The sequence below is a fragment of the Phocoena phocoena genome, chromosome 9 (assembly GCF_963924675.1).
Source record: "Phocoena phocoena chromosome 9, mPhoPho1.1, whole genome shotgun sequence".
NCBI classification, from domain to species: Eukaryota; Metazoa; Chordata; class Mammalia; order Artiodactyla; family Phocoenidae; genus Phocoena; species Phocoena phocoena.
In genome coordinates this window covers 24,608,308-24,746,375 of record NC_089227.1, presented here as the reverse complement: position 1 = coordinate 24,746,375, position 138,068 = coordinate 24,608,308, and the positions used below count along the sequence as shown (strand labels likewise).

General features: G+C 35.2%; 1 protein-coding gene and 1 non-coding gene across 3 annotated transcripts; both read left to right on the top strand.

Moving 5' to 3' along the window:
• The first annotated feature begins 9,418 nt into the window (after window positions 1–9,418).
• TRNAG-GCC (transfer RNA glycine (anticodon GCC)) lies at window positions 9,419–9,491 on the top strand. Its single transcript has one exon. It is a non-coding gene; the product is annotated as a tRNA-Gly (tRNA).
• Window positions 9,492–16,995: 7,504 nt separating this feature from the next.
• On the top strand, window positions 16,996–96,942 carry HGF (hepatocyte growth factor). Of its 2 annotated transcripts, none has more exons than XM_065884363.1 (18): window positions 16,996–17,236; window positions 24,968–25,133; window positions 36,790–36,902; window positions 38,401–38,515; window positions 43,907–44,049; window positions 50,014–50,134; window positions 51,530–51,648; window positions 66,349–66,523; window positions 70,015–70,142; window positions 78,659–78,761; window positions 82,831–82,964; window positions 88,194–88,232; window positions 89,453–89,549; window positions 92,054–92,128; window positions 92,976–93,122; window positions 93,616–93,722; window positions 93,844–93,989; window positions 96,599–96,942. In XM_065884363.1, the coding sequence occupies exons 1-18, from the start codon at window positions 17,152–17,154 to the stop codon at window positions 96,773–96,775; spliced, it is 2,190 nt and encodes a 729-aa protein (XP_065740435.1). In that variant the 5' UTR covers window positions 16,996–17,151; the 3' UTR covers window positions 96,776–96,942. The 2 variants fall into 2 exon arrangements, with proteins under 2 accessions (XP_065740435.1, XP_065740436.1); XM_065884364.1 differs by having other exon boundaries at window positions 17,152–17,236; window positions 43,922–44,049; window positions 96,599–96,775.
• Window positions 96,943–138,068: the final 41,126 nt, after the last annotated feature.

Below are 138,068 nucleotides of genomic sequence, written 5' to 3'. Positions count from 1 at the left end.
GGCCATAGCTAGTAAGTGGTGAGCTACATATTAAATTTGTTTACTTCTTTCCAAAACCCTTGTTATTTCCTCTAGAAGTGTATACAATCATTACTTCTGTTTTACAGATGAAAAATTGTTTTAAGGAAGTCATGGAACTGGTCTAGGCTGACATATTCAGGCAAGTTAGAAGAGAGATAGGAGAGCATGGCAAAAGAATAGTGGCTGATGCTTCCTGAAAAGAAAGGATGTGGGTGTCAGCTAATTCAAGATTCTGAACCTGATATGAAAAATGGTAAAGTCACCAAAAACGTTTTAAAGGTAGAAGGGTTAGTAAGTTTAAAGAGGAAGTTAATATGGTGATTTGTTAAACTGACTCTGAGTTGATGTACAAATATTTTATTGAGATGACCAGAAGGTAACTAAAGATAATTGAGAGGGTAGGTTATGTGACAGGCTTATTCTGGACATACAGCTTTGAAATTATACCTGCTATTTCCTTTTGATATTCTGGTCTTAACTCTCTTGTTAGCTCTTCCACTTAGTCTTCCCTAGTCCAATCTAAATTTTCCATTCCTACCTACCCATCACCATCTTTTTATGTTCTCATAGCACTTATTATTTCTGAAATAACCTTAATCATTATTTATTTACTTGTATGCTGTCTTTTCCCACTAAAATATAATCTCCAGGTGACCAGGGGCCTTTGCTTATCTTGTTTACCAGTGTATCTTCAGAGCCTAGAACTATTATCGGAAGAAAGGCACTCAATAAATTTTTATAGAAAAAATGAGTGAAAGAAAGAAGGAATAAACGTAAATAATTAAACCAAAATACATGTGCGTCTCTGAATTAAATACTGAGGATTCATAATTTAGTGAAGCTTATTACTTGGTGTTAAGGAGTTAAGGCATGACTATAAAGCAGTTTTCTGTGAGAAGGTATTTAGGTATAAGAAAAAAATGAAAGGCTAAACTCTGGGGAGCAGCCAAAGACATGGTGTGTGGGACAAAACTAATGCAATGAAAAAGAAAAAGAAAAGTATGATAGAATAATATAAAAACTAAGTGAGAAAATTGCATTGTGGTGAACATTTGTGATACAGGATAAAAAATTAAATTGCATTCACTGATTAATTTCAGAGATAACAAAAATATGTAGGGCCTAGTTAGATGCTAAGTTATTAACTCTATCTTCAGTCTTTCTTATTCAAAAATAAGTAATACGTTAAAAATTTATAGTAATTTTGCTTTTGGCCCCTAACATTCCTGAAATGTTTCAATGGTAATGTGTGAAATACAAATTTGCATGTGCTTTTTGGATCATATTTATGTAGTATAATAAATATATAATAACAATAGAAAAAATATAAGAATCTATGCTACATCTGAACAGTTAAGTGGAATTATCCTTCTCTACAGCAGAACACATTATTTGGCCTGTTACATATTATCATTTTCCTCTGAAATCAGTGGCCCTATGTGGAGATATGTGTAACATTAGTGGTAGTTCAATAGCTGGAAAAGATTAGCAAGAATGAAAACAATATTTCTCTTGGCAGAAAATTAAAATTACATTTTAATTACTACCACTAAAATTTTATTTTAGTGAAAGTTATACTCAGTTTGTAACTCATGGGGCCACTGTGTACTTTATAGTTAGTTTAGTCTCCAAATTTGTTTGAGTTTTGACTATTTTATCTTGAATGTCTTTGTTGTTATGATATATTCAATGGGAGGTAAAAAACTGACTTCTCTGTTTTTATTTCAAGAATTAAAATAAAGAACTTACAAAACAATTCTATTTCTTTCAGAAGTCATTTTCCTTTCTGTCATTAACAACAATCTCTTTAAATTATAGATCCATCTAGAAAATTCATATCCTCTTTTTACATGACTAGATCCTATGCACATTTTAAACCATAGTAGCAGAAAATTAGGTTAATCATGAACACAATTAATGTACCACATTAGTAAGGCCTTGGGTAATTTTTATTCTATTGAAAACAATTATTTTTCATTCTTAAATATATTGAGTCATTAAATTTTAAAATGGACTTATCTTTTTAAAATATTACACTTCCAGAAATCTTTAATGAATAGTTATCAAAATCTTGGTAAATAAAAGCAACACAGTAATTTCTCTGCACACATTTTGAGTAAATATTTATACATGTGCATTCATTTTTCATTAATATTTTCTTAATTTATTAATAAAGAATGGTGATTTAAATGCATTTTATTTCTATAAATGTTACGAAAGACTTCTTATCTATTGTTTTAGTGTTTATTTTGAAACAGCTGCAGTCTAATGTTCCATGCCTAAAGTCCAGTAATACAGGCGTGATTCACCAAGTTCTATATGGATTCAAGTTTTAGGTGAAAACAAATTTTAAGAATCAGTGTAGGTGACAGAATCATCTAGTTAAGATGCTTATCTTCATCTTTCTCCCTCATTTTCATGACACAGATTTACTTCAGTAAGATTTTGATTACATCTGCCAGAATGAACAGAACTCAGGTTGCAGTAAATCTGCTTTAGAACTTTGTTTCAAAAAAAAAAAATGGTAAGCACATGATAGATAAATACTAAAGGAACTCATTATTTCACCAGTTAGCTGCAACCTGCTTTGCTCTGCTGCTCGACTTTCAAGAGGTTATTTTTCTTACTCATTTTAAACTTTATTCTGAAATATGATTTTTTCTCCCACAGGCATTTTGCCAAACCTTAATAAATTTAGTGAGGTCTGACAAGTCTGTTTATATTTTTGTGAACTATGAAGATCAGGGGTTCCTGGAGTAGATGTGAAAGAGTGTAAGGTGTCATTTTGTTAATTTAAAACACATTATTGGACAGTTATTCCTGATCCTAACGGTATCATAATTAAATTTTATTCCAGTTAAAAAACAGGATCTTTAGTTTTAGATGTGGGTGAGTATTTCAAAGGCTTTTCTTTGTGATTTATGAATACTTTTTGCATAGCTGTTTTAATTTTTGTGTTCCAAACAGCATTTACTTAATGATATGCATTTTCCCTAATTATGGTGGATTTCAATTTTGAACAAAAGATAAAAATTCTAACACCAAATATTTATCTGTAAATATTACATAAATCATATGTAAATATACGAGCTGATATAACCTTATAAGCATGAGTTAAAGCATGGATTACATGGGAAAATAACCGTTTAAAATTACTGCATTTATGAGGATTTATTATGTGGGAATAGTTTTACTACGTCGTTTTAATACTCCTATAAAATATATTTATGTACATTTTATATTTTATTGTTCCTAAATATCCATGAAGTATGTGAATATTCACAAGGCTGCTTGAAGAAGTGATACTGAGTGGGCACTGAGAGAACACAGTGAACAAAACGTGGAGAAGGAAAATTTGCATCTGGATAGAATTGGTATGCTTTAATCCCCACAGTATCCATCTCCTGGGGTTGTTAGGAGGGTTAAATGGTACGGTGTTATACAAAATTCTTTCCCAGTTCTGGGCACATAATAGTTTGTCAATAGATGGCAGAGTCTACATTATAAGAATTGAATCCAATTGACATCTCTTTAGTTTTTAATTCATGAATAGAGTTAATCTGAGTTTCACTCTGTGTGGATTGGTTCATGTTTATGGCATTCCCTTCTCCTCTGGACTTGGTGATTTATGAGGGCAGTTGAACTTAAGAAAAAGCTGAAGTGAGTGTTTGAAAGGATTGGAATAAGGTGCAGTGCTTAAAGAAGCAGTACACATCTTTATGTGTTTGAATGGGAGTAGTTTTATTTTTCTGGCTCTGGGAGGCAGAATCAGGACCAAATACATGAAAGTTATATATGGTAGACTTCAGATCAAGATGAAAGAGAATTATCTAATGGTATAAATGCTCAACAACAGAAAGAGCTACCTAAAATGATGGTGGAGTTCTTGTCTTTGAAGAAATAAGAGGGGATGAATGACTACTAGTTGAAGGTGTCGCTTGCAACAATGGGTAATTGGGATTTTGGAATCAATATTTTATTTCAATATCGAAGAAGCCTGTAACCACTAATAGGGTTCAGAAAAAATGGAAAGTTATATAGACGTACACAGGAATGGGGCAGTCCTGAGTAATGATTACGAGAAATGACTAATCCCACTGCCACCCACCAGATGGAGAAATCAGTTATATTAATGGACAGGTTTCTCCCCATTTTCCACATTTATTTCAAGTTCAAATTAGAGGAAACCCTTTATCCCTTGTCCTTAGACAACCGTGCAGTATATTACTCTTTTTGTTTTGTTTTGCTTTGTTTTGATAGAGGCTAGTAATGTAGCCTTCAGAAGCAGAATGCTTGGGTACCAATCCTATATCTGCCATATACTAGATGTACGTAGTAAAACTCAGACCCTCATCTGTAAAGTGGAGATAATAATAGTACCTATCCAGATGTCTGTTGTGATTTTTAAAAAAAAAATCTTCTATATTTTTCAAACATACTATTTCACATAACTCTGTGCCTTATACTTTTTTTTTAAAAAGTTAATTAATTTACTTTGGCTGCCTTGGGTCTTCGTTGCTGCAGGCAGGCGTTCTCTAGGTTTGGCGAGGGGGGGCTACTCTTCGTTGTAGTGTGCAGGCTTCTCATTGTGGTGGCTTCCCTTGTTGCGGAGCACGGGCTCTAAGCACGCGGGCTCCAGCAGTTGTGGCTCGCGGGCTCTAGAGCGCAGGCTCAGTAGTTGTGGCGCCCTGGCTTAGCTGCTCCGCGGCATGTGGGATCTTCCCAGACCAGGGCTCGAACCCGTGTCCCCTGGATTGGCAGGCAGATCCTAAACCACTACGTCACCAGGGAAGCCCCTGTTGTGATGATTTTTAAAATTATTTTGTCTCATACTATTTTTTCCACATCTTTATTTGAGTATAATTGCTTTACAATGTTGTGTTAGTTTCTGCTGTACAACAAAGTGAATCAGCTGTGTTTTGAATAGTGCTCCCATAAATGCTTATTATTATTTATGATCTGGAGTTAATGCGTTTAACTTACGGCAAAATTAATAAGGGAGATAACCTGGTGATTTCCTATGCACATTTCTTAAATTAATGAAAATGGCATGTCTAGTTCTTTTTAAATTAGAAAATACAGTGAAAATATTAAGGCTGCAGAAACTGGAAATGGATGGATAGTACTGACTAGCCATCGTCATGACCAAAAACTATAAGTGAGGAAGAAAGGAAGAGAATAAACCCAGTTCTACTTGCTTACTCAACAGTTTAAAAATCACAGGAAATATAATACAAAGAATGGAAACACAAAATGAAATGTAAAAATACATGAAATAATGTAATATATCTCTAGTGGCTCTCTAAGGTTATCATTGTTAGGCTTATTGGTAGAAGATAATTCATCCTTTGGATGGGGATCATATCTCCTTTCCTTTGTATGGTCTCATATCTATTAGCACATTGGGCAGTCAAAGATTATTAACGTTATTTCCCAGCAGGTGCAAGAATTGGAGTAGGTTTTGACATATGATTTTATGTTTGTAATAAGATGTGTAAATACAACAGTCATCCAAGAAACTGTAAATGGGTTGGAGGGGATAAAAATACTTTCAATTACCCACTTTACACCCATAGGTCCTAGAGTATGTGGCCAGGCTTTTTAGCAAAATCCATCTGTGTTTGACAGACTTTGTGTAATTCCTATAACTATTTTTCTGCTCCTTTTTAATAAATTATTTGGCTTTTTCTTTGCACTGCTAAGTCAATTTTTCAGTTACTTTTGCACAAGAACTTTGGATTTACATCCCAGAGGAGGCTCTGGGAAGTTTTAGGGTATCAGATAAACTTGGACTGGAGGAGTGCCAGACATATAAAAGAATCTCCAACAAGGATAATACTAGTTGTAAAATCCTCCTTCCTTAGGAATCTGAATAGATAAAGGAAAAGACAGTTTTGCAACTTCCCCTTTCAAACATACAAATCTCTGTCTTTCAAAACAGCAGTATTGTTTGCTAATCTTCCTGCACTGTCAAGTGTGATTTTTTCGGGCTTTCTCCTGATTACTTGAATAGACAGCACACTGCAAAACGTCTCTCTCAGAGAGTAGTTAGTGCATTATTGCATAGGGCAAGGCAGAAACCACTGAGGTTAAGATTGCCATCACAGACTTGTTAGTACAGACGGTTTTTTTTTCTTTTTTAAACTTCCATATTATATCATTCAATCAAGACTTCTTGAATACTTATTAAGTGAAAATACATATGAAGTGAAAGCATCTTTCCAAATTACCTTTCCAAAGCTAATTTGGAAAGACACAAGGAAACATAAGGCTTAACTCCTACCTTTAAAGAGTTTACAAACTACTCAGGGAGGTTAGACATACACATATGTATTAGTTTTTATTGCTGTTGTAACCAGTTACTACAAACCTGGTGGCTTAAACAATAAAATTAATTACCTTAGTTAGTGTAAGTCAGAAGTCTGACATGGGTTTCGCTAGGATTTAATCAAGATAACAACAGGGCAATGTTCTTTCTGGGGGTTCTAGGGGAGAATCTGTTTCCTTGCCTTTTTCAGCTTCAAGAGGCTACCCCAATTCCTTAGCTTGTGTCCCCTTTCCTTCATCTTCAAAGTCAGCAATTTGCACTTCTCTGACTCTTTATCAGTCACCATGGCTCTCTCTCTGAAATAGCTGGGAAAGTTTTTCTGATTTAAAGGACATTTGTGATGAGATAGCACCCACTTTGATAACCAAACATAATCTCCCATCAAAAGATCCTTAACCTTAATCACATATGCAAAGTTTCTTTTTCTCTTTTGCTATGTATATTCATTGGGTTGATGGGTTAGGACACAGACATCTTTGGGAGCAATTCTTCTGCCTACCACAACGTGTGTAATCACTGTGGCATCTTTAGCACCTAGCAGAGTGCTCCATAAATGTTTTGAATCAATGAATGGAAAGATTTATAAAGCAATATATTAAAGATACAAGGAAAGTGTGTTTTGGGTTTTGGAAACAGATATCACTTGTACATCAATTTACAAGACCTGGCTATGGCTACAGAAATATATAGTTGTTTGAAGGAAAGGATTTCAAGTCAAAAGATTCAAAGATATCTATTTAGAATTTATTATAAGTACATGCTTATAGATATGTCACTGGATGTTGTTAAATTATCAAAAATAAATCTAATTTGATGCATGTAAATAGTTCCTAAGTTTTGCTATTACAAATCATGTACTATTAAGATAGTATTTATTAGAGCTGAAATCAATCTCAATAGAGCATCAACGGACATAGACCTTGGGTTTTGCCTTAAATCAATGTCTAAAGATGTATGTCAGAGAGCAGGGGATATTTGAGTGTTCTACAAAAGTAGAACTTTGCTTTCACCTTATATTTCTTTTTTGTGAAGAGCAGACTTTGGGTCACTTAAAAATCTAGCGGTCTACTAAACGGTAAACTGGCTTTCCTTAGAGGAGTTTATGGTAGTTTTGACCAATAGATTTTATTTATGCACTCATGTGTGTATCTGTAAGCCTATGTGCATAAAATTAAATGGTGAATTTACTACTATTTTGTCATGCTGTTTGAAGACAAACATCAAAAATTTTGGATACGTTAGGTGAAAATTCATAAAGCTTATTCAGAATCTAAATAGTTTTTGGTAGTCACTAAGATATTCCAGACAGTGCTGTAGGCTCTAACTGGCAAGGTGGACAACATCTATTCAACCATTTCCTCTGCAGACTTGAATGTAAAATGAGTGGGTAGCTTGAGTTACTTGGAAATAAGAAAAAAGCAGTGAACGTTTTAGCATTGAGAAAGGGAGTTGATAAGAATCTTTTGGATAAAACATGCTGGCATTTAATACCTTTTTTACTGATTTAATGGAACAGAACACAAATACTGTTAGTTTCTTGATGCTGTATTTCCTTTAAGTAACTTCAAGGAATTTATTTTAATGACATTTATCCAAGCAAGATGCCAATGCAAAGCTGAGCATGCCCAAAACTTTTTACATTTTAAATTACCAAATTATTTTACTTATATTTAATTTTCACTCACATTACTTTATAATATGGAATTCTGTGGCTCTTTCTACTTCCCTAGATTAGTTAATACATGGATACATATGGAAAACTTAAATTCATATTTAGTGCCACTTAAAATTTATCACGAAATATTAACAGACACTTCAGATTAAATAACTGTTACATACTAGGGGTTTTCCTAACATCATCATGCCAAGAACATGTCTTCCCACTGAATTTTAATTTAGGTATTTTCTGTTTGAGATATTAAATGACAAGAGCGTCTAAAAGGACAATAATAATTAAAATTGTATTGCATTCCTAAATATTTCCCATGTGCTTTGTATGACTATTCACTAATCACTATGTTACCAAGGCTACTGCCCCAGCATCATACCCCTGCCTCTCCCTTGAATGGAAACCAATCACTCTTACCTAAATTTCAAGAGGAAGCTGCAAAGAGAAAACAACAAGAACTGGTTAGAACCAACTAGGCCCAAGATGGTGGAAGACTTGACTTCCAGCAGTCCTTGAGCCTCATACACTCATTGTAACACATTAGCATGCTAAATGACACATCCGCCAGTGCCATGACAGTTGACAATTGCTATGACAACAACCAGAAAAGCCCAAGCAAGGAATGAAAAGGAGGGTTGCATCAGTTCCGGGTCCAAACCACACCCATGTGAATAAGTCATGACTATTCCTTCCAATTTTTCCTTTTCCCCACCCTTTACCTCAACCCTCCTATAAATTTGGTGTCTCTGCCCAAATTGGGTTGAGAAGTTGATTTGTGAACTAAGTTCTTGCTTTTCAATTCTTTGGGCATCGAATAAAGCTTGTGCTGTTTTAGTCTCAGCATCAGTTTCATTATTGGCTATGCAAATCCAATTGGAAAAAGAACCTCCCTGGCTGAGACAAGGAGGTCTAGGCTGGGGCTAGGGCCCCAGCGTGGGGGCCAGTCAACCAATTCAGCAACAATTACTATAATTAATAATTATAAAATAAATATAATTATAAATAATTGTTACAAGAGGCTGTCCTCTCCCTGGACCCACAGATCAGGCATCGAGAGATTTTTACTCTCTGACAGGCAGAATCGATGTTCCTACTCAGCCCTGAAACAGCTACAGAAGACAGACCGTTGCCCCTCTGCTTCCCATAAGATTATGGGAGTAAAATCTCTGAGCTGGGAATGAGACAGGAGGGAAGGGGGCAGGGCACAACTATTAGCCATTGAGGATAAGACAAAAACTGGTTAGAACAAACTAGGCCCAAGATGGCAGAAGATATGACTTCCAGTAGACCTTGAGCATCATTATATGCTCATTGTAATATATTAGCATGCTAAATGACACACCAACAGGCACCAGGACAGTTCTGAGGCCGACCATAAAAGACCAAAAATTGAGGGGACTTCCCTGGTGGTCCAGTGGGTAAGACTCCGCGTTGCCAATGCAGAGGGCCCGGGTTCCATCCCCGGTCAGGGAACTAGATCCCACACACATGCCGCAACTAAAGATCCCACATGCTGCAAATGAGACGTGGCACAGCCTAAATACATAAATAAATATTTTAAAAATTAAAAAAAAAAAAAAAGGAGGTGGAGAGGAACATGGGATAAAGGCCTATGAAGCACCTCAGGGTCTTGTAAAACTGAGCAATGACCCAATTCCTGGAAATCTCCTCCCCTTCCCCAAAATGGCTGGAATAATCCTCTCTCTCATTAGCCTATGAAATTACCCAGCCTGTAAAAACTAACCACCCCATATTTCGGGGACTCTTGCCTTCTGAGATGGCCCACCCACTATCTATGAAGTGTGTATCTCCTTGAATAAACTTGCTTTCACTTAAAAAAATTATTACAACCCTAATTTTAATCAGTTTGCCAATGAATAGAGTGAGTTAATTTTTCCAGGTTTGCTCAGTAAGTGAAATAATTAGGACTTGAACCAGCCAGTCTTGACTTTGCACTCTTTGCATACATTAAGAAAGAATTAAATAAATCCATAATAAGGAATGTTAAATTGTAGGGCCTTAAGGTTATATATTGTATAGAAATCCTGAACTAAAAATTAAGCAAAACACTGGTTTTTTTCTGATAATTAACTTGTCAGATGATGCAGAATAACCGTAACATGAAATAGCACTTCGGAGAGTTAGGAAGTTGTTTCTGAGCAAAAAGTTAGGGAGAAAAAAACCAAAACAAAACCTAAAACCTGGAAAAAACATTAGCATACCTTTAAACACAAGAAATGTTACGACAAATATATTGTTTTGGGGTTGGATAGAATAGCTAAAGAAATTATTTTATTTACTTTTAAAAGGAGGTTATAACCTCTCTTATTCATAAAAATAAAAAATAAAAGTTTAAGATAGCTATAATCGAGTGTTCTCCATTGTGGGTGTCCTGCTAAATGTCATCACCTATTCAATAAATGAGGCGGAATTCTGTTTTAGAGTTTCAGGGTGAGAACACTTGGTTCATTCTAGAGTTATTTTTCTCCCGTCATTCAGGATTATATTAAAGCATCCAGCAACATACTTCATCTGTCCTTTAAGGCTGGCATTTTACATAAGTTTGTTATTTTCCCCTAATATTGTGAATTGAAATAGCATATAAATTTAGCAATTAAAAAAAAAAAGTTTCAGGAATCATGAATTTGCCTCCTCATATTCAATGCTGCATTGCCAGTAAAAAGTGATGTTTCTGATGGATTTGGCTCTATAAAGTCTCCAGGGGTCCAGTGAGTACAAATACTCCCAAACTTGAAAGGGGCAAGAAGTCAGCCAAGGACCCTACCGTTTAGAGTAAGGAGTCCCAGACTCACAGATTAGGAATTTAAGGGTAAGCTTGCTTAACAACCTAAACCCCATTGCCTTACGAACAAACTAGATAGAAATTCAGTCATTTAAAAAAATTACCAAGGTTATTATGTTATATGGGGCCATGCTATCATAGCATTAGTTAAAGAGCTCTTTAAGTAACTCATAAGTAGGGCCAATAGACCAGATGAGCTATGTACAGTATAGAATATTATAAGGAAAAAACACTCCCCCTCCCGCACCCCCCAACACACATACGTCCACATTCATGTGAAAGCAGTACTCAACCAGGTGAAGCCTTTTTCTCTCCAGTTTGAAATATAATTCCTGGTATTGAGTGCCATCTGGTAAACGGAGTTGCCCTCAGATATCCCCAAGACCACAATAAACATGCAACATGTATATATAATAAAAAGGTAACCTCAATTTTATTGTGTGGCTTTTTAGATGTAAACAATAAATGGATCAAACAGTCACTTTGAAAAATTCCTTATTGTGAATATTTGTTTTCTTACACTAATGATTTTATCACTGTGGGATTCTAAACTCAGAAAAAAGACATGATTCCCTAAATTCATACATTTTACTAATATGTCAGTGTCCAATGTACCAGGTGTGGAATACTTAGGCTTTATAAGTTTGGGGGCACTCCACATTTAACAAAGCAGCCAACACCTGGAAATACATAAAAGCTGGCCTCTAAACGCAAGGTGATAAGTGTTAGTTAACTAGGCCCCCTGGATTCAAAGAATGGCCCCTCGTGGCTCAAAAAAGAAAACTGAAAATGCAGCATCATAGTTTAGTTTTAGCTCAGATTTCTTCCTGGTGTTCTCAATGCCTATCTTCTCTTTACTCCCCAAAGGCAAGGAATAGCTCTAATCATGACTATCCTTTTGGTTTTAGAAGAATTTTTTCTAACATACCCTGCTATTGCTTTATGGACATTAATGAACTGCATGAAGAAAAATGAAGATTTCTGCTTAAGTACGTATGATACATTTCTACAGAAAAAGTAACCCTGCTTTTTTACACACTTGACCATTCCTACCTTGTGATGATGTTACTGTCATTTTCCTGGATGTTGCCTTGTGGTCTTACCACAAATTCTGCAGCAGATTTCCAGGGAGTGTGGCAAAAGTCAGGGGTAAGGGTTGAGCCTATGATTTGATTGAGTAAACATTAACCTTTTTAGTGGTAAATCAATGTTGAATTAACTTTAAAAACCTTAGTTACATCTATAATGCATCCTAAAGTCCTGCCAGGGGTTTTCAATTAGGTCATTAAAAAAAAAAATGTAATAGACAAAGACCTACCACTTTCCCAGAGACCCTATACTTGAATGTATGGGTTGTATCACATTCCTTAGTAGACAGGTGTTTTGTTAAAAATACCTATTTTAAAAACATTTTCTCATGACAAATTTTTCTGTGCTTGGTCTGTCCTGTGCGCCTGACATATCCTCCAAACAATGACCTGTCTTCTGTTCAAAAGACAAAGTAATTTGGAGTCCTGTTATACTTGTTCAAACTATGTAAAATACTAATAGAAAGAAAGTTGGGGGATTTCAAAGTAAATGTCACCAACGTACAGATTAATTTTTAGTATTCTTTTTCTCTCATCTTTAACAGCCATTGTTTTGCTCTACCCCTCTGCTTGAGCCTACAATCACATCAAAAGGACATTTAAATGACATCTTAGACCAGATAAACATTATCTAATAGAACTTTCTGCAATGATGGAAATATTCCATATCTGCATTGTTCATGATGGGAGCAACATACATGTGACGGTTAAGTATTTGAAACATTGATAGTGCAACTTTGAAAGTTTAGTTTTAATTTTACTTAAGTTTTTACATAGCCACATATGGCTTGTGGCTAACATGCTGACAGCACAGGGTGAGGTTTTTACGTGGCCATTGTACCCTGTCTTGAAGAAATTTTCAAATAAACATGCTATCATGCCTACTTTTATCATATTGTTTTCTGATTCTGCTTCACTTATTTATAAATGTTTTCTATCTGCTCCAAAGTTTTAGTTGAACTAGTACTCAGTGTTAGACATTAGACACTTCTAAATTTTGTTTTCTGAACAGCAATTACCCAATAACCATTTTCTATCCCTAGAACATATACTCCTTCACTAGGAGCTACTGTTAAAGGTACCCGTGTCTTAGTCTTCTTGAGCAGCTACAACAAAACACCACAGAGCGGGTGGGTGATAAAGAGCAGAAATTTATTTCCCACAGTTCTGGAGGCTGGAATTTCAAGATCACGGCACCAGCAGATTTGGTGTCTAGTGAAGGCCTACTCTCTGTTCATAGATGGTGCCTTCTTGCTGTGTCCTCACATGGTGGAAGAGGCAAGGAATCTCTCTGGAGTCTCTTTTATAAAGGCACTAATCCCTTTCCCAAAGCACCTCCCAAAGACTCTACCTCCTAATACTATAATCTTTGGGGGTTAAGATTTCAATATTTGAATTTTTTGGGGGACACAAACATTCAGATGGTAGCACCTTGGATATTAGTCAAGGCAAATTAATGTGTCGACCAACACTTTATGTACATGCTCTGAAATGAGCTGTATTATCTAAAGGAAATCAATACAAATCATAATGAATTTTGCAATATTTCCTACATTAAAGGTAATCAACACGATTGTTTAGTGGTGAGGCCTACAGATGAAAAATTACAATTTAGAGGGTGGAACAAATAAGTAGGGAAAGAATGAGAAGATATGGTTGCATGGGAAAGATAAGCCGTCTCAAAGATGACACAAGTACTTTTTTTCTTACATTGAAGGCAAGAATTGCATAAAAGTATAGTGACCACTAAAGAATTCATATAAGTAGAATAATGAAATTTTAAAGCTAGGAAGAAGGTTGGAAATCGTTCAGTCTGGATCTGTCAGTGTAGCATAGTATTTGATAGCAGTGACTTGACACCTGGATAGCTGTGGCTTAGAATCGCATGCTATTGGCAATTTAACCTAAAGCGAGTTACTTACGATCTCTAAATCTCAGTTTTTTTTAATCTGTAAATCAGAGACAATAATAATTCTTACCTCTTATACTTATATAGCTTCTGTTCAGGGGTAGGTGGGTAAGTGAGATAACATTTGAAATTCTGAGCCAAGTATCAATACCTGCTGCAGAGTGTCCCACTTTAGTGGTAGGAAAACTGAGTTTTAGGGAGATTAATTAACTTTCTCAATTGTAACTGGGATTTGAAACCAGGCATACAACTAAACTGAGTCTAAAGGAGTAGCAGTAGCAAACAGAATGGTACCACGTATGTGCCAATCACTTAATAAACGAAATGACTAGTCCAAGAGTGCAGAACTCATTAGTGGTCTGCAGAGCACAAAGTCCTATCAGTTTCACTCTGATGTAAATGCAAACATCACTGGTGCTTGAGAAACAGGAGGCTTTTGACGACAAGGACCTTTTTTTTCTTTCTGGGGGGGAACCAAGTGCAGGCTTTAAAAAAAACTACAGTGGTGTACATTTTTCCGTTCAATCAGTCCAGTTTACATGGAATACTAGAGACCTTAAACTTATGAAAGATTTAAAATGATATTATATGGGCAATGAGTATCCGTCCTGTATTTAAGTAATTACACAAATTATAGCATTTGAAGTATTCTCCTTATATTTTCTGTTTCATCAAAAATTTTTCAGAAACAGTTTTGGGGATTTACACCGTTTAACACCTAAGGAGTATAAAGGTAAGAGCAGGGCATGGGGAAAACATCATTATTATAATTTAGAAAGAAAAAGTATTATCAAGACAAAGTAAAATAACAGCACAATTCATTATTTTATTTGTGTATTTTATCATAGTTTGGGGAAATTTTAAATTGTTTATATTTTGATTTGATTTGTAAATTATTATTAAGCATCTCCTATGTTTGGTCTTAGGCTAATTTTAGTGATTATAATCTTGTACAAAAGACATGTGGTTCTTTTTATGAGGTTTACAGAAGTTAACCCCATCCTATGGGTTGTGACCAACAATGTTCAACTCTCCCACCTGAATCTTTATTCCTTTGGGATCTTGAACAAGTTATTTAATAATAATAATAATAATTTACTTAAGTTTCCTCAACTATAAAGTGGGAATTATAATAATTCTTTTTAATGTAGGTTTATTGTAAGGATTAAATAAGAATCTTTTTAAGAGTACTTGGTACAATGCTTAGCATACACTAAAAACTCAATGCATATTAGCTGTCATTTCAATATAGATAAGCCAAATAACCTGTCAAAATAGAAATATAAGTAAATAATTCTAAATAAGGTTAAGCATTTATTATATTTAATGTGCCAATAAAAAATTGTGAAAATATGTGACCTGTTAAATAAGTTTATTCAATTTCTTTTCAGTGCCCTGAAGCTCTTATCCAGGATAGATTTTGCCCCAAGCTATAATGATAATTGCAGTTATGCTTATGGCCCGGATTCTGTTTTCTCTGAGAAAGAGAAAACAAATAGAAAGACTGGTCTTCATTCTTTACCTATAAGAATTTACTTACAGAAAAATCTAGCTTCTTTAAAAGGCATCTGAATCCCTAGTAAAGCACAGGAGATACCATGGGGCAATTCAGAATCATGGTCACGCAATATACTGAAATTGAGCATTGTAATAGAAAGTAAAAAGGAAAGTAAAATAGGCTGACAAATGATTTTTAAGTTTGCTTGGTTTTGTTTCTATAAGGAGAAAATGATCAAAGAGAAGGATTAACAATAGGAAAAGGTAAGATGAAGTGGATTCCTCAAAACTAGTTCTTAATCACTAGCTTTTCTAGCTCTCCCCCAACCTTAGGTTCTTTCTGGAGGTGGGGGTGGACTGAACTGGAGGATGAGTGAGCACTGTGCAGGGAAGGCTGTCTGTGGATGGTTTTAATTTCGCCCACTACCATCTCTGTACAGCTGCACGCTGCTCCAGAGACATTCCACATTATGCCCACTTTCCTTTCTTCTGTGGACAGAGATACTGTTCCTACCTGTACCCATTTCAGAGATACACAGGGGCAACTATCCACCCAAATCCATTAAAAATAAAGCAAGCTCTTACCTAAAGTAATCAGAGCATCACCTCAAGGTGCAAAGACAAATCTCTAGATAACAAGTGTCTGTCCCTTATCTCCACTGCCACCCCAGTGCAAGCTCCTCTTCTCTCAGCGCATGCAGGTGGGATGGAGCTAGAGAAGAGAGGGGTATGAATTATTTATGAATTCAGCCCCCTTAAGAGATTTCCAGTGAAAGTCAGTCTTAGAAGTTACCCACGTGTGAGTGTGTATGTGTGTGTGTGTACAAGGACATCTAATCCATGCCACATTTATCTGTCAGGGAGAGGCAGTGGGTAATCCCAATGTCTTAGACGTTTTAAGAAGAGTACATGACCAGATTTTATCACAGACCCCAAATCAGACACACTTCTTCTACGTGCTTTTGGTACCTTTGTGGTGACTGGGGAGCTTAGCTCAGCTTCTGAAAAAAGCTACCTGCTTTGAGCCCGTTGGGCAGGGGCAATTTTCCTGCCTGACACTGTGGGTGCTTTTGTTTTGCTTGTTTATTTATTTTTACCCCCACAATAACATACCCTTTTCTCACCGGACCTCTTGCTACCTGGGCTGGACCTGTCTGCGCTCTGCCTGCCAGCCTGCCTCCCCCCTCCTTCCCGGGCTCTGACCACCTGGGGAGCCTGTGTCCGTGTTTGGAATCCCTGGATTGCTCCAGTAGTGAAACGAGAGAGATTAGGAGCTGACGCACATTTGACAGAAAGGCAGTGCTTTGCTTTCTTCTTATGCTGCTTCCCCTTCCTCTTTTCCCAAATAGAGATGTAAACACGTGTATTTTCCTGTTTTAAATTTAGCGAATTGGTCCTCTGCCTGTGCCTTGATTTAGCTACTGGGCTGAGCCTTGCAGCTCCCTTCCCTGCTCGGATAGGAGCCACTGGGATCTGGAGCTCCAACTTCCAAATTGAAGCTGGCCTCAGGCCAGGTGACCTTCTCTTTGTAAGTTTCTTTCCTCAGCAGAGTGGGGGTGGGGTCGTGGGGAGCTGGGATCTGTTTGGTGCTGTTGGGGGGTGGGGGGTGGTGAGGAAAGGAGGGGGGGTGGAAGAGAGTAAAGGGCTGTTGTTAAACAGTTTCTTACCGTAAGAGGGAGTTCAGACCTAGATCTTTCCAGTTAATCACACAACAAACTTAGCTCATCGCAATAAAAAGCAGCTCAGAGCCGACGGGCTCTTCTAGGCACTGAGTCGGAACAGGATTCTTTCACGCAGGCATCGCCAGTGGGATCCGCCAGCACATCCAGCAGCACCATGTGGGTGACCAAACTTCTGCCAGTCTTACTGCTGCAGCACGTCCTCCTCCACCTCCTGTTTCCCATTGCCATCCCCTATGCAGGTTAGTTTTCTCTTTTCTTCCTTCTTCTTCTTCTTTAACTCTCTCTTGCTAACATTTCCTTTTCCTAATGCTCTCTCTTTACCCGATTCCCAGCATCCTTCCTTAACTCTGTATGTGGTATGGGTTTTTAAAATCTCTCATTCAGCTTTCTTTTGACATTCTCTTTCTGTTTGAAAAGCATTTAAAAAGATACTTAGCATCCCCTCTGTTGTTTCCGTCCCCCTCCCCATTGATCCAGCCCCCTCTCACTTAGCCTGATAGTCAGGGATGGTGGGATGGGAGCGAGATGCTAACACTGGCTGAACTTTGCTGGTTTGGATAAATTTAAAGCTGAAGAGAGGAGGGGAAAGTGATGGTCAGTACAGCAGGGACATGTTTTTTTTTTTTTCCCAGAGGAGAATTTTCCATGACAATCCACTACCCCTCATCACTCAGTCAACATTCAGGGCCAAATTATGACTTAATAATTTTCATTTGGAGAAGGCAGATTAAAGTCTGAGTATATGCATGTTATAAAAATGAAAGAGAAAGCCTCTCTCCTAAGGTCTCATTCTTTCTGGGTATGGATGCCTGCCCTTTTGAAACTGCAGGGCCAAGGAGGCAAAAATTGTGTGACTCTGATTATAGCTGTAGAAATGCTCCTTTCAGTCTCCCATTTTCTCCCCAGAATTTACAGGTTGGGAAGGAGTTGCTTGGGAGTTCATACTGCCTAGAAGTTTAGAGGTTTCATTTGCTGCTTTGGGAAGTTTTCTGTTGTTATCAGGGCAAGAGGAAACATCTGTATTTGGTTGTGTTATCATTGTCGTGGCTGGGATGCCAACGGGAGAAGGTAGTGAGCATCATAGGTGGGCACAGGGGAATAAAAGAATGGAATAAATGCCCAGACAGTAGACATAGTTTTTTTAAATAAGACAGAGAACTGAGATATATCTCAGTTATATCTTTTGAGATAAGTTAAATATGACATTTATCAGACCTCCAATCTAGTTTCCAATGTAATACAAAGGTTGAAAACACCAAGAACTTGCAAAATGACGAGGAAAATCAGTCCCACCTGGCTTTCTTCGATTTTGTGATGTGTCCCTTTTGGAAAACAACGCTGTGTGGGAAGTGTCAGTTCGAGAACATTTATGTTAGATTTCTGAAGAGGTGAAAAAAAAAAAGTTCAATCTAGCAGGTTATCACCTTTGAGGTGGGTCATGTTAAAATTGATTCTTATATGACATTGCTGGTTTGTGGGATTTTGAGTATAAATTGAAATGACAGCTAATATTTTGAGGAGTTTCATTTTCAAAGATCAAAATGTTGATGGGCTGAAGTAGAATATGGTTACCTGGAATCATCTGTGCTTATGCATGGGGAACACAGTGTGGAAAACCCAAACAGTAGATCAACCATAGACAATGTCTATTTGTTTTTGGCATGCATTGTGAAGTTTTGGCAGGAGATAAACATTTGTAATTATATTTCATTTTGGCTAATGTTGAAATGACTGCGTTTCCTGAGGATAGGGGGAATGCAGCCCAAGAGTATGCCGCAGGCAAGGAGAGGCCAGTTGGGAATTACAAGTAATAGAATAATTCCTAAAGTGGATAATGCTAAAATTGTTAACAAAAAAGGGTCTGCCTTTGTCTGGGTGGCAACTTTATTTTGATAGTTTTTTTAAAAAATTACATTCCTCAAAGTGGAAAACATGGATAGTCCTCTTAGAACATATAAAGAAAGTCTGTTCTTTTTTATATCATCTAACATTGAACATTTAGAATTTTGTTGTTACTTGCTTCGGTTATACTTTTTGATTTAGCTTATGAGTCTGTTTTTTTACCTATTGTGAAATAAGACAATATTTGAAAAGAAGTGGATACTATAATGAGGTGACAACCAGTTATGAGCAGAATATATTATGGAGATATTTTTAGAAAAGTTTCAAAAAACGTAAAGAAATGTTCAATATAATAGACCCAAGCCATCTTTATAGGAGTTGGTTTACATAGGATTATCCTCTATTCACTCGCAACTACACTGGATACAAATATCCAGTCCCTTCTAACAACAACAACAAAACATTAAATGAGCACCTACTATCAAGGAGCCTGTGGGAGATGTACAGATGAACAAGTGAGAAAGAAACCTACATTTGTTTTTTTTGTTTTGTTTTGTTTCTTTAACTGACTCTGCACCCCAATACCTTCATTTTTCTTTTAACATTTTATTGGCACATAATTGCTTTACAATGGTGTGTTAGTTTCTGCTTTATAACAAAGTGAATCAGCTATACATATACATATATCTCCATATCTCCTCCCTCTTGCGTCTCCCTCCTACCCTCCCTATCCCACCCTTCTAGGTGGACACAAAGCACGGAGCTGATCTCCCTGTGCTATGTGGCTGCTTCCCACTAGCTATCTATTTTACATTTGGTAGTGTATATATGTCCATGCCACTCTCTCACTTTGTCCCAGCTTACCCTTCCCCCTCCCTTTGTCCTCAAGTCCATTCTCTACGTCTGCGTCTTTATTCCTGTCCTGCCCCTAGGTTCCTCAGGACCTTTTTTTTTTTAGATTCCATATATATGTGTTAGCATACGGTATTTGTTTTTCTCTTTCTGACTTACTTCATTCTGTACGGCAGACTCTAGGTCCATCTACCTCACTACAAATAACTCAATTTCATTTCTTTTTATGGCTGAGTAATATTCCATTGTATATATGTGCCACATCTTCTTTATCCATTCATCTGTCAATGGACACTTAGCTTGCTTCCATGTCCTGGCTATGGTAAATAGTGCTGCAATGAACATTTTGGTACATGACTCTTTTTGAATTATGGTCTTCTCAGGGTATATGCCCAGTAGTGGGATTTCCGGGTCATATGATAGCTCTATTCTTAGTTTTTTGAGGAACCTGCATACTGTTCTCCATAGTAGCTGCATCAATTAACATTCCCACCAACAGTGCAAAAGGGTTCCCTGTTCACCACACCCCCTCCAGCATTTACTGTTTGTAGATTTTTTGATGATGAAACTTACATTTGTTGAGCGACTGTTATGGACCAAGTTCTAAAACAAAGCTTATTTAATTCTAATAAGATTGGCATTATTGGATTGACTCATCTTACATGAGGAAACTGAAGTTAAAGATCTTAATTTTTTTCTTATTATCTTACATACTGGATAGAGCTGAGATTCCTACCCAAATCTATGTGAATGAAATATGCAATGTGCATTTTTCCCTTTTATTTATATTGAATACAGCAACGGTGAAATCAACTGAAACTCGCTCTAAAAAATCCATTTTGCTAAGTAATATAAGAACAATTCTGTGTTAGAAGTATTATTATGTTACGGTTGAGAGTTCATTTCTAGTTCAGATCAAACCAGGTTTAGGGGGTATGCAATACTCAAGTAGAGTGTGAAAATACAGGTAGTAGTACGGTCATTACTTAAGTCAGGGGAACACAAAGTGGCTGAAGGTACTGAAGTGAGAAAGTACAAGGACAGGCAATCACGTAGGGCTGGTGTGCTGAGTACCTGAGGAGGAGTATGGCCTGGGTTTGGAAAAGTAAGAGAGACTAGCACATATGCTTGAATATCATGCTAAATTACACTATTTTAAACATTATGGGTCACAGCTGGAAGGGTCTGAGTTGACAAGATACCTGACTGAAGTGTGGTTGTTTTAGCTGGTGTGTGGAGGAGAGCTGCAGGCAGAAACAGACAGTGAAGGAAGAGACCAGGAGGAGGATGAATGAGGAAGTTGCATGGAAGTAGAAGGAGGGAAACATCTAGGGAGGTCCCTATTCTCACACTGAACATCATTTCATTTGTAAATCTTTTTGGAAGAGATACTTATGCTGCTTCTCAAATACCAACATTTGATTTAAATCTGACTTGATCCCTTCCTGACATCTTTATTTATGATATTGTTCCCTTCTCTAAAGAAGGGATGAAAATTGTCCACTTGTGAAACCCAAGTCCTAGATAATAGAAATGAAGACTTGGACTTGTATTTATGATTTTTGCCTTCGGGAAGTAAATCTCCAGTCACCACCATTCCCTTCCATTAATTATTTGTGTACTTTCATCTTAACATCTTGCCACTTCAAGCTGTTAATCACTAATCATGTGGGTAGATTTCTCAGAATACGTGGAGCCAGATTCCTGCTTCTTTCCACACCCTGCAAATCCTTTCCTTTGCATGATTTTTCTTTGAAGTCAATGGTTAGTCCATACAGAGAAGAAAATATATGAGGTACTGAGAGAAATAAGTGTGAGGCCCAGGGACCAGAGGGAGAAATGTGTCTTTCTTCAAGCACCTTGATACATTTGACCCTACTTTCTGTTTGTAGCTTTTCACTAAGAGCCTAATGATTTCAGTTTTAAAATAGGGACTTTGGTTTCTTCAGGAAATATAGCTACAGAATGTTTTCCCATACTGAGGGCAGAGGGAAAAGGAGTTGCAATTTAAAATATAAGAAAGCATGACAAAGTTGCAGTGATCTCTTACCCTTTGATTTCATTTCAATGTTTTGTTTATAAACTTCAACTAGCAGTCATGCACAAAAAATAGTAGGGAAAAATCTGATCCAAAGATATTTTTGAGTTTCTTCCCAAATTAAGCTTGTTTTTTAACTGTTGTTAAAACAAGCATCAGTTGTTAATACATATGGAAGAGAAAGTTAAAAGTATCTTCAGCAAAGGAATTTTATTTTCAGATGCTGTTTTTTGAATGACTTCTGTTTTGAATTTTTCTTTTATTGAAGAAGGAATTAATTTTATTGATGTGTGGATTACATGATGTACAACTAGCTTGAACTTCGCCTTTTTGAATAATTAGTTACTGACCTAACGATATGACTGAATTATAAGGGAAAGCTTCTAAGTCATGAGAAATAAAGAGTGAGAAGGGAATCTTAGTATCTGGTTCTGATTGCCCCTGATTAGATTTGTAGCCCCAGACAAGCTTTTCTCTCCTATTTATTATCTAGTAAAGGGAAATCATAGATTTATTTGCTTTTCAAGATACTTTTTGATCTTTAGATGAAAGGTAGTGATCGAAAGTTTATCAGCAAGGAAGACTAGACTATTTTTATGAGGTACAGCCAGGCATTAACACATTTCAATAGGACAGCTGAGGATCTGCAGAATTAAATATAATCAACGATCCCACAGAAACCACTTTTCTCTAGTCATCCTCAGTGCCTTCCTTCATGTTGTATGGTTCTGAGAGAAGAAACCAGAGCATTGACCAGGTATTCTATTTTATTTGGTAATTGGTAAAATACATGTCTGAACTCAATGTTTGTCTTAGACTTTTAAAATTTAGTTTTATGTTCTTCTCTCACACTTAAACATAGGTAATAAATACATAATACATTAGGCCAATTTTAATTCTATACTTTTAGTTAATTGAATTTATTTTATATATATGTGCATATATACACACATATATATATGTATATATATACACACATATATATACATATTATATATATATACATATACATATGTATATATATATATATATATATATATATATATATATACACCACAATTTTTCCACTTTGGCAGATAGCTTTTTGAATAGATTTTCTGCGTCCATTAACCACTATTTGTTTCTGAGAAGTATTCCAATTTATACAGGAATTCAGAAGATTTTTATGCCGTGAAACATTTCACAGCACCTAAGAAAGAGTGCACTAATGTCAAAAGAAGTGGAAACTCTTAGTGGAGAAACGTATCTCCCATTAACATGGTCCTGTGGCAGAAACCAAAATTTGAAAAGACTAATACCACTTCTTTGCTTGGGAGAATAACGGTTTCTTCTCTTATGCCAGAAATTAAAGGATGAAATTTCAAAAACAAAACTAAAACTTTGCATATTCATAACATTTTTAACCCAAATTGATTTCCAAATGATTGTAGTTTAAATAGCTCCTTTTAGTTCACATATAATATAACTTTCATTTTATAAATTGAGTAATAGGCTATTAGCATTTAAGGTAATTAAACAAAGTCACTTGGCAAGTCAATAAGAATGCCAGAATTATCATCAGTCTGCCAACGTTATGCAAGGCATTTGGTCCACACTCAATAAATAACATGTTGATGGATTATTTGGTTGACTGAATTTCTATGTTAAGATGTCTTTTAAATTATACCTGTTCTACCATAGCCATTCCATCTTATAGGGCAAAGAAAAGTTGAAGAAAAGAAAAGAAAAGAAAATGAAAGCATTATTACAGAAATTAGTACCAGTCTTTTGGGGATTGTGTTCTGGAGTTTTATAGAGAACCAAAATTTAGAGGAATTCATGTTTTCTCTTATTTACTGTGGACTTCAGGTTAGGATAGATATGAATGGGTAGCATCTCCATGTTTAATAAAACAACTGGAGCCAGTGGTTGCTGGCAGACTTAAGAGTATGATGGCATTCTTGGTACCTCACTCTGTTAAGCCATATTTCCAAATTTTCTACAGAAAAATTTTCACCCTCTTTTCTTGGCACATTTCACCACGTTTAAAGACAAGAAGTGATTTCCTGTTCTGCCATCCAAGTTACTTCTCTACTGATAGCTTTAAGCAAATCTTCAGAAACTGTTTATAAGCCGTTATTTCCACATGCTTTCTTAGCAAGTCTTAGAGAGAGATGACATCATACGTGTTTAAGAGTGGGGGCTCTGAAGCCAGGCAGCTGGATTTTCAATCAGATCTTCTAAGTCATCAACTTTCCCGTGTCTTGGTTTCGTATCTTAAAAATGTACGTATTATTACTGCCTTTGTTATAAGGGTATTCAAATGAATTGACAGGCAGGGGAGGGGCACAATTATATCCATCCTTGTTCTACAACAGCTGCAGTCTCTTAGACAATTTGATCCTCATTGTGAAGAGATGATTATCATTAGAAACCAGGTAACTTTGGGCAAATTAAGAATGAAGAAGCAAGTTCTTCATATTCTAAAGTTATCCATAAGATTAAGTCTCTTGGGATGTTTTAGCTTTGCTCTTCAGCTTTTTAATAGGAGGCTTCACGCTATCTAGGGGCCTGGTACAATACTTTGATGAAGAAAAATGATATTGCTACATTAAAGGATGAAGTTTTACATACATTTGATTTACAACATTTGGCTTGATTTCAAAACAAACACTTCAGTGATACTGAGAAATAGTGCCCAAAAGCACAGAAAACACTTATGTAGGAAATGAAAGGGCTAGAATATGAATAGTATGAAATACTTTAAAGACCAAGTCAGAAGAATTTACCCAGTGCACCATTTTTAGTGAGAAGTTTCTCACCTGTCATTGACTTGGCTTATCTAATTAGTACTATAATTTACATAAAGACCAATTGTAGAAGGAAATGACAGATTTAATTATAGAGCATGATATGATATGTCCTGGCACTTCCTTTCATACTGTTTGGAGAATACCATGTTATTTATTTCTTAAGAGTGAACTCTGTCCTAATTTTTAAAAGCATCCTTCATTTGAAAGAATGTAGATGAATGACTCTGTATGTGAAGTTATTTTTTCTTCACTGATTAACTATTCCTCTCTTGCTCTTAAGTATCTGAGAGTATCATTCCCCATATTACTCCACCCCCCAACCCCTGGAGGTCTGGTATGTTGTCAGATAAAATCATTACCTCGTAGATGATTCTTAGGGATATTTTTTTCTATATGAGCCTTAAAAGCTTTTCCCCTATGTTTTAAAAAAATATTATTATTAATAGAAGGACAGAAGAAAAGAAGAAACACACTTCATGAATTCAAAAAGTCAGCAAAGACTACTCTAATTAAAGAAGACCCATTACTGAAGATAAAAACAAAAAAAATGAACACTGCAGACCAATGTGCCAATAGATGTATTAGGAATAAAGGACTTCCATTCACTTGCAAGTAAGTTGCTTCATTTCGTTCTTAGAATAATTTTCCAAATATAGCATGGACTCATTATCATCATCTTTTTTGTATTCAATGCAATATACTCTTAAAATTGTAAGCTTGATTTTAGTTTTAACTCATTGCAACAGCAGACTTAGCTCTCATTTGATGGAAATATGAGTAAGGGAGAACACATAAACTGAGATCTTTTAGAATCCACAGTGGCTTTAGTTATGGAATTTATATTTTCTCATCTTATGAACAGCTGAACTTTAGGAACTAAAATTCAATTTGATTAACTTTTTATCTCTCTAATATTTTACAATATTCAGAGTAAACTTTTTTTTTTTCTTACAAGAGGAGTGGAGGAATTTTCAGAATAGAAGTTGGCCAACAACCAAAACTTACTGCAACTTGTATCATTGTCTTTAGGGATGTAAATAAAAACCATTGAGATAATTAGTTTAAAAAAACTAGAGGGACTGTTTAAAAGAAGTTAGCGGGTAGTGATGATGAAGTTTTAGGTGAAAAGTGTTGGGGCAATTCAAAGAGGCATGAGGGGACTCAAATGGAGAGTTTTCTTATCTTTTGAAAGCTTCTCTGTGACCTCCCAGGGAAAAATTCCTTACAACTTTGCCAGTATGCCAAAGGATAAAACTTGGAGTTTTGGGCCATGAAGGTGACAGTTTCATCTGAATAGTTTTCTAAATTGCCAGAAGAAAATGCATTTCCTAGTTCTTCATAAATATTCCCTCCCCACACTTACTTTCCACCTTTTTATTCTCTATTTCATCCCACTTTAACAGGAGTGCACATGGTATCCTGTTACTTTTGAATTCTACTCTATTACATTTGGGTAGTTAACACATAATGTGAACACAGATTTTAGTAATGTCATGGCAAGAGGTCCTAAATTCGTCTTGCCTTTCTCAGAGAAGTAAGTGTTATGGGCCCGAGGAGAAAGGACATGGTTAGAGGAGCTCTTCAATAGGTTTAGCAGGAGGAAAGACTATCTCTTTTCTATTCATTTAGATCTCCTCTGGAAGTATTTTTATAGCCAAACTGCCACTTTCAGGGAGATATTTCCTGGCACTGGGAGTGGGGAATTAACTTTGCAAGTAATTCTTATGATAACTCCTTCCTTCCCTGACTTTCCTAGAAAAGGCTTGAGATTAAAAAAAATAAATTAGAGAAAACTACTCTCAATCAACAACTCAGCTGTGTAGATTTATGGAGATGTTCTTCTGGCAATTGAGGAGGTTGGATTTATTGTATTTTCCCCTTTCAGGGTTAGAAGGGCAGGGCAAAGGGAATGGGAGAACCACATCTCATTGTTGATTTTTAACTTTGAATTTGAAAATACACTCTCCTGGATCCACAAGTAAGGAAAGTATTGCTAAGCCTTGATTTTCACATTAGTCAGCCATAGGCCTAGAAAAAACCCAAAACAAAACAGCTTTCCCTTTGTTTTATTTAGGAGAAACTAAAATGATTTTGCTGCGTTGGAGAACATATGTGACCAGATTAATAAAACTTTACATATCCCATATATACGAGGTTTCATGCTTTTCAACCATATTCTGGTTGAGTTATATTTAGTCTCCAAATTTATGGCAACCTGTGCAGAAAACCACATGTAGTAATACCAATGTACAGCTAAAGTTCTCTGCTCAGACATGGTGTCATCCTTCACACTTGTGATATATATACATACTTATCTGGAATCACTAAATACATTACTTATTCAGAATTGAATGGACATACTTGTGATATGCTGAAAGTAGGTTCTTAATGAATTAAAGATCTTTTTGGGGACTTGTTACATGAACTAGAATCATTGAAAAACAATGGCGAACACACTAAAATGCTTGGAAAATACCAACAGTGCTGTGGGAAAGCATCTGTGATTCAGTGGGCATGAGGTGGAGGTCTCAAATTTTGTTTCCTCTTGAGAAGGTATCAACAATATTGAATTTATAGAGACTGAAGTTGTTTTTTGCTGGATGAGAAAGATGACCAGAATGCCTGATTCTAAGCATTTCAAAAAATTACTGTACATGAACTGACTCAAGAGATGAAAATTTCTAACCATGACTGAGTAACTGGTACTGGAATTGCCCTTCTGCCATAAACAACTCAAGAAAATAAATTATTGAAAGGAAGATGATAGTTAAAATAAGGCTAAGAGAAGGACTCCTAAAGTCAAACTTCAAAGAAGATATGCAACTCATGGCATTTGTCAGCTTGGATCCAGTCCATATGGAGGTGTAAAATGATACAAGCAAATACAATTTTCTGAGGGTATATGGAATTGTAATGGAATGAGAGAAAAGGGTGAATGAAATCAGCAAGCTGGAAACCCTGTCACCCACTTTCCAGATGGAATCACCTTTGTATTCACAGAAGCAAATCTCACATGTTCCTGATGGGGCTTATGAGTCACTTGCAAGGCAATCTCATGTCAAAGCCATATTACTGAAAAAAAAGTAGTAGTTTATATATGTGTGGTACATTTTTATTTTAATGTTAACTAGTAGGCATTTGAGTCTGTAATTTTAAAATTTCTTTTTAGATGTTCGTTTAGTTATCTTCATATGTATTCTTTATCTAATTACCATGCTTTCAAGGTTATTTAACTCTCCCCCCAACACCCTACAATAGGGATATAGGAAATTTTACATGTATTGCATAAGTTTCCTATCTACCAGATCAAAATTCAAATATATTATCAGCCAGTTTTTCTCTTTTCAAGTTATTCTGCCACAGTTGCAAAAACAGACTTTTATGTTTGTTCTTTAATACTATTTCAGCTGTAAAATGTTCTTGTAGGTGGACATTTCAAAATGTCTACGTGTAAATCAAAGCACAAAGTTTATACATATAATTTTTGAAGTTAGATATAGAATAAAATGCACTATGTAAAAATATAAAATAGTTGAAATACTTTAATTTTATAACATCTTTTTAATATTTGTTTTATAAAAGTTATTTCCCCTTATTTAAAATTACTTAAAAGCTGTTACAACGTTAAGAAATAAATGACTAATTTGAACTACATAAAATTATAAGAAAATTATGTGCTTTCAAAAGTATATGATCTGGGGCTTCCCTGGTGGCACAGTGGTTGAGAGTCCGCCTGATGATGCAGGGGACACGGGTTCGTGCCCCGGTCCGGGAGGATCCCACATGCCGCGGAGCGGATGGGCCCGTGAGCCATGGCCACTGAGCCTGCGCATCCGCAGCCTGTGCTCCGCAGTGGGAGAGGCCACAAGAGTGAGAGGCCCGCGTACCACAAAAAAAAAAAAAAAAAAAATATATATATATATATATATATATATGATCTGGAGGAGGACCTTCAAGATGGCAGAGGAGTAAGACGCAGAGATCACCTTCCTCCCCATAGATACATCAAAAATACATCTACACGTGGAACAACTCCTACAGAACACCTACTGAATGCTGGCAGAAGACCTCAGACCTCCCAAAAGGCAGGACACTCCCCACGTACCAAAAGAATAGGGACGGGACCTGCACCTCGGGGAGGGAGCCGTGAAGGAGGAAAGGTTTCCACACACTAGAAGCCCCTTCGCAGGCAGAGACTGTGGGTGATGGAGGGGGAAAGCTTCGGAGCCGTGGAGGAGAGCACAGCAACAGGGGTGCGGAGGGCAAAGCGGAGAGATTCCTGCACAGAGGATCAGGGCCGACCGGCACTCACCAGCCCAGAGAGGTTTGTCTACTAACCCGCCAGGATGGGTGGGGGCTGGGAGCTGAGGCTCGGGCTTCGGAGGTCAGATCAAAGGGAGAGGACTGGGGTTGGCTGCGGGAACACAGCCTGAAGGGGGCTAGTGTGCCACAGCTAGCCGGGAGTGAGTCTGGGGAAAGGTCTGGATCTGCCGAAGAGGCAAGAGACCATTGTTTCATGGTGTGCAAGGAGAGCGGATTCAGAGCACCGCCTAAATGAGCTCCAGAGACAGGCGCAAGCTGTGGCTATCAGCATGGACACCAGAGATGGGCATGAAACGCTAAGGCTTCTGCTGCCGCCACCAAGAAGCCTGTGTGTGAGCACAGGTCACTATCCACACCTCCCATCCCGGGAACCTGTGCAGCCCGCCACTGCCAGGGGCCTGAGATCCAGGGACAACTCCCCGCAGGAGAACACCCAGTGTGCTTCAGGCTGTTGCAACTTCACACTGGCCTCTGCCACCGCAGACTCGCCCCTAATTCCATACCCCTCCATACCCCTCAGCCTGAGTGAGCCAGAGCCCCCTAATCTTAAAGCTGCTCCTTTAAGCCCCTCCTCTCTGGGCGACAAACAGACGCCAGAGGGCATCCTACATGCAGCAGCAGGGCCAAATCCAAAGCTGAACCCCAGGAGCTGTGTGAACAAAGAAGAGAAAGGGAAATTTCTCTGTGCAGCCTCAGGAGCAGAGGATTAAATCTCCACAATCAACCTGATGTACCCTGCATCTGTGGAATACATGAATAGACAACAAATCACCCCAAAACCGAGGAGGTGGACTTTGGGAGCAACTGTAGACTTGGGGTTTGTCTTCTGCATCTAATTTGTTTCTAGTTTTATGTTTATCTTAGTTTAGTATTTAGAGCTTATTATCACTGGTAGATTTGTTTATTGATTTGGTTGCTCTTTTCCTTTATATATATATATATAATTTTTCCCCTTTTCCTCTTTTTGTGAGTGTGTATGTGTATGCTTCTTTGTGTGATTTTGTCTGTATAGGTTTGCTTTTACCATTTGTCCTAGGGTTCTGTCTATCCATTTTCTTTAGTATAGTTTTTAGTGCTTGTTATCATTGGTGGATTTGTTTATTGGTTTGGTTGCTCTCTTCTTTTTTTTTACTTACTTTTTTATTTTAATAATATTTCTAATTTTTTATTTTAATAACTTCACTTATTTTATTTATTTTCTTTCTTTCTTCTTTTTTTTCCTCCCTTTTCTTCTGAGCCGTTTGGCTGACAGGGTCTTGGTGCTCCAGCCGGGTGTCAGGGCTGAGCCTTTGAGGTGGGAGAGCCAAGTTCAGGACATTGGTCCATCAGAGACCTCCAGGCCACTCGTAATATCATTCGGTGAGAGCTCTCCCAGATATCTCTGTCTCAATGTTCAGACCCAGCTCCACTCAACGACCAGCAAGCTACAGTGCTGGACGCCCCATGCCAAACGACTAGCAAGACAGGAACACCACCCCAACCATTATCAGAGAGACTGCCTAAAATCATAGTAAGTCCACAGACACCCCAAAACACACCACCGGATGCAGTCCTGCCCACCAGAAAGACAAGATCCAGCCTCATCCATCAGAACACAGGCACCAGTCCCCTCCACCAGTAAGCCTACACAACCCAATGAACCAACCTTACCCCCTGGGGGCAGATACCAAAAACAATTGGAACTACGAACCTGAAGCCGGTGAAAAGGAAACCCCAAACACAGTAAGTTAAGCAAAATGAGAAGACAGAGAAATACACAGCAGATGAAGGAGCAAGGTAAAAACACACCAGACCAAACAAACGAAGAGGAAGTAGGCAGAGGTACTCTGAAAAAGAATTCAGAGTAATGACAGTAAAGATGATCCAAAATCTTGGAAATAGAATTTAGGAGATACAAGAAACATTTAACAAGGACCTAGAAAAACTAAAGAGCAAACAAACAATGATGAACAACAGGATAAATGAAATTAAAAATTCTCTAGAAGGAATCAATAGCAGAATAACTGAGGCAGAAGAATAGATAAGTGACCTGAAAGATGAAATAGTGGAAATAACTACCACAGAGCAGAATAAAGAAAGAAGAATAAAAAGAATTGAGGACAGTTGCAGAGACCTCTGGGACAACATTAAATACACCAACTATCGAATTACAGGGGTCCCAGAAAAAGAAGAGAAAAAAGAAAGGGTCTGAGAAAATATTTGAAGAGATTATAGTTGAAAACTTCCCTAATATGGGAAAGGAAATAGTGAATCGAGTCCAGGAAGGGCAGAGACCCATACAGCATAAATCCAAGGAGACACATGCCAAGACACATATTAATCAAACTATCAAAAATTAAATACAAAGAAAAAATATTAAAAGCAGCAAGGGAAAAGCAACAAATAACATACAAGGGCATCCCCATAAGGTTAACAGCTGATCTTTCAGCAGAAACTCTGCAAGCCAGAAGGGAGTGGCAGGACATATTTGAAGTGATGAAAGGGAAAAACCTACAACCAAGCTTACTCTACCCAGCAAGGACCTCATTCATAGTTGATGGAGAAATTAAAACCTTTACAGACAAGCAAAAGCTAAGAGAATTCAGCACCACCAAACCGGCTTTACAACACGTGCTAAAGGAACTTCTCTAGGCAGGAAACACAAGAGAAGGAGAAGACCTACAATAACAAACCCAAAACAATGAAGAAAATTGTAATAGGAACATACATATCGATAATTACCTTAAATATAAATGGATTAAATGCTCCAACCAAAAGACATAGACTGGCTGAATGGATACAAAAACAAGACCTGTATATATGCTGTCTACAAGAGACCCACTTCAGTCCTAGGGACACATACAGACTGAAAGTAAAGGGATGGAAAAAGATATTCCATGCAAATGGAAATCAAAATAAAGCCGGAGTAGCAATTCTCATATCAGACAAAATAGACTTTAAATAAAGACTATTACAAGAGACAAAGAAGGACACTACATCATGATCAAGGGATCACTCCAAGAGGAAGATATAACAATTGTAAATATTTATGCACCCAACATAGGAGTACCTCAATACATAAAGCAAATACTAACAGCCACAAAAGGGGAAATCGACAGTAACACAATCATAGTAGGGGACTTTAACACCCCACTTTCACCAATGGACAGATCATCCATAATGAAAATAAATAAGGAAACACAAGCTTTAAATGACACATTAAACATGATGAACTTAATTGATATTTATAGGACATTCCATCAAAAACAACAGAATACACTTTCTTCTCATGTACTCATGGAACATTCTATGGATAGATAACACCTCAGATCCCAAATCAAGCCTTGGTAAATTTAAGAAGATTGAAATCGTATCCAGTATCTTTTCCGACCATACTGCTATGAGACTAGATATCAATTACAGAAAAAAAAAACTGTAAAAAATACAATCACATGGAGGCTAAACAATACACTACTAAATGACCAAGAGAGCACAGAAGAAATCAAAGAGGAAATCAAAAAATACCTAGAAACAAATGACAATGAAAACACTATGACCCAAAACCTGTGGGATGAAGCAAAAGCAGTTCTAAGAGGGAAGTTTATAGCAATACAATCCTACCTGAGGGAACAAGAAAAATCTCAAATAACCTACGCTTACACCTAAAGCAATTACAGAAAGAAGAACAAAAACAACCCAAAGTTAGTATAAGCAAATAAATCATAAACATCAGATCAGAAATGAAGGAAAAAGAAATGAAGGAAATGATTGCAAAGATCAATAAAACTAAAAGCTGGTTCTTTAAGATAAACAAAATTGATAAACCATTAGCCACACTCATCAAGAAAAAAAGGGAAAAGACTCAAACCAATAGAAATGAAAAAGGAGAAGTAACAACTGACACTGCAGAAATACAAGGATCATGAGGGATTACTACAAGCAACTGTATGCCAATACAATGGACAACCTGGAATAAATGGAAAAATTCTTAGAAAATCACAACCCTCCGAGACTGAACCAGGAAGAAATAGAAAATATAAACAGACCAGTCACAAGTATTGAAATTGAAACTGTGCTTAAAATCTTCCAGCAAACAATAGCCTAGGACCAGATGGCTACACAGGCGAATTCTATCAAACATTTAGAGAAGAGCTAACACCTATCCTTCTCAAATGCTTCCAAAATATAGCAGAGGGAGGAACACTCCCAAACTCATTCTATGAGGCCTCCATCACCCTGATACCAAAACCAGACAAAGATGTCACAAAAAAAGAAAACTACAGGCCAGGCCAGTAACACAGATGAACATAGATGCAAAAATCCTCAACAAAATACTAGCAAACAGAATCCAACAGCACATTAAAAGTATCCTACACCATGATCAAATGGGGTTTATCCCAGGAATGCAAGGATTCTTCAATATACACAAATCAATCAATGTGATACACCATGTTAACAAACTGAAGGAGAAAAACCATATGATCGTCTCAATAGATGCAGAGAAAGCTTTTGACAAAATTCAACACCCATTTATGATAAAAACCCTCCAGAAAGTAGGCATAGAGGCAACTTAGCTCAACATAATAAAGGCCATATATGACAAACCCACAGCCAACATTGTTCTCAATGGTGAAAAACTGAAACCACTTCCACTAAGATCAGGAAAAAGACTAGGTTGCCCAATCTCACCACTCTTATTCAGCTTAGTTTTGGAAGTTTTAGCCACAGCAATCAGAGAAGAAAAGGAAATAAAAGGAATCCAAATCAGAAAGAAGAAGTAAATCTGTCCCTGTTTGCAGATGACATGATACTATACATACAGAATCCTAAAGATGCTACCAGAAAACTACTAGAGCTAATCAATGAATTTGGTTAAGTAGCAGGGTACAAAATTAATGCACAGAAATCTCTTGCATTTCTATACACTAATGATGAAAAATCTGAAAGAGAAATTAAGGAAATACTCCCACTTACCATTGCAACAAAAAGAATAAAATACCTAGGAATAAACCTACCTACAGTGACAAAAACCTGTATGCAGAAAACTATAAGACACTGATGAGAGAAATTAAAGATGTACAAACAGATGGAGAGATATACCATGTTCTTGGATTGGAAGAATCAACATTGTGAAAATGACTATACTACCCAAAGCAATCTACAGATTCAGTGAATCTGAATCTTTATCAAACTACCAATGGCATTTTTCATAGAACTAGAACAAAAAAATTCACAATTTGTATGGAAACACAAAAGACCTTGAATAGCCAAAGCAATCTTGAGAAAGAATAATGGAGCTGGAAGAATCAGGCTCCCTGACTTCAGACTATACTACAAAACTACAGTAATCAAGACAGTATGGTACTGGCACAAAAACAGAAATATAGATCAATGGAACAGGATAGAAAGCCTAGAGATAAACCCATGCACATATGGTCACCTAATCTTTGATAAAGGAGGCAAGAATATACAATGGAGAAAGGACAACCTCTTCAATAAGTGGTGCTGGGAAAACTGGACAGCTACATGGAAAAGAATGAAATTAGAATACTCCCTAACACCATACACAAAAATAAACTCAAAATGGATTAAAGACCTAAATGAAAGGCTAGACACTACAAAACTCTTAGAGGAAAACATAGGCAGAACACCCTATGACATAAATCACAGCAAGATCCTTTTTGACCCACCTCCTAGAGAAAGGGAAATAAAAACAAAAATAAACAACTCAGACCTAATGAAACTTAAAAGCTTTTGCACAGCAAAGGAAACCATAAACAAGACGGAAAGACAACCCTCAGATTGGGAGAAAATATTTGCAAATGAAGCAATGGACAAAGGATTAATCTCCAAAATATACAAGCAGCTCAATATCAAAAAGACAAACAACCCAATCCAAAAATGGGCAGAAGACCTAGACAGACATTTCTCCAAAGAAGATACACAGATTGCCAACAAACACGTGAGAGGATGTTCAACATCATTAATCATTAGAGTAATGCAAATCAAAACTATAATGAAGTACCACCTCACACCAGTCAGAATGGCCATCATCAAAAAGTCTGCAAACAATACATGCTAGAGAGGGTGTGGAGAAAGGGAACAGTCTTGCACTGTTTGTGGTAATGTAAATTGATACAGCCACTATGGAGAACAGTATTGAGGTTCCTTAAGAAACTAAAACTACGATACGACTCAGCATTCCCACTACTGGGCGTATACCTTGAGAAAACCATAATTCAAAAAGAGTCATGTTCCACAATATTCTTTGCAGCTCTATTTACAATAGCCAGGACATGGAAGCAACCTAAGTGTCCATCAACAGATGAATGGATAAAGAAGATGTGGCACATATATACAATGCAATATTACTCAGCCATAAAAAGTAACGAGATTGAGTTATTTGTAGTGAGGTGGATGGACCTAGGGTCTATCATACAGAGTGAAGTAAGTCAGAAAGAGAAAAACAGATACTGTATGCTAACACATATATATGGAATCTTAAAAAAAAAAATTATGAAGGACCTAGAGGTAGGACAGGAATAAAGGCGCAGTCATAGAGAATGGACTTGAGGACATGGGAGAAGGGGAAGCTGGGACGAAGTGAGAGAGTGGCATGCACATATACATGCTACCAAATGTCAACCAGATAGCTAGTGGGAAGCAGCCGCACAGCACAGGGAGATCAGCTTGTGCTTTGTGACCACCTGGCGGGGTGGGATAGGAAGGATGGGAGGGAGTCACAAGAGGCAGGGGATATGGGGATATATGTGTACATGTAGCTGATTCACTTTGTTATATAGCAGAAACTAACACACCATTGTAAAACAATTATACTCCAATAAAGATGTTAAAATATATATATATATATATATATATATATATATATATATATATATATATATATATATATATATAGTCTGGAAGCAAAAAATCTTTATTCTTAGAAAATCTATGTGTTTTTCTTAAGTAGGTGCTTATACATGCTTTATTCTGAAAGAAAAAGCTTATACATGCTTTATTCTGAAAGAAAATAGTTCAGAATTCGAACTTTATTTCCTATATTTTTAGAAATGGTAACACTTAATGTGTTGAAAATTTTAAGTACTTTACTATTCTCAGTTAAGGGAGTTTTGTATTTATCAGTTTTCTTTAGAAATACTTTTTTTAGTGAGCAAGAAAATACCAGTATAATACTTAGCTATAGGAATGATAATTTTAGGAGTTAACACATTTCAGCAATTTTTGTCAAGATGATATATCAAAAGTGTATTCTCTCTGATATTAGTTTTTTATTTAAATTAAAAATGCTTATACAAGCAAATCCATTTAGGAAACATTGACTTATGCAAAGTTACCTAAGAGAAGGATTTTCATCGCCTTTAATAAGCTTAAATGCTTTATAACTCACCAAGCAGGGATATTATATGCAAAATTTCCCAAACATTTGATTTTAGATCCTTCTTTGCTGGAGAATCTCCTGGGGTGGTGATTTGTCTAATGCATTTTAGGACATGTCACTTTAGAATGTGCTTTATACAATTACAACCTTTAGAAGTTAATCATGATATTTCAAATATAATAATTTGTATATAACTGCAAAAATATCTTCCAACTTGCTGTGTACTTACAAAAAAAAAATAAAGTCTTCAGAAATATTCCAAGTAGTTGTGCTATATATTGATTTTGCTTGTTGAAGCCCTCATTCTTCTATGTGTCATTGAGAATAACATGAGAACATTTCAAATTTTATCCTATCTGATATTTAAATCTACACCTATAAAAATTTAATTTTGTTCTGTCTTATTTGGCTAGCAAAATGGTAGGTTCAAATATCCCTCATGTTTCTGTATATGTAATAATGCGTCTGTTTTTATATTGCCTTCCTTGTTTAAACCAGGTGCCTATTCTTTAAAAACTGTATAAATAGTAGTATTCCTTCTTTTCATTCAGATATTTTTTTCAGGGCCTTTGTTTTTGACAAAGCAAGAAAGCGATGCCTCTGGTTCCCTTTCAATAGCATGTCAAGTGGAGTGAAAAAAGAGTTTGGCCATGAATTTGACCTCTATGAAAACAAAGGTAACTTGCTTCTCCCTAAATATTTCGTAATGAAACAAAGTATAAAATATATGTAATTGCCCTCCACAGTGCACTTTCTAACTGATTTTTCCATTATATCATGGATCTATTATGCAGTCAATTCATCTATTAAGACAGATGACACTACTGCCTTGACTATTTTCAGTATGGTACTTTAAAGAGAGCTTTTCCCAAATTTTCCATAGTTAGATTACCCCCCCGCTTTGTTTATTTCTAGTAACATCTCCTGGAACTGATATTCTCCACAGTCATTTTAGAAAGTGCCACCTTAAGTTATTAGTTTAAGACATTTTATATAACAGCAAATTTTGAGTTTACTAAAGTATTCTAAATTTTAATAACTTTGGATAATTAATCTAAGTTATAGTGATGATTGCTGATAACAACAAAACGTGGAGGTTTTGAAAAATTAGTTGGATCTATTTCTAGTTACATACTTTTAAAAAATCTTTGAAAGAATTGAGACCATATTATTAATTTGTCTACTTCGGTAGTTTGATATTATATTCACAAGGTGTTTATTTTGTTCAACAGTGGATTTATAATAATAAAATAATTGAAGAATGTTTACTAACTGTGTATTTTACAGAATAAATCTCTCATTACACAAAATAATAATCCTGAATTATGTTTATGATAATACTATTTATTTCAATTTTAATGTTTTCTTAAATCATACTGTGTTTTTTATTAAACTTAGGTATTTAGTAATATACACAGACATTTCTTTGTTAATAGGGAAAATGTTTAAATGAAATTAAAATTAATTCATGTTAGAAAATAAGATAATCTCTATACACCCCAATAATTCTGTAAATCCTAAACATAATTCATAATCTAGTATAAAACCATCTTTAATCTTCTAAGTTGCTAACAACTGTATACACTATTATTGGATAGAAATATACAGCTTGTTTCAATTTGATTGTCCTATAATTTAGCAGCTGATCTGTTAGCAAAAATATGAAAATAATAATCAGCATAATGTAATTATTACATACACACACAGACACAAAAACCCACACAATTTTACTGATGTAAAGACAAATCAGTTATTTCCATTATCTTAAAGTAACTTTTTGAAGTCAATATACGTTTACAAATTTTTGTTTTTAATATGTTCTTAAAATGGTCTGTGAATTTGAGCAAATCATTATGCTAAATTAAATTTGCCTGTCCAGTTAAGTATATAGAATAATCTACATTAAGTAGGTAGACTAATCTCTACAGTTATCCAGGTATATACTCACAAAATTAAAACTCCTCAATGGTCTTTTTTGTTTGTTTTGGATTACTCTGAAATGTATTATTTTGAAAATATTAGTAGAACTTTTAGGCAAGAAATTTCAATATGATTTGTGATGGTTTATAAGCATTACTTAAAGATTTGAATGGAATTTTATCATTTTTATTTTTAATATACACAGCAGATATGTTACACATAGTGATAACATTTTCCTCTGCTTTCTTCTGATAGACTACATTAGAAACTGCATCATCGGTAAAGGAGGTAGCTATAAGGGAACGGTATCTATCACTAAAAGTGGCATCAAATGCCAGCCCTGGAATTCCATGATACCACACGAACACAGGTAAGAATAGCATGAAGAAAAGAGGATAGAGCCTCTCTTTTATAGGTGTGTTACCAATCCCAGGTTAGTGCTTCAGAATAATCCTACACTTCTATAATAATTTAGCCAACTTTGCAGAAGTGTATTAGGCCAAAGCTTATCTGAATTTGTAACTGATATTTAGCCAAAGAATAAAAAAATTATCATTAAGATGTAGTCTAACATTTTTTCACCTCAAAACCTCGATTTATAGATCTTGGTGTTTGGGAAGAAATAATAAAAATATAATTAAAAAAATTTTTTCCCTCTCTTTGCCTGCGAAGAGGCACAGCACTCTGCAGCTGGAGTGGAGAGGTTGCCTGTGATAAGTTGGAGATGGAACAGATTCTGATCTTACATAACCAGGGCCCAAATGTTCTTTAACCATGGTGGTTCTCAAACCTGACTGCACATTAAAATCACCTGCTACAAGCCCTTAACAAATCCTACCACCCGGTCGTCAACACAGACCAATTAAATCAGAATCACTTGGCACCAGTATTTTTTTAAAAGTTTCCCAGGTGATTCTAAATCACAGTCAAAATTGAGAACCTCTGCTAAAAATTCATGCCTCAGATTGACCAACTTTCCCATTTCACCTAGTGCCTAATGACTAGAGAAAACTTCTTATTCCTTGGAAATTAAATGTCTATAGTGAAGACAAGAATTGTGTTCATTATAACAGATGAATGCTATTTAAAGATGAGTAAACATAATATCCATAGGCTCATTACTCTGAGAATTTTAATCCTCATGGAGGAGAAACATAGATATCTACTCACTAGAGAGGCATATATAGCCAGAGTTTTTCAAGATTTATTTCACAAAGAATTTTAACAGGAACTAAAGTAGTTTAAAACAGCTCTCCCTGGTTATTAGATGAATTGGAAGACTTAGTTTACCATGTGCCAAGTACCTTGTTGAGCAGTATACCTGGTTTATCTCATTTAATCCTCTCAAGAACCACAAAGTAGGTGATTTTGTTAGTTCTATTTTTTATATGGTGAAACTGAAGAGCAAAGATCCTTAGTAACTTTTCAAGGTCATGCACAACTAGCAAGTGGTATGGCCAGAATCTGAGGCCAGCCAGTGTCACTCTGTATCCTATGTTTTAACAACCCCAGGGCCTTAAACACCCAGCAAATCAGTAGGATACATGCTGTGACCTGTTTTTGCAATAGAGGTAGTAACTTGCTTGATGAATCCACTTTTTATTCCATTTCATTCATTCGGTGGGGGGCAAAACTATGCAAGATGATTTTACTTCAGTAAACAGAAACGGAATTCACTGGCCCACATAAAAAGAAAAAGAGTTGGTTGCTCTACACTGGGATTAAACCTGTGATTTTGGCCTTGTTAACAACAGCTAGGAAGTGTCCAAGCAGATCAGCTTTACAGTGTTTCAATAACAGAAAACAACTAATTTTTCCAAATTCATTACTTATGAATTACATGAATACCTCCAAAACGTAGTTTTATCTTTACATTACAAAACAAACAATGTAATTGGTTTTGTCCTCTCATAAGGATTTGCATGGTGTCACTCCCTGCATAGTGAGGAAAACATTTTGCTTAAATAGATGGATCTAAGTTTTTCATGAACAAAGGAATGGCGTTTGAAATCAATCCTACCCTGGTTGAGGAGAGTGCGTTGGATGACCTACTAGAGGTCTTATTTCAACCCAAATTCTCTATGATTGTCATTCTCTGCTACAGGAGTACATGTGAAATAGATCTCCCTGGGAACTGGCTTCCCAGTCCAATCAGCTGTTTTACCAACAAACATTTCCTTGTGATATAAAGCTTTAGGGCTGAGAGGACCTTGTACATTAATCAATTTTTTTTTTTATTCAATGGGAGAAACACATTTTCATCAATTAGCAACTTACTGGAATATCTACATGCTAGGTTAACACTTTTAAGTGTTAACTAAAGATTAACTCTATGGAAAATTGAAAGAGAAATATATATCTATATACGTCTGTCTAGAGGAGTGATTTATCGTCAACTCCCTAAATTGAAATATTTTACAAATGGCTTAATGGGAAGATGATGATAGATGATGAAATTAGTACAGAAGCTTAACTAGAAAATCAGGTGACCTGATATCTACATCTATATCCTTCACTGGCCACCCAGCATTCATTAAAGAAGCAGATGATGGAATGGATCAAGTTTCCTATGAACACAGTTCATATTAAAAGAAAAGAAAAGGTGGCCAGCACCCAGAAGATCTAATTTATGTTTCAAAGTATATTTGGATATAACTCAATTTTAAATATTCCTTCACTTATCTCTCTAAAAATAAAGCCTTGCTCACAAGGACAGAGAACCAAAAATAGGATATATGTGAGTAAAAGTTTATTACAGAGCCTATTGACTGGCACAGGGTGTGTGTGTGTGTAATAGGTTCTCATCAACATGTGTTGAATGAACACATAGAGTGCAAAGAGCAGGGCTAGGCTTCATCGTTTGGTCAAGTATGGGATACTAAAGAAAAGCAGACTGAAAACTTCAGAATACAAAAGAAAACCAGTTAATCGGGGTAAGAAGTCATATACACCAAAGACTGAAGAGAAGAGATGACCCAGACTGCTCTTTACCCTGCATGTCCTAAAGAGGAATGTGATATGAATTGATATAGAATTGTGGAAAGCAGCACACATTTTTCTCTTCATTTTTCATTTTTATTAACTCCAGTGGGAAAACTTTATTCATCTTTTAACCATAGCTAGTTTTGATTTCTACTTTATCTCTTTCCCTTCCTACTTGCATTTTTCCTACTAAACTGTTGACTTATTCATTCACTACTTCATTTTTTAAAAATTAATTAATTATTGTCTGTGTTGGGTCTTTGTTGCTGTGCGTGGGCTTTCACTAGTTGTGACCACCGGGGGCTACTCTTCATTGCGGTGCACGGGCTTCTCATAGTAGTGTCTTCTCTTGTTGCAGAGCACGGGCTTTAGGTGTGCAGGCTCAGTAGTTGTGGCTCACGGGTTTAGTTGCTCCACAGCATGTGGGGATCTTCCTGGACTGGGGCTCGAACCTATGAACCCTGCATTGGCAGGTGGATCCTTAACCACTGCGCCACCAGGGAAGTCCCATTCGCTACTTCTTCACAGCTTCTTCTTTGCTTTACAAATCCCCTGGAAAGGTATATGTGTGTATATGTATATGTGTGTGTGTGTGTGTGTGTGTGTGTGCGTGTGTAACAAAATCTCTAAAACTGTAGATATTTTATATGTGTGCATTTAACGTGTTAAATCATTATTTAGTTTTTTGAACTTAATACATAAAATGATATAAAATGAAGCAGCTTATAATAATCTAATTGATTCCATTCATCTCGTAAGTGAAGTTGAAAACCCAAAGAATAAGTAAATTATCTAAGGGCTAGTGTCATCTACTAGTCGAGTGATACATATGGGGCAACAATGTAGATTTTTGTGATCAACAATAACTTATTTTCAGTACTATACCAAGCTTTTTCAGAAAATAGAGTTATAGGGGGATTTTCTTAGGTAAATTTGATTAATGCGGTACTTTATGAAAAAAATATAAAGTAAAAGTCAGTTTTCATTCTATCAGAAAAATGAGTATTTCATTATAAATTTACTATGAAAAATTGAAGAACTGGCAAAGTGAAAGGAAATAATTTTCACACAATGGCACAAAGATTATCTTAAATTATTCTGGAATAATGGGGCTAAAACTAAGACACAAGATGACTTATTTTTCCTTTGAAAATTACTGTTAGGAACTGTTAAGTCATGATAAGTTTTCATTATATTATAATTTTTGTCAGTCATAAGATGTAATGTCTAATTTTTGTTCCCCAATATTTAAAATGCTAGCGAAGTAGGGATATAAACTCTTTATGTAAAGACATTTTGGCATTTCATGTTTATAATACTTAATAGATACCTTGAAAATGTTTGGTTAGTAGTAAGTCTCTTGGACTCTTTATTTTTGACCAATAATTTACATTTTCTGAGCACTTAACTCTGGTGTATTTCCTGTCCAAATTAAATAATTTCATTGCAAAATGTTGCTTGGTACCCAAGGCATGTCCATATTTATTTTATGCCACAGCATAACAAAAATGATCATTTCTTAACTAGAGGTTTCAATGGGTAGGAAACATATTTGAATGGTATTTACTGAGAGACTAAGATCTTTGGACTTCACTGTAATTTAAGTACCATTTAGATCTCAGAGGTCAGTAAAAGTAGAAATTAAGCTTTATAGCAAAAATTGAACTGAATATTGAAAATGTAACCGGATTTTCAAAAAGAAGTGCTTAGTAATGTTACCTATAGATATATATTGTTTACTTATGCTTTTTTTGTATGCAGTTTAGCAGACACTTGCAGCATCATTGAGGCCAAGGTCACAAGCAGTACAAAAGAATAAAAAGGGCTTTGAACTCTTCTGCTCTTATGTTGAAGTACTGTGTGCTGGTAACAAAATTATAACCAGGGCATTAGACATTTTAAATGAAGGTAATATATTGCAGTCTGCATGCAATGGCCAACTATTATGAACTAAACCTGAAAGCACCAAGCCCCAGTCACAGGGAAAACTTTGAAAATGTTTAAAGAGAATAAGCATTTCTGTTTTTTACTATGACAGTCTAAAGACTACTAAGTGGAGTGTGCTTAAAAACAGATGGAGTTTATTAAGTGTCAATTACTCTCTCATCTCTTTGAACTTCTCAGAACAACCACATAGGTGTAAGATGTTATAAGTTATGGCTATACTCAGTGTATAGGTAAGCTAGTAGGCTGAAAGAGGCTAAATTGCCTGCTGGGGTTTCCAGTTAGTAAGACAGAGCTGAAATTTGAGTCCAGATTCAATTTGTTTCTAGGCCCTTTGTTCCTGTTACTTTATCAATCTATTTCTCAATTGTGCAGAAAAAAGGGGGGCTATCATTCATAAGAAAAGCAATAAACAAACAAATAATTATCTCAGATAAGCAGTGTAATAGTGAGATTTCAAGGTCTAGGGCAGTGTTTCTGCAGTCCTCTCCTAAGTGGCTTTCCTCAATCATTTGCTGCCTTTGAGTGGAACTTTGAAATTGTGGTTCAAACAATGTCAATTAGGCTCTAGAATGATTGACTCTCAGTGAATCCAGAGATGAATCATTCTTAAGGCTGCTGAATACGAGAATTCAGTTAGGTAAATGTTTATAAAATTTAAGTATCTTAAGAATAGATGGAAATGACAGAATTCAAGTTAATATCTATGGAAGTCTGAGATAGAATAAAGGATTTCTCCACTTTTGGGAAAACATACCCACTAGTTAGTAAAATTAATAGCCCCCCCCCAAAGTTGCATGCTCTTATACTGTAATGATTATCATTTTAAAACTAGCTTTTTGCCTTCGAGCTATCGGGGTAAAGACCTACAGGAAAACTACTGTCGAAATCCTCGAGGGGAAGAAGGGGGACCTTGGTGTTTCACAAGCAATCCAGAGGTACGCTACGAAGTCTGTGACATTCCTCAGTGTTCAGAAGGTAAATGAACCTGAATGCCATGTGGGGCACTCTGCTCTCCCTTTGTGTAAAACTGCAACTCACATTAAAGGTTAACAGAATTGAATCAAATCACAATGAATATGATGTTCATTCAATTGCAACTATAGATCATAATTCGAGCATTTTTATAGGATGTTTAAAAAACTGATTATCATCAGATTAATGCAAAATAATGGAGCAAGTTATCAGTTTGAATTTCAAAAGAGCCTCAGGTATCTCTTCGGGGAGAGTAAAAGTTTGGGCTTCCTCATCTGCTGTTTTGAGCTCATAATAGCTCAAAATCTGCTCCCATACATCACCTGAAAGGAGCAGAATGACACTTAGCCCTTTATGAGTAACGCTAATTCTACTCATCCAGAACCTGCTTCTGCAGAAGTTTTGTCAAAGCTATTCTGAAGTGGTGTGGCAAGGGTATATGGACCCAGAAGAGAATAAAGGAAGGGGATCACTGAAAGTCCGAGTGCCCTGTGTGTGTTTTGGTGAACCAAATTTGATACATAGTCTGGAACTGAATACCATTCAGAATGGTATCTGAAGAGATCAAAACAGTAGATCACAGGCTGTCTGGAAGGCAGGCACTCTAAACCCATGTCTGTGTCTTCACCTCCTCTCACGGCATGAAAGGGCACTGTCCTTACTTTTACAGTGGAAACTGAATGACGGGCAAGAAGGAAGAGTAACCATTTCAGCATTGTATATGGTTTCATTTTTCTTGGTTATCTGGCTACTGAATAGATGGCTTTTTAGTTCTGTCAGAAACTAAAATACTGAAAATCAAAATGAAACATGGATTGAATTCTGATCAAAATTTAGTAGCATTTTGAAGTACCTGGGGTGGGGATTACGGCTGGAATGCTGTCCAATTTTTATAGTAAGATATTTTACCTGTTTGTTATTAACCAAATATTTTTTGAACTATTTCTTCCATAATATTCATTAAGTATTAGGTTGATATTTATCACATAAAAAGGCCATTGTTAGCTAACTGTCACAGAGAAGGTGAATTTGTTTTCTGTTGTTAGTTAATTTAACATTCTTGAATTCATGTGCTAGAGCCAGTTCCATCTGTTTGTAAATTCTTACTTTCCATTCCATATCATATTCTGTTCACTATAACTTCTTCATTGTTTTTCTTTTCTTTTAAAAATAATAAACTGATCTGTGATAACGTTATGAATGTCTGTTTTGTATGAATAAGTCTGTAATGTTTGTCTTAAATTTACACATGGAAGAAAACCCTGCTTTTAGGGAACTCTCCGCTATCACAGTTTTCTGAGGTTGAAAGTTATTGGCAAGGAGTTTTCTTTATTGGTTTTGTTTGATCTGGGACAGTGTTTTCAAGGGAAGGTAAACTGGTCAAACTTTAAACAGTTTAGCATTTACCTTGCCTGCCTAGTCTGTGGGAATGTGATTTTTCAACCCCTGATTTAAAAGAAGAACCTTCATCAAACTATATTGGCATATATCTAAAATGACAGGCAATGTAGAATAAATGTGATTAAAAAATAAATGCTTGGAAAAATTTCTGGTATTCCTTAGCTCATTAGGGTATACGTCCCTAATATTTTTTAATGATCTGAGGTCATCGCACCTCCCTTAGAAAAGGGCATTGATCATTAGTATGAATGGCACATGATGCTGTTGGTCATGGTGGCATTAAAGGTTGCAGATATGCTTTTTCTGGAAACAGCTAGAAGTCTGAAAGAGTAGAATAACCCTCCTGTGAGAGAAGTAACCCAACACCTGTCCTATAGGCTAAACATATTTCAGGGACTGTGAATTGAGCTGTGATATTTAAATTCATGCTAACATAAACAATGTTTTAGCAGGATTTTAATGAAGAGGATCTAAAATAAGAAGAAGCATTGGCAATACATTAATGAAGAAAAATAGCTATTTATAAAATGGGTAATACAAAATATACAAAATAATGTTGATATGATGTAAATTTCTATTAAAATACATATATGAGGAAAAAGCCTCAAAATCCACAATGCTTAAATAGTATGATGGGTGAGACATTTTAATCTATGGATATTGTAAATGTCAAGTTCCAAAGGTTATATTATTATGGATGAAATATTAATGATCACATCATTTTGTATATTTTAAAATTAAATAAGAAAAGTATGTGGTCAACTTTGGACTGTTCTTTGGAAAAGGACAAGTAGAACAGTATATATTTTTTGAAAATTTTTTAACTATATTAAAATATTTGCTAAATAATCACCTGAAATTTGTCTGCAATTTTGGTTCATAAAAATATATCTGGTATTTAAAGATTAAAATTATTTTCTTTTAATTTAAACCTTTGAAATATATAAAGCATTCCAAAATGAATACTCGTTTATCACATTTAGAACCTTACATAATTATGTAAAGAAACTATTACCATTAATGTTTAATTCAAAGATTATGGAAAACAGAGGTATATAAAATTTGACTTCTTGCTTTAACATTTGCTTGGGATTTAAAAGAAAGCAATCACTAATCATTGAAACAGATTTTTAAAATGATAAGTATTCAAATAAATGCATTATATTAAGCCATAATCATTATTTTTAAATACCTTACACATAAAATACCAAATAATACTGCCATAACTTTAAATGTGTAATTCCATACTCTGTGTGGCAAAAGACTTTTAAAAACAAAGATTTAAATAAAACAATTATTTATAAATGTGGATTTGTGAGACTATTCATATTTTAAACATTCAGTTTTGCTGAAGTAATCACTAGAGTGGATTTGTCTGAGAGGTATTTTCAAAATACCTGTTTTAGTCTGTAAACTCAGATCGCTTGTGGTTTTATGATTGATAAAAATGGAACACAGTAATTTTTGAGTTTAGTTAGTATATGAGAAAGGTGTTAAATTAATCCTAGTTATATTACAATTAATGTGTAGTTTTGGGGGTTTTCTATTAACAATTAGAGCAGAACTATAATTAGAAAAAGGTATTCATTTACTTATGAACATAAACATTTATTTAGTTTGAGCTTTTGTGAACTGGGACAGTATTTTGCTTTTGTTTGTTTTTTTTAAGGGAAGAACTTGCTGGAATGATTAAATAATACACTGGCAACAATAGAGAGAGTCAAAAGGAAATACAGCAGGAGGTGCAGTCCTCACCCTCTTGCACTCCTATATAGATAATGCTTTCACCTGAGTCCTTGGTAGGTAGGTGGACTTGGTTTCCACCTATACGGCTTGACTTTGAGCTGGGAAAACTTAAAAGAGTCTTAGAATTCTTGAAGTTTGAGAAGTAAATATGAGTTCAAAATTTGCCTTTCTCGAAGTAATTTTTATGACTAACCTGATGGTTTGATGCAATGGAGAAACCACAAATTTTTCATCCTTGAATAAGATGGCCAGTCTCATTTCTCCTAGCTCCCAATAGGTGAGAATCCAACAGGCGGGCAACCTACTGCTATAAACAGGAGCGAAGAGGGTAATGAGGACAATACTGAGCAAAGGCAGGGAGACTGACTTTCTAAAAGTTTTGCTTTCAACCTATCTTAAAGTTGGACCAGTAAGAATGTGTAGGAAACAAGTTAAAATATGTAGGACAAAGAGGCAATTAGGGAGAATGGAAAGAGCGCTGGACTGTGGGTCAGAGGACCTATGTTCCAGGCACAGATCTGGCATTTTCTGTTTTAGGTAAGTCCCTTAAAACTTTTGTGAGCCTTGTTTTCCTCACTGCAAGGGTCAAATGATTTCTTATATGTTAAAAGTACTGAATAATCAAAGAATATGTAACATAATATACTTAGCATCTCAGTCCTATCACAGGATTCACTTAATTCCCACCCCAACAGCAACTTTCATTGCCTTCGAAAATCTAACATTCTTTGGGTTAACTTTTATTATTTCTCAATCTCATTAGTTCTGCACCTGCATTCATAACTCTCTCTTCACTTCACTATAAACAGCATACTAATTTATGTTTCTGTACCGTTTATGTTATTTTGCCCCCTTATAGTTTATCCACATCTTATCCATCCTTCAAGGTCTAAGTAAAATCCATTCTCTCCTAAAAGCCAAACACTAAGAACTTTCAGAATTGAATAAATTATCTACAAACTTGCTACTCAATGTGAGGTCCAAGAACCAGCATCATCACCATCCTCTGGGAGCTTGTTATTAATGCCCCAGTCCTGACTCACTGAATCAGAACTTGCTCTTTATTGAACAAGATCTCAAAGTAACTTTTACGCACATTAAAGTTTGGAGAAGCACTGATCTACTGCTCATGCTGGAAAGCAGTCACCTTATAGAATCACCTGTTTCATTTGTGTAGCTATGTTTCCTTAAGAAAATTAAAAATTCTAAAGTTTCAGGAGAAGTGTTTTTAAATAATGCCCCAACACAGTTTCCCGGAAAATACTTTTATTCACTCTAATTAGAAAAGGATATACTCTTATAAACTGCATTTTCTGACTGAGACAAAATAGGTATATTTTGATTCCTGAGTACTATACAAGATTAGAAATTGTACGTGTGGATATTTTATCCCCTTATTTGTGATCACAGGATTCTATTCTACTCTTTCATTCAATACAAAGGAGCAAACAACAATGATCAATGTTGTATCGTTTTCTGTGAACATATCAAACCTTGCATTCTTTTTAAAATGGGAACTAAGTTTGTACCCCCATTCAGATGGAAAGCTGAAATGTGATACTACATAACCTATGTGGGATTGACCTTGGCCAACCAGAGCACCTTTATCAGTATGCTCTTGGATCCCTGTCATTTATATTTCAGGAGCTTACTGACTGTTGTCTGGGGGATCTCAGTATCAAATGAGAGGAAGCTGAATTGGTCCCTTGTCTTAGTTCATAGATCAACCTGCACGAAAAGAAGCAGATGGATCAGGCCAAATGGTTTCATGTTTTAGGGATTTAGTTATTAACGGCCTATTAGGTTATAAAAATCAAAGTTCAAAAGTGACGATTCTAATACTATATCCCGAACTTCTAAAAATACTCATTAGGCTAGATCCCGGTGGATAAAACTAAACACTGATATCTTTTCCCACTTCAGCTAATGTTAGACAATCAGTAATCACAAGATACAAATGATGTGTTTGGGGAAGTTTGCCGGATCTGTAGGAAAGCCAAGCAATGATTTATTCCACAGGATGCCTGCCGTGCTACAAATCAACCTGTCCATTTGAGAAGCCTTATTTTCAGCTAGTTGATGTGATTCAGAGTTTTCAGTGTGGTATAAGAGGCCAGCCAGAAGAGAACTATTAATTAACTTCACAGAGTCATCAACAATATCCAGCATAATTAGATCAACTTACACATTTTAAAAACAGTGAGTACAAGAAGTTCAATAGCAGGTCATGTTCTATCCTAAGTTAGATAAGTATGCGAGTCTGCTCAGTTATTCGATGTGTATACTCACTGATAGAAAGGAACCGTGATATCGTCCTATAAAATATTCACATTCTCAGATCTGTCTGGTCCTGATCTTGGCATTAACTGTAGAAGTGTGATGTGTACTCATTTTAAATTGTGTATTTTCTGTGTATGTGTTGCAGGGTAAGTTGAGAGAAGAGCACTATCGTGTTGACAGTATAGATATTGAGACCCCTGGCATTTTAGAACAACAAAGGGAAAATCCCCAAGGATTTTCAGTTTCTAGGTACCTTTTGGACAGTTATGAAAAAATTAGAAAGGCAGCATCTTGGCCCTATGGTAAATCTGTATGACACTAACTACGAAAATCCCATTTAAACTGTATGAAAAGTTCAGTAGGGAGTATTTTATACCACTATTAATGGATATTAAGCCCTAATTTAAAGTTAAAAGGGTATGTAAGTTTTTCTAAAAATATCCTTGCTAAATAGGTGATTTACTGTTCTTTAAATGGAACAGTGGTGTTCTTGATTTTGCTGTCAGAAGCAATTAACATGCCGTGCTTTAATTTTATTAGTTGAATGCATGACCTGCAATGGGGAAAGTTATCGAGGTCCCATGGATCACACAGAATCAGGCAAGATTTGTCAGCGCTGGGATCATCAGACGCCACATCGGCATAAATTCTTGCCAGAAAGGTAAAATACCACCAAATCCTGCGTCCAGTGATTCTATTTACAAACTGTTATTTGCCCCGTGGCAAATTACCATGGAAATTCTCCTCATGTAATGTTTTCCTGATAGTCTTGGGGCACAGGGATCTATGATGAGGTATATGAGAGTGCTGGCTTCACCTCCAACTGGGCTTGGCGGATTAGGTTAAGAGTCCCTGAAATCAGGATGGTCCTGAACACAGAAGCATCAGTGGCTGGAGAAGGAAAACAGTAATAGAAGCTTCCTCTTTCCCTTCCACAGCAGCAAAAAGAGAAAAGCTCACTCAATAATAAGCACTTTGACAGGCCCAAGCTGGGGAGGGCGGCATTATTGTTAAATAAAAGTGAATGTGAATCTCCTTCTAATGCCACACCTTCCGTGACTTAGGTAAAGTGGGGTCAATGTGTGACACCGTGATGCAGGTCATGCCCATAGAGGGGGAATGAAAGGTGGAGCAAACAATTCTTTGGCTGCTTTCTTGTGATGGATTTTGAAGTTGCCCATCTGGAAAAGTCAGGCAACCAAGTCTACTTTTCTCCTCAGGAGTAGGTTTTGAGTTTAAATGGTTTAAAAATTATGTGTATTTTGGCCCATTCATTTCACAGGAAACATTTTAGTTGAAAAAATTTTTTCCTTCTTTTTATTATAAAGAATAAAAATACAAATAACTACAGAAGAAGGTCTATCCCCACCTTTCTTCTGAAATTGCTGAAAGGTGTTTTTTCTTTCTTCTTTCTCTTTTTGTCTTGCTCTTCTAGATGAAATTAAAACTGCTTTGTTTTTTAGTGCATCTCTTGTCTTTTACGTGAGAGCAGAAGGAATATGGTAGCAATTAAAAACAACTCACCAATTCAGGACCCTGTTAATTTAAAGGGAGGTGGGTATAGAGAAAGTGGTGTGATGGAGTTTGTCTCTAGCTCTGCTGGAGGTGAGGGCATGACCCAGGAAGACTCTAGCTCTAAAATTGAGCTATCATTAGTAACATAGCTATTGAAACCTAACTTTCAGTTTGAACTTTAAGTCTGCCCTAGAAGAGGACCTGTTTTCTTAATGAGCATTCTACACGAGGTCATGTTTATGTAATCTGTCCTTAATTGGGCTTTGTAAGAAGGGGATTCAGTTTGGGACCTCAACCAGTGGACCGGTACCAAGTGGACCTAACTTATTAGCAAAGGGGATGGTACTCTGGCCTTAGTAGAATATGCACAGTAATAGATTCAGCAGTTAATGATTAGCAGTCCTTGTAAGGCAAAGCATAGAAAACCTCTTCTTTCCTCAGCTAACAGTATCCGAGCTAAGTCAAAAGTTATTTTGTGAGCTGAGAGCTGGGTGGTGTTCCAGGCAGATTTACATGACACTTTTCTTGGTGTGGTTTGCAGATATCCCGACAAGGGCTTTGATGATAATTATTGCCGCAATCCTGATGGCAAGCCGAGGCCATGGTGCTATACTCTTGACCCTGACACCCCCTGGGAGTACTGTGCAATTAAAGTGTGCGGTAAGTTAGGGTCAAATTTATTGCTTCCTTTTCCTCTCACAGACTGGATCTAAGCAGGCGATTATTAGTGAGACAGGTTAACAACTATTTTACTTGATACTTTTACGTGTATAGGTTTTAACATTTTTAGAATGTGTTACATAATCCTACCCAATCTTTTGCATTTTCAGAGAGCCATTATTTTGAAAGAGATACACACACAAGTGCACACGTACACACAAAACATTTATACTTATGGTAAAGACAAACATTCTCATGTTACCAAGAAAAAGGGAAAAAAAAATCTACAGAGGGAGGAAAACGATCAGGGATTATGTGCAGTATCGTAGTGTCATTAGGGCCATAAGAGCTAGGACCTCGGATTCTTACCTTCCAATCCTGTATCCTTTTCCTACCTATCCTCCCAGACATAACATGAGCTGTCAACTGACTATGCACATCTTCTGGTGAATGACAGAGGCTGCAATGTAGAAAACTAAGTCTAACAGGAGCTTCTCACAGACATCTTTAATCTCTAGTAGCTGGTCCTCACCTCTCTGGCTGCCCTTATACACAGCCTGCATTCTCTTTAAACCTGTTTTTTTTTTTGCGGTACGCGGGCCTCTCACTGCTGTGGCCTCTCCCGTTGCGGAGCACAGGCTCCGGATGCACAGGCTCAGCAGCCATGGCTCACGGGCCCAGCCGCTCCACAGCATGTGGGATCTCCCCGGACCGGGGCACGAACCTGTGTCCCCTGCATCGGCAGGCGGACTCTCAACCACTGCACCACCAGGGAAGCCCTCAACCTGTTTTTTAGCAGTCCTACTATCCTTCTACATACTGGCCTTTACCCAACTTTCCTGAGTTTATGATAAAAGCTTCTTTTCTTACTTGCTTTGTGATATCCCTTTAAATCTTGGTCCTCTCCTCCACAGTTAACTCACACACTTTTATTCTTCTCTGAAATAATCCTGGATAATAATTAGACATAAACATGCTTTTATTTCTATGTGTACAGTCTTATTTTTTGAACTGGATCCTAAAATGCTTTCAAATCAGAATTGCATAAATTTAGTAAGGTGGAATCATGTTATAAATTGGCTGGCTAATATAAAGATATATATATCTAGAGAGAAAAATGTAAAGACATACAATCAGGTACCAGCACCCAGAATGATAAATATACAATTATGAGGCTATGGATAGGGATTTGCATATTTCCCTAGATGGCATGATGAGGCTCTTTCTTTGAACAGACTTATTCAGTATTATCTACACTATGATACTGCCAAGGTAAATATCTCTCCACTTAGACCTGCTAATAAAAGGAAATGTTTTGGACGACTCAAATAAAACCCACAGAAAGGAGATGTGTCTGGCATATGTGAAATAACTGCAGAATCTGGAAGGCTCTCAATGTGAACACAGTGTTCCAAGGAAATTGAACCATCTGTTTGGTCCTTTAAAATAAGGGATGACTCTTGTGACAGTGTTTCTCCGTATAGATTGGTTAGTTCAATTCAATGAGTTTTTAAATCTTGTTAATCTGTCCATAATTCTAGACCAGCTAGGTACAATAAACCAATAGTTTCCCCTCCATTTTTCTTTTTGTGTGTGTTTTAGGCACTCAAAAATCGTCTCTGGAATAAGACCAGTATAAACAGACACACACGCACACACACACACACTCACATGCCTATTCACTGGCACGTTCACCTTTCAACTGGCATGCATAAGACTGGCTATTTTTAAAAGACATTGGGAGAGGAAAAAAATAGAATGAATATGACACTTCTAACTATTAGATAAATTTCTTTTTCTTTTCTGTCCACATTTAGCTATTTATACAACTAATGTGCAACAATTCTGACGGCTTCTTTAAACAGAGGGTGATGTTTATAGGATGCTAATTCTGAGAAAATGGTGGCAGAATTTGTGACCCAAACCTATATACAGTATATAGTATATACAACCTATATAGTACATACAACCTATATAGTATTAATATATACAACCTATATACAGTATATAGTATATATAACATGATGATTAGGGGGTGCTGAACCTCCTGGGTTCCTCTGTATCCGTGAGTTCATCCAACCTTGGGATCATGTAGTACTATAGCATTTACTATAGAGAAAAACAGCGTATAAGTGGACCCATGCAGTTCAAACCCATGCTGTTAAAGGGTCAATTGTAGTTAAGATAAAAATATTTTCAGCTTTGGGAATATTTTAAAAATGTTTTATTACAGGACAGATTTTAGTTTCTACTTTATATAGAGAGACTATATTTTTATTAAAATTAATGAAATAAAGTGACATTCAGGAATTTTGGAAAGCATCAGAGAGAATGTCTTCCAGATATTTTGGCTTATACATATAGTAAAGGCTACAATGCAAAACTAAGGAATTTGGTGATGGTTTCAATTGTGTATTAATTTTCGATTGCTGCATAACAAATTATCAAAAACTTGGTAGCTTAAAATAACACATATTTCTTATCTCATGGTTTCTGTGGGTCAGGAGTCAAGGCATGAGTCAGGTGTGTCCTCTGCTTAGGATCTTACAAGGCCACAGTCCTGGTGCCCACCAGACCTACTGTCTCATCTAAGACTTGGTGTCCCATTCCAATATTCTAATTCAGTTTCTCGTGGTTGTAGTGCTGAGATCCTCAACTCCTGGATACTGCCTGATGTTTCCTACCACATGACCCTCTCCACAATATGGCAGTTTAATTCTTCAAGGCCAACAGGATAGCTTTCTGTTACTTTCAACCTCTGACCTCTGCACTCTCTTCCATTTATTTATTAAGAATATTTTTCAAAGGTATTACAATTTTATAAGGCAACTTTACCCAAGATTCTGCACTGGGGATGAATGTCAAAAGGACTTGTTCAGAAATCATATCCTTTAGAACTTCCATATAATTTCTTTCCCCTTAACACAGAGTTGTGAAAGGTAAAAATAACAGTGTTTTGTTTTCCTGGGAAAATGGTATATCTTTATTAGGGAAAATGACTGAAAAATAACTGGTCAGTTTTTGCCTCCACACTGTGATTCAATGCAGAAGGCTCTGCACCTGCTTTTAAAGAGCTCACCTGATTAGGTCAGGCCCACCCAAGGAAGTCTTCCTTTAATTAATTTCAAGTCAACTGACTGGGAACTTTAACTACATCTACAAAGTCTCTTCACTTTTGTTGTACAACATAAGCTAATTACAGGAGTGGCTCTCCCATTATATTCACAAGTTCTACCCGCACTCAAGGGGAGGGGATTACAGAGTGTACATCAGTGGATAGGAACCTTAGGGGTGTATTAGAATTCTGTATACCACACACATGTTTACATGCACTAGTTGTAAGAGAATATTCATTGTCACTTTTTATTTGTATCATTTGATTCTTCGGTGAGCTTTCTGGTTTTCTCTCAGTCCCAATTGCTTGAATTCATTCTGAGTTTTCAATATGTTTGAAGAAAAGAATAGAGTTTATGATTGTGTCACTTGTCTCCTCTAAAGCTGAAGGGGAATTTTATAACTCTTTTTTAAAATTATATAATAACTGCATAAGAAGGTTATAATTGCTACCATTTATTTAACATCTACAGAAGGGTGCTTTCCATCTACTGTCAATAATCCTTATTTCAATTCTACAAAATGTGATTAGGTAGGCCAGTGAGAAAGGTGTGCAAAGACATGATGGGTGAAGCAGAACGGCAATATTCAAGACATGGTAATTAGGTTGATATGGGTAGGGATGGGGTAAAGACAGAGAAATGGAAGAAGATAAGAAAAATAAGATTGATGTGAGGCAAATGAAGTAGGATCCAAGAGTAGCCCATCCAGTTGCCATGAGAAACACTGAAAAATTAAGCAGGGAGAGTGGTCTTATCTGATTTGTCATCTAGAACAGTAGCTTCCAAATCGGTATCTATGAAACCCCAGGGAACACAAAGACTGTCCTAGGGGTTTATGGGCATGGACAGGTTAAAGGGCTCAAATTCCAGCTCCTAGTTTTCTATATGAATTCTTTCCCAAAGTCTTCTCCTTGAGATGCATGTGTTCCCAAGGAGTCAGTCAAGTTCAACTTCCTCCCTGCCCATTGACAATTGCCCTTTGCTACTTTATTGAAAAAAGGCAAACTGCTAATCCTTCCTGAATATTAATGTGGTGCACTGTCCTGGGGACACTAAACAAAGAGACCTTTGAAAATACTATATATTAATGCTGTTTATCATTTACGTTCTGCTAATAATTGTATAACTCTATCCATAACATGTATACATATATATGTATATTTGTGTGTTTGTGGCTGTGTGTGTGTTTAGTATAGTGTGCATTTATCTCTTAGAATTTTGTGGTCACAAGAAATTTTTTAAAAATTTAAGTATATAAAAATCTTTCAGGAAAGTATGATAGGTGAGGAATAAAAGATTCTCCAACATAAAATAAAATACATTACACTAAAATAACATTCTCTGGGTAAAGTGGAATGGAAAAATGATTCAAGGAGAAAAAGAACTTGATAATGTACATTTTATCCAGAAAAAGGTATAGGTATCAAATCACTGTGGTATTTAGAGTCCATTAAATCCATTTAGAAGAGTGATATAAAAATTTTCAATTTAAAACTATCGATAGTTAAAACATGCTAGAAACCACATCTTTTGCAGCTACTTAAACTTAGCACAAAAAATGTAGATGTCAACTTTGAAAGCAAGAGAGGGAATATAAATATTTTTTCAAAATTATTTTAGTAACAGGAGCAAAAACAAAAACAAATTAAAGAAACCAACAACATTTGAAGACTACTGGTCCAGAAGAATTACTATGTATTCTGGGTAATTAGCATGGAGGCCGGTGCATCTGATAAGAGTTGATTTTAACAGGCAAGTAAGAAAGAGAATGTGAACTAAGGCAGTACGCAGTGACAAAACAATGTGGAGGAGGATGTGAGCAATATTAAAGAGTTAGAATGTCCCGTATATAATGATGAATTGGATAATGTGGGAAATGAGAGGGAAAAGGTAAAGTCTAATATTCTTCCTAAGTTATTGGGTAGATGATACATATTTAAGAGAGGTATAAATTTGAGGAGAAAGATAGTACGTTTGGTTCTGCTTATATTGAGATGCAGGTGCTTCATGTCTGTGCTCAAAGTACATCTAAGTTCAGTCTTCCCTGAAGGTCATGCAGAGTCATAAGTGAATGTGATAGCAGAAGCCCTGGACATAGCAGCAATCCCAGGAAGCATAGAGAGAGCATAATGAGTTTTTGCCCCTTTTCTATAGAATTCATTAAATAAATATTTGTTGAATAGCTCTTATACGTCACATGCTTTCCTAGTTGCTGGGAACTTTCCTAGAAGTGAACAAAACAGACCAAGATCTATGATAAAATTCAAATTTCAGAATTTTAGCGTGAACTAGTAAAGTAAAAGCTGACATTGCCTTGACACTGGGCTGTTTACACCAGATCCAAGGTTTTGAATACTGCTCTCAATTCCTTTTATTTGTTAAAAAGCTGAATGAACTACAAATTTATTCTTGTCACTTTGCTTCCAACTTTCAATCTTACAATTAGTATAACACTGAAAGTGAAGGATGAACATTGCTCATCCCCTGACAAATGTGTAGCAGGGTATTCTGGGACAGGCCTTCTCAGTCCTCCTTCACACCATGTTCTTCAGAAGGTGATGTCCACCTAAATGGCAGCAGCCCACACATATTCTGGCTGTGTAACTTTTAACAGACTTCCAAGAATATGAAATTTTAAGACACTGCAAACATATAGCAAGATTGGAAGTCCCATGCAGTGCTTAAATGAAGTACTGATATTTTTATGGTCTTCCCCTATAATAATAACTTCATATTCTGAATAAGAGTTTGTTCTATACATTAGTTCACTGCTTTTCAGAGAGAAATAATATTTGTTGGGACTAATCGTGTTTTTCTGAAGTGAACTTTAGTAGCTCTTTGGCAACTGAAAAGCTAACTTGTGGTTAATGTCCCTTATCTTGTAGTTGATGTCCCTTAGATATCCCATTGAGTATTTAAATCAGTTGGTCTGAAGATATATTTACACATTATTGAGAACCCCAAATTGTCTGCGTGGGTTATATGAATCAATATCTACTGTATTGGAAATTAAAACATAAATTAAAAAACATTTAATTCATTAAAAATAATAAGCTCATTGGATGTTAATATAACATTTTAAAAGAAAAATAACTATTTTTTTCAGAAAAATAGGGAGGACAATGACGTTGCTTTAGATTTTTTGTAAATTTTTTTAATGTTACCTTAATTAGAAGACGATAGCTGAGTGTCTCATATTTGCTTCTGCATTCAGTCTTTTGGGATATCATACATCAAGTGCAACTGCAAATTCCACTGTAAAAAGGACAAGTGACATCTTAGCATTGTTATGAAAACAGTTTTGACCTCCTAGACCCCTGAAAAGATCTCTGGAACCCCAGGTATCCCTCTGAGAACAACTTTCTTGCTACATGTCATATGTGTAAGGCTGATGTCCCATTAAAGTACACCTGCTAGGATATACCTGTTGGCTGTTCAAATTGTTCCCCACCTTTTACCACCAGCAACTTGCCTGGTTGGAGACTTTTATCGTTTATTATCTTTTTCTCTGATTTTCTTCATTTATCCTATAGGATGGTCTAATCTGCTTTTTTTAAGCTCTCTTTTGCATGACTGGTACCACCATTTACACAGTTTAAAATCCAAAAGCCTAGAACAATCCTAAACATGCTCTTTCCTTCACTCCTCACATTTGATCCATCATTAAGTCCTGTCAATTTTATTTTCTATGTATCTATCAAATCTCCATTTCACTTCATCACTGTTTCCTTTATCCAAGACAGCATTATTTTCATCTTGAATATTTGGGTGGCCTTCTGAGTGGAGCTATATCCACGTTCACCAGCTTTCCCCTCCAATCCCTTCTCCACACTGCAAACAGGATGACATTTAAAAAAAAATCTGAATATATCATTCCCTATGCCTGGCATACCACACACATACACAACAGTTTAAAACTCTTTAATCATTTTCTTTGATCTTAGGACACAGACAAAACAAAACCATCCTTTACTCCTCCACCCCTATCTTTAGCCTCATATACATTTCTCTCCATGCTCTCTGTTCCAGCCAGAATAGTTTTCTCCCTATACCTCATATTTTCCATATTCTCATTATAGTTCCTTCACCCCTGCCATCTCCTCTCCCCTGAAAAATTTTCTCTTCCTTCCTCACCTAGTTGACAGCTACCCATTGTTCAAATTTCAAGTCAGTTATCATTTCTTCATCTGACTTCCCCTGACTCGGTCAAATTCCTTATTGTATATTTATAGCAACAAAACCTCTCCTTCCATGTACTTCTCAGAATTTGGTTTTTACATTTATTTCTGAAGTTATTTGGTTAATAACTGTTTCTATCAAAATTTGTAAGCTCCAAAAAAAGAGTAAGGACCAGGTCGTTTTTGTATTCCACAGAGTTACCACATTGCCTTGCACGTGACAGGAGTTCAATAAGTCTTTGTTGAATGAACCACGGTTACCTTCCTGCTCAGTGGTAGTTTTCATTTTCTTTTAGTGTCTCCTGGAATTTCTTCTATGCTTCTTGATTTTCATATGAAAACTTGGCTTTTCCCAAACATTGCCAACCAGGAAGATTTGCTTCATACCTTCTTCCCATCACCTCAACTCATTGTCAGTTTTCATGCTTCCATGAGCTAGTTTTGTTCCTTCATTGCTTGATGTCTTGATGGCTTTTCATTCAACAAAATAAACAAATCTTGTCATATTTTACCTGATTTTTCACTTCCTCTTTCTTTTCCTTCTTATTTTTTAAACTTCTAGATATGTAAGTGTCCACAGCCATTTTATATTTTTAAGAGCTTTACTGAGGTATAATTGATATGTTAAAACATCACATATTTAATGTACACAGTTTGATACGTTTGAACATATGCATACACCCATGAATCCATCTCCAATCAAAGATTATAACCAGGGGCTTCCCTGGTGGCGCAGTGGTTGGGAATCCACCTGCCGATGCAGGGGACACGGGTTCGTGTCCTGGTCCGGGAAGATCCCACATGCCGCGGAGCGGCTGGGCCCGTGAGCCGTGGCCGCTGGGCCTGCGCGTCCAGAGCCTGTGCTCCGCAACGGGAGAGGCCACAACAGTGAGAGGCCCGGGTACCGCAAAAAAAAAAAAAAAGATTATAACCATATTCATCACCTGCAAACATTTCCTCCTGCCCCCTCTTGCCTTTGTGTGTGTGTGTGGTAAGAATACAACTCTCCTAACAACTGTTTAGTATACAGCACAGTATTGCTAACTATAGGTACTATGTACAACATAGTATAGTAGATCTACTATACACAGTAGATCTCTAAAACTTATTCATCTTGCATAACTGAAACTTTATTACCTGTTGAACAACTCTCCATTGCAGAAGTGTGGCCGAGGCAGTTCTTTGATAGTTAAGATTTCTATCAAAATTATCATTGCGGACTGAATTGTGCTCCCCAGCACCCACAATTCATATATTGAATTCTAAGCCCTGAATGCATTTGGAGATAGGGCTTTTAGTAGATAATAAAGGATAATGAAGTATAATGGCGGGATCCTAATCCACTGGGATTTGTGGTCTTATAAGTAGAGGATGAGAGTGATCTCTCTCTCCATACCATATGAGGACATAGCAAAAATGTATGTCTATACCTACATCTACAAGCCAGGAAGAGCACTCTCACCAGGAACCATTGGCTGCCACCTTAATCTTGGACTTTACAGCTCCCAGAATTACGAGAAAATATATTACTGTTGTTTACGTCACCCAGTCTTACTTTGTTACAGTAGCTTAAGAAGATACGTTGCCATTGGTACTACATAAAAAGAATCCTTCCTCCTAGTAACTAGTGTACGCTGGCATCATTTTAAAGGAATATGTAACGTTTTAAACTTCAGTGTCTTTGTGTGTTGGGAAAATAATTTTAGCAAATTATTTTCTTTCTTAAAGAAAGCTGATTATTTCTCTAAATTTTATTAATTCATCCAAGGCCAGAACAGAGATTCATAGAAATATAATCCTCTTATTGTATTCTGTGTCAGGAAAAAACAATGCTATCAATATCCTTTCTCAAGGGAAAGATCTTGTATTGGAGGTCTTTTCCAAGTCATCTTCTAAGGAGTAAGAGTATAGGATTGAAGACCTTTCATGAAAGTCTTGTCTTTTGAGTATTTTATACCAGAAACGTCTTGGATAAAGTCCAGAGAAAAGTTTCAGACAGGAATCCCAGGTCCACATGGAAAGAAAACGTGCAAGCAATTTGAGGTTTGTGCTTTGGAGGTCTTTATACTATTTTCCCACGTCAATTTTAAAACAAGAAGCTCTTTAAATTTACATTGAGCCTGATCCTGCCCTCTGTGGCCCAAAGAGCACAAGTCTGTTGATGAGAGAGTAGCTTTACACACTGTTCTAAATATCCAGGGACCATCATAAAGTAAATCCTATATTTCAGTTGCTCTTCAGTAGCTGGGAATAAGAAGTGGGTTGGGTTGAATTATTCCAAGAATAATCAGGTATTTGTCCAATGGCCTAAGAAGAAACTTGTTCTTAACTACAGGCAAAAGAATAGCAATAGCTTGTCACCACTAAGAAATCCAGGTTTTTTGGAGGGTTAAGGGGACAGTAAACATAAGGATTTACTTATTGTCCATGTAAAGCTTATGGATCCCTAGGTGTGGTTTTCTGTAACATACATTTGCACTCACATTCTCCAGTTGCCATTCACGGACCTCTGTCAGGGCCTTATGGCCTCTCCGCAAGGATTTGGCTAGTCTTTCACAGAGAAAAAGGTTCGATTTATTCTATGTTGTCTTGTTGTGTTGATCTCTTTCTGTTGGGGGGCAAGAGGGTCTTCCCAACAATTACATAACAGTTAGTGTTCATTCTCTCAACAAATGTATTCAAACCTTAAAGTTCTCTACCAAATAGTAGAGCAATCAGATCATAGCAGGTCCACACCAGCAAAGTGAAATTAGTGCTCCAAGAGGCAACCATTATATTTGATCATGTTCTAACAGGACAGTGAAAAATTTCAAGAGCAAATGTTGTTTTCTTTAAAGCATTTCCAAATAGAAAACTTCGTGTCAGTCATGAAAGAAAAACATTCCTTCACTCACAGGCCACTGAGGATCATATAAATATCTTTGCATCTGCTTCCAAAGGGTGACCACCACTGACACCCCTGGCAAAATGTTTTGTGAGGAACTCTCAGAAGAGTTCCTGGTATTTTCAGTGTGAGCTTGGTAGACATACTTGCAAAAACATTTGTGGATGCGGGGATGCAGTATTTTAAAAACATGTTGCTTTGGCTAAACTTGATAATCTTCAGCTGATATTGGGGATGTTTCTGTGTTTCTTTAACTCTTCACTAGGCCACTGGAGACTCTTCAGAGCCTTCCCTTTTTCAGGTCTCATGTTTAAGTATTAAGTCCAAAGGAATAGCTTTCCCAACATTTAATAGCCCTTTCCCAATCAATTGGCATGAAATATTTGTTTTGTTTTTGCACCAAATTTTGATGTTTATATAGTGGGACAGCTGAAGGAGTCTATTTTATTGCGGTTCAGGAATAATTCCTTTTGTTCGAATCATAAGTATTCAAGCAGGCAACAAAGATCAGACATTTATATCACAGTTAAATGGTCTATGGACAAATCATTCATCATGGTCCCCATCAGATAATATTTATTAAACAGCTGCATGAAGTCGCAAAATAACTCTTACTAATTCATGAAAACTGTAGTTACCTTGTTGTACTAATATATCATTTTTTGCCTATATTATTTATTCTATACATTACCACCAGAATTATGTAGCTTTTGTTTATGGGGTTACTTTTAGCAGCTGAATGTGAAATGGGATAAATACAGATGCACTAACTTCAGAGGGTACTTTTTAAAAGAAAAATACTATGTGAAGACTGCTAGTTTGTAGTTAAAATCAAAATAAATATTTCCACTGAATTAAAACACAACAATAAGTAACACTGTCAAGTTGTTTTAGTTACATATTTCAAAGTTACAGATGCTTATTAAAATGAGACAAAAATAATAATATTATTTAGATTCTTTACATCTTGATAGGGCCTGACTTAGTCAGCTCAGGCTACTATAACAGAATACCATAGACAGGGTGGATTCTAAACAACAGAAATGTATTTCACATAGATCTGGAGGCTGAGAAGTCCAAGATCAAGGTGACAGCAGGTTTGGTATCTGGAGAGAGCCTGATTCCTGGTTCACAGATGGTTCACACTTTGCCCTGTGTCCTCATATGGTAGAAGGAGCAAGGAAGCTCTGCAGGGTCTCTTTTATAAGGGTACTAATCCCATTTATGAAGGCTTTGCCCTTACAACCTAAACATTTACCAAAGGGTCCAACTCCTAATACCATAACATGGGGATTAGGATTTCAGCATATGAATTCGAGGAAGACACAAACATTCAGTTTATAGCAAGGCCTAATGAAAATTTGTATTTATTCTGTACAATATTGTATTTTATTAATGTGCAGTAATTCTTTGTATTCTGTAATTTTTGTAATTTCAAAAGGTTCTAGTGTCCACCTCCAAATTAGAATCTGTTAAATAATCCAAATTATTTAATCCAAATCCAAAATTTTGGTTTTCAATCTAACCATTTTAACTTACACTGTCTTTTAGTGAATATTTAGTGACCCCCTTAAAATAAGTTTATATCATAAGTTTTCAAATATAATAATGAAAGTTTAGAAAAAAATCTTTGACATAATTGTTCAAATGAGGATTTTATGATAGCTACTTTTAAAGTGAAAGATTCTTTAATTAAATCTTGCTGGGAACCTCTGCAGTTGAGGTGCAAAGTTAGTACAACAATTCAGATCTCTGAACTTGACACTGAAATTTTAGTGTATCAGTCAGCAGTGAAATATTTTCCTCAGTATTCTTATATAGGTACTCTTTTCTCTGACCTAGGGTTTTTGTAATATAGATATTTCTTTTCACAGGGACTCCTAAAATTTGAAAACTTTACCCTCAAATTAGAAAAATTTTAATCTTCTACTAGCTTTTCAATTGTATCATTCCTCTTTTTTCATTGTTTAGGTTGATGTCTGGAAAATCATACTAGAGTCCAAGGAGCTCAGTGTGTTAATCTCTGATGGGCTTAGCCTTGAACTAGATACTTAGTGAGATGTGATAGGCCCATATCTAGCCAAAGGTGGCCCTGGTTGACTCATCAAGACTGGATCCTTTGGTTACAAGTTCACAGTGCTAAAATAGTACTGAGAAGAATGGATCAGTAATACATGAATAAAACAAAACACACACAAATAACTAAGAAAGTAAGAGAGCTGTAGTACCCAAGTCAGGCAATGAAATCTGTGATTAGTGGAAGTGCTTTTGCTCTGGCTGCCCTAACTCTGACCTTCCTCCCATTGTCAGTATTCTGAGTCCTAACTGAGGTCACAAATTTGCTGCCCAGGAGCTTGTACCCAAGAAGTGGGGGAATCAAAACTTTTCTTCTTAAAATGTTAAGCTAATGAATTGATAGATTCCTGGGGACATTCGTTTTGTCTTCTTTCACGTCATAGTTTTATAATTAGAATGATATATGTCAGTACAAGCTTGAACTTTTACCTGTTTTAGAGTTGTCACCCTTTAAAGACTTCCCACACATACTCATTTTCCTCAAATCATGTAACAATCAACTCAAATCATCAGAAAAATAGCTTAGTAGCATTTGTTTTAATGAAATATAGTTCTAACCCTCAGAACCTATGAAATCCATCTTATTTTCTATTTCATCAAAGAACTTCAGGTAATATTAAAATCATAATGAACTTGGTTAAACAGCACCAACTTCTTCTACAGAAGTCATTTCTCTCAGTCCAAAATTTTTGTTCTTCCTAAATCAATATATATTACCAATATCAAAACATATAAATTCTCTAAGCCATCAACTCTCAATGACCATTCTATAGGTCAGTCTCTGGACATTTTCTCATGTCCATTTGAATTTCCTTTTAATTTAGGATATTTCTGAGCTGCATTTCTATTCCCTAAAGTAGATACATAAGAAATAAAAACACATTTTAAGATGAGCTGAAGAAGAGATTTGTTTTTAAAAAGAAGAGTTATTAAAAGGGCAATTTTTGGAAATCTGTACATAAAACATTCTAGTGATTGGGATGGTCATTAATTAATCCTCCTTTTTTTTCCACAAAACTTTACAGAATAACTCCAAACTTAGGCTCTACTTAGTTTGCATGGAACTCAGTGAAATAAAGCATTCAGCCACATAAGGTAGTAATTATTTGTAAGAAAGAAAGAAATTTAAAATAAAGTTAAAGAGCCACTTTAAAAGAATTTACGCCATTAAATATGGAACACTATTATAGACATCCCTAGCCTCTGAAGGCATGTCTAATTCTAACCTCTCCTTTGGAGAAATGATGCACCGAATTCCAGTATGGGTGAATCAAAGATATTTATTTATTCACTTCTTTAACTATCCTAGAGGCTGTCAACTTGAGTTTTATGCAGAGGCACCTTGAATAACCATTTAGGTTATAAAGGTAATTGGGGAGTTTACATGGAAACAAACATTTTCATGAATGTTTTGAGAAGGTATATGAATTTTAGTTGCTCCAGAATGTTTTGAGTTATATTTTATGCAAGTGAGTAAACCTTAAGACAAAAGACAAGAGTTCAAGTTGTGGTAAATTTAATTTTGTACTTCAAAATTTTTCTTACTGAGATTTTCAGGATCTTCATGAAGTATGGTAAAGCACTACAGCTGGACTAGGAAAAAGGCAACAAATAAATCTGCCTAGAAGCAAGTAATATTTCTTAAATGCCAACAAGTTGATTAAGAAGAAAAATGTAACATATCAGCTTAGAATATATTTATTATTTTAGAGGAAGACCACGGTTAATACCATTACCAACTTTTTAACTATTTAAATAAACTAATTTTAGGAGTAATTGTATAGTCATTTCAGAAATACTGTATATTTGGCATGTATAAGTTATAGTGACATATGGAAGTAAAATGCCTTTAAAGAATTTTTCAAGAATAAACTAGTGTTTGAATGAAAAGAATTGGAATGGAGATAGTAATAGTGACAAACTGATTTTTTAAAAATAACTCTGTTCTCTAGACTAGCATTAATTTTCTTTTTCATACTTTTTTTAATGGCCAAACTTACGGCACAGTGCTAAAATTTCCCCACTTGGTCACTATATTATTTGTAGATGTTTTCCAATTTCAAAAGTAAGAAAAGTGATTTTTAAAAAACATATATGCAATACTTAAGCATTAATAAATAGAGAGATTTTACACCTATTGTTAATAATGAGTAGATAGATCCAGGGAATTTAAATATTATTAAATGATGCTTTTTAAAACAGGTCTAGATAAAGTCAAGCCAGAATGTTCTTTTTATAAGCAGAGAAATTCCATGGTTGAGTCCACCATGTTAATTCCTCCTTTCATTTGAGTGAGACAGTAGTGATAAATTGAATTTTTTATTCCATTCAATTATTATAAAAATTATGTGACAGAAAACCCTGCTAATAAAATGCAAGTGAACTCTAAGAGGTAGATGACAGATTGAAATATTTTATTTAAATTTATATTTCTTTTTACCAATAGCTCACAGTACTATGAATGACACGGATGTCCCTATGGAAACAACTGAATGCATTCAAGGTCAAGGAGAAGGTTACCGGGGCATCATCAATACCATTTGGAATGGAATTCCCTGTCAGCGTTGGGATTCCCAGTATCCTCACCAGCATGACATAACTCCTGAAAATTTCAAGTGCAAGTGAGTAAATTAGAGAAATATAAATTTCAGTAGGCCCTGTGGGAAATGAGGCAGAGTGGTTGCTTTTTACTAATTTCTGTGTGAGTGATCCTTAAACTTTAGTGTGCCTAGGGAAAATTCAGCAATGAAAAGGCAGATACATCCCCCCAGAGACTTTGATTGCTCAGGTCTGAAATTTGGACTTGAAATAATACATTTTAACAAGCACTCTTGGTGATTCTGAATCAGATGGTTGATGTACCATCCATGCTTTGGGAAACACATCCCTAGGTTTCTGATCACAGCTTTGCTCTTGCAGGTCTATTTAATAAACCTATTAGTGGTAATGATAACCAGGCAAGTTTCAAACTAGTGCTTTCTTAAATTTTCATATTAACTTTAGGGGAGATTACAAGGCACACCTTGATTTCAACCAACATTGTAAACTGATGAGTTTTCAGCCTTGAAAAAAATTATTTTTAAAATTTTGAATGAGTGATTTTTATTGTTTCTAAATTTTCTTTAAAAAGTGGGGAAATACAACAGCTGTTTAGATGAACCAAGCCGAAGAAACTGCCCTTGAATATCAGTTACAGAGCTGTTATGTTCTTCTCCATGGCTGCTTTTCTTCACCACTTGACTTTTGTTAGACAGACAGCCACAATGCCATGTGTTTTTAAATTGCCCACCTTGTTATTAGGAACATAAAATGATTGCTTTTAAAATTTATAACACACGTGTCATTCATAGTGGCTTTGCTGAAATAGCACCTATAAATAACATATATTGCCTTTATGTAACTGGCTTTTAATAAGAGAGCTTAACATTTCAAGATGGAGAACTATGAACATTAGTTGGCCCATCCACTGGAGAGGGGATATAGTCTACGGTTTTTTATTTTATTTTTAGATTTTAAAAGCCAATTCAGAGTTCTTTGCTTAGACAGTAAATATTCATCTGTTATGTTTTTAAAATTATTTTATAATAACAAATTTATAGTTGCCACTCTGGGGTTTATTTCCTTCATTTTCTTCACAGCAATTCACTCTCTATTTCTGACCCATGTGTTTCATACCTCAGAAATAAACATAAAAGTAGAGAGAGAAAAGAAAATGAGAAACGAATAGCTAAGGGAGACGAAGGAGACAGTGTCAGTGCCATGCACACTTTTTGTCAACTTCTAATGACTGGTAATACTCAAGTTAGAGATTGTGTATGTGTAAGTACCCAAATGAACCTCATCTGTAAGAAAAAAGATAATAATTATAGAAATTGAATCCACACATTTCACAATTAAAAATGATCAAAAGTTTAGCTTACATGTTATTGGAATTTAAGCCATTCTTTCTTAATTGGTTATTTAGTCAAGGTAACCAAACATAAATGTCAAACAACCAAAAAGTGAGCTGTGTTATAAAACTGATAAAATCTGACTCAACATTTTACTCAGAGTATTGATGCCTTTACTGTTTGTGGGCTAGCAGACAATGGAATACTGGTCGGGTATCTCTGGTTGTACTAAACACGATATGCCCCAAAACTGAGGCTCTTTACAAATGACGATCTTTAAAACACTATTTGTAGGGCAGGAATAGAGACGTAGACATAGAGAACGGACATGTGGACACAGGGTGGGAAGGGGAGGGTGGGACAAATTGGGAGATTAGGTTTGACATAAATACACTATCATGTATCAAATAGCTAGCTAGTGGGAATCTGCTGTATAGCACAGGGAGCTCAGCTCGGTGCTCTGTGATGAACTAGATGTGGGGTGGGGGGAGGGAGGGAGGGAGGTCCAAGGGGGAGGGGATACAGGTATACATATAGATGAGTCACTTCATTATACAGCAGAAACTAACAAAACATTGTAAAGCAATTTTACTCCAATCAAAACAAAACAAAACAAAACAAAAACACTATAACTGAACAATACTGCCTGTGGTGAATGTACATGAATCATATAATCATTAATTCGCTTTAATAATTATAAACACTTCTCTCTTCAAGTGAAGGGAAAGAACTTAGAAAAAATATCTGAGCAAACCTTGACTCTCATTCTTGCTTAATCTAGATTAATGAGGTGCTTCTAGATATAGATTATAAAAGCAGGCCTAAACTAAGATTTTTGATAGCGTCAGATCTCTGTTTAATTATCTTGCCTTAAATTAACAACTTGAAATAATTTAACTAAGCAATTATTCATCTAAAATTGCAAATTTGCATACACTTTATGTAAAATTCAATGCACGTATTTTGTACTGACAGTTTTTTTAAACATGAGTATAAATTGGTCAGAAGAAAGAAAAGATTTTCTTCATCTTTCCAGTTAATAATTTTATAAGAAGGGTAAAGGCTTGAATATAGGTTATAAATAAGAATATTTGCTATACAATGGCCTTAGCTATTGGCATTCACTGTTCTTACAACCTTAAATAACAGTTGTGTCAGGACCTATTTTGGCTAGATAAACTATTACCTGTTGATTTTATAACCAAACTCAAGCTTCTTCTTTAAAAACTTTTCAGTTTCTAATGGTCAATTTGGATAGTAATAAAAGTGTAGTATTTTTAATTGGGCCTAAATGAAATAAATAATGTACCTTCCAATAGACTGAATATTAAATTTGTTAAATTATTAGCAGGGATTTACGAAAAGAAAGTACATGCTTTCTTCAAATTAGAGAGCATTATCAGGAAAGCAAATCATAAATTCCACATTTTATTTAACATGAACCTTGCATTAAGGTAAAATCCTTTTATATACAGATGATATTAGTTTAGACTTTTTCCTTATTGTGAACTCTAAATGTCTAACTATATCATTGGTAAAATAAAGGAAGTACATGTATTACACTGACAACTTTTTCTATAGTTATCTATATTATAATTAGGATTTAATTTTACAGAAATATAAAATTGCATGTTGTAATCTCTAAATCAAGAAAGAACTACATTGGAATTAAAAGAAATCTATGTAGTGAATTAAATAAGTCAAAGAAATACAGAATTTAAAGAAGAAATATCTGTCATGTGTTTTGTGGCAAATGTTTGAATAGGTGGAACTTCATTTTTAAACAAGAGAAATTAAAGACTACTAATTATAATAGCCTTTCTTCTGTAAAGAGAATGTGTTTCTACATTATATACAGTCCATGAAAAAGTAATAACAGACCAGTTTTTAAAAATTGTAACAGTTGAGAGTCCACGTCTTGAAAATGAGTGAGAAGAATGAAGTGGTACTATTTCTCTCTTTCAAGAAGCAGTAGTGTTTGTGTGAAACTCCAGGTCTGTGGAAGAAAAAGAATTCTGACATCTGACAGCATTTTATTTCAGTAATGTGGGCAGTGTCAGTTGTGTATACTGAATTCTAAACTGTTATAACTATCCTAAATCTAAAACGTAGGGCTCTATTTATAGAATGCATACATTCTAGGATTCTAGAAATGTAATAACACTGACTTCACCAATGTAAGAAACCCTGGCAATTTACATTAACATGTTTATTCTCAATAGGGACCTAAGAGAAAACTATTGCCGAAATCCAGATGGGGCTGAGTCACCGTGGTGTTTTACCACTGATCCAAACATCCGAGTTGGCTACTGCTCCCAAATTCCAAAATGTGATGTGTCAAGTGGACAAGGTAATAGCTGACATTTTGCAGTGTGGGCATGATTAAATTCAGTGGAAATGCCTAAATGGAGTACACATTACAGCAGAAGACTTATTTTTTGTTGCACTGTTAGCAAACAAAGTCACCAAGCCTGAAGTTGGATTTCTTTTATATATTAATTTGTTCAATATCCCTTTATTTATTTGAATGTATACTAGTGCCAGGGACAGTTTTAGGCACTGTGGATATACCAGTAAACAAAACAAAATTCTCTGACCCCACTGAACTAATGTCCAGCAAACAAAAACAAGCAAAATTAAAATGTAGGTGGGGGGCTTCCCTGATGGCGCAGTGGTTGACAGTCCGCTTGCCGATGCAGGGGACACAGGTTCGTGCCCTGGGCCGGGAAGATCCCACATGCCGCGGAGCAGCTAGGCCCGTGAGCCATGGCCGCTGAGCCTGTGCATCCGGAGCCTGTGCTCTGCGACGGGAGAGGCCACAACAGTGAGAGGCCCGTGTAATGCAAAAAAAAAAAAAAAAAAATGTTGGTGGGGATAGTAAGTTAGCTTGTGTAAGTGCTAGAGAGATAAATTTCCCAGAGTTAGAGGGAGGAGGATGTTGCTATTTTATCTTTTAATGGTCTGAGAAGGTCTTACATATTAAGGTAACATTTAGGGAGAACCTGAAGTAAGTCAGGGAGCAGCATGTGCCACGTGCACATACTTGTAAAGAGCATTCTAGGTAGAGGAGACTGCAAATGAAAATGGCACGAGATGGGAGAGTGCTTGAAAAGTTAAAAGAAAGAAACAGCGCATCATCGTGTCTGGTACAGAATGAGCAAGGTTAGAGAGCAACTGGGCTAAAATTCCATAGGCCTAGTAGAAACTGGAAGGATTTACACTTCTATTCTGAAAGGGGAGAGACTCTGTTGTAGGATTCTAAGATGGGAACTAAATGATCTGTCTGACTTAAATTTTAACTGGATGACTGGCCGCATTATGAAAAATAGCCAGAACTCCTGACAAAGGGCCAAAACAGGGGAATCAACTGAATGATTGCTTCAGTAATTTAGGCAAGAGACGAGAGTGATGTGGACTGGGGTGTTAGTAGTAGAGATGATATGTAACAGTGGGATTTGGGATAAATCACCATTGTGCTTGGAAACATAGACACCATTGAAAATAATTGTTTCAGGGAGCAGTGGTTGAGAAAAGTCACATTGAAATAGGTTTAAAAAATCATTTGTCAAAAATTAATAATAATGGGCTCTGGGCATTTATTGGTATATAATGAATTAGGAGTTATGATTTTTAAATAATCACATTCTTTCACATAAATTTAATTATGATGGTCATGGCCATGGTCAGTCCTAAATCATTCTAAAAAGTCCAAGCCAAATTTAAAACTCTATTTCATGGATTTATTGCCCTGTACATACTTCTTCCATCCCCTGACTTTCCTCAGTGCCATTTTTTGTGAACAACTCGGAAAACAGTTGTAGAGGGAAGAAGAGATGAGTCCCTTTTCAATCAATTTCACTCTTCTTGGGCAGACTTTAAAGGTCAGTTGGAAATAAAGTTGAAACCAATGATTAAGGAAGGTTTGGTACCAGCTGGATCTGCTTTGTCCCTGCCTTAGTCATTTAAACAATTACTGATAATTTCTGAGTGATAGAGACAAGTGAGAACAATTGTTTTATAAGCTTCTGATGTGTATTAAGATGCTTTTATGTACATAAATATCACTTATCAAAGATCAGGTAATAGAATATGAGGATTTGGGGTTTTGAAAGTTAAGCTGATGTTATTGCTTATATAATAGAGCTGCACATTAATAGATGAAGAAATTAGCTTTAGGGAATTTAAATAACTTGCCTGAACTCTCAAATTAGCACAACTGTGAGTCACTCAAATTCTCCTTAAAATGACCTTTCCATTACTCCATGCTTTTTCCTTTTCATTAATACTTTAACAATATATTATACCTGATTTATGCAACAATGTACTAGGCTCTGTGGGGCAATTTGAAAATGAATAAGTCCTACTTAAGAGACACTGTTAGCCAATTCAACATACAGCTGTGAAATTTTAACAGAGAGTTATGTCATTGTATAATACTGCCAAGCTAGTAGTATGGATTGTTACATATTTGATATGTATGCATGAAGGCACACACACACACACACACACACACACACACACACACACACACACAAAAGGATGTTGCTCTTATCCTTTTCTATATAGAAGGAAATGTAAATTCCACATATAAGTTGATGAGTTAAAAACTTTTGCTCAAATCTTGCAACATCTGATTTAACATATATATAAAAGCTCTTCCAGTTGGATATTAAATAACTCTGTTAAAAAAAAGAAAACTGAAATTGCAGAATTTCTTTAAAAATACTGATAAAACAGTGTATTATACTATATAAGGTACATTTAAGGCAGGAAACAAAACACAATTCACAGCTTTAAATATTTATATCAATAATATACATAATGAAGACAGGGAAATGAAATTTCCCACTCAAAGAGGTAGAGGAAAAAGTAAAACAAAAGCAACACATGAAAGAAAACAACTAAGATAAAAGCAGACATTAATAAGGTAAAGAAAAGAGAACAGTAGAACTAATGAATAAAGCCAAATGATGATTCTTTGAAAAAATTAACAAAATAGACAACCACCAGATAACTGACTCAAGAGAGGAAAAATATATGAAATAATAATTATGAAGGCAGAAATAACCAGCGAAACAGGAAAACATGAGATTATTTTATACAACCTCATGTAAAAACTGAAAATGAAAGTTAAATGGGTAACATACTAGGATAATTCAAGTTATTTGAATTGACCCTGATAGAGAAAGAAAACTTAGACTCATTCCTACAGAAGAGACATGGAAATTTACTAACAAAGTATTCCACCACAAACACATCATGCCTAGATGAATTCATAGACCAGGTGATCTCAATGCTACGTAAATTGCCCTGTAGCTTAACCAATGCAGTAAAATTTCCAAATTATTTTTATGATGGAATTATAATATTGAAACCTAAACATGATAAAGGTATCACAGAAGAAAACTATAGACTTATCTCATTTGTAAATATTAATAGAAAAATCTTAAATGAAATTTGAGTGAACAGTTCAATAAAGAAATTAAGTAAATAATACATAATGATTGAGTGGAGTTTAGGCTGAGAACAAAAATGGTTCAGTTTTAGAAACCCGTTAATATAATTCATCTTAGATGTAAGAAAAACAACCATATAACAAATCTTAATAGATTTTGAAATTACTGTGACAAAATTCATGCATTTTTCATAAAAGTACTCAAGAATCTGTGGAATACACACATACTTACACACACATCCATATATCCACTCATATATATATATGTGTATATAAATATATATATAGTATATACATATAGATATATAGATGTAGATGTAATCTCAGTCATAAAACCACCACTTACTTGATACGAAAACATTAGAGGTATTCTTACTAAGGTCAAAAAGAAAACAAGAATGTCTAGCATCTCCTTTACTATTTAATATTGTAAATATAATTTAACATTATATTTCTCTTTAACATTGCATTGTTGATATTATTTTTTACAATAAGATAAGAAGGCATATTTATTGATTGGGTAAAAAGGCAAAAGATTTTTGTGAAAACGATATAATAGTAATATACTTGGAAATCTGAATTCAAATAATAAAAATATCACTAAGGTAGCAGGATACACAATTAATATACAAATATTAATAGCATTCATATATGGTTTTGAAAATCTAATTAAAGAGAAAATTACATCTATAATAGGAAACAAAACTGAGAAAAACTTAGGAATAAACTTAGGAAAGTTGTTGAAATCTATGTAATTAAATTTTAAATTACTACTGAAAGCCCCAAATTGTACTTTAACATGTAGAAAAACATCCCTTGTTCTTGATATGAGAACTCATCATCATAAATACATCAATTCCACCTAAGCTAATTTGTAAATTTAATGTGATATTTTCTGATATCAAAAAATTCATTCTAAATTTTTCCTAGGAGAATAAACATGTAACTATACTAAGAAAAACCTTGAGAAAGAAGAGTGATGAGAGGTAAATAACCCTATCAGATGTTAAAATATTTTATAAAGAGTTTATAATTAAAAGAATGTAGTTCTAGCACATGAATAAATTGACAGAACACAGAATCCAAAAAGAGACTCCTTACTGAGATTATATTTAAAATGTGGCACTATATGTCACTGGGTAAAAATAAACTTTTAAAATATAATAATGGATCAATAAAGTTCTGTTTGGAAAAATAATAAAATTAAATCCATGCCTTACACCATACCCGAAAATAAACTCCAAATGGATAAGAGATGTAGTGTAAAAAGGGATACCATATATATACTAGAAGTAAACTTGGAAAAATGCCTTTATAACTTAGATGTGGCGATATGCTTTTAATTAACACTAAAAATCTAAAGGCAATAAAAGAAAAAAATAATAAGCTACATCAAAAACTTGCCATGGCAAAAAACATAAACAAACCCATCATATTTAAATTCAAAAGACAAATTTGGAAATAAGTCTTAAAATGTATATCACAGATAAAGATAAATATTTTTAATATATAAAAACTGTGAAAGTGAAAAGTATAGGACCAAAAAATTAAATAATGGACAAAATACATGAACAGAAAGATTTCTTTAGAGAAAAATATAAAAATTCCCTTAAATACATGAAAATTATGCTCAAATTCACATGTAACAAGAAAAAACTAAAATATAAGTGTTGAGATTTTTCATAATATGAGACTTTTATTTCTCACATATAAATTCACAAAAATTCAAAAGCTTGACAACACTATCTTGGCAAAGCTGTATGGGGAAATTAACTCTCATGCTTTGCTCTTGGGAGTGCGAAATGATAAAAATCCTTATGGAACAGAATATTACAATAATTAAATTACATATACATTCACCTTTTGGACCAATAATGCACTATTTGAATATACAGCTCCAATAATATGCAAAAACATATGCACGAGTTTTTTATTGCAGCATTTTCTGTACTAGCAAAACAACCCAAATCTACTCTGGCGAAATCACACAATGGAATACTGCAAATTTGCAGAAAGAATGATAAAACTTTTCATGAACTAATATGAAGTGATTTTCAGGTATATTATTAATTTAAAAAAAAACAAAGCACTAAAATATATATTTGGTATTCTATTAGTAATAAATAAAGGGATTTACTACTAGTAATAAAGAATGGGATATAATAATATATATAGAATATATATACATATAATTACATATTTATATTACATACGTATATGTGTGTGTGTGTATACATCTTTGCCAAAAAAGTAAAAAAAAAAAAAAAAAAGAAATATAAGAGCCATAAACAAGAAACTAATGAAATTGGTTACTTGTAACGGTGGGTAGTAGTGGGTAGAAATATGACACAGAAGCAAGAGGGAAAATGAGAACACTCTGAATACACAATTTCATATAGTTTTGACTATCAACCAATATTAATGTTTTAATAATGTTTTAAATGTTCAAAAAGTAATCTCAAGAAAGATGGAAAAAAACACAGAAACGTGCCTATCTGTATATCAAATAGATACCATTACTACAGAATTTAGAAAAAAATTCCAAATAATTTTTAAACACAATTTTCTGACTATATATAGCCTCACTGGAATACATTTAAAGTTAGATAACTTTAAATACCTTTTGAACTTTAAAGTGTAATTTTGCTATATTAGGACGCAGCAGCTTTAACATTATTTTGTGTACATTGGAGAATTCAGAAAATGAGGAAAGATACTGATGTTACCTAGAATCATGGTTCTCACTATGGGAGAAGAAATACACAAATGAAGACGAGACAAGGAAGAACTCTGGTGCTAGACTGGAGTCAGAGGGATCAGTTACTCATGAAGACATACACACACACACACACACACATGCACACACTTCCCAGCTCTATCAAATGAAAGGGGACTAGAAACAATGGTACCAAATAGCAATGAGCACACATAGCACCCACGTCTTCTCCTTACCTTTCATCACTAACATAAACAATGGCTCCTTGGTGAAATTGAAGATTCCAGGCCTAGGGCAAGAAAAACATAAAGTGAAGCTGGAATATCTTATGCCAGCAAGTTAATAAGTGCTCAAAATTTATGGCTTCCTCTCAAAAACCCATAACCCAGATCTAATCATGAGGAAAACATCAGACAAACCCAACTGATGGACATTTTACGAAATACTAGTTCTCCTTAAAACTGTCAGGATCATCAAAAAACAAAGTCTGAGAAAACTGTTACATCTAGAAGAGCCTTAAAAATCATGACAGTTAAATGTAAGGTGGTATCATGTGGGATCCTAGGACACAAAAAAGTACACTAGGAAAAAACTAAGAATTTAAACAAAATATAGGTTTCTGTTAGTAATAATGCATCAGTATGGTAAATAGTTGTGAGAAATCTATCATACTAATATAAGATAGTAAAAGTAGGGGAAACTATGTGGTATATTAGAATTTTCTGTACCAACTTACAACTTTTCTGTAAATTAAAAACTATTCTAAAAAGAAGTTTGCTAAGAAAAAAAACACCTAGCTCATATTCAAATAAAACGGTGGTAGTGGTAAGGAGGATCTCTTTCTCTAATACAGAAAACACAGGTGTAAAATCAAAAATGTATCAAAGAGCAGTACCAATATATCACATTGCACAATTGCTTTCTTCAGTAAGAAATTATCTGAAGAATTTACTACCTAACAGCCAAAAGTTTAACCTTTCCTAATGTAGAAAAAAATAGCACTGTCAGAGGAAAATATTTTAACTGATATATTCTGCATATGTACAGGAATTGGATTTTACAAATTTATGCTTTCTGAAAACAATTTTATTGTATATGGTAATGACTGATATATTATCTGTATCAAATCCTATCCTATTTGAGTTTTTCTAAGTTCAAATTTATGGATATCAAAACATGACTATTGAATATATTATTATATTTCCTTTTTACTAAATTAAATAACTCCTGGACAAATTATTATTCATTTAAAAATTTTATTAGAATTTGTACCTATTATTTATTCTAATCACATAGCATATTTAAAATCAATGATAATACACTATGGCTTACCAACTTTAATCCAGAGAATAATCTTAATGTTAATGTACATTTGTAGATAATATTTTATAGTTAAAACTACAGTTTTTATTCATATAAAAATCAGAATTCTTAAATAGTTACTATTAAAATATGCAGGATTATTTCAAAATATGGAATAGTGTTTCTTTTCAAATGTAGAACTGCAATTTACATATTTGGAAGAACTTAACTTCTTTTTTAAAATTCCAAATACGGACACTTCTATAAGTGTTTAATAGAACGCAAACTGCTCAGTTGAGAAAAAGTGAAAAATAAAACCACATGGGAAATGATAAAAGACACAGGAACCATTTTAACATGGCTTCCATTGGCTAAAGATGGAACAATCTGAGCATCAAAATGAACAACAAGAATGATAATGTATCATGCTGAGTAAAAAGAGAATCCATGAGTCCATATTTACATTACTACTACTAGCAGACTACTACTACCACTGCTACTACTACTAGTAGTAGTAGTACTACTTAAATGGAAGGAGTAGAGGAGAAGGAAAAACTTTCATTTATAGAAGAATAACAAAAAAGAAAGAAAAGTAGGAAATAAAAAAATCATTTTAAAACCAGCAGAGTAATAACTGATTCATGCAAAATTAATCAAAGTATGCCTAAGCCATTTTGTGAAAATTTGTTTGGGAAAAGGATGTAGTCAGCCTCAAAGGCCTCAAAATTTTTTTGTTTGTTTATCTTATATATGAAGAGAAGTTTTTCCTTTTTACCACTTAACCAAGTTATCAAACTCATCAATGATAATTGAACAAACTGACATCATGTGTCACATGAAATAATCCTGAAAAAAGGACAAAATATCACCTAGGCAATATTTCTGTATTTAACTTGATTTCATTCATGAGAAACTAATCAGGCAAAATGAAATTAAAGAGCATTTGTGAAACAGCTGGCTTGGATGACTCAGAATGTCAATCTCACGAAAGACAAAAATCAAAACACAACAAATGTGACTGGTATACGAGTGCTCATTATATCATTCTTGTGACTTTCCTGTGGAGTAAAATTTTTCAGTAGAAACTATTGGAAAATATATGTCACTCACAAAATTCTCATTTCTTTGGTGTCCCTAAGAGCCACTCACTTAATTTTTCTTTGATTTTTTTTGAATTTGTAATTTGATACATAAACTGTCATTTTAATGAAGAAGAAATTTGACTAAAAATAAAGATATTTTATGAGAGTTAAGTGTTTTTGCTTTGTACAGATTTTAGTGCTTTGTTTTAATTTTTATGTTGATTTTCATGAATTCATATGCTTGTAAAAGGAGTCTTTGTCCTATACTCCCTAGTATTCATTAGTCTTCTTTCCATATATTTTATGTTTAGATTGTTATCGTGGGAATGGCAAAAACTATATGGGCAATTTATCCAAAACACGATCTGGACTAACATGTTCGATGTGGGACAAGAACATGGAAGATTTACATCGGTAAGTAAATTTCTTTCTTTCAATATATAGTATGTAGTGATAACCGCAGATAGGTATATTGAGGTACATTGGTATTTCTTTCTATTCATTTATATATTATAGTAAGCTAATAAAAACATTAGATTGATCGTTCTGTGCAACTCCATTTAACATTTTCTCTCTACATGGCAAACTTAAATAAACAATTCAAAGCAGTACATATTTATTGAGGATTTACTATGTGTTCTGCTGTGTAACAGGTGCCTCGGGAACATTAACAAAAAGAACATTAACATACATTTGGGCTTCACCTTTAAGCATGATATGGTCATACGGAGAAAACAATTACACAACTGGATAAGACATTGTATAATGAAACGTCAAATCTAGTGTTTCAAATAGTACATTATAGGATTATATTCTCATAATTATTTAATTATTAATATTAGTTTATAAAATTGATAAGTGACCATCTTCATGTATATACACACCTTAAAATTCCACTTAACTACTAAAAACTTATTGAGACATGTTTCCTTGTATAGCTTTATTCTGATACACATGATTTTTCTATAATTAAAGAAATGGATATGTAATTGAAAAAAATCTATATATTTCAGAGAATTAGAGATTTTGACATTGGACATATTCACAACAAAAGCAGTTATCTTCCACTTGACCCCAGCAGTAGTGCTTGTGTGTTTGAAATTACAAAAGACGCATGAGACATAGTTGCAACATAGAACAGAGTTTTATTAAATATCCTGGAATATATACAGCAGGATTAAAAGAAAAATGGTAGTGTCATTTTTTTTTTGTGGTACGTGGGCCTCTGACTGTTGTGGCCTCTCCCGTTGCGGAGCACAGGCTCCGGACGCGCAGGCTCAGCGGCCATAGCTCACGGGCCCAGCCGCTCCGCGGCATGTGGGATCTTCCCAGACTGGGGCATGAACCCGTGTCCCCTGCATCAGCAGGCGGACTCTGAACCACTGCGCCACCAGGGAAGCCCGGTAGTGTCATTTAATAAAGTATCTACAACATGGTTGCTTTCTGTGAGTTGTTATCTCATTTGACCATCATAATCCTATGTGGAAGATACTTCTGTATGTGTGAATAAGAATTTAAGGATCCAGAGAAGTTGAGTCATTTTGCTCCTGGTTCCACTTTAGCTTTAAAGTTCTTATTCTCTTTCAAAATCTACTCACTAGTGGATGATATTTTTTTGACTAATATACTTCACAAACAAATAGTGATAGTTATAAAGCAGTGTTCTCTAACATAAATATGCAACTGACATATGTAATCGCACTTGTACTTTTTAAGTTTTCTAGTAGCCATACTTACAGAAGTAAAATTAAACAGGCAAATTTTTAAAATAATGTTTTTATTAATCCAATATTTCTAAAGCTTTTCATTTCAATATGTATCTAACATAAAAATTATTAATGAGCTATTTTACATTTTTATATTAAAGCTACAAAATCTGTTGTATATTTATAATTATAGCACCTTTCAATTTGGACGAGCCACATACTAGCTTTTCTGTGGTTACTCTGGCTAGCAGCTACTGTATTGGACACTGTAGCTCTAGGACTTCAAAGTTAAGCAGAATTCTGCCATCATGGATCTCACTCTAGTATGGAATGGCAGAAAACAGCAAATGCCAATGTTATATTAGAAAATTCACGAAAAAAGCATATTTTATGTTATGGGGCTGCAAACAAGTGACACCCACACTTAAATGGTCAGGAAGTTTTCCTACAGGAAGGGATGTTAATTGGGACATATGTAATAAGAAGGAGTTAGTCAAAGGAAGTGTAGGAGGAAAAGTACATCAGGCAGAAGAAATAACTTGTTCAAAAGCCCCAAAATGGAAGTGTATAAAAATCAGAAATAACTTTAATAAGGTTGAAACAGTATAATTTGGTTAATGTCCAGAGAAGAAATTCTCCAGTGGCAAAACCATACAGGACCCTGTAAGCTGTGTTAAGAAATTTGAAGAAAAAAGAAACAAAATTGAGTTATTTGTATTGAGGTGGATGGACCTAGAATCTGTCATACAGCGTGAAGTAAGTCAGAAAGAGAAAAACAAACACCGTATGCTAACACACACATATGGAATCTAAGGGGAAAAAAAAAAAAAAAGGTCATGAAGAACCTGGGGTAAGACGGGAATAAAGACACAGACCTACTAGAGAATGGACTTGAGGATATGGGGAGGGGGGAAGGGTAAGCTGTGACAAAGTGAGAGAGTGGCATGGACATATATACAATATGAAACATAAAATAGATAGCTAGTGGGAAGCAGCCGCATAGCACAGGGAGATCAGCTCGGTGCTTTGTGACCACCTAGAGGGGTGGGATAGGGAGGGTGGGAGGGAGGGAGGTGCAAGAGGGAAGAGATATGGGAACATATGTATATGTATAACTGATTAACTTTGTTATAAATCAGAAACTGACACACCATTGTAAAGCAATTATACTCCAATAAAGATGTTTAAAAAAAAAAGAAATTTGAGTTTTATCCTAAGCATTAAAGGAATTCATTCAAGAATTTTAAGCAAGAATTGGCATGATTAAAATTAATGCTGATTTCAACACTGATATTTTTAAAAGCATTTTTAGAAATATGGTGGGGTGGATCTAGCTCTTCACGGACTTGTGAAAGACAACTGTAACCAACTCTGCCTTCAGTGATTCCATATTAGAAGTCTGACAGTTTTATGGTGGAAGTAGCTACAGTTACACTACAGAAATATGCAAGAACAACAAATAAAGACCCTCTGCCCCCATACACATTTCAGAGTGCTAGTTGTTAAACATTTACCAGCATACCACTGGAAACACGTCGCATATTTATTCAGGGATGCAATGGTTATAACTCAATTCATTGAGTTTAGGTTTGCCTTTGGAAATAGTTAAAAGTCATGTGGAACCAACTTGTAGGATACTGATGAATGATTAAGTTGCATGGTACCATTTTGGTTTAAGAACAAACTATGACTGAGTAAAGAGGTAACACTGTGTGGTGGTTTTGAACACTGACTCTGGAAAGAGCCGTGTGTTCAAACACTTGTTCTACAGCTTAAAAACCATGTGACCCTAGAAAAATTAATTGTCCTCTGTGGATTTCAATTTTGTCAAATACAAAATTGCATAATCTTCTAGCCTGTCTCATCAGGTTGGTCTAAGGGCATATATGTAAGTCATCTGTAATAGAATATGTCACATAGTAAGTATTGTATGTCTTTACTGTCATATTGGTCCAAAAAGTAAATCCAAGTTTAGTAAGATAGCTCAAGTTTCTATGTTGAAGCTCTTCCCAATTTTTTAAAATGACACATTAATTATGTTCAAGCATGGTAGTAATTAGTAATCCAAAACAAATTAAGTTAGGATGTATAGTTTTCATGACATGGTCAGGATGGCCATGTGGAATTTGACTTCATTAATGTTACTGAGGTAAATGTAAATATTGATGTTATATGAGTGGGCATGGTCTTATAACATACAGTATTTTTGCTTTACTTTTGTAATAAATTTAGTTAAGATGTAAAATGAGAAAGGCTGAAGTGTTACTCAATTATCTGTCAAAAAATCATATTTTGTAACTATATGACCAATGAAATTTTAGAATTTAATAATTTTATTAGTACATTATTATTGTTTTCAGTGTATCTTCCAGTACGTTGTCATAGTAATGTTGCCAGTGATGCTTCTTTACATGTTTCTGAAACATGAAAAAAATACTTCTGCAATAGCTTGCATTTTCTAACTTAGATCTTTGTCACAGGGGTATTGTTACCTTGCCAGTATAGTTATTAAATAGAAGCAAAGTCATAAAATCTTTTATCACTTTATCTATGCTGATTATTCAGCCTTATTCCTGAGTTAAAGAACATCCTTCCAAACTGCAAGAACAACAACAAAATAAGTCTCAAAAAAAAAAAAAAACCAAAATTCACTGCAGGTAGCTTGTGTTGTATCTGTAATGAAAGTTATGTACTAGGATTATATCTTCTTTGTGACATTTTGTTTCTCTTGGACAAGATGTGCATTTTGTGATGTTCAGAGTTTGTTGTTTATGCAGGCATATCTTCTGGGAACCAGATGCTAGTAAGCTGAATAAGAATTACTGCCGCAATCCTGATGATGATGCCCATGGTCCCTGGTGTTACACGGGGAATCCTCTCATTCCTTGGGATTACTGCCCTATTTCTCGTTGTAAGTATATTTTGTGATCTTTTTCAGGTGAACCATTTTAAATATACTGCATGCCCTCTAAAATGATACCTTAACCAGAGGTGGAAATAGTGTAGGAGGGCTAGAGTTGATCCCAAAATAAGGATGCATTCCAGACAACAACACACATACACACAACTTCATCTCTCCTCTAGACAAGGGGACAATCTGCTGACCTTTTAAAAGAGATTTTCCTCCCTCAGAAGATTTCTATTTGGAATTCAGAAGTAATACATGGCCATTGTTCTGACTGGGCTAGAAAGACCTCTCCACCCACCATCCCACCAATAAATACTAACTGTTCAGCCTCTGAAAGTAGCAGAGCTCTTAGCAAAGTCCCCAGCCCACTAACAGGTCCATAAACACATCAGAGATAGTTGTGCTTCCATTTTCTTCTCAGCTGTTTAGGCCAAGACTAAGAAGCCTAAAACATTCCATCTACTTCTCTGAGCCCAAGATGATTTTGTTTAAAAAGTATTAGCACATAAAGTAAAAGACATACGTAAAATGTATAATATATGTCTGATACACTTCATGTAAAAGAGCACCTATATAGCAATAAGTAAAAGATGAGATGATTTGAGAAAACTGAAGATGAATCTTCAAGAATAAACTTAATAAACAAATGAAAAGATATTAAAACTTAATAGTAAGAAAATATAATAATTATAATGAAAAGATAAAAGCATAAGAAATCATTTCCACCTATCAGGTTGGCAAATAAGAAGATGATTGCTAATGCCTAATATTAGTGAGAACCTGGGTAATCAGACTCTCTCAATACTGTGCTGCTCTGTGTACTGGGAAGCCTGTATTGAAGTCAGTTTGGGGAAACGTATCAGGATTTTCAACCTCTGCACGACTGACATTTTGTGCTGGATAAACCTTTGTTACGGGAGGCTGTCCTATGCATTATAAGATGTTTGGTAGTGTCCCTGGCCTCTACCCACTAGATGTCAATAGCATCACCTCCACTGAGAACTGCTAATGGAGACTAATGTATATTGAGATGAAAATATATCCTCAATATGTTATTGATTGAGTGAAAAAGACTTATAAAGCTCTCTTAGTAGCAAGAGACCATTTTACTGTAGTACATCTCTCACAGCTGTTTATAGCAGATATCTATTTTTTTTTTTTTTTGCGGTACGCGGGCCTCTCACTGTTGTGGCCTCTCCCGTTGCGGAGCACAGGCTCCGGACGCGCAGGCTCAGCGGCCATGGCTCACGGGCCTAGCCGCTCTGCAGCATGTGGGATCTTTCCGGACCGAGGCACGAACCCATGTCCCCTGCATCGGCAGGCGGACTCTCAACTGCTGCGCCACCAGGGAAGCCCTATAGCAGATATCTTTAAACACTATGTTAAACTGCCTTCTTGTTTAAAAAAGACTCGTTTTATATGTTCAATAAGAGTCCTGTTTTAAGAATATTTTTCACATGAGACAAAGCAGTAGCAAGTACCTTGAAAATAGCAGCAAAAATACTCAACTTTAAAAGAGATTAGATTAAGAAATGATGTTTGCTTTAAAACATAAAACACAAACACAAGTCTGTATTTTCCATAATATACATCAAATTAAAGAGGTAATTTCTCAGCATAAATTGTAACACTAGTCACGTTTCATGAAATTTTAGCATAAAAGCAAACTTTTAAAATATGATGTTAATCAATTTTATCTATAGTTAAAACTTGGAACTTCCCAATCTATTTTTAATAAAGAAATTTTCTATAATAGTAAGTAAATATCTTATATGTTCACAAAGAAATAGTATTTCATATTGTTATATTTCATTTCATCAGCTTTAATCATAGCCTTTCAAATTAATTAGTGTTCTCCTAATGTTCCTAACTTATCCCAGATTAGGGTTTGCATAGGTCCTGAAAATGTTCTTTTATAGAAGATGTCTTTCTGGTTTTAACATTAAAATAAACAAGCAAACCGACCAACCTTTCCAACCTCTCTGGTGTACAAAAAAAATTTTTTAATGGTGAAAGTTGTTATTTTTTCTAAGTATTAGCTTTATTTCATGGTACCTCTTTGTGAAGTTTCTACGATTAAGAATAATGGAGGCTAATAGACTCTTCAATGACCTAGGAAGAAGGATAAAAGTCAATGACCTGGCTTCTAAAACAAGTTCTATTGCTTTCCCTATAGAATTCCAGATTTCTAAAAATCACAGTAGCCTAATTTTAGTACGTATAGTTAAGAGTAAAATGTTCCCATAGAGAACTGTGATTTGGCTTATAAATTTGAGACAAGACTCTAATAACTTTAAAGTTTTTAAAGCATATTTTCAACTAACATTTTTAAACTAAAAGTAATGTGCTATTGAAAGACTTCAGGGTGTTGCTAGTATTTGATTAAATGCTACTGCAGATAACTCATTTATTTCAATGTATTCTGAACATTAATTAATTTCAACAAATATTTCTACACTGTCATTTTTCTAACTAATATTTATAGCCAGGATTTATTTACAGTTTTCTTGCTGGTGAAAGGCTAATAAAATTTATCTTTAGAAGATTTGAGTTCTTATTTATTTAACTTCAGAGACTATATATCATTTTCATACTGCACATTTGTATTACAAACATGTAAAGGTTTGTATTCCTTTTTAAAAAATGCTTACAAAATAATATTTAACATATATTTTTAAGGTTCTCAAGATGCAAAAATAAAACTGTAGAAATGTCTATATTTGTCTATACACATATACACAGTTTATCTTAGAAAATTCTTAAGTATTAAGAGAGCATAGTGGTTTAGAGTTTCAACTCTGATTTCCTGGGTAAGGATTTCAGTTCTATCACTTTAAGTGCCTTGGGTAAATTACCTCCACCTCAGTTTGTATTTATCTATTCATTTGTTAATAATTTTAAATTGTGCTCCTATTGTGTGCAAAGCCCTATATATCATTCTAGGTATAGAAAATATAAACATTTCCTATGCTCAAATCGTTTTCAGTGTACAGAGGAGACATTTTACATACATAATTGCAAATAAAGTCATTTAAATACACACATATTAATATTAAAATATATAATAAGAATGGGAATACAAATGTCAGCGTGGAAAAAGGTGTGCTGTTCATAAAGTTTTGAATTTGAGTTGAAACTTTAAGGATCTATTAAAAGAAAGTTTTATTTGTTTTCAGTAAGAGCACATGTTTGGTTCTGAGGCCATATAAACACACACACACACACACACACTCGTACACTTCCATAGGAAAAACTTTTATCATTGACATGTTTTCCTTCTTCAGATTTAAGGTGAATCAATATAAAGTAAGATTTGTATCATATATAGTTGTTCAGATTTGAGTACTCTGGTGGAGAGGTAAAGGAAAAGTAAAAGAGAAGTGAAAATAGTATTTTAAGGTAAAATGGAAAAGGCCTAGAAAGCAGAAGAAACTAGAATGCTTTCAAAAAATTCATAATCTAACCAGCAACCCAGAATCTCTAGAAATCTGATTTTAAGTGGTAATGCAGCTTCTTCTAAATTGTGAGAAATATTGGCTTAGAGGAAAATCTATATATATACTCTTAATTATTAAAGCCCCTAAATGATAAGATCTACACATTTAAAAAAATTTAAATATTTTAGTAAGGTACAATAATGAACAAAATACTTTGTTGACGTTTTAACTTGATGCATAGAAATCGGAAACTTGATATGCAATTAAGAATACAATGAATAGTGTAGTCTTTCTCACCACAAACGATACACAGAATAGATATCTAGTTTTTTATTTTAGAATTTTTATGTAAATAACTTGAGTGGAAAAAGCAATATCCTTGATGTTTTAATGACCACAGTCGGCCTCCATCCTAATTTGTATTGTGAACTAAAACAATGACCTCAGGTGACTCTAAGACAAAACCATCCCCAAGAATAAACTAAAGGGAAAGGGAAATGATGAAATTTGTATGTTCACCTTTACGTTTATTCACTTAAAATATCTAGATCTGGAAAATGGACATAAATAAAAACGCTTTAGCATGTATTAATTTTCTCAAGATTTCCCATAAATAAAAATCAGATTTGCGTCTATTACAAAGGAATCCATATGCCATTTTTGTTTTGTTGCCGGTTTATTTGAGCTCAGGGCACTTCCAGAGACTAACAACCAGCTGGGTCTAAACAATGCCTGACTAAACTCTATGTCATCAGTTCTGGACAGTCACACACTAAATTCCAGGAAATGTACCTCATTCATGACTACTTAAGTATTTTCAAATCCTAGCATCCTCCAAGCCTTTCTCTTGGCAGCAATTAAACCCCACTCAGTAGGGAGGTTGTAAAAAAGTAGTAAGTATGAAATTTTAGTTATAATTTATTGGCAGTTTCTGGTGTTCTTTTTTTAAAATACTTTTCCCCTTACTACCTAGAAAAACCAGTCTGTGAAATATACTAACAAAGCATAATTATATTTGGCTATCCCTCTTTTTCCATGAGTGACCTTGATTTCTATCTTCTCGAATTCTTAAAAAAGTTTTCTGAAACATAGGAAGTTTTAATTATCCTTAACCATAAGTAAAAAAAGTAATTTTCAGAAAAAATATAAATGGGTCAAATTAAAGCTACGTAGTTTATCTATATGAATGGCCCAAATAAACAATAATAAGCATTAGTGCTGTTCGGTGGAATGTTCATTGTGTACGATGTTTGGCATCTTGGGAGAATGAGGCAGCTCCTTGGTGCTAGCAGTGTAATTCAAACTGCCAACATCCATCAAACCACATACCTGATAACCTTCACAGTCATAAAACAGGGCTTTCCTCACATGACCCACTACCAGTAGGTGCATGCTTTCAACTTTGTCTAAAAGTGATACATAATTACTCAAAAGAGTATTACTGCATTTTATTTTTATTTTTTATTTTTTTTTGCGGTACATGGGCCTCTCACTGCTGTGGCCTCTCCCGTTGCGGAGCACAGGCTCCGCGGCCATGGCTCACGGGCCTAGCCGCTCCGCGGCATGTGGGATCTTCCCAGACCGGGGCACGAACCCGTGTCCCCTGCATCGGCAGGCGGACTCTCAACCACTGCGCCAGCAGGGAAGCCCTGCATTTTATTTTTGAATAAAATGTACAGAATTGTAGTAAATTATCCATTTATGGATATTTGGGTTTCAATACACAATTCTGGTTCTATATAACAGAAATATGTATGTAAAAATTATGTATATATATATATATTTGTTTTTACAGGTGAAGGTGATACCACACCTACAATAGTCAATTTAGACCGTAAGTAATCTTTCAAAATAATATATGTGAGTCTCTATGTGTCAGAAGTGATGTCATTATTTTCTTCATAGAAAAATAACTTATTATATAAACTTCCATCATAAAAATAAAATAATCTATTTTATTTCATTTGAACATTTTTTTTCTGTGTGCATGTGTAAAGGTGTTACAAAGGCAACTGCATACTGAATATCAAAATTCAATGCTCTGTCACAAAATATGTTATATTTAACTTTGAAAAAAGCATGTATATTGCTTTTACCCAATTGGGGGCAGAAGGTATCCATTGGACTTTCACCATCCTTTAAATTAAATCAGGATGCTACAGTCAGAAAGAATGAAACCAGAAGGTTGGAAAGTTATGCAGTGTCTTTATCCTGCTCTATCTTTAAAGCTCTTTGCATGCTCTACGAGGCAAAAGATGACACAATCTGAGAGGTTCAGTTAATCCTCAGCTTAAGGAAATCTGTTGGGAGCTGCTTGTATCCGATTTTCACACATTTCTTGGGCTGAAGGAAGTTACTCAAATGTTTTGATTTAAGAGACCACCTGCTGTGTCCCAGGCTGAAGAGCAAATGGAAATCTATTTTAGACCATGGACAAGAGTGGAAAGGATAAGGCAAGGAACACCAAGGAGGGTCAGGAAAAAGTTTACTTCAAAGAATTCTAAATTATATCTTTTGGATATAATGATTTAGACATAATTATGTCATTTGGATAAATTTTCAATTAATATAACTTTGGTAACATGTTGCAAAATGGTTCTACATTCTTACTATACAAATTCATGAGTAATAAACCAAATATAGTTTTTTTTATTTTCACTTAGGCTATTGCTTTTCATTGACATTTAGAAATAAGCACATTTAGAAATAGCATTGTTCCATTTTATGTTGAGGTTGTTAAGGGAAATACAATTAATGTTAGACCTGAAGAACTTGTACCTAGTGAGCAAAGCCACTGTCACTATCATGGTAATGCTGTTGACCTTGAGTTGATTAGTTTTTCTGTGCTACCCATCTACTTAGATGAGGATAGCAAACATTTTGGGCCTGATTTGGCACTGTAGTTACGCTATTTACCTTCTTTTGTCCAAAATGTTCTTCTGACACAATAACAGTAATTACATTTGTGTAGTTACCATTGCAGTAAAGAAAGCTGAAAGGCACGGATTATTTCAAAATGTTTTATCAAAATGTTATGTTTGGTCCTCTTTTTAGATCCTGTAATATCTTGCGCCAAAACAAAACAATTGCGAGTTGTAAATGGGATTCCAACACGAACAAATGTAGGATGGATGGTTAGTTTGAAATACAGGTAATTATTAATAGACACAAATCATACATATCTGGATTATTTGCAAAAGTTATATTCCCAGCAGTATGGCCACGTGTAGTCATGCAGGTTGTGCCCTCCACAAGGCACCTGTATGGGGGGGGCACAAGAGGGGACTAATCACATTCTGCTTGCCAAAAGCCATGGATTTTGCAATTTGTGCCTCCAGAGATGGTGCCATTTTAAATGCTTACAAAGGTCCCATATGTGTTTGCATTGTCCCTGATATGGCACTTCAATTCTCGTAAAGCAAAAGACAACTACACAGAGAACCTACCTATACCTTGATATCACCATATAGTTATAATACTTATGTTATTAATTTCCCAATCTAGTATATTATGAGATTATTTTTAACTTGTCTATGCACAATCATATCAAAAATTTTATATTTGTTTTAAATTTCTGACTTTTTAATTGTCATTCTAATGAAAAATAGCAATAATTTAAAATTCTAGAACATTTCATCATTAAGGAAAAGATTAACAAATTATACTGATAGTTGAACAGTCTTGAAATTATAATATTCAGTGTGGATAAAAAAATTCTTGACATGTCTATTTCTCAATGTTGTAAGGATCAATGCCATGTTCTATGTAAAAATTTTCAAAATATACTGTTATACAAAATTAAGATTAGTAGTTATGTTATAAGAATTAAATATTGAAAACAGGAGTTAGCTTAAAACCTGATCATACAACTTTCTATGTACTACACATATTGTACTGTATGGTCAGAATGTTAAAATATCTTTGTCTATATCTATCTGTATTGGAGCCTCATCATGCAACATACACCAAAGTGCACCTGAATTCTAGCCACATTTTCCCTTGTTTTCAAGACACCCCATGTTTCTCTCTCTGAGCCTTTGTGCTGTGGTTCCCACTGTATGTTGTAGCTTTCTTCCTCTGTATTTTATGCCTGGAAAATCTTTCATTCTTTAAATACCAACTGTAATATCTCCTCTTTTTGGAAACCCTCCCTGTTCCTTTACCTCTAGCCTCCTAGAATAGCAGAAGAATATCCATTTTTTTTAACCATAGCCAAATCACAGTGGCATTAAATTAGAATAGAGACAACTTGAAACTGAAGTGTTTTTTAAATAAGTCAATTCTTAACAAGCATGAAGTTTAAATACTTTGATATATATATGACTTTAGATACCAGGTAGAAGATGGCCTAAAGTTCTCTTTTAGTGTATCTTTCTTCCAAGGAGTAACTCATCAATTTTTATAAATATTTATGTTGATAATTGTAGGGTAGCTGTCCTGGGTGTGTAGTACCGAAATAGATTTATGAAACTCACCATATTAAAGCTGCTGTGCAATATGAAGACTTAATGAAGGCTGTAAAACTGGGGGGGGGGGGTGTTTTATTTTCTTTATTATAGAAAATGTTCCAAGAATCTACATCTTTGAACTAATTAGAGGATCTTTGCAAATCTCATTACTCGAGAAAAAAAAAAAGGCAAATACTTTTCAATTTATTCTTATTCAAAGGAGACTTCCTTTGGAAGTCACCATCCTTGGAGAAGCAGGTGAAACTGTTTTTCATCATATCAGAGTAGTATAAACTTTTTTTAAAAAGTACTTTTCCTTTTAAATGCAAGTTCTTAGTAACAACAGCTGTTTAGCTATTCTTCCAAAACTCACAGAGAGGAATAGAAATTCAAACTCGATATATATTCTTAACCTCCTGTGTGGTACAGGCCATAAATAACTGTGGTCTTAGTCTGGGAATCTTATTCTATTACCCTCTGAAGCACTGAACATCTGTACTCTTTGGAAATGTAAATTGTGAATAGTTGTACTTTTTTCCATGTGTCTGCCAAAAAGTAATGGATTTACAGATTTTGGATACATCAAATAAATGTTCTAGTATTTATTATTCTCTACAAATATTTTATAATTTCCTAGATCTCTCTTGCAAAATTGTTTTGATTTTATAAATAAATGTTATATTGTTGGTCTTAAGCTGAACAAACAAATTACTCAAACTCAGTTATACTCTAAGTTAATATATCAGAACTACATAATGGTAATGGAAGAAGGGAATAGCACATAAATATTATATATGGTTACCACCAGATGGTTTTTAGGTTTTAAATAAGAACTCAAATTTGCAGTTTTCATAATCAAACACTGAATTTAAAATAGGTCTAATTATCCTATATTTGTAGCACATACTTTCTCACACAAGAATAGACACACACACACGTGAACATATGTGTTGGGAATGGATCTTCGTGTGTAGTGACAGGGTTCCTCATACAAAAATAAAGTTGCTTTCATAAAATTGTAATCACATTATGAAAAAAGTTCTAATGCTATAATCATCAAATATCATCCTTCTGATAAAAGGATTACTCATTTTATTCTAGTTGGGTTAATGTCTACATTTTTCTCTCAATGTGTTTAACAAATGGAGCCATAGGTTTTGCATTAATTGCACAGACGTTACTTGTTTCTCTTTCCTCTTTCTCTTAGAAATAAACATATCTGTGGAGGATCATTGATAAAGGAAAGTTGGATTCTTACTGCAAGACAGTGTTTCCCTTCTCGGTAAAGTATTTCTGAAACCAATATTTGTTTTGAGCATTTAAAAATATGTATGGCTTCCATTTAGCTTTTAGGCTTAAGAATGTGTATTCATTTAACAGAGATTCACCAGCATAGGGTGAACAAATTAATTTCTTTTTTTAGATTTAGCTTATAAAATTTACCTTGACTTAATTGATACTTACTTATGGGTACTACTTCTGTTCACCTCTTTCCACGATTGGCACTACTTTCATTTGAGGAAAAATTTGGTAGAATTATGTTAATAATTTTTATCCCAACCTCCTTCTTGCACTGTATATTTCTAGATATTCTTTTTCTGAATTATCAACAAACTTCTCTCAATCCTCACTTCTTTCTTATGTAGAACAAGCCTCAGAATAATACTGAGAATAATTTTCAATGGAAATTAGCCTAAGGAAAAAATAAGGAGGTAGCATTTGTAAGCTTACTCCTTGATTCCCATTAAGGTCACATTGATTTTGTTAGTATAAATATTCAATCCCTATTAACAAACCAAACACACACATTTGAGATAAAAAGGAAAATTTGCAATAAATTATAACTCATGTAATGTGCTTTACCTGAGAATGTTTCATAAATGACCTACTCTCTAGCAAAAATAAGCAAGTTTTCGGAAAAAAAAAGCCATTTAGAATTTCAGCAATTTAAAGGTTCTTCCTGCTTATATGTTCTTGTAGTATTCAGAATCTCCCATAACAAATGTGTTGCTCTTTATTATATTTTAAAGTTTAAATTTAGGTTATTTATCTGCCCTTATAAGCTAATATAATAATATATGTGATTAATATTACATATTTTATTTTTTATATTTTAATTTTTTACATAGAAACAAAGACTTGAAAGATTATGAAGCTTGGCTTGGAATTCATGATGTCCATGGAAGAGGAGATGAGAAACGCAAACAGGTTCTAAATGTTACCCAACTGGTATATGGGCCGGAAGGATCAGATCTGGTATTACTGAAGCTTGCTAGGTGAGTTCCTTTAGATAGTTTCATATTTTTAATATAGAATGGAATTGTTGAAGCTTTTTCTTCAACTATGTTCTTATTCTTTCTCTCTCATGTAGATGTATTATAAAAGCATATGTCACGTGTGTGTGTGTGTGTGTGTGTGTGTGTGTGTGTGTGTGTGTGTGTTCAGAGGCAGAGAGAGGGGCATTTTCAAATTTTTCAAAAGTGAATAAATGAAATTGGACCAACAGTATGATCAGCCTGCTCTAAAACCAAAGGTTAGTGAGCAATTATATGATAACTTTAACAGGTAAAATAATGATTAAAAAAATAGCAGTGACCATTTGTTCTTAAATATTTGTAAGTAAATATTCATTTCTCTACTACCTACTCTGAAGCACAATTGTTTATTCTCTCTAAATGAATCATATTAAACATTCACACTACATTTTAATATGTTAATTTTGTGTGGAATCCAATCAAGGTTACTTACCATTATATTTTCTCTTTTCAGGCCTGCTGTTCTGGATGATTTTGTTAGTACAATTGATTTACCTAATTATGGGTGCACAATTCCTGAAAAAACCACTTGCAGTGTTTATGGCTGGGGCTACACTGGATGTAAGCTATTTTTAGAAAGATAAGGCAATATCATATGTATTTTGTAAAAATATTTTGTATTTCTTTATTTTTCTCACCTTACCCTGCGCTCATTAACTGTACATATTTTGCGTCATTCTAGTGATCAACTCAGATGGTCTATTACGAGTAGCACATCTCTATATTATGGGGAATGAGAAATGCAGCCAATATCATCAAGGGAAGGTGACTCTGAATGAGTCTGAAATATGTGCTGGGGCTGAAAATATTGTATCAGGACCATGCGAGGTAAAAACAGATTTTTACGTAAGGAGTATGTGATGGATGGCATAGTTTCTTGTGTTTATATTTTCTATTTTTCTCAAATGAGAATCATTATAAACCAACCTGTTCTAAGAGAGAGGAATTGAAAAAGATAACCCTTATTATCCTTGTACTTTTTTTTAGCTAAATAGTGAAGCAATCCATGTTTCATTAGCAGCAAACTTAGATGACATTTGTCTCTCAAAAAACAAGAAAAGGATACAGCCAAAACTCTAAGAGAAAGCTGTTCAAATTAGAAGTATCCAATATGCAGTTTGATACAATAGCTTGCAATTTTTCTAATGTTTTTCTAAATGTATCTGATCTTCCCAAATTCTAACTTAACTCTATTAATTTTAATAAGAGATACATGCCTGCTTTTAAACTTTTAAATATGTTTTTGGTTAAGCCAGTGTGTGTGTGTGTGTGTGTGTTTAAACAAATTCTATTTAAAAAACCAAAAGGTCAAAGTTTATGATTTTAAGAGCTTGGACATTTTCATTTGTTAAGCAACTGTTCTTTCCACTTGGCAGTGTTCCTATCCCTGTTTCACATAGACAAGCTGTTAAACTGTTATTTTTGATGTTTTTAAGTTAAAGAATTTAAAAATTGCATTAAAATAATACGATTAAAAACTGATTATGTGTTTATAACCACTTTCAAATCTGGTGTTTTTTCCAGTAAATCAGTATCACTAACATTTTCATCACAAATGAAAATCTACTAGGAGAAAGAATTATTTATTTATCTGTTTGTTTACTTATTACTGAGTTCTGTAAACACCAAGTTTTGAGCTAGACCAGATCTTTGAGATATTTAGAAAGCTTGCACTTATCCCAGCCGTACTGCCATTACTACTTTGACATCTGCTCTTCAGGAATAGCCTATAATCTGGTTTGTCATCTATACATTCTTAGATTCCTAACTTTATCACTGAAAAATTTATCACATAGTTATTTTTATCTATATTTATAATCAATCAAATTGATTCAGCCACTTCTCAAAAATGCACTCATCCTCCAGGATTTTTTTTTTTTTTTTGCATCACTGATATTTGAAACAGGGTAATATAATAATCAAACCAGGGAAATCTAGACACCTAAAAAAGAAATCTCCTAAACATCTGTATAATAGCAATAGCATCACATTTAGTGAAAGTCCCTCAAAATCAATTCTCAAAATGAATTGATTTGAAGAGTTCATATCAGTAATCACTGGTGCATTAATTTAAAAACCAGATTAACAGGGCTTCCCTGGTGGCGCAGTGGTTGAGAGTCCGCCTGCCGATGCAGGGGACATGGGTTCGTACCCCAGTCCGGGAAGATCCCACATGCCGCGGAGCAGCTGGGCCCGTGAGCCATGGCCGCAGAGCCTGCGCATCCGGAGCCTGTGCTCCACAACGGGAGAGGCCACAACAGTGAGAGGCCCGCGTACCGCAAAAAAAAAACAACAAAAAACCAGATTAACACCTGTGGCAGAGTTTATATGAAGTCTCTTTGAATAAACTATTTTCCTTAGTGTTTTATCTTCTATTTCACCCCCACCTTGATTTTCTCTGTCACAGAATGTTAATAGCTCTCTTCTTTCCACCTGTATTACAGAACTAAATTTTGCAGTAGTTTAGTTTTATCTCATCACATCACTACTGGGGGAAAATTAAGATAGTCGGAAGCACTCTTCTAAATACAAAGATGCCAAAAATTAGTCACTGCAATCCTAGGAAGGCTACATGGCACAAAAAAGTGATGCAGCACTTTTTAATGATTATATATAACAATATGTATAAACATATATGTATATAAAAATATACACACGAATCATTTTATCAATCTATTCATCCATCACCTATCTATATATGATGATACAATAGGATTACCATACAAGAAATGCCATGAAATCACAGACTACTTTCCACAAAGGGGAAAAAATATAAATATAACTATATTAACTACTAAGACTAAGTGGAGAAACATTCTTTCTTTCTGCCTGGAAAAGCAATTTCCACATAGTAAACAGAATTATTTTACCACCTACAAGTTTTTATTTAACTGTTAAAATCATTCTGGGGGCAGGATTGAGGGAAAGGAAAAAAATTAGAAATAAGAGAAAACTTAATGTGGGTTAATCCTTAAAACTGTATGATTACAGGTGTGTTTGTGATACGTGTATTTTTCTACATTTTCCAAATTTTCTATATTGAACACACTTTGAACATCAGAAGTAAGTCAAAATAAATATGAAATCTACCTTCTTAAAGAGCTATCAATGGTCACGTGTGAATTAGTCTGCATTCAACAAAGGCAAAAAACACTTTAAAACATGAGTGACTATTTTAGAAAAGACAAGTCATACTTAAATGATAACTACACATGATAGAACACTTTGAACTTTTGTACTTATCTCAGTCCAACAGAAAGACAACCAATGGCCTAGTACATCAATTTTGTGTCTTCATATTTCAATTGAAGTTATTCTCTTGTTTTGCACATATGTATATTTGAGATATAAATCGATACAGGAAATGTTAATGAATTGTCATTTTTATTTCTAAAATAATACTTTGTTGTTGTTATTGTTGCATGTCTTCTTCCTAGGGAGATTATGGTGGCCCACTGGTTTGTGAACAACATAAAATGAGAATGGTTCTTGGTGTCATCGTTCCTGGTCGTGGATGTGCCATTCCAAATCGTCCTGGTATTTTTGTCCGAGTGGCATATTATGCAAAATGGATACACAAAATTATATTAACGTATAAGGTACCACAGTCGTAGCTGATGTAACTGTGTCTGAAGCTTCCAATAATACAACTCTCCTTTACATGAAGATTTCAGAGAACATGGAATTAAAATGTAACTTAAAAAATCCCAAGACAACTACTTGAGTGTCATGTTTGTTAAGATACTCACTAATATTTATGGGTGTTTTCTGTTGTTTCGTTTGTCAGTGTTATTTTGTAAATGTTGAAGTGAATTAAGGTACATGCAAGTGTAGTAACATATCTCCTGAAGATACTTGAATGGATTAAAAAATGCAAAGGTATAACTGCTGGATGCTAAAGATATAATGGAAAAGATCAACTAATCTCTCTCGGCTGCTTTCCAAGGTTAGTTTCTCAATAATAAATAAGCCATAAGTTAAACATTATTTCAACCTCACAAAAACAATTTATATCTTGTGTCCTTAAATTGTAACTCTATATTAAATTATATTACCTTTGATACGCCATACATTATATTTCATTCATTTCTCCTCACCATGTATCCTGTAATACTGGTACATATACTCCTTTATAAACGCATATACCTATACACAAATGCCTGGGTACACATGTGCATGCACTACAGTTCAAATTGTAGTGTATCTAATATAGCCCCTAAATGTTCTGAAATTGTGTACTTATAGTTTTTCCTTAATAAAAATATAAAAAATTCTAAAGACCAGTAGAAATATTAAAGAAAGGTACAAGATAGAAGTGACTAGATCATCCTCCATCCATAATCTGCAGACGACCTCTACTGGTTGGCATGTGAGGTGTGGTCATGACCTACGAAATTAAATAACACCTAACCTAGGTTCTTACATATATTTATTATCCAAGTTATTTTATGTAGTTTCTAATTCTTAAAGAGAAAAGGCTAATATGTGTAGTAGTAGTATTTCTTTCCTTCAAATTTAGGGACAATTATTTATGCAAGATGTTTTTAGATCTTTTTTCCTAAAGTATTTAAAAAATTCTGAGATGACTAATTGAAGTTTAAAAGTGTTTTGGTCTTTAAAATGTATGTAAATATGTTAACTCTAAGACTTGCTACTGTGATTGGCTTCTATCTCACCTTCTTTAAATTAAAAACAATATTTAAGAGGAAAATTTCCATGTCTCCAAAATTTGTAAACAGCTTTTCATCAAATTATGCATTAAAATATATATTGAAGAAAGAAGTCAGAACACTTTTCTCTACCTGGAAATCTTTTAGCCTAATAAAACTTTAGTCAAGTAAAGGGAAAAAAATGTAAAAGGAAAGGAAAGGAACTAGCTTTTCTAAACTCTGTATTCAGTTATTTTTTAAAGTACAGTTAAATCTGCTGAATGAGACATTTTATCAAAAATATCTTCATTTTATCTTTATTTTACATAGATCTTTCCTAATGCATGGGAAATATTCAGATTTTGTATTCTGTATGATAACAACCAAATCATACTTATTGTTGTATTAGTCATGATTAGCTAAAGATCATGTATTTGCCAAGAAATGAAATAACAAAGAGTAATAGGATAGGTCTGAATTTTCACAAAATATTCCTGTATAAAAGTTCTCTAAAAATAATTATTTGAATATTTTGAATCTAGTATTTCCATTTCTCTAATTTGTTTCTTTTGGATGGTCTCAATTAAGGCCAGGGATTCAAATGATGCTCTAAAATCTCCATAAGACAATGTTCAATCTTGAGTAAAACGGTTTTAACTTTACTCAAGAGCTTAGTCCACAGAGTATAGGGCAGCAAATCCAGAAATGTTTTTCCAAATTGTGCCATTTTATTTATTTATTCTCTGTAATAAAGATATGTGCTGGTATCAAGAAACAGTGAAAGCAAAGAGAGATCCAACAAGTTGCTAGTCCATACCAGCTTACCTGATTGTATTTCTCTCTCCCTTGTGTACTATACCATTATAATCAACATACAGAAATTTCAAAGGCATATTGTCTAAATATTAAAGTATTTTTCAGTTTCTTCTTGCTAAATGGCAAAATTTTATTGTCACATATTAATGATATTTGTAAAACATTTACTGAATTGTAATTCTTTTAAATACTCACATTTTAAAATATTTCTTTTATGTCTTTTCCTCTAAATTTCCACAGAGAGATAGGGATGACCTAGATACAAAATGAAGCTAACTTTATAGACATTTTGAACTCAGTGTTTTCCATTTTATTAAAGGGTAAAAACAAGACCACCAATAAACCATCAGACATGTAAAATGCAGTTCTTTCTTTGAGAGTTTCCTTTTAATAGGAGGAGATTGATGGAATTGATAATAAAAGCAAGATGAACAAGACCCATGTTATTTTAGGTGGTACAACAGGGAATAATCATGTCATTTTTCTCTGGTGAAAGATACTATTTCCTGGGCATTCTTTTCTTAATAAACTACAAAAAAAATAAATAATCCAATTTATCTAAAAATCAATTTCGAGTCACGGAAAAAAGATCTTTTAAATTAGAAGTTTTCAACGTTATTTTTATTTTGGCTGTTTGAATAATGGTTATATGCTGTTATAATTGTGGACATTTTCTTATGTCTACCAGGAATAGTAATGTAAAATTAAAATATTTGTCATAATGCCTCTGCCGTGCAGAAGGGATGATAATCCTTTTGTATACTTCTTTAATTTTATTGTAAAATGTGTAATGACTTTTACCTATCTGCTGTGGGCAGGTCCTCAGTACAATGGTTTATATTGAGTCAATCTCTAGTAATAACAGGCTCTTGCTTGCTATCTAAGTGTTTCAAACTATGGGAAATGTGAGACACTGGAAGGCAAGAAAAATAACAATAATGACATGTGATAGCAAAATTGTATTTCACTTATTCCTGTGAATATTTCTTGTTGGTACCAATGGTACTGTACAAAGTGAATGTTATAGCCACAATATTCTCTTGAAAAAAACACTGTCAAGAAATAAGAAATTGCTGTCAGGAATTTTCTTGTTGTTTCTAAACATTTTTTAAAAAGAAATAATGGTTTTGCAATATAGGGATCATGAGGTAAAGAATTTTAGTAAACTCTCATACTAAAAAACTTTTAAATTGACTTGGTCCCAAAAAGAACTACTTTCAATCAATTATATCCCATATTTATAGACAAACTCATTTGAGAAATAAAGTTATTTTAAATGAGATATAGTCTTTATGTGAATAAATTACTTTTCACAATAAAATCCAATAAGAATTTATCTTTCAACGTTCAACTGAATTTTCAGCTAAGAATTCACTAATACAAAAAAAAGATGTTAAAATTCTCTGGACCCTGTAAATCTTGACAGTGTAATTTTAAGTAGGTTCATTTCCATTTGCACAGAAAGTTTCTGTCTTTAGGAAACTGAAAATGGAATACTGTGGATGTTATGACTGTCTTGTGTGTAAATAGGAAATAGATAATCTGCCTATTGAGTGGTATAGCTGGACGCTTACCCAAAAGGGGAACACTGTGGTTATGACGTGTATATACATTTTCTGTAGTTAATAAAGTTGTTATTTTTATAACCATGATTATATTATTATTAATAATAATAAAATATTTTATCAAAATGCTCTCTTTTTCTTATTTTAGTTATATACATGGATATATTTGAATCTGCTCTAGAGCCTAATGCAGAAAACAACAATGATCTCATTGACAGAAATTACATATACTTTGTTGCAAGAAATGTCATGTAACCTGTCTATAGAACTAAGACAAAAAAATATTATTCTATTCCAACTTGTATTTATGGTAATATCAGTGGTCTTCAGTAAACTATTAATCTCTATGCACTTCAATTTCTCCCATTGCAAAATATAATTATTCATTCTTCATATTTGCTAGAGTGGTGCTATGAAATAATTTGCTTATAAATATATATATATAGTGTCCTCATGAATGATCATCTGAATTGCTTTACCATATCACTATATATTACAAAGGGAATTATAATTCAATTAATCAATTTGGAATATATCTTCAAAATATGCATTAAATTCAGAATAAATATGAATCAAATTCACTCATTTCATTCAAATTGGAAGCAAAATTGGAAGAACTAATTATAAACTGATCTAAACAAAAAGAATTCTGTAACACCATTGCCTGTTTCAAGTTACATCATACTGCCTCTCCCTCCAAAACGTTGCTTGGGCTTCCCTGGTGGCACAGCGGTTGAAAGTCCGCCTGACGATGCAGGGGACAGGGCTCGTGCCTCGGTCCGGGAAGATCCCACAGGACGCGGAGCGGCTAGGCCCGTGCGCCATGGCCAATGAGGCTGTGCGTCCGGAGCCTGTGCTCCCGCAACGGGAGAGGCCACAACAGTGAGAGGCCCGCGTACCGCAAAAGAAAAAAAAAAAAAACGTTGCTCTACTAATTTTTCTGGCATAGATACTTATCTCAAGTGATGATTAATGTATCTAATTCTAGAGCCCATTATAAAATACTTAATCTTCTTGATGATTATGGTCCAAGCAGAATATATGTACTCAATCTTTTTCGGTGTCAGTAAGAATATTTCAAATGTATATCCTGTTCGATTTTTCTAAATTTTGATTTTTTTACACTCTTTTCTAAAACTCCATTCTATCCTAAACCTATACTGTGCTATTTCCCCAATGATCCCTTACCCACCCCCACTAACCCAGCAACAACATTAGTTTTTTCTCTGTATTTATGACTGTTTCTGTTTTATTATGATTGCTCATTTATCTTTTTTTTAGAGTCAACATATAAGTGAAATCATACAGCATTTGTCTTTCTCTATCTGACTTATTTCACTTAGCACAATACCCTCAGGGTCTAACCATGTTGTTGCAAAAGGAAAGATTTCATTCCTTTTTTTACAGCTGAGTAATATTCAATGGTATATATTTACGATTTCTTCTTTATCCATTCATCTATCCATGGGCACTTAGGTGGCTTCCATATCTTGTCTATTGTGAATAATGCTATAATGAACATAGGGGTGCATATTTTTTTGAATTAATGTTTTCATTTTATTTGGATATATACCCAAGAGTGGAATTGCTGGATCGTATGTTAATTCTGTTTTTAATATTTTGAGGAACCTCCACAGTTTTCCATGATGGCTGTAAAAACTTACATTCCCACCAACGGTGCATGGGTGTTCCCTTTTATTCACATTCTTGGCAAGTCTTGTTATATATAATCATTCTGAAAATGGACATTTTGACAGGTGTGAGGTGCTATCTCAATGTAGTTTTGATTTGCATTTTCCTGATGCTTAGTGATATTGAGCATCTTTTCATGTGCCTGTTGGACGTCTTCTTTGGAGAAATGTCTATTCAGGTCCTCTGCCATTTTTTAATCAGGTTGTTTTTCTGATGTTGAGTTGAATGAGTTCTCTATATAGTTTGGATTTTAACCCCTTATCAGATACATCATTTCCAAATATCTTCTCCTATTCAGTTGGCCTTTTCATTTTGTTGATAGTTTACTTCACTGTGCCAAAGCCTTTTAGTTTGATGGAGTACCGTTTGTTTATTTTTGCTTCTGTTTCCCTTGAGGACATATCAAAAAATATTGCTAAGATCCATGTGAAAGACACACTGCCTATGTTTTCTTCTAGAAGTTTTACGGTTTCAGGCCTATGTTTAAGTCTTTAATCCATTTTCAGTTTATTTTTGTACATGATGTGAGAAAGTAGTCCAGTTTCATTCTTTGGCATATAGCTGTCCAGTTTACCCAACACCATTTATTGAAGGGGCTGCTCTTGCTTCCTTTGTCATTGATTAATTGACCATATAAGACTGGGTCACCTCCACTCAGCTTAAGCTCCTTGGAGACATCAGCAATGTCTTTTTTTTTTTTTTAAACATCTATATTGGAGTATAATTGCTTTGCAATGGTGTGTTAGTTTCTGCTTTATAACAAAGTGAATCAGCTATACATATACATATATCCCCATATCTTCTCTCTCTTGCGTCTCCCTCCCACCCTCCCTATCCCACCCCTCTAGGTGGTCACAAAGCACCCAGCTGATCTCCCTGTGCTGTGCGGCTGCTTCCCACTAGCAATCTATTTTACGTTTGGTAGTGTATATATGTCCATGCCACTCTCTCATTTTGTCCCAGCTTACCCTTCCCTCTCACTGTGTCCTCAAGTCCATTCTCTACATCTGTGTCTTTATTCCTGTCCTGCCCCTAGGTTCTTCAGAACAATTTTTTTTTTTCAGATTCCATATATATGTGTTAGCATACAGTATTTGTTTTTCTCTTTCTGACTTACTTCACTCTATATGAGAGACTCTAGGTCCACCAACCTCACTACAAATAACTCAATTTCATTTCTTTTTATGGCTGAGTAATATTCCATTGTATATATGTGCCACATCTTCTTTATCCATTCACCTGTCGATGTACACTTAGGTATCAGCAATGTCTTGTTATTAATATTTGTATATTCGTTATTTTGCACAGTGCTTACACATAATACCCAATATATATTTTATAATTATTAATATTCTATAATCCATCCTCTTTTTGAGGGCCTATCAGCATTATCCAGAGATTTTGTAGTGTTTGTAAAACTTGTGCAACTCTCACTGAAGGTTAAGAAACTGGGGTTTTATATTTAACTGCATTATTTAGATTTGAATTAGTAAGTGGGACTATTTAAAAATAGTTTATTGCACTTCACACACTAGAACATACAGCTGGAAAAGAGAGGAATTATTAACTTTAAGAGTTTTTACATTTGTAAATGTAGTTATTAAAATAAAAATGGAAAACTAGATTTTAGTTTGCCAATGGATACAGGTATTTACTTCATACAACCTAATATAATGTTGATTATGTTGGTGAATATTTTACTGTCTGATTTTCGTTTATGAAGCCTTGATGTCATAACTTTTAGGGGAAAAGGATTATGTCAATTACTGCAAAAAAATTCTGATTCAACAATAGTCCACTCAATACTTATGTGCAAATATGCCATCTGCTGTGCACTGAGAAGTTTCACAATATTGTTACTTAATTAGCAAAGGATTTTCATTTGATGAGCTTTCTTAATTGAGACAAATCTACTCAGGTAATATGTTACAATAAAATGAAATGGAGAAAAAGCAGATAAGGATTTTTGTGTTTCTTTTCCATATATTTTTAGCACTTTGCAAGATATTGTCTACTTTTCAGATATCTTATTTTTTAGGTGGCTAAAATCCAAATGCAATGACAGTATGGAATATAAGACTATACCCTAAAACTTTGTTTTCTATAAAAGAATAATAATAAAATATCTAAAAAGTGGAAATTTGACACCATGGAATGATAAAAGTTAATTAGTTCTCTTTAAAGTAGAGAAGAGAAGGTGCACATAGGATTTAACATCTTCCTTTGGCTGTTCAGAGTCACTCTGAGAGGAAATAAATGCTTAGATTTTTCTGATTAAGAAAGTAAGAATTTGGGAAAAGTAAGATTGATATTTCTGTCAGACAGTTTGAGTATCAGGTAGAACTCCCTACTTCTGAAGACTATAGAATACAAAAATGAATAAGAAAACTGAGAACCTCTTAACTATGGACATTTCTTAACATAGGGAATATTTCATCATTGACTTGGGTAAGCTTTACCCAAACTGATCTGTCATGGACCACCACTCTGCAGGACACTAAAAGCTGTGCTGAGAATAAAGTGTTTGGGGCTTGAACAAGTTTTAGAGATGCTGGGATGCGTTTTTTTTTTTTTAACATCTTTAGTGGAGTATAATTGCTTTACAATGGCGTGTTAGTTTCTGCTGTATCACAAAGTGAGTCAGCTATACATATACATATATCCCCATATCCCCTCCCTCTTGCGTCTCCCTACCACCTTCCCTATCCCACCCCTCTAGGTTGACACAAAGCACTGAGCTGATCTCCCTGTGCTATGCGGCTGCTTCCCACTAGCTATCTATTTTACATTTGGTAGTATATATATGTCCATGCCACTCTCTCACTTTGTCCCAGCTTACCCTTCCCCCTCCCCGTGTCCTCAAGTCCATTCTCTATGTCTGCGTCTTTATTCCTGTCCTGCCCCTAGGTTCTTCAGAACCTTTTTTTTTTTTTTTTTTAGATTCCATATATGTGTTAGCATACGGTATTTGTTTTTCATCTAAAGCATTATTCTTTACTATCCCCTTTCCTTCTTAGTCACAATCATTTGTATTTCCTAAATCCACTTGTAAAAACTAAATATAATGAGTCAACCTAAACTTAACAAACACAGAGTATGAGTATAGATTGTCTACATTCACAGTCAATGTCCCATTTTTATTCTCTCATCTTCTCTATTCCTTTTTCACTTGCTGCCTCCCTCGATTGCATCTTACCTGTGACCCAACAGGGAAAAACAAAATTCTCAATATATTAATGTTGCTCTGTAAAATATTACAACCCTCTTCTCACCTTCAAGGGCTTTAGCATCTTCTCCTCTGCCATAACATACAAGTGAACTTGGCTGGACCTTCAGCAAGACTGCACAACAGGAAAGAACTGAGGTATCAAATGGAGGCACAAAGGCAAAAGTTCAACTGTCCCCTTGACATCACTACTTGGATGTGCTCTCACCATCTGAATTGAATGCATCCAAAACTAAACGCTACTCCCTCTTTTCCCCTCAATCTTCTTTTCAATAAAAGACACATCAGTCTGGTTTGCACAAACTACAGTCTAGAAAGACACTTTTTACCTATTGGCCTATGAATGTCTATATGAACTGTCCTTGACTGTTTAACTCATCCATTACCTCTTTTCCTTTTGTCCACTGTATTTCAGCTATACCAGACTCTTTCCATTATGGGAGTAGGCTAAACTCTTTACTTCCTCAAAGCCTATGCATCTGCTATTCTTTCTGCCTGGGATTACCCCCCACCCACCAGTTTTTGCCTGACTAATGCCAACTTCATCCTTCAGCTTAAATGTCACAAATTATCCCCACCCCCACTCCTGACCCAGTTACACATCTTAAAGTATGATGCACTTCTATTTCAGAACACTTATCTCAGTTAATTAAATTGTTATTTGCATAGTCTCTCCTACTAGATTGTAAGCTCCATGAGAACATGGGCTAGATTTAAATTCTTCACACGTTTACCTTCAGTACCAGCTAAGTACTACATAATAAATATTTTTTAAGTCAATGTATCAGTAATTATCTGCTTGCAGGATATTTTATTTTTCATTCAACTCCAAAATACAATCTCTTTATAATTTCTAAATTTTGTTTGCTATTAAAATAGTAACATCCCCAAATTGCTTCAGTTGTAGTGTTGGGGAGGTTGTTTCTACTGGCCTGTCATACACTTCTGTTTCATGTCAGCACATATTTATTGATCACCTACTACGATAGGGCTAGGTGCTGGGAATACAATAGTGAATAAATAAAACTTGGTCTCTACCTTGATTCTAAATACAGGCACGTCTGGGAGATAAGCATAAAACAAGAACCTGAAAGTGTTAACTGAGAAGTGTGAATAACTTCTGGAGCATATGGTAAGATTTCACTGAGCTTTTTGCTCATCTTCCTCTATACTGTTGTAGCTTTAAATCCTGCTAATTTGAATATTAGCTTTTTCTATTTTATGAACATTTCCATCATTGCATTACTAATCATTATTTTTTTATGCAAAACTTCAGAAGAATTTTATTGGATTTATAATTGTACTCATTGAGCATAGGGGTGATATTGCAAATTTTATTCTAACTTTTTTTGGGGGGGGCTGCGTTGGCTCTTCGTTGCTATGCATGGGCTTTCTCTAGTTGCAGCGAGCGGGGGCTACTCTTTCTTGTGGTATGTGTGGCTTCTCTTGCATTACTAATTATTTAACTAAGTTTACAGTTCCTTTTCTTTCATCTTTCCCCTTTTTATTCAGTTTTCCAGGTTCCTAATCTTTTAAATTCTGCCCCCTTTTCCTTACATTCCTTACTCTTATGACACTTTTGGTAGACTCAGAGAGGTTTATGCATTTATTATCAAGGAAATAATGTAAGTTCTCAAAGGGAGAGAACACTAACAATATTTAGAGATGAAATTATAAAGGTTTCTTTTGCTAGCGCAAGACTGATAAATGTTTTATCATGATAAGTGTTTAATTATATTTGAAGATGATATAATAACAATAAATAATGTTTATTCTGTGCTTTCTATTTGCCAGACTCTGTTTTCTCTCATTTAATCATCATTACAAAGTTATATAGGCAGGTTCTATATTCATTTTAGAGAAAAGGAAGTGTTCAAGTAACTTGTAATAAGAAGATACTTATGGGCAGATTTTCAATACTAATTCTGCTTGACTCTTTCACTCTAGCCTGTCTAATGTGTATTTAATTTAATTATTTTCCAGCGAAGGAGGGCAAAGGGGGAAACTCTTGTTTAAACAAGAAAACGCTGCCATCATCTGGGAACTATATGAGCAAAAAGCTATTCAGGGGTCAAATTGCTTTTCAAGCAGGCCTTGCCCAAAGCTCTGTGAGGCATCAGCTAAAGGAGCATGGCCTCCTCACCTTTAAATATGAATGGCTAAAATATGAGTTGCTTGTAATGCTAATTACGATGGAGCTGAAGGTCAGTGGGGTAAGGAGCTAGTTCAGCAGGGGAGGTTTCTTTATCTTTGATGGGGGAGGTGGATATAGCTATTGACAAAAAAAGTACAACAGCCTTGTGAGATACAAATAGAAGGAGCCATAGAGAAACAGGTAGTGGTAAAAATTCAAAGGGGCCCCAATGGGTAAAAAGAACTCAGAATTTATTTTGAAGCAAAGAAAAGTAGTAATGGTGCTTGTCCTTTACTGCAGATATCAGAGGGTGTTATATGAAAGAGGGAAAAACCCTCAAAGGAAATTATAATCTTTTACAAAGGGCCACTGCGGTCCTGGGAAAAACTTGATTTAATATTTATTTTTTGCATTATACTCCATGAAACCATAGACTCTGATAGCTGCAAAGGCTGTCAATTTACAGAGAAAAAAAAAGAGAAAAGTGTAATTACTTATCTAGGGTCACACATCTAGAGGCAAAGCCTATCCCGGAAACAAAATCTACTCCTTTTTAAAATTAAAAACCTTCGTTTTATTAGTTACGTATTTTGAACTGAGGTCATAAAATACGTAATACTGAAATTTAGTCAATACCTCAAAAGAATTACAGTACTTAAAAAGAATTTTAAAAGAAAGGTTAACAAAAACTTAAAATACTGCCCAAGTAAAAGTGACGTCCAATTTACTTTACAGCCTAAAGGGATCTGGCCTAATTCCTGGCAGAGAGGGCCATCCCAGGTAGAGATCTAGAAAACTCCACCACAAGGAGTAAGCCAAGGTGGATGTCATCTGGCTTCCTTCCCTAGCTCAGTTTGTGATCTGACTGGGATCTGACCGTTCTCTGACTGGGAAGAAGCCTTCTAAGGATAAGCTGGGGGACTATTTTTTTGGCAAAAATGGAACTGAAATGCAGAAGAAGCAAAAACACATGCTAACAAGCAGTAGCATAAAATGAAATGATGTGCACAGGACTGTCCTTTCCAACCCCTGGGGAAATAAACCTACTGGGCTAACCAATTCAGAAATTGATAAGAGTTCCTCACCCAGAGATTTTACTTTTTAAAGCAGTTTTTAAAAGATTGGCTTTATTTGCAGATTAGAATTGCTTTCAGTTCCTCCTCTAGGGTCAGGGCTGTTCTGTGGTTGTGCAACCTGTTAAGGAGATGAGTTTGAAACTCTAGCTCTAAACTTCCCAAATACAAAGTTATACATTGGGATTAAAGGCTTATTAAAATAGTACTTATAATTCCCAATATTATACACATGATTTATATATTCCTCAGCTACCTTAATTCATCAGTTTGAATTTTCAAACTCTGCCTCTATGTACCTCATGAGCATTCTCAGGACATTCACGTCTAAAAACATAACAAAGGCCTACTTTAGTGTAGTGATCTTGTCTCGGAAACGCGCAGTCTCTGCTGCATGTAATAGTCCTGCTGGGGGAAGAGGTAGAGTTGGCAAATGTGGCCTCTGGATCATTTCAAGTTTTATCACTTCAGCATATGGTCAATGATGTCGAGTTGGATAAGCTTGAGTTTCGTGGAGTTTTTTTGGTAATAGTAATGACAAACTGAAAAATGTTTTTATTAACCTCACAATAATGTGCCACACATTTTAGTCAACTGAATTTTTTTGGATTTTTCTTACAGTGCTATGCACTGTAATGCATAGCATTACATTTTTTTTCTGCAAATGAAAGAAACTATCGATAAAATGACTTACAAATTTTGTTTCTCTCTTATGTGAAAGAGAGCTGAAGGTCTTCATACAAAGCTGCTATGAAAGCTCCTTGGTCATCAGGTTTCTTTTTATGTTTCTGAGTCACACTGTCTTGGCAGGTGCTTTCGTCTCAAATCATTTCAGTATCCATAGTGGTCTGTGGTTTTTGTCCGGGCCTGCAGTACCACACCACCTGTCCACACTCAGTCCCCACAGCTGATGTCGAATACTGCCAGTCCCAGGGCCATTTTATAATATGTTCCTCGGGGGGAAGATTCTGTGGTAAGGGCAAAAGTGAGTTATTGTCCTGACCTATAATTGGCAGTGGTCCTTTGGTGGTCAACAGTTGAACTCGGATGGTGTTCACTAGTTGTCTCTGGGTTAACGTGGCGTAGGCCCTGGGATGATTGCTGCTGGCATGTTCGGTTATAGATTTCCTGTCTCAATTGTTGCTTAGGTAGTCCTTTCATCCTTTCAATTAGCCCAGCAGCAGTGGGGTTGTAGGGCAGGTGGAAATGCCAGCATATGTCATTTTTAGAGGCCCATTCCTGAACTTTGTGGTGGGTAAAGTGGGTTCCTTGGTCACTATCAATGTCGATGGGGTTCCTGTATGTCGTGCACAGCTCTTCTAGAGCCTGCATAGTGGGTTTCTGCATTGCTCGATGACTCACATAGGCCTTTTATAATGTCTCCCACCTGTTGTAATGCATTATAGACTGCATATAGCTGTTGTTCTCTCACACTGTATCGTTGCTCTGACCCTTGCCATAGCTATGACCAAGAAAGGGTAGTCTTATCATTTTGCCATTGTCACAGGCCCCAGCCAAACCTGGGTGACTGGCCATTACATTGAGTTTAGTGTATCAAGAGTGCAAAATGCTCTCTTGAGGTTTACTCAGAAAGACAAAACTCCTGTGCCTCTTTCCACCTGGATGTCCAATAGGTACTTCAAACAGTATCTTCCAAACCTAGAACAGGTTCTTTCCCCCTAAACCTGATTTTCCTCCAATATTTTCTATTTTCTATTCCAGTTGTGGCAGTACCATCTGCAAACCCACCAAACTAGAGCCCTGGCTTCTTATAGTGAGAGCCCTGGTTCATACCATTCTTCTCCCCCTTCCCCACCACTCAGATCTCCAGGTTTGCTGATTTTAACACCTAATTATGCCTTGAAAAGGATCATTCCTCTTCCTTTTTACCTCTTCTTCCCTGGTTGAAGCCCTCATTATTTCCCTCCACTGCCTCCAGTATCCTAAAAGGCTAAATCCAAATGGGTTCTCCCTTAAGCCATCCTCTTCCATCCTGATAGAGTGATCCATTTAAAAGGCCCATATGACAAAGGCAGAACATACATATGACTCTCCATCTGCCAGGATGCAGACCCCAAGCTTCTGAGTGACCTCAGAGCTCACTCCGTACCTCTTCCCTCCTAGTTAACTCTGCTTCAGGCAAACAGATATCATGGTAGCTGCTTTAAATAAGTGATTTGTTTTGTTTTACTGTTTGTTTGTTTTTATTTGTTCCTTTTTTTTCCTCAATAACTCTGTCATGGTCTGTCTTCTTGAAATAGTTCTGCCTATCATCTCTGTGGTTTGCTAACTTCTTAAGTTTTGAGGTTGACCCTAGGTGTAGCCTCCTCTTGCCCTTTATCCCAACCAGCTGACTGGCTGGGTCCAACTTTCTTGTTCAGTTTCTGCCAGCCCTGTTGTCTGGGAGCAAAACACTGCTCTAGATCAATTCCATCTGTTTTCAGATGGATATCCTTAAAGAACCTACTTTCCCTGAAGCAACAGAATCTCATTTCTGTAGTTGTTAGCTGGGCCTAGCCCCTTGGAGCTTGAATAACAGTCAAATGTAAAACTCCTGTGACATTATTCTCACAGTTGATCCCTCTTCCTTGGAGCTTCTGTTTCCACATCATGTCACCTAATATGCTCACAACTGCAGGGGGAAACAGGTGTTTATCAATGAACCATAGATTCTGATATTTTTGCTTTCCCTTCCATGAAATGGAATTTAGAAAACAGTACACATAAATGCTTTCTAAAATAATTATGACCTTGGGTTTGTTTTATTTTTAGATTTTTAGTTAATCAGGAGTAGTTTGGATCACCCTAATTCTCCAGTTAAGTAATTAACTGTCTATACTTTTGATACTTTTGTTGTTTTTTGTTGTTATAGTTTGCAAGTATTCTGATAGTAATATTTTTGTTTATTAATACAAAAGAAAACCCCATGGGTGTGGGTTTTTCAGTTAAAATTAGGTTTGGCTACAACTGACAAAAATTCAAAATAATAACTTTATTTCTGTTTCATATAAAAGCAATCTGGAGGTAGGAGTCCAGTGTTGGCATGGTAAATTAAGGAAATCATTAGGGATTCTATTTTATTGCTGCATTATTCTCAGTACTCAGCTCTGTTTCAGGTCCAAAATAGCTGCTCAAAGTTCTATCATCAAGTCTGTGTCCCAGACAGCAGAAGAGAGAAAGGAAGGATGGAAAGGCACCCTGCGTGTAAGAGCACTTCCCAGGAGGCCCCTGGCCATAACGTAGTCACATGGCCAAACTTGAGCTGAAACTGTGACTAGGACAATGTGGTCAGACTCCATGTGCCAAGCTAAATACTGCAGACGCTATTAATAAGGGAGAAGTGGAGAACAGATTTGGGGAATGCTAGCAAACTCTGTGATAGGGAGGATTTACTTTTTTAAGGAAAAATTTAAAATTTTTGAGGAGAACGCTTAACATATAGCTCTCCCTTGTGTAGTAGGGCTTGGGGGGGGGGGGTGGAAAGATAACAAATTAGCATTATTCTAACACTTAAGAGGACTACTGACATAATTATCTAACTCACTAATAATAGCATTTTCTTTAAATGACAGGATCAGGCTCTGAAAGGGACAATCAGGTATTCGTAAGGAGTTCAAATAAGTATTCCATGTTATTTAGACTGAGAATGGGAATATATGCTAAAGAAAATTTGTAGCCCCCCACATTCTCCTTTTATATTCTTTTTTTTTTAATTGTTTTCATCTGATCGTAGTCTTGCAATTTCACTTTTTAATACAGCTTACTTCTTATTATGTGTACTTTCTGGGGAAAAATGTATTGTACAGTCAGTGTACAGTCACTGGTATTTTGATAGGGGTTGCATTGAACCTGCAGTTTGTCTTGGGTAGTATGGTCATTTTAACAATATTGATTCTTCCAATCCATGAACACATTATACCTTTCTATCTGTTTGTGGTGTCTTCAATTTCTTTCATCAGCATCTTATAGTTTTCAAAGTACAGGTCGTTTGCCTCCTTAGGTAGGTTTATTCCTAGGTAGTTTATTCTCTATGATGTTATGGTAAATGGGAAGCTTTCCTTAATTTCTCTTTCTGATACTTCATTGCCAGTATACTGAAATGCAACAGATTTCTGTATATTAATTTTGTATCCTTCAACTTTATCAAATCCTTTGATGAGCTCTAGTAGTTTTCTGGTGGCGACTTTAGGATTTTCTGTGTGTAGTATCATGTCATCTGCAAACAGTGACAGTTTTACTTCTTCTTTTCCAATCTGGATTCCTATAATTATTTTTCTTCTCTGATTGCTGTCTCTAGCACCCCCAAAACTATGTTGAATGAAAGTGGTGACAGTGGGCATCCTTATCTTGTTCCTAATATCAGAGGAAATGCTTTCAGCTTTTCGCCATTGAATATGATGTTAGCTGTGGGTTTATCATATATGACCTTTATTTTATTTTTATTTTATTTATTTATTTATTTTTGCAGTACGCGGGCCTCTCACTGCTGTGGCCTCTCTCATTGTGGAGCACAGGCTCTGGATGCGCAGGCTCAGCGGCCGTGGCTCACTGGCCCAGCCTCTCTGCAACATGTGGGATCTTCCTGGACCGGGGCACGAACCCGTGTCCCCTGAAGCGGCAGGCGGACTCTCAACCACTGCACCACCAGGGAAGCCCAGCTGTTGCAATTTAAATCAAACATATTTATATTCTTGTGATAAAACATGTAGTAGATAAAAAAATATCACCAAAGCCTGACACTCTGTAGGAATTTCTTTTATGGAGTCTATGTACTTATGAGGAAGAAAGTTTTATTCTACAACGGTCAAATTCTTAAGTTAAAGTGTATATCTAGGGGCTTCCCTGGTGGCGCAGTGGTTGCGAGTCTGCCTGCCGATGCAGGAGACATGGGTTCGTGCCCCGGTCCAGGAGGATCCCACATGCCGCGGAGCGGCTGCGCCCGTGAGTCGTGGCCGCTGAATCTGTGCGTCCGGAGCCCGTGCTCCACAACGGGAGAGGCCACAACAGTGAGAGGCCCGCATACCGCAAAACAAAAAAAAAAAAAAAAAAAAAAAGTGTATATCTAATGTAATGCCTACTTTTTCATTATTAAATAGACATTTGATTTGGAAAATATGATTAGGTAATCTACTTCAAAATAGTGATGTGTTATATACCCAAAAATTTAAAGCATATTTATTAAAGATAATATAAAACAGCTAATATTTATTGAGTGCTTCCTATATGACAGACACTACAGTAAGAAATGAATACAGTTTTCTAGTTTAATCTTTAAAATAATCTGTATATCTTCATTTTACCTGCAAGTTAATGGAACATTAGAAAGTAGGCATGGTTGATAGCTATTAAGTGTTCACAACCAATTTGCGCTTTTTACCACAGATTTTTTCATCTTGCTCTACCATGACATGAGCTTTATTCTCAGCCTTTTATAATATCAGGATGAAATAGCTAAAACATCTATTTTGACAGATATACTAGTGTTGTTGCTGTATTTATATGGTCTGCCTTCCTGGGTTTTAAGTATATGTTTCAAGGAGTTAAGTTATTTTCTGCTTGTTGATATTCATGAAAATTTCTTGCAGCAAGAAAACAAACAATTTATTCAAGAATGTGAACCTTGGTCCTGCTCTAAGTTACATTTGTTAATTAATTTAACCTGCACGTATTTATTGAACAGATGTTATGTGTCAGGTACTTTTCTAAGCACTGGGAACCCAGCAGTGAGCTATCCAGGCAGTAAACCAGTAAACAGATTTTTAAAAATATAAAAACAATGGTTTTAGAACTGAGAAATAAAAGAGTAGGAAGATAAACAAGAAGAAAAGCCTGCAGTATTAGATCTATAATCAGGGAAGAACTCTCTCTTCATGAAGATCATATTTGAGTAGAGACAGAAAATATAGGGAGGAAAAAGATGTGCTCCTTGGGGAGGGAAGACAGAATAAAGGACATGAAATGTCAAGTACTTGGAGAATGAGAGCAGCAAGGAAGCCTGAGTGTCTGGAGGAGAGTTTGGAGAGTAGTGAAATGAGGTTTGGAGGTAGACAGGAGCCAGATCATATATAACTTTGTAGGCCATGGTTAGGAGTATGGGTTTATTCTAAACGTAATAGGAAGCTCTGCCTAGTCAGCTTGATGGAAAAGCCTCAGTCTGGACCCCTGCCAGATATCACTGCAGAAAGGACTTAAAGCTGCTGCCCACAGGTAACACATTTCACTTCTCTGTAAAGTTCATTGATGAGAGCGTGTCACGTGGCTAAGCCTGCATCTGTGAGAGACGGTGTAATCCTTCCCCGGGGAGTGGGAGGGAACATTTATGAATAATAACATAACGTACCACAATAGCTGTTACTTTGAGGGTCCTCTGTGCCACCCAAACAAATTTCAAATATACATATAACAGAATTTAAATCACATGATTTTAAATAAATGTTCTCAATTTTGCAAAAATCCCCACCAAAGTTCCAGCTCTTTCGGTAACAGACATATCCGCCAGACAAACAGGTCAACATTTCTATTTAAAGCTCTAGAAAAAGAATCACTGGATTATTGAGATAATTATTTTTGAAGCTCTTCACACATATAATCAAGTTGCCTTCACATTGGGTTGGATGAATTTAAACGTCCATCAATAACATATGAAAACTTAAGTGTCACTGGAGCATTATGAGTAGTTTGTTTTCTGGCTTCATGTGTTTTGGTTTCTTCATATAGCACAATAGGAACACTTTTTCCAACTTTGATTTCCAAGAGGAGCTAGAGTTTCAATGCCCCCCAACCCCCACCAAGTCTCTCTCACTCCAAAGATGTCCCTTTCCATGCTCTTTCCACTAGCAATGGATATGTGGGGTGAAAAGAAACAAAGTTTTGTTTTGAAAACCACTAGAATATTCATTTTGTTTATTACTATGACATAACTTAGTCTATCTTGACTGACAGAATTACGCGTCAGAGGATTGCAACTAAGGTACACTAAGACCCCTACTTGAAAGGTCAGTCAGCAACAGCACACAATAAGCATTAAGATTCTATGACAATTTTGTCAATTATACCTCCGTAAAGCTGAAAAAAGAAAAAAGATTCTATGGAATGAGAAAACAAATGGTGGTTTCATGTATGAAGTCAAAATTAAATTTCAGCTAGGCAGATACTCCAAATAAAGAGGTGTTGACTTAGAGCTTACCTACCTCTCTTAGGCAGCTCTGGTTTGGGCCAGGGTGAGTAGTGTCAGGGAGTTATTTACAAGTATAATTATTGATTCTTGATAGCATGGCCGAGAAGGCTAACTCATCTAGCCTAAGGAAACAATTACATATATAGAGAAAAAAAGCATGAAAATATATTTGTCATATTTAAATATTTTGTAATATTTCAACACTGAAAAAACCCTAAATAGCCAGCTTTAGAATGATGTAATATATAGTACAAACTCATAGATATATTTTGCTGCTATTAAAATACATGTGCTGAGGTTACATGTAAAATGCTTGTGCTTATGAAGTCTATATATATAGCACAGTAAAAATAAAAGTGAAAAAGAAAACTGGGCTAGCAAGAAACCAAAATGGTGACAACTATAGTCATAAGATGATGAACAAAGGAGTGATTTCAAATTATTCTTGCTACTTTTTACTAATTTCTATTACTCTATAGTGTATGCAAACACATACATTTGAAAAAGGAAGAAATAGGGGCTATAGGATTTGGCAGGTAGAGTGTTATAGTTGATCTAAGAAAGACAAGATTCAATTGAGGGTGAAAAGAAGTTAAACATGATGTATTGGATTAGCAGGTAATTTTAGTTTGTATTTTTCCAGATGTTCCCTCTCAGCCTTCGGCTTTCTAATCAGAAAAACATACTATTACAAATGCAAAATGTTCATAAAGTGTTTAAAAGAGAAAATCATAGTGCTCATCTACATGAAAAATAGCATTTTCCCCTTTAACATTGCCAACATTCTTTTATGCAACTCATAACGAGACTCTCTGTAACTCCATATTAATCCATATCATAATCTTACACCATCAATTTATCATTTGAAAATGATGAAAACTTTATTAACTCTAGCTGGAGTCTCTGAAGGTATTTCTTGTGTCACTGTAGGTGCCATATGCTGAAGTTTAATTTCATGCTATTTATTACCTCAGTCCCTGACCCCTTTTGCTTCTAATTCTGTGTTGAATAAAGGAGGAGATTTATCTTTCCTTACTTAATTGTAAGCCACACAGATTGCCTCTGCGGTCCTTACAAGGCAGCAGTGTTGGTAGTCAGTAACCAACCATAAACGAGTGGAAACATGGCTCCGTATGTCTCTTCAATTACCCTCCCCTGGACTTTCTCAATGTCAACCTTATCACTGAGGTAAAGCCACTACTTCCCCTTTACATTTTTGTGAGCTGGATCCCTTTGTAAAAGGAATTGACATTTTGGTTTTTAATGCCATATTTTGTGTCTTATCTTAGTGTAAAATAAATTGTGTGTGTTTGTATTACCAAGTTTCGTATTTATAATAAAAATGTAAAACATGCCTACAACTATAAAAAATGAAAAAGATGCAGAACAATATAACAATATAAGGTATAACTGAAAGTGACCAATCATCACAGAAATTGTATTAACAGTTTGGCATGTATCTTTCAAATTGTATCTTATGCATATAATACTATATACTTTTGTTTTGTATGCTCAACACTATATCATGTGCATGTTTCCATGATCACATTTATGGATAAATTATCTCTCTTATATCTGAAATCATTCTATATTTTAGTTTTGTTTTTTTTTTTTTGCAGTACACGGGCCTCTCACTGTTGTGGCCTCTCCCGTGGCGAAGCACAGGCTCCGGACGCGTAGGCTCAGAGGCCATGGCTCACGGGCCCAGCTGCTCCATGGCATGTGGGATCTTCCCGGACCGGGGCACGAACCTGTGTCCCCTGCATCGGCAGGCAGACTCTCGACCACTGTGCCACCAGGGAAGCCCTTATATTTTAGTTTTATACGTAGATGTCAGCATTTCACTTGAAAACTATTCATTTTTTGTTTGAATGGATATCACATAACTTTATTATGTCACTTTTTTTAATCACACTGCTCAATCCCCAATATTCCCTTATGGCACCTTCAAAATGAGTTATTACTTTTTGTTTTTTCTTGTAAACATAACCATCAAAAATTTCTTATTTCAGTTTAAAAAGAAAGAGAAAGGGAAATGAAACATTGTGCTTTATATGTGCCAGGGTTTATACTAGGAACTTGAAGTGTATAAATTATTTTTTATCTTCATAACAACCCTGTGAATAAAAGCCATTGGTGATAAAATATTTACTGAACACCTGCCATGTACCTGATACTGTGTGAATTTTTTCCAGCTATCATGCAAGTTGATATATAATCACCATTTTACAAAAGGGAGGGAAAACTGGCTCTAAAGGTTAAAAAGTAAAGGTGATAAAATGGCTGTGATAGTATATGAACATGTCTGTATAAATACATAGCCTTTAATCTTTCCATTAAACCATTTAATGTCACTTATTTAAGTGTTTGTAATAAATAATAGTTGTTTTACACTGCTCCACATTTTATCTTCCTAAAATAAAATATAATAATCCTACTTAAAAACCTTCAATGTCTTCAAATTCTCTAAAGGGTTTAGTCTTAAATTATCAACAATGTTTAAAAGCCATTCAAACATTTGTCCCCTGCTTCGCAATACCGTCATCATACTGAACTAATTTTCATTCACCAAACATGACATATTGTTTTACAACTTTGCATATGCTTTCTCACATGCTATCTCATTTCACTTCTACAAATGGTGAACATATATTTATATCTCATATACCATTGAATTGTCACCACCTCTGGGAAGTCTTCCTAGACTTCTTCAGAGAAAATAATCACTTCCTACTAGGAGCTACTAAAACAATTTTTGCATGCCTTTACCATAGTACATACCATAATATAGCACAATTATGTTTTTATTTCCACTGGAACACAAACTTTTGGAAAGTAAGATCTGTGTTGGAGGCTTCTGTTTGTCTTCCCAACAGTCTAGCCTACTGGCTAGAATAGTCAGTGCTTAAGAAATGAGAGCTAAATAAATCCCATGAAATACTTATTTTAAGGTTATATATCAACTCTGACAACAGAATAAGAAATTACTAAATCTACAAAAAGAATATTGATTTAGTGTAAATCTGCATCTTTTGGGGGAGTGTATTTTTGTACCTTGTGGATGATACTGATCATGGTCTAAAATTTATCACTTTTGTGGCTTATTCTACTCTAGAGCTGATATGAAAAAGGTCAGAATGCTGGACAGACATGTCTTTCCACTATAGGACAATTCAAAGAAGCCAGTAGATATTGCCGGAGTTTACTATGGTATTAGGTCCAAAACATGTATATTGTTTTGCTGGCCACAAGAAGAAGACCTGAGGGAAGACTCCCTTGGCCTCCTTTTAAAGGCACCAAACCGTTTCATGATAGCTATACCTTCTTCATTTATAATTTTCTAGTTCTGGTAAAGCCATATTGGAAAGCCAGACTAGCGTCTCTTTTATTGAAGTTTGCTGACATTTCAGCAGCTTTTGATTCATACTTATAATCACCCTCTTCTTACAATTTTAGAAACAGGGACTTTCCAGTGCAGATATAAGAAACTCATTTCAATAATATCCTATATTTGAAGGTTGTTTTCCTCTTATGAGCAACTTTACTGGTTGAACACATATTTATACTATCATAAAATTCTTTTCCAATGAGGTTTTGATTTTTATAAACTGAAAGTCAATACTTTATTAAAAATAAGATTACATTTAAGTGAGAGAACTCTAACAAAATAGTGATTAATTGCATTATTATAGTGTTTAAACTTCTTACCTCCAATTATTCCATAATATACTAGAAAACAGCTATTGTATTTAAGCATAGGATTGGCTTTATTTCAGCGATGAATTAAGTCAAGTAGATGCATACATGATGATAACACAGGGAAGTTAATTTGGAAAAGCAATCCTTTGAACACAATCTGGCACACACTGAAGTTATTCAAAGACACTCTATTCATCTATCAATAATCTGAGATTGGCATTGGGAAGAATACATTTACCTTTTTCTCATGTCATGCTTGCCTCTGTTAAACCCATTCTTAGTTTTTCCTCAGGGAAGAGCTAGTTGCTGGTCTCTGATCAGAGCTCAAGTACAAGATGTCATCAACCGCAATAACCAGCAAATGGGGTAACAATAACTTAAAGGGTGGTTGCCATTGTTCGGTTCTTTCTCTTCCACTTCCTCTTTGTAGGTGGTTGAACGGATAACACCCTAGCTAAGCCTTCCAGCCCTCACTCTCTACCTCTGTCTAGAATACTTTTACTTTGGTTATATCATGACTTACTTTCCTCAGGTCTTTGTCAAAGAGCACAGCTCTCAGTGAGACCTTTCCTCATCCACCCTCACTACAAACTGCATTCCTATCCCCCTGGCTCTCCCTATTGCTTTTCGCTGATTTACTCCCCCATGCCAGCTATGATCATCCAATATACTGAAAATGTAATTTGCTTGTTAATCGTCTCTCTTCTCTCAATGGAACATAAACTCCAGGAAGGTAGAGAGTTGTAGGTTTAATCTTATAATCCTAGTACTTGACACAGTGTACCAGGTACCCAGTATTCATTTACCACATGAACGGGGGATTAAAAAAGATAGATCAGCAGAAGGTTGTATGCCCAAGTTATACATTTCAATTCAAGTTCACCAGAGTTCTCCCTTGGCATTACAGACACTGTCTCAATAGGGACTTTAATCTTTAACTTGCTGCCATTCTTTAAGAATAATTTTACAGGGAAATTAACATGGTAGTAGAAGACAAGTGGTTAGTTTTCATAAGCGGGGGGAATATGGTTATTTCTTTGTGTCTGGATGTAATTATCAACATATACCATCAAAATATGATTATAATATCTAATAATAATAATAAACAAGTGCCCAATAAATGTTTGCTTATTCACAATAATGTTGAATTTTTCTTTATTTTACCCATCTGAATCTTTAGATAAAATCAACAGGATGAGAAATCTGAAAAGTATCCTACTAGACTCCATGCCTGACTTTTCATCTATAAAATGTGGATACCTCCATAAAATGGAGATAATAATGGTATTCTCACAGTGAAGTGCTTACAGTTGTGTTCAGCACATATTAAGTGTCTAATATAAAATTAGCTAATATTTCCACCATCATTCAATCAGTTACCAGGCCTTGGTGAATCTTTCTCTTGCTGTCTGTCAACTCTATCCTCTCCTTTTTGTAATCCAATGAATGATAATGTATTGTTTTCTAAATTGTACACACGCCACTAGTAGTACAGAAGATTATTTTAGATTGCATATAAGAATAAATAGTTATTTATTTTATTTTAAGATAATATAAGTATTCTCTCTGAATGAATAGGTTTGAATTTTAAAGCAAGTTGATACAAAAGAAAGCAATAAGTAAAGATATATATAGGTAATACATTGATATGCAAAAAATCTTGATGACTTTTATGGAAATAACTGACGGTTGAAAAACATGTTACCTGGACTGTTTTTTTACCCCAGCCTCATCTTTACTTCTTTCTATCTCCATAGTAATTTGATTACTGTAGTTTTATAATCATTTTGAAATTGGGAGGTGACTGTTTTCCCACTTTGCTTTTTGGCAAATTCCTTTTTGCTATTCTTGGTCCTTTCTATTTCTATATCAATTTTAGGATTAGTCCATCAATTTCTGGGAAAGAAAGCCTGCTGGAAATTTGATAAAGTTGTACCGAATCTGTAGATCATGTGATTTTTCTTCTTTAGTCTATTAATATGGTAGATTACATTGACTGATTTTTGAATGTTGAAGTAGTCTTGCATCACAAGAATAAACCCCATTTGGTCATGATGTATAAACCTTTTATATGTTGCTGGATTCTATTTGCTAATATTTTGTTGAAAATTTTTACATCTATATTTATAAAGCATATTAGTCTATAGCTTTCTTTCCTTGTGGTATATTTTTATGGCTTCAGTATCAGGGTAGTACTGGCCTCATAGAGTGGAAAAGTGTTCCTTCTTCCTCTATTTTCTGAAAAATTTTGTGGAGTGTTGATGTTATATCTCCTGTAAATGCTTAATGCAATTAACCAATTAATCCATCAGACTTTAGGCTTTTTTTGTGTGTGGGAAGATTTAAATGTACTAATTGCTTACTATTGCTAGTGGGATGTAAAATGGTGCAGTCATGTGAAGGGTGACCTGGGTCTCAGGTCTCAGATATCAGTCAACTGTCTTGGGAAGACACTATGGTGGGAATGGAGGACAGGTAATAAAAATTAATATTGTACTGAGATATCACTATATACCCACCACAATGATTACAGTAAAAAAGATGGTAAATATCAAGTGCTGGAAAGGATATAGAGTAACTAGAACTTGTATCTGTGCTGGGGGGAGTGTATACTGGTGTGGCCACTTTGGAAAACTAGTTTTATAAAATAAAGCTGAGCATCCTGATACCCTATAACCTGGCAGTTCAACTCCTAGATATATACCTAACAGGAATTCATAAACATGTTCACCAGTAGATAGGTACTAAAGTACTTATAGCAGCACTATTCCGAATGGATAAACACACCGTAGAATATTCACAAAATGGAATATAACATAACAATGAGAATTATTTATCTACAACTACATTTAATATGGATGAATCTCACATTTATAATGTGAGTGAAAGAAGACAGACACTAAAGTATATTACTAAAATATGAAATATAACTTTGACTCAATTCATATAAAATACCAAGCAGGCAAAACTAATCCATGTTGTTAGACGTCAAGGTAGTGTTTACCTGGGGGGTAGGAGAGGTGGACAGTAAGGCCTAGAAGCAAGCACAGGGAGTGCTTCTGGGGTTCTGGTTATGTTCTGTTTCTTGAACTGAGTAAGTTCAGGTTGTGAGAATTCATTGAGCTATATGCTTATGATGTATGCATTTTCTGTACGCATTATACTTTAATAAAAAAGCTTAAAAACAAACAAAACAATCCCCCAAAACAAAACAAACGAACAAACAAAAACACAAATGGAGAATTTACATGCACACTTTAAAACTTAATTAATTTGTTATCTTTTAGGAAGTCTTATGAAAAGTAGAGCTGGTTATTTTTACCTCTATGATAATCTGACATTTTATATTATTTAATATTTTCCTCTATCATCTTATTTTTAGTGTTTTTCAGGTGTATATGCACAAATTATCTCATCCATTAGACTATGGTCAGAGGCTCTATCTCCACCCCTAGCAATAAACATGGCACAGAGCAGGCAATAAATAAATGTTGAATGGATAAATTAATGAGTAAATACATATGTATTCCTACCTTTCAAAAATATATATGCGTAGATATAGAGAATATAACAATCACTGTTAATGATTTACACAGACTGTACTTTCTACTACATTTTAACTATTTTTTTCACTGAAATTCCTCTCGAAAAGTTCCACCTTTCATGCGTTGCTAATTATCAAACACAATGCCTTCATTTCAGACTCCATCTGAGCTCCATAAACATTTGAAACATTAAATGTTAACTCCACTCTTCTCCTCACTTCCCTTAGGACATCAGATGCAAAATACCTTTATTACACTTACTGTTTTCCTAGGGCACATTTATCTGGTCTGCTTCTTTTTTTTTTGTTTGTTTGCGGTACGCGGGCCTCTCCCGTTGCGGAGCACTGGCTCCGGACGCGCAGGCTCAGCGGTCATGGCTCACGGGCGCAGCCGCTCCGCAGCATGTGGGACCTTCCCGGACCGGGGCACGAACCCGTGTCCCCTGCATCGGCAGGCGGACTCTCAACCACTGCGCCACCAGGAAAGCCCTGGTCTGCTTCTTTATTCTCCATTTTAATTATAAATCATCCAATTTTTCTAGATATAAATTTTAGCATCATTCATAATAATGCCCACTTTGTCCCAAACCATATACAATTGCATAAATGTTTTGTGCATTACTCATTAGATTGGTTTTTAATGTTAATGACTTGTGCATTCCACAGTATTTCTGGCTTGAACTCTCACCTAGATATCGAAATGCCTTCTTAACCTGTTGTGTCAGAACCTCAAATCCAAGTAACTTACTCAAAAAAGGGGAAATTTGTTGGCTTATTGTATCAACTATGTACTGCCACAATAATTTTGCATCAGAAAAAAACAAAATCTCGGTGGAATATAACACTAAAATTTATTTTGCTCTGTAAGTCTGTGAGTTGGGTGAGCAATTCTGTTGACATGGACTGGGTTTGAATAACCTTGGCTGGGCTAGTTTATGTGTCTGAGGTAGACTGGCAGGTTGGCTGCCTAGTAGTTAGGCTGACTCAACTTTTTTCCATATGGTTTCTCAACCTTCAGCAGGTTGCCCTGAGTTTGTGCTTATGGCAATGGCAGGGTTTCAAGAGAACGTAGGCCTTCTGAGGCCAAGGCTCATAACTGGAACACAGTCACTTCTTCCTCATTCTATTGGTCAAAGCAAGTCACAGCCTATCCTAGATTTAAAGTGTAGGGAAATAGATGCTATTTTTGATGGAAGGAGATGAAAATTCACATTGCAAAGGGCACAGGTAAAGAGAGGAAGAGTTGGTGCCATTTTCACACCCAATATACTATACTCACATAAACAAAATTTAGAAATGGGATGGAGCTGTTTTCAGAGATTAGATATGGGGATAGAATTCTGTCAGGAATTAGTCTCTTTCTCTCTTCTCTTCACCTCTAATCTGTAACTGTCAGGCAGCTGGCATACATACTCTTCTCTGGTCCTTTAGCTGTAGCCATGGATAAATGATAAATTAACCCAGCCAAGGTAAGGTAGGATGCTCCTTCTTTCCAGATTCAGAAAAAAAGAAAAGGTGCATTTACTAAAAGGGGGAAGAAGAGTGATGGGAAGGCAAAATTGACATGACCCTGGTCTTATGCAATTCACTTCCTTCACATTCTTATACTACACAGCATTACTAGCAGTTTTCTCTATTAACATCTCATGGCGTTATTTCTCAGCTTAAATTCAGTGATCCTTCACTGCCTGACGTTAAATACAAACAACATGATGTGATGTGCTTGTCAATTTGCTACAAACATATCTCTCCAGGCTTTTATCTGCTTCTTTTTTCCTTGGTCACCCAAAATTATTTTAGCCATAGTGATGTATTTGCCATGACAAAAATGTACCATGCAATTTTGCCAGAGCTTCAATTACATTTTCTTCATTAAATCTGTATTTCCTACGTGTTTCCTGCCAGACCATTTCAGCACCTGGTAATGTATGATCAAGTTATACTGTATTTGTCCCTAAACTCCTAATATTTTATGATTCAGTGCCTTTGCTTATGCCCCTTAAATAGTATGCCTTGCCCTTTCTTATTCTCTATTTGGTATAATCCTGATTATCCTTCAAGTCCCAGGTCCAATATCCTCCTTTCCATGAATTTTGCTTTATCCATAAATTAATTATTCATTGCTCTCCCATAATCCCTCTCATACTATATTCTGATTATTTGTATTTTTCTTAGAGCTTCTCCCTCTGGAATTCTTTATTTGTTGTCTTTTAATTCTCTGTTAGCATCATGCCTAGACTGTACTACCTAAACAGTAATTGCTAATAATTATTTTGTTTGTAATAATTAGTAATCCTCAATAATTTATTTATTTAAGTACACATAAATACTGGAGGCTGAATTGAAAAAGGATACTATGTAGTCATTAAAAATATTTGCAAATATTCGTGAATAGACAAACCACTATGTTTCAATCCTGATCATTAGCATAAAAATAAGTGACAATTTTAAACATTCACTCTTCTCCAAAAACCCTTAAAAACACCTGAATCTAGTGAAGTTCAAAACTAACTTATCAACTTTATCTCCAAAATTTCATTATTGTATTAGTTATGAACTATTCTTTCCTCTTGCACAAAAACTGTGTCACTATCTTTTGAAATTAAATACCTGATATTTCTTCCTTGGTATAATACAAATGTATCCTCTTTCTAAGCAGAGATAGATGCATTTTTACTTTGTTCTGCAGAACCATACATGCTAGTGATAAATGAGCAGTGTCTGTGGTTACAGTTGTTCTTATCTCTTTTGAAGCAGAAAATCTGGCAGTCTCTTATCTAAACTTTAACAAGTGGAGATAAACCTTGATAGAAAAATGTTTCTGGACTGCCATCGCTTTTAGCAAGAATAAACTATTTAAACTAAAAGCAGCTGTTTGATTGTTTCCAAAAAAAAAAAAAAATCTAAAGTAGAATTCTCTCCAAAGAATGGCATATAATTCAATGTAGCTTTCAATCAAGTGCAAATGCAACTGTACTGCACATTTATCTGTTATAAATAAAAGGCCATTTTATAAATTAAGTTCTTTTGGCTTTAGAACTAAGGTGGCTATTGAAATAATGTCCAGTCTGTGCCATTAATATGATCAAGGAAGTAGTGTTAATGTTGTAGTAAGGCTATTAAGCTTATAAACATCTATATTTTATTTTTGTAACAATCAATAAATCCATTTGCTAGATTTTAACTCATTTCTCAGCAACTGGGAGTTCCCCAGAAGGTTCTCAGAGTAGACTTTGGCTCTTAATGGAGGAAGGCAATTCAAGAGCAGCGTTCCTGTTCCCTTTCAGAAGGGACTACAGAAGGAAAAAGAAATTCACGGAAGAAGAGAAAAAGATAAATCCTAACAGTGAAGAAGGCAGCAAATAAATATTTCTGCATTATAAGGGATAGACGAATATATTTTAAACTTGAAAATTGTCATCCCAATCTGTTACCTTCCCTTGCTCCAATTAGCTCACTGCTCTGACTTCCCTGACTGAACTGCTGACACAAATTGGCTCTTTTTTTCTTTTTTAATGCTTATCCTTTGGGATATTTAGGTAACAACGTTTTCTCTTGCACAAATACTAGGCTGATACATAATAAAATATAGTGTATTTTCAAGTTGGTTCATTAACATAACTTTCAAATTTCTTTCCTTCCTCCCACCCTCCTTCCCTCCCTTTCTTCCTTCTTTTCCTTTTTCTTTGTCAGAGCAAAAGAGAACATTACCACAGTTCAGCAAAAATTATTCTTACCTATAAATAATTATAAAATATACGTATCTTTATTTTAACTAACTCACATTAAGATCATGTGGTTAATTAAGCTAACTTGCCTTAAACTATAATATACACTTGTGTGAATCTAAGTGCCAAGGAATAATTTTTCTGTCCTTTCCCAGAATGGAAGTCACCAAGTTTGACTTCCAAGTTACTGTAGTACTTTCTAACTCTTTCAGCTTTGGCTTAAAGACAGACATTTTACCTTTAATTAACTTTAAAGTACACTTTAGAATTAGTGTTAAATTTTGTTAGAAATTTGAAATGTGAGGATTCTGCCTGTGCATATGAACAAATAACTTCTGCTTTAGGGGTTTTCTTGGGTAAATTCAGCTGTCTTACTAACAATCTCCATAGCTGATGTTGAGATTAAAGTTATCAATTTGCTTTATCTTTATCCTTTGGGAGAGCTACAATCTTTGAATAAGAGTTTGTGTCTGGTATCATATTTTAGTTGTGGTCCCAGTTTTCATAGCATAGAAATACATAATAGATGAATTCAAGTAATACTACTACTTTAAAATTATGAAATCTTTCTCTTGGCACAAACATGCATTTCATAGTTATGATTTTCCAACTCAGATTATTAGTGACAACAGATAGCCGTGAAGGGGTAGGACATTTCTGTTCCACTCAGACTGGGTGGAGGTAATTGAAAGCTGACTATAAGACAATTACATTTATTCAGGAAAAAGAAAGGCAGAATAATTCCTTAAAGAGAAGTCTTTAAGACTTACTGTCATCAAAACTGAGCTGTTAAAGTAATTTTCCTCTTTAAATTGTGGCATTCCCCCTCCCCTCAAAAGGACTTGAATTTTCTTAACACTCTGCTTCCGTACATTGAATAATCACACTCTTAGTAGGTGTTAAATATATACCAATTCCAACTACTTCATTAGAAAATAGAGACCTTCAAAGAGGAAAATCGCTAGTGAGTTATAATTGTAAGTAAATATAGTTTCTCTAGAAAGAGTTTTATCCAACCTAATGGATTGGTCTACCTTCTTTCAGTCTTTCAAACTAGTTAGAAGTTAAGATTTGTAGAACAAGGTACTTTGGGGCAGTTACCACGTAAAGCCTTGTGTTTAAACCAAAATTACTCTTGGAAACATTACAAGCTATTTGTTATCTTCTGCCTATTTATAATACCCAGAGATTTCTTGAACTAGTCTCCAGAGTTAGTAAACAGAGGACAGTTTATCAGGCTGATTCTTTAAACATTGATTCTAATTTTTCTGTACAAATTTTAATTTATTCTTTTAATTTTTACTAGTTACTTTTATGCTTACATTACTATATCACTTATACCCAGACATTAATCCCAACCTTAAATTGTCAAATGGCTGTTTCCTCATATATATATATTTTTTTTCCTCATATATTTTTACTATTTAATCTATAATCACTTACTAGATCTTTTAGTGAACTTAATAAATGCCTTTCCTCTATGAAAATACAAAAAAGGACAAAGCAACACCCTCATACTTCTTGCATTTTGGTAGTGGGTTTGTGTTGAGATTACGCTTCATGACTGATTCATCACTGGAAAGGCATCTCAGTATCAATTCCACTTAATCGAAAATGGTTTGTGTTCCATGTGTGTTCTCCAACATTTAAACCAGTAGACTTAAATGATAGCATCAAAACTTTCCTTTGGCTTCATGGTTTATTATGGCCTAATCCTTTATACAATTTAGACATTCTATGAGTTATACAGAGCTACTAACACTTTCGTAATTTTTGTTTTCACTTTGTAATATCTCCTGTGGTTTAAAGTTCATACATCCAACATTTTCTCATAGCACTTAAGAGCCAAAGCTCTTTTCTGAGTACAGATTTGCATCTAACTGATGATGCATAATGCCTGCAACAATTCTGAATTTTCTTTAAGATTAAACATCCAATTCTTAAAAATTCAAAGTATGATGACTTTCCCTCACTTGCTTCTGCTATATAAAGCAACTGAATTTCACTTTAGCAACATATGTGAAGGAAATATACTTATCAGGGGATTCATTCATGTCTACTGCCATTCAATACCTGCCAAAGACTCTTTTAAGACACTAACATTTGAGGACAGCCTACAAGACATTTTTAATATCCATCAGAAAATATTTTCCAAGTTCTATCCCAGTATTAAGAGTACATAAAAAAAAGTGTCTGGACCTTCTGTTTCAGTCTTCTATATTGATTTAATATAATACCCTGTACTTCATAGAAGAATTCTTTAAGTCCTAGCCATTAAAACAGTGATTCTGCATCTTCTGGAAAATTTTATAAAAAGTTATTACTAGAATAATTAAAATTAATTAAGACACCTTTGTGATAGTTAAAGATATTTTCTACTCTATTGTTAAATGTCATGGAGTAAAATTCCCAGTTGATTTCTGAGGAAAAGATGTATATTTACATGTGAATTACTATAATTTGTGAGTAGCACAATATCTGTTTGCCTTTTTTGGCCTTGATTTTCAAAAATGTATAATCATTTATAACAATATTGGTAATTTTTTAATCTCGGGCTTGATGATTCCTATATCTGTGGTTTAAATTTATGTTTAAATTTCATAATGTTTTTCCCTTTTTCCTGTATATTTAATTTTATTCTTCCCAAAGTCTTATTGGAAGAGAGTGGAGTATGCATGATGAGTAAACTGAGAAGAGAGAAATAAATACATTGTGAATATAGAAAGAAAAAAAGCCCATATAGAAACACAAGAGAAGAAAAAGACCTACCAAAAACTCCCCAAACAACTACAAAAATGGCAATAGGAACATACATATCGATAATTACATTAAATGTAAATGGATTAAATGCTCCAACCAAAAGACACAGACTGGCTGAACGGGTACAAAAACAAGACCTGTGTATATGCTGTCTACGAGAGACCCACTTCAGACCCAGGGACACACATAGACTGAAAGTGAGGGGATGGAAAAAGATATTCCATGCAAATGGAAAAGAAAGTTGGAGCAGCAATACCCATATCAGACAAAATAGACTTTAAAATAAAGACTATTACAAGAGGCAAAGAAGGACACTACATAATGATCAAGGGATCAATCCAAGAACAAGATATAACAATTGCAAATATTTATGCACCCAACATAGGAGCACCTCAATATATAAGGCAAGGGCTAACAGCCATAAAAGGGGAAACTGACAGTAACACAATAATAGTGGGGGACTTTAACACCCCACTTACACCAACGAACAGATCATCCAGACAGAAAATTAATAAGAAAACACAAGTCTTAAATGACACATTAGACCAGATAGATTAATTAATATTTACAGGACATTACATCCTAAAGCAGCAGAATACAGTTTCTTCTCAAGCGCACATGGTACATTCTCCAAGATAGATCACATCTTGGGTCACAAATCAAGCTTTAATAAATTTAAGAAAATTGAAATCATATCGAGCATCTTTTCCAACCACAACACTATGAGAATAGAAATCAATTACAAAAAAACAAAACTGTAAAAAAACCCCACAAACACATGGAGGCTAAACAATATGCTACTAAATAACCAATGGATCACTGAAGATATTGAAGAGGAAATAAAAAAAATACCTAGAAACAAAGACAATGAAAACATGATGACCCAAAACCTATGGGATGCAGCAAAAGTAGTTCTAAGAGGGAAGTTTATAGCAATGCAATCCTACCTCAAGAAAGAAGAAAAATCTCAAACAAACAATCTAATCTTACACCGAAGGCAACTAGAAAAAGAAGAACAAACAAAACCTAAAGTTAGTAGAAGGAAAGAAATCATAAAGATCAGAGCAGAAATAAATGAAAGAGAGACAAAATAACAGCAAAGATCAATGAAACTAAAAGCTGGTTCTTTGAGAAGATAAGCAAAATTTCCAAACCTTTAGCCAGACTCACCAGGATGAAAGGGACAGGACTCAAATCAATAAAATTAGAAATGAAAAAGGAGTTACAGCTGACACCGCAGAAATACAAAGGATCATAAGAGTCTACTAAAAGCAACTCTATGCCAATAAATTGGACAACCTGGAAGAAATGCACAAATTCTTAGAAATGTACAACCTTCTATGACTGAACCAGGAAGAAACAGAAAACATAAACAGATGAATCACAAGCAATGAAATTAAAACGGTGATTAAAATCTTCCAACAAACAAAACTCCAGTACCAGATGGCTTCACAGGAGAATTCTATCAAACATTCAAAGAAGAGCTAACACTTATCCCTCTCAAACTCTTCCAAAAATTGCAGAGGGAGGAACACTCTCAACTCATTCTATGAGGCCACAATCACCCTGATACCAAAACCCGACAAAGATATCACAAAAAAAGAAAATAACAGGCCAATATCACTGATGAACATAGATGTTAAAATCTGGAACAAAATATTGAATACTAGCGAACAGAATCCAAAAAACATTAAAAAGATGATACACCATGATCAAGTGGGATTTATCCCAGGGATTCAAGGATTCTTCAATGTATGCAAATCAATCAATGTGATACACCATATTAACAAACTGAAAAATGAAATCATATGATCATCTCAGTAGATGCAGAAAAAGCTTTTGACAAAATTCAACACCCATTTATGATAAAAACTCTCCAGAAGGTGGGTATAGAGGGAACCTATGCCAACATAAAAAAGGCCATATACTACAAACCCACAGCAAACATCATTCTAAATGGTAAAAAACTGAAAGCATTTCCTCTAAGATCAGGAACAAGACAAGGATGTCCACTCTTGTCACTTTTATTCAACATAGTTTTGGAAGTCCTAGCCACGACAATTAAAGAATAAAAATAAATAAAAGGAATCCAAATCAGAAAAGAAGAAGCAAAACTGCCACTGTTTGCAGATGACATGATACTATACATAGAAAATCCTAAAGACACCATGAGAAAACTAATAAAGCTAAACAATGAATTTGGTAAAGTTGCAGGATACAAAATTAATACACAGAAATTGCTTGCATTTCTACAAACTAACAATGAAAGATCAGAAAGACAAATTAAGGGAACAATCCCATTAACCACTGCAACAAAAAGAATAAAATACCTAGGAATAAATCTACCCAAGGAGGCAAAAGAAGTGTATGCAGAAAACTATAAGATACTGATAAAAGAAATCAAACATAACAAAAACAGATGGAGAGATATACCATGTTCTTGGATTGGAAGAATTAATATTGTCAAAATGACTACACTACCCAAAGCAATCTACAGATTCAATGCAATCCCTATCAAATTACCAATAGCATTTTTCACAGAATTAGAACTAAAAATGGTTACAATTTGTATGGAAACACAAAAGACCCCATAAAGCCAAAGCAATCTCGAGAAAGAAAAATGGAGCTGGAGGAATCAGGCTCCCTGACTTCAGAGTATACTACAAAGCTACAGTAACCAGGACAGTATGGTACTGCCACAAAAACAGAATTATAGATCAATAGAACAGGATAGAAAGCCCAGAGATAAACCCACGCACCTATGGTCAACTAATCTATGAGAAAGGAGACAAGAATATACAATGGAGAAAAGACAGTCTCTTCAATAAGTAGTGCTGGCAAAACTGGACAGATACATGTAAAAGAATAAAATTAGAACACTCCCTAACACCATACACAAAAATCAACTCATAATGCATTAAAGACCTAAATGTAAGGCCGGACACTATAATACTTTTAGAGGAAAACATAGGCAGACCCTCTTTGACATAAATCACAGCAAGACCTTTTTTGACTCACCTCCTAGAGTAATGAAAATAAAAACAAAAATAAACAAATGGGACCTAATGAAACTTAAAAGCTTTTGCACAGCAAAGGAAACCATAAAAAAGACAAAAAGACAACCCTCAGAATGGGAGAAAATATTTTCAAATGAAGCAACTGACAAGGGATTAATCTCCAGAATATACAAACAGCTCATGAAGCTCAATATCAAAAAAACAAACAACCCAACCCCAAAATGGGCTGAAGACCTAAATAGACATTTCTCCAAAGAAGATATAGAGATGGCCAATGAAAAGATGCTCAACATCACTAATTACTAGAGGAATGCAAATCTAAACTACAATGACGCATCAACTCACACCAGTCAGAATGGCCAGCATCAAGAAATCTACAAACAATAAATGATGGAGAGGGTGTGGTGGAAAGGGCACCCCCCTACACTGTTGGTGGGAATGCAAATTGGTGCAGCCACTATGGAGAACAGTATGGAGGTTACTTAAAAAACTAAAAATAGAGCTACCATATGACCCAGAAATCCTACTCCTGGGCATATACCCAGAGAAAACCATGATTCAAAAAGATACATGCATCCCAATGTTCATTTAGGTCACCACAGAGCATTGAGTAGAGTTCCCTGTGCTATACAGTAGGTTCTCATTAGTTATCTATGAGAACTATTTACAATATTCAGGACACTGAAGCAACCTAAATGTCCATCAACAGAGGAATGGATAAAGAATATGTGGTACATATATACAATGGAATATTACTCAGCCATGAAAAGGAACAAAATAATGCCATTTGCAGAGACATGGATGGATCTACAGACTGACATACAGAAGTAAGTCAGAAAGAGAAAAATAAATATTGTATAATATCGCTTATATGTGGAATCTAGAAAAAATGGTACAGATGAACTTATTTGCAAAGCAGAAATAGAGAGACAGACGTAGAGAACAAACGTATGGATACCAAGGCGGGGAAGGGAGGGTGGGATGAATTAGGAGATTGAGATTGACATATATACACTACTATGTATAAAATAGATAACTAATGAGAACCCACTGTATAGCACAGGGAACTCTACTCAGTGCCCTGTGGTGACCTAACTGGGAAGGAAACCCAAAAAAGAGGAGATATATGTATACATATAGCTGATTCGCTTTGCTGTACAGCAGAAACTAACACAACATTGTAAAGCAACTATATTTCAATAAAAATTAATTTAAAAACCCCCAAAAACCCAATCAAAAAATGGGCAAAAGGTCTAAATTGACATTTCTCCATAGAAGACATACAGATGGCCAACAGGCCCACAATAAGATGTTCAACATCGCTAATTATCAGAGAAATGCAAATCAAAACTACAATGAGGTGTTACCTCACTCCAGTCGGAATGGCCATAATCAGAAAGTCTACAAATATTAAATGCTAGAGAGGATGTGGAAGAAAGGAACCCTCCTACACTGTTGGTGGGAATGCAAACTGGTACAGCCCTCCTGGAAAACAGTATGGAGGTTCCTTAAAAAACTAAAAACAGTTACCATATGACCCTGCAATCCCACTCCTGGGGATATATCCAGAGAAAATTATAATTCAAAAAGATACATGCAAGGCTTCCCTGGTGGCACAGTGGTTGAGAGTACACCTGCCGATGCAGGGGACACGGGTTCGTGCCCCGGGCCGGGAAGATCCCACATGCCGTGGAGCGGCTGGGCCCATGAGCCATGGCCGCTGAGCCTGTGCGTCCGGAGCCTGCGCTCCGCAACAGGAGAGGCCACAACAGTGAGAGGCCCGTGTACTGCAAAAAAAAAAAAAAAAAAAAAAGATACATGCACCCCAATGTTCATAGCAGGACTACTTACAATAGCCAAGACATGGAAGCAACCTAAATGTCCATTAACAGATGAATGGATAAAGAAGATGTGATACATACACACACACACACACACACACACACACACACACACTGGAATATGACTCAGCCTTAAAAAGAAGGAAATATTGCCATTTGCAGTAACACGGACGTACCTAGAGATTATCATACTAAGTGAAGTAAGCCAGACAGAGAAAGACAAATATCATTTGATATCACTTATATGTAGAATCTGAAAAAAAAAGATACAAATGAACTTACTTACAAAACAGAAAGACTCACAGACAGAAAACAAACTTATGGTTACCAAAGGGGAAAGGGTTGGGGAGAGATAAATAGGAGGTTGGGATTAACCTTCCAACCAACAAGGACCTAATGTACAGCACCAGGGACTACACTCAGTATTTTATTATAACCTTTGTAATAACCTATAAGGGAAAATAATCTGAAAAAGAATATATATATATACACATATATATAAAACTGAATCACTGTGCTGTATACCTGAAACTAACAGGACGTTTTAAATCAACTATACTTCAATTTAAAAAAGGCTTTCATTGAATAAGTTAAACAGGCAAAAAAAAAAAAAAAAAAAGAAATAAATCCTGCAATGTAATATATACCATAATTACTAATGGAAATCATAATTATCAACATGAAAAATGTTAGCTTCTCTTTTAAGAGAGAAGAGAGTCTTTGTCTCAAAAGTTAAAAATTATAATTAGTAATAATTGCTGATTTTTTGTTGATAATAATTGTCAAAAAAGAGAGTAGCTGTCTTTGTCAATGTATTTATTATATAAAGATTTTTGTGGGGCTTCCCTGGTGGCGCAGTGGTTGAGAGTCCGCCTGCTGATGCAGGGGACACGGGTTCGTGCCCCGGTCCGGGAGGATCCCTCCCACATGCCGCGAAGCGGCTAGGCCCGTGAGCCATGGCCGCTGAGCCTGCGCGTCCGGAGTCTGTGCTCCGCAACGGGAGAGGCCACAACAGTGAGAGGCCCGCGTACCGCAAAAAAAAAAAAAAAAAAGATTTTTGTGGAGGAAAAAAAATCAGTGTGGCCTGCTGAGAGTTTAGTTTGTGGTGTTAAAGTCACATAAATATTTATCAAAAAGAAACGAAGTCTCTCACGAACATACATCTGCTACTGAAGAGCTGTGACTCACACATCATGTGTCTTTTCTTGACAAACGGCATGTCAGAAAGGAATGCTTAAAAAGATGAAAAATTAAAAAAATATAAACTCCTATGAAGCACATTAAAATCATGGGTACATAATAATACAACTAGGTCTCATCAAAGGATTCTGGAAAAATATCTGGAGCACATATGGAATAAGACAGCAATTAGGTTGCTTTTTTAAGGTGAAACAGATTTATAATATCTTCATTATAATCCCCATATATTAATATCAGGAATTTCTAGGAGTGATTATTATCCACGATATTAAAAAGAAAACAAATGTGTCTTTCTTTGAAAAAATCAGATTTTGCACATTAATTTTGAATTGACTTAAAGTGTAAGAGTAAGTAAGATGTGTTATTTTAGCCAAGACTGAAGAATGCTTTAAATAAATCCAAATGAGAAATGGAAAGTATTAAAAAATTGCAGCTACTCTCAGTCATGCAAAAAACAGTTGTTTCTTTTCATAAATTAGATTCCTTAACATCCTTTTACGACAATCTTATAAAGAGCATAAAGTAAAAATGAATTTAAAAACCTGAATGAATTACATAATGAAATGCAACTTTGAAAGCAATTGTGCCTTAGAAATCTGTTTACAACCATTACAAACTTAGAATATTTATACAGTCTCTGTTTCTGAATCTATGTCTGTCTCTCTTTGTCTCTGTCTCTCTCTGTCTTTCTCTCTCCTTTCTCCCTTTTTATCCAGACTCTGCTGTGTTCCAAAAAGATTTATTGATAAGATACCTTATATGGAAATATATGAAATTCAGCAAGATAACTGTCAGGGTGTAAACAGGAAAACAGAAACTGCTCTAATCATGTTTTAATAAAGTGAGTTTAATAGAAAAAATTGTTTACACAGGGGATAAACTGGAGGAGAGTCCAAATAGGGGACAGAGAGATTAGCAACAGCAGGAGGCAGCTACCATCCTCAGCTGGTAGTGCAGGGCAATAAGGCTGCGTCAGGGGATGTAAGTACTACAGTCTCCTCATAGGAACTAGACACACTGCAGGTCTGTCTGACAAGAAGGAACCGGATCCACATAACACTGAGTAAAGATGAGGGTAGTGTAATTTAGTGTAAGTGCCTGACAATTAGCTTTTTTTATTGTAATATAAGTGCCCTGCCCGACATCAAGCTTTTGATTGCTGAGGCATCCATTTCAAAGACATTCATCTCAAATAAACATATTGCCAGCTATACAACTAAATAAAGATTCAGGCCACCCGACCCATAAAGTTACTTTTAGAAAGCCCTGGGTGACCTAGATAACTGACCCCTTGAGTGATCCTTCTTTTCCCTTCCCATGCTTTAATTCCTATTCTTATGTTTTAAATTCACTGATAAAGAGTGAACTCACAAAATCCTGGGCACCCCACCCTCAACCCCAATAAAGGCAGAACCCTAGGTCATTGCTATGTCTCTGTCTTTCTCTGTGACTTAGCTGAGTGTCCTGAGTACCCTCCAGGCCCTGTGAGTAATAAAACTTGCTTTTCAAAATTCCCTGATAGTTGTTGCTGAGGTACATCCTGCAATCATAATAAGAATCAGAAGGGTTGGTCCAGTCACAACATTGGCTCCCTCTGGAGAATGTCTATCGCAACTTGCCACAAGTAGTACAGTCCCATGTGGTACCCCAGGAAATACTAGCTGATAGCTGAGACCCAGCTAAAACATATACAAAACTGCCACAAAATTATAATAAATGATAAATGGAGGCAACTTAAAGCTTCCTTACCAACAAATCTAAGAGGAACATATAGGTAGCTGTATACAGTGACAAAATTTACTCAGAAGAGGCAGAGCTTTCCTAATGACAAAACCAGAAATGAATTTGTTCTAAGTGTTCTAACAAAAAAGACATAGCTTAAAGTAATGAATACTGTCCTCAAAATCCTTTCAGTGATGAATTTCATTCTTCATAATACTTAAAAATCTAAACAAATACTATTGAACAAGCAACTGTAGGGGTTCAGAACAAGCCTTCCCCAAAATGTGTCAATTTTGCAAGAGGATCATTTTGAGCTAAAGACAGTCTAGACCCTGCAGGTTCAAGAGAAACTACTGTCCATCCCTTAACTACCTAGAAGAAATTAAATGGGGGATTTTTCCCGGAAAAAGAGTTATTACCAGAAATAAATTTTATCTAAGTGGTCCCATCTATAAGGCAGGGTAAAAATCTAATTATCAAACACCTGCTCATCTTATCATCCTGTGAATGACCCTCTTGTCCTTGGAAGCCCCAGGCTCCTATCCGATTCCTTAAATGATGGCATATATATCTCATTTTATCTTTCTGTCTCTGAACCTCTCATGTGTGTGGGATTCCCATACGTACAAAATTAAGTTTAATTCTCTCCTGTTAATCTGACTCATGTCAATTTAATTCTTAGACCAGCCAGAAGAACCTAGAAGGGTAGAGAACAGTTTTTTTTCCTTTCTGACAGCTTTGGTACCCAATGTAGGGCACTCACTGGCTGGAAAAAAGTGCTTTCTCCCAGAGACTACTGCAGATGAAGACATTCTGGGACATCTGACAACAGCAGGCAGAAGGTTAGATTTCTTGCCATGTCAGTCTCTCATATCTCTGCCTGCTGTAGGGTCCATTGGAAGTAAGAGTGGTAAGAGTTTCCCCCCACCCCTCTCTTTTCCAAATTCAGATTACCGAAAGAAAGTATATGTGGAGCTGGTTCTTTGGGCAAAAGGGACTCTAGAAAATATCTGGGATGAGTATACTCTGGTTTTCTGTTGATCCCATTCCTCCCAGAGACGGTC

Excerpts from the sequence above, each read along its gene's own strand:
- HGF (XM_065884363.1), top strand. The coding sequence starts at position 17,152 with ATGTGGGTGACCAAACTTCTGCCAGTCTTACTGCTGCAGCACGTCCTC. Across the intron at positions 38,516-43,906 it reads ATGATACCACACGAACACAG|CTTTTTGCCTTCGAGCTATC; the intron begins GTAAGAATAGCA and ends TTTTAAAACTAG. Across the intron at positions 82,965-88,193 it reads TTACTGCCCTATTTCTCGTT|GTGAAGGTGATACCACACCT; the intron begins GTAAGTATATTT and ends TTGTTTTTACAG.